Here is a 144,179-nt window from a genome sequence, read left to right on the forward strand (position 1 = left end):
TTGTTACACTTAATTTTGTCACAGAGGTCTCTTGAACAATCCTCATTTTTTTGGATTCTTTTTTTCTTTTTGCTGTTCTGATTGGGTGCTTTCTACTACCTTGTTTTCAAAATTGTTGATTCGAACCTCTGCTCCATCTAGTCTGCAGGTGATTTCTTCTACTGCATTCTTCATTTCAATTATTCTTCACTTCTGACTGGTTCGTTTTTATGGTTTCTATGTCCTTTTTTATGCTTGCTATCTCTTTGTTGAAATTCTCACTAAGTTCCTTGAGCATCCTTATAACCAATGTTTTGAACTCTGTCTCTGGTAGGTTGCTTGCCTCTATTTTGTTTAGTTCTTTTTCTGAACTTTTCTCCTGTTCTTTCATTTGGTATTTATTTCTTCGTTTCTCATTTTGGCTGCCTCTCTGTTTGTTTCTATCTATAATATTAGGTAGATCTGCTACATTCCCTAAGTCTTGGCCTGGGAGATGGGGGTGCTTTTGTAGAAGATGCCCTGCAGGGCCCAATGGCACAGTCTCCTGGGTTACCTGCACTGCTCCAGGAGTGTCCCTTGTGTGGGTTGTGTGTGCCCTCCTGCTATAGTTAAGTCTTGGTTGCTATTGGCATGTTAGTGGGTGAGAGTGACCCTCAGGCTGATTGGCTGTGGGATTTTACCACTTCCACAGTTTACAGGCTGTTGTGGGTGGTGGGGCTTACCCACTGAGTGGGATTTGTCCCAGCAGGCTCTGGTGCCTATTGAGACAAGTCTTTGGGTGTGCTGCTTGTGGAGCTAATTGTGCGGTGCTCTGCTGTGGTCTGAAGTCAACCTCCAAGTATATTGGTTCTGGAGCCTCTTGTGAGGGGCTCCAGTGCAGGCCATGGTCACCCACTGCCTGTGACTGGCAGGGGACTGCCTGGTAAGAGCTACAAAGCAATCCGTGGTTGTTTGCTGCCTGTGCTAACCCTGGAGGTGTGTGGGAGAGGCCACGCTGCAAACCCAGGATGTCTGCCACCAGTACTGAGATAGCTCTGCAAAATGCCAGGACACCTGGCATTTTGCCTGCTGCCACCTGCCATCTCCCTTAAAGTTCAGCCTCATGCAGTATCCAAGCTGGGTGAGGAAAAGTCTCAGGGAGTCATTAGAGTGGGAAGAGTGGTGGTCACCAGGTTAATGTAAATTCTGGTTTGGTGCCAATGCTGAGCCTGAAGCTACTCAGCAAAAATCTCAGAGCACACCAAGGCCAGTCGCTTTGTGCCTAGGGTCTGTCAGACTCTGACAGTTTTCCAAGAAAAAGTGCAATGTGGTGGGGCTGGCTGCTCTTGTAGAAAGTGGCTCTGGTGTTAGATGGGGTGGGATCCCAGTGAGTCAGCAGGGCAGAGATGCAGAGCTCAACAGACCAATCAGATTCAGATTTGACTGTAAGCGTAGTTTGAGGACTCAACACAGGAAAGATGGTGCCAACTGGCTGACTGCACGAGAAAAGGACACCTCACAGGGCAAATGCCGACTGTCCTCCAGCTCTTGTGAAGCCACACAACTCAGTCTACCCTCGCATGTCTCTAACAACCCCGACTTACTGTCCCTCTGCTGGAGCCCAAGTTGAGTGCCTGGAAGCGAGAGAGTCTGTGTGAGGGCCCTTTAAGAGGACACCTGGGTTTCTCAACACCTTCTGTCCCACCTGAATGGTCAGAATCCCCACTGGTTTTCACAGCCAGATGCTGTAGGGGTTCCTCTTCCTGGCACCTGTCCTGAGGGCTGGGGAGGCCATGTGGAGGCTGGGGTCCCTTGCTCCTCTGGGGGGAACCTACATGGCCAAGATATCCCTCCCGATTCTCATCCACCAACATGGAGGTTTGGGGTTAGCCAGTTCTGCATCTCTGCCCCTCTTACCAGTCTGGACATAGCTTCTTCTTTATGTCTTCAGTTATAAAACTTCTGTTCAACTACTTTTCAGACGGTTCTACAAGCTGGTTGTTGTATACTTTAGTTGTCATTTTAATGTGTTCATGGAAGGAAGCAGGCACAGTGTTTATTCCGCCATCTTGGATCTCCCACCAGGTAGTTTATTTTTTTTTAACCTTATTATTGTAACATAATTCTCAAACATCCAATAGGATATATGTAATGCCTATCTAAGTTATAATCGCAGATGATATAGCAGCACACAAGCCCCTTACCCAAGGCGAGAACTAGAGCATCGCTAATAATTTCCCTTGACCCTTGTTCTCCTCTCTTATCCCATTTATCTGCTTTACTCCCCAGAGGAAGCTGCTACTAGGAATGTTGTGTTTATCGTTCCCCTGCTTTTAACAAAATAGTTTGGTCTCATACGTGTGCATACGTGTGCATGACTTGTCTCTCCTGGAATTCTCCAACGGCTTCTGTCATTTCTCAGATGTTTTCCAGGCTTGAATAACATGCCGGAACAAGCTCTGCCTATTTTTGAGCTTTATAAAAAGGGTATCAGGATGCGTGTGGTCTTCTTGAACATGTCTCTTCTTTGCAGCATTGTGTTTCTCAGTTCACCCATGTTGTTACAAGTAGCTGTGGTTCATTCCTTTTCACTGCTGTGTAATAACACAGTATGTAAAATACGCCACATTTCGGTTATTAATTTTCCTGCCAATGGACAGTTGCCTCATTTCCAGTTGTTTTTCTATGTCAAATGGTGCTGCTATGAATGTTCTTGTATATGTCTCCTGGTATATAACCTAGGGAGGCTTTGATACATGTACTCCTAGACACAGTACTTTTTTTAAAAGTGTATGTTTGCCCGTAAGTGTAACCAGAAAATTTCTATTCAAATTTTTTATTTATTCGTCCATTGCTCCCTCAGTGGGCCCACTTGTGGACCACCATTGGAACCCCTGGGAATCCATACACTGCTGGCTGTTTAATGGAGTCCATCTCTCTAATAGAGATACAGAGGCAGGCAAAAGCCGAGCATTTTTAGGAAGGAAATTTAAGTATAAAGCTGAAGCCTTCTTTCCTTAGGCTCACATGGTAAGGCCATTGAGCACAGCTCTGATGGCAGCTAGACAGGGTATATGAAGTCTTTAATCTCTTCTTTGAACAATAATGTGTTAGGCCTGGCAAGCTCCACCCAACTTCAGTGGGTTGCTTGACAGAGGAAGTTACAGGAAGTCACCAGAAATCTCTCCCTCTACCCCAAGAATCATGGAGTAGCCCTTCAATTGTACCCCTTTGCCCCACAATGGAAAATTGGAGAATCGTAAAGAGCAGTATCTCTGAAAAGGAGGAGCTGTGTGGCTGCCACCAAAGGCACTGAACCTTCTGGGCACCTTCCAGGTACAGCGACATAAACAGGAAGCCAGGATTCTGTACTTCAAAGAACCACAGGTGAAAAAAGTTCAGGGGGAAGCTTTCATGAGGTTCTCTCCACTTGTCACTTCTCGGCCCAGACAGGAAGGCATGGGTGGAGAGGCCCACACATTTGACATGAACCGTGCAATAATAGAACTCTGGGGTCCCCGGCAAAAATGCAAATGTTTTGAGAATAACACTTTACTTCCTGGTAGTTTTCTAAGTTCAGGTAATTCCTCCACCCACTGAGAGGCCATATTTAATTCCCATGTATTTTTAAGAATAACAGAGCCACAGAGTCGGGCTTCAATTCAGGCGTTTTGGTTGGGTCCATGCCGCTTGTCACAAAAGAGCATAAAGACGATAAAGCCATCCAATGTAAATACTGTTCTTACTCTCAAATGTTTAAAAGCAACGACTTTAGACTCTTACAAATTCCATAAAGCAGACAAAAGAAATGTTATTGTGTTCGTCCCCGCCACCGCCACACACACACTCTTTGCTGGGTCAGAATGAATATATAAAACCCCAAGATCTATTTTTGTCCATGGTTTGGGGTAATCAGATTTTGGCCTTCAAAATATTGTCTGGAAAATAGCTAATGTCCTCCAGTTAAGGGAAAAGGGCAACTATAGAACTGCAGTCTTTAGTGGTACACTCCTTTTATTGCATGACTTGTCTCTCCTGGAATTCTCCAACGGCTTCTGTCATTTCTCAGATGTTTTCCAGGCTTGAATAACATACTGCTCACAGAGGGAGGGGCCATAAAATTTCCAAATTGCCTTCATCTGAATGAAAAGTTTAGTTGGAACAGAGTCTCCCTTCTCATTGTCTTATCCTCCTGATCCCAGACTTTCCTCCCATCTTGGTGAAGAGTACAGAGGTCACTCAGAGATCTGTGAGTCCAAAAGAACCTCAAAGGGTGAATACCATGTTTCCCCGAAAATAAGACCCAGCTGGACAATCAGCTCTAATAAGTCTTTTGGCGCAAAAATCAATATGAGACCTTGTGGGAACAGAGTCCCAGAGAGCAGTTTCCAGGCTCTCGGCCTCACGTGGAAAGGTGATGGCTCGGGTAGTAGATGCCATCAGCTGTAACTGGTTGGCCATTAGCTGTTACCAGTTAGCCCTTAGCCACTAATATAACTGCCGTGGCTACGCTAGCAAGAGTGGATTGCAGTTAGCAAGTGAGGTTCGTTGGCAGAGAAGTGGACGGCAGATTGTGCGTCGTGTGGCTCCTGCTTCCTGTGTCTCCAATCCAGCCGCCAGCGAGAATATAGTGGTATGACTCCCCTATTTATGGCTCCGTTGGCGTTCCTTTTTGGCCTCACCATGTGTAGTGCAGGGGATCCTGCCAACTTCGCCATGTGTCATGCAGGGTGTCATGCGTGGTCTCTGGTCCCGCTCCCCACACAAGAACGCAGGACATGGTGAGGCCAAAAAGGAACACCCACGGAGCCATAGGTAGGGGAGTCATACCACTATACTCTCACTGGCGGCTGGGTTGGAGACACAGGAACCAGGAGCAACACAATTCTCAACCCTCACTGTGCCGCTTGCAGACTCAGCCACCATCTTCTTGCTAGCTCCCCCTTTTTCTGCTAGCCTACCCACGGCAGTTATATTAGTGCCCAATGGCTCACTGGTTACAGCTGACGGCCAACTAGCCACAGCTGCTGGCCATTTGATCACAGTCGATGGCCATTTACTACCTGAGCCAGCACCTTTCTATGTGAGGCTGAGAGCCTGGAAACTGCTTTTTGGGGCTCTGTCCCCACACCATGTCCTGCAATCTTGTGTGGGGAGCAGGACCAGAGACCCTAGCATGACAGACCCAGTCTTATTTTAATATAATATAAGACCAGGTCATAATATAATATAATATAATATAATATAATATAATATAATATAATATAATATAATATAATATGATAGGATAGGATAGGATAGGATAGGATATAATATAATAATATAATATGATACCGGGTCTTATATAATATAATATAATGTAATATAAGGCGGGTCTCATATTACTTTTTGTTCCAAAAGATGCATTAGAGCTGATGGTCTAGCTAGGTCTTATTTTCAGGGAAACACAGTATTTGAAGTTTGGCCATGCCTTTTTGCAGATGAGGACATAGATCCCTGAATTTAAAATGAATTAGAGATGATGTGATGGCAAACCAAGGTTAAATCCTGGTTCTCTCTATTTCCGAGTAATGGGCCGTTGGATTGTACCCTGAGGCTCACTTTCCTCATCTCTGGAATAGGCTAGTTGTGACTGTGATATAGACGACTTGATGAGAGAACATCCAAAAAGTACTGAGCACAGTACTTGGCACATAATAAGGGCCCAATCAGTGATAGTTATTATGTTCATTGTTGCCATCATCACCATCACCACCATCACTGTTATCAGCCTTACATTATCAATCACAACTTCTTCGTGACTACGCTAGAGACAGCCATGCTTCCTCTTTCTCACTTCAGCCTATTTCCCAACTGTATCACATGGACACCAGCATGTAATCCAGATCTCAGCTGACCTCACAAAAATCTAACCCATGACCTCTCTTGACCCAGCCTGGGATGACCCTGCCTTTACCCTAGAGAAGCTTCCTGGACATAATGAGCCTGTACTATCTGATGTTCCAGATGCCCATCTCCACTTTCTGCTGTTATTTGCCAAGGCTCCGATTCTTGGCATCGAAGGAAAACACTGGATTTCTTCAGGAAAAGGAAGTGAATCTCTGTCTGGCCTAAGTGGACTCCCACCAGGATGGGAGGCTGTGCTGGCTCTTCCAATGAGAAACAGGACATCCAGAAATGAAGCAATTCTTCTCTTCACTGGAGAAGTCCCTCGGGGAGTCCCCAGCTCACAGCCTTGCATGTACTAAGAGATAAATGTCATGAGAAAGGCTATTTCTGTGGAATGTGCCCAACCCAGCAGGACCCAGCAGAACTCCCTTGGCTGGGTCTATTTCCAGCAGCTTCCCTTTCTCCTGTGTCCTGTCTTCTTTCACAGATGATACTTGTTTTCTCCCTCAACAGTTTCAAGAACAGAAGTTGGAAGAAAGTTTTTGGAGTGTTTTTCGGGGCGAGCTCATCCATTGCTATGCTAGTGGTGCCCCTCTAGAGTTTTCAGCAGCCTCAGGGCACGACCACAATCTCTACTGTTTGTGATTAATAGTAGCTATCGCCTCACATATGATTCCTAGAAGCAGAACCTGAGACAGGATTCAAGTTCACGTGATTTCTTTGAGGGAGTACTTTTCAGGAAACCCTATACGGACATGAGGGAAGCCGGATAGGGAAGGGAAAGAACTGAACAAGAAGAGAGTCTCAAGGAAAGTCTAACTTTGTGTTGTCCTTGCTTAAGGAAAGACTTGTCTTTGAGCACCCATACCAGTCAGTCATTAGATGTGGGCTACTTATGGGTGGGGGACATAACTTCCAGGGTAAGGCAGGTCCCATCTGCAGAGAGCACTTCTCTAGAGAAGGGAGGGAGCTGAGTTGTTAGTTGTCAATACATCCCTTTAGGGGATGGGTGCACCAACCCAAGAAGGGGATCTGGGCAGAGTACCAACAGCATCTACTAAAACTTTCATTCCATACATGCCTGCCATGTGGCAAGCTCTTGTGTATGTTAGATCATTTAGTTTTCGCAATTCTGTGAGGTAGGTGTTATCACCCTCTCTATTTTACAGACAATGAAATTGAGATTCAAAAATATACTCACCTAAGAAGAAGCTGGCCTGGAGGTCTTTCTAGTTTCAATGACTCCTACTATATTGGCTCTGTTTTTCCCAAATAACCCAGCAGAATATATTGCCATGTTATCAATTTTTTTGTGGTGTTTGAACCTCTATGCTGAGTGCAACACTCTTTGATGTCTAATCTTGAAACCCAATTATGCGTGAGACTTTAGGGCATTCAAAGAGGTTTGGTCATGCTTGCCATCCCATAAGGTCCTGCATCACTAGCAGCCCTTGGAGTCATGAAACTCGTGTTTGGTAAAGAGGAGACCTCAAAGGATATCTGGAGTCCCAAAGTGCATACCTGGCACAGCCACTCATAACAGATCATTGTCTTCCCTAAAAGATTTGCTAAGTCAACAGGCCAATGAGTGTCATCTTGAATGTCAACTTTGATCACCTGTGAGGGATATTCTCAGGCACTATCTGGGCTCACTAGGAAATAATCACAACTGATTATCAATGACTGCAAAGGAAAGGGGAAGAAGGAATGATTCATGTTGGTCTTATATCTGCCATCTTTCATTGTATCAGTCAGGATGAGTTATAGTGGACTGACAACACCCTAGTCTCGGTGGCCTCAGCAAGATAAGTCTATTTTTGGCTCACACCATATGAGTAGTTCTACCTCAGGTGTGCAGAGGTTATTCTGCTCATTGCAGTTGCTCAGGGACCCTAGATGATAAACCAGATACTATCTTAAACAGATTTGTTGCCATGCCAGAGGGAAAAGAGCTCTAGGAAGGTCCTTGTGGGAGAAGTTAAATGTCACCTCAGCTCACAACTCATTGACCTTAACTGGCCACATGGTCCCACCCAGCTTCAAGGGAGAATGAAATGCAATCCTACCATATGCTCTGAATGGAGAAGATCCAGAGACATTTGTTGAACAGGGCTAATAAGTTACCCAATCCACTTCTCTGGTTACCTAATATTCAGGGCACTCCATTTTCCACACGCAAAAGGTACTCAGCTCCTTCCCAAGGGAGAGCACATCAAGGTGTCATCCAATCATGGCATCAAGCTCAAAGTCCAGGATCTCAGGGTGAGGCGTGGAAGTTCCTACATGTCGTGCAGATGTGGCTCCTGTCGGCCCAGAAATCAATGAACAGGAAATACAAGTTTTCTGCAGCTTCTTCCTTCTCCTCCACCATCCACACACATGCTCCAAAGGAGAAATAGGACAATTTAGTCACCATAAATACTCCCATCTGGAAAGGAGACAAATGGAAGACTTACAAGTCACTGAGCCACGGCATGTCAGAAATCCTGGTGGGCAGATATCAGAGGGCCCCTTACCCATAGCTAAGGGAAATCTCTCTCTGTCTCTCTCTCTTTTTATTTTTATTAGTTTCAGGTGTACAAAACAATGCAATAGTTAGACATTTCACCCCTCACAAAGTGATAACCCCCCTCCCCCAATCTATTGCCCCTCGGACATCGTATATATCGATTACAATTCCATTGACTCTATTCCCTGAGCTGTACTCCATATCCCATGACTATATATATTAAATTATAGTTGATATACAACATTATTCAGCTTCAGCTTCAGGTGTACAGTGCAGTGGTCAGGCATCTATACCGTCCGTGAAGTGGTCTCCCTGATAAGACATGTGCCCATCTGACACCCTTCAAAATCTTTACAGCATTATTGATTATATTCCCCAAACTGTCTTTCATATCCTCATGGCAATGTTGTAGTTACCAGTGTGTGCTTTCCAATCCCCTCCCATTCTCCCTCATCCCCACCCCCCTCCCATCTAGCAACCTAGGAAGGCTTCCTCAGTCCATCCTTGCCATAGCCGTTTATTCCACCTCCTAGAATGTCATTCCTTTTCCATTATACGCCATCGCTGCACATCTGAAGAGAGCATCCAGGCATGGCATAAGCTCTCCTAGAGCAACATCTTCTGCTTTAGAAAGTTAGGGTTCAGGACTCCCTTTGAGTCTTAATCAGTCACAGAATTTTCTATGTTTCCACGGTTTCTTTGTCATCACAACTCTTAAATCGTTGCTAGCTTTTATCTGTTTGACTCTAATCAGCCTCATATGCCAATAACCACACCCACAGCCCTTCTAGAAACACATCCCTTTCTCTTAATTGCGGGAACCTTGAGCCAATCAGGCGTAAGGCAGAGAGCTATGTCCTTAGATATTTTTTCCCCCCTCAACCATTTTTTTTTAAAAATGAAAGAATATGATGGATGCCACATTAGTTCCTGCAGAGGTTTTAACAATACATATCATGACCAAGTACTTGAATTGATTTTGTTTCTGAGGCTGAGCTGGCTTTTAGTGCATAAAGCATCTATTTTATATTTTAGTGTTGGAGTTGAGAAGTACTTGCCTCTTCCAGCTCTACAAGTGTTCCCATTTCTAGAATCTCTCTTTTCCTCTGGCAGATGATGAAAACATTTGAGATGGCAACTATACCATTCATTAGTCTGGAGCTCTGAACGGCTATGATGACAGAGCCTGCCTGAGATCTGTGACGGGCACGTATCATGAATGAGCAATAAACCGTTGTTATTTTGGGTCCTGGAGAATTTGTAGCTTGTCCTGCAAACAACCCCTTGATATATTAGGCAAATTTATCTCCTGCTCTGGGTTTTTTAGCTTAAATGTTCCCTCTCTGTTGTAGCGTCATTTGGAAACAAAATTAAACACTTCTTATGAGCCAGTAACTATCCGATGACGCTGATGGAAATGATACATGTTTAACTGTCCTGGAAGAAAGGGGAAACTCAATCACCAAAGACCTCCAAAGGCCGGGTGAAGGCAAAGGCAGCGGAGATTAAAGCAGTGATGGCTGACAGAATGTAAGAGTTGTTTTTCTAAGATTGAGGCTAGAGAGTTTCAGAATCACAAAAAATGGTTTTTCTTCTGCACCAATTTCAAATTAGAAGTGAAAAATTTTACAACAGCTGTGTTGTTGGAAGCTGAAATGAATTGGTTGATTAAAAAAAAAAAAACATCCCAAACTAATATTACACCTTTATTTCTTCCCACACGGAATGGGTCTCTAGCTGTTGTCTGAAGAGAAGGAAGTCAGGAGGATGGCCTTTTTTCTTTCTCCAGCAGGATTCTTTCTGTGGGGAAATGCTCATGCTGCCTAATGGGGTACATAGAGAGGGCTAGTGTTTAACATTCCCTGAGCATTTATTAGGTGCCAGACATTAATCTATGTATATCTTTATCCATATCCTCACTCTATGGCATAGGTACATTTTATTAACCCCATTCTTCCTGGGATGAAGAAGTTGAAGCCCAAATATAAGGAAGATGTCGTCAGGCGTAATGTCCATTCAGTAAGTAATAACCAGAGTGGAAAAGATGCCCCTCCTTTATTTTTCTCTTGGCTACTGGAGGCTGGGAGCCAGATTAGTTTTGTAAGGATGCTGCCATCACAGCTTCCATACACAATCTCTGTCACTGGACACAACTACTCTGTCCCTATAGCCGTGAAACTCTCTTCCCTTGTTGCTTATCTGTGTGTCATTTGCTCCAGATTCATAGCCCTGGGCAGGACGGTCCTTTTGGCCAATTTTGTCCAGCTCCAGCTCAAGCCATGCTTTTATATTCCTCACTTCCACTCTCTGTCCAGTTGTTGCCTCTGTCATAGGAATCCCCAGGGTTCTGCTGGACCTCTTCTCAGAGACTCTTTCTGTACACACTTTGGGTTCCATCTTCCTACACCAGCTAAAACAGGAAAACTCTACCATTTACTTCCTATCTTCCAAAATTTGTTGAAATCTCTGTGTCTACTAAAGTGCCTTCTTCCATTCCTTTTGTATTTTGGGTCTATACTCATTCAGTATGTTTACTATCGTTTGAGTAAGTCCTAGGAAGGAATATACATAAATATGCAAACTGTTGACTTTAACGGAAAGTCTAAGAGGGAATTCCCACTCTCAAATGGAGCAATAGTGAATGTTGTACCCTTTTCCAACTGGCAGTGCCCGGCCCATATTTAGCTGCCCCCACACAGCCTTTGCTTATATACACCACAGTAAAAGAGGCTCTTATATACACCATTGCTCCGCTAGCTGGCTAGGTCCACTTTGACATCTTGGTGACGTTCTCCTGTTTAGCATCTAGCCTGGGGAATATATTCCCAGCTTTATTCTAGGTTATGACTTGGATGAGAAGTAACCAGACATCATACCGGCATTCAAATACCCTGGAAAAACCTCCAAATTACAACCGGTGAATTAGGTTTCTCCTTTTCTGCCACATAAGGCGTGTTGCTTGCTATGCAATTTGTGCATTTATCTGTGCATTTATTCAATATATGTGATTGATCATCTATTGTGTGCCAGGTATTCTTCTAGGTGCAGAAAACACTGCAGGGAGCATGAAACTTATTAGATAGGTTGTATGGCCAGCTACTGATTATTTGAAAGCCTTCAACAATTCTAAGAATGGAGTGGAGAGATGGAGACCAGACTTGGTAGATCTGATCTAACTTCCTTATAGCCAAACCATACAAGCTGGTGTGTGTGTGTGTGTGTGTGTGTGTGTGTGTGTGTGTGTGGTGTTTCCTCCTAGAGCGGACAATGTGAGATGTACCTTTGCAAGATTTGCTCTTCATCTCCTTTTAATTCCCATCCCTCATGTCTTCTCCATTAACCCCATCTACCTCTGGTGTCCCCACAACCTTTCCTTTTAGTATCTATAAACCCTTCCCACAGAAATAATCAACTCTCTGCCTATTTGTGCTCTTTCTGCTTCCCTCAGCTTTTCTAGTCTTCCATGTTGGATGTCAATTGCTTTTCTCCTCTTTCAAGTTATAATTGGCTCTGTCTCTGTGTCCTCAGGACTCCCAGGGATAAGACCTTGTCTCTGGGAATTAGAGGTGTGGGAGGAAAACCTTGGAGAGAGATTGCCACCCTGGGTGGTGGCTGGGTTTCCCCTGGATTACCTAAAATCAAACATATCTCATCACCTCCAGGATTAATTTCTTTCAGAAACCTCCTGTCCTGACCTCAAAAACAAATACCATTTTCTTCCGCTCATCTTGACGCTTGTCCTCGCAGAATTAATACCATAGACTTAATGTGGCAAAAGAGCACTCACACCCGTCCTGCTCCCGAGGTAATTTATCAGATACCATACTCTCATTGGATAATAAAGAACATCTTGTCCAACTCGCATTTCCCTAAACCCTGGAGACAGCAGGAATTCTTGGTTCATCCAGTCACACTGATATTATTTTAAATTTAACTCATTTGTGTAACTTGTTTCTAAACTTAAAGGGTACTTTTTGGAACAGAAAACATTTCCAGCATAAAACTTCTGGGAATAAAATGACAATAATAATAAGGTACTTTGTCTCGCACCGTTGTTCTGAGTCTAATTTCTGTTTTCTTATTTTAGCACACACTTACGTCGTGATCTGTGACACGCACTGTTCTAAGACCTTCCCGATATTAATTTGTTGGGTTCTGATAACTCTATAAGCTAGGTTCTATGATCTATTTAACCAGAGGTTAAGTAAATTAATTGAGTGAATACATACAACGTGTCTTAAGCAGTGTCTGGTAGTGTCGGGTAGCAAACACCCGGCCCACGTTCGCTATCGTCGCTATATGCCCTTGTGTACCTCCCTCTGTCACGACAGGTACTTGCTGCACTCATCTGGGTCCCTCGGACAAGGATGTGTAGCCTAGCACACAGCACAGTGCCCGGTCCATAGGAGGTCTTCAATATTATGATTAAGTGGCAACTAATTAATATTTTCTTCTCCTCAAGATTTGTGAATCCGTTTCAAAACTCAAGATACTGATTTAAAAAAAGAAAATGTGCACCATCAGTTGTTCCCTGACCCTTTATCCCACCATACAGGCAACCCAGTTCCACACCCACTCCACACTAAGCTTTTGGTACAAGGTCACCCACCTTTATCCTCTTCTTTCCCGTTTCGCTGTGAGGATTCAAGGACTGAAGTCAGGTGGCCAGACTCCATTTCCACAGGGACCAGGGGAAATTTTGAAGTGGCCACTAGGGGGCGCATGATCGACAGGCCAGAGAAGGCCGACAGGATGGTTGAAATAAGCAGGGAAAGGAATGATTTCCGAAAGAACATGAACTTAGATGGGAAAAATTCCCATTGATCTCATCCTCGGCCGGCCAGATGAGCACAGAAGACTTTTCTCAGTTCGCTTTTACACAAAGCTCTAGATTTTGCTGAAGGGGAAATAGATCTAAAACAGTCAGGGAATCTTTGCCTGTTGAGAGAGGTTCCAGCCTGGTGCTGCCCTAAGACACGGAGAGCCCAGCGTCACCAATGACTGTAATCCAGGCCACAGCTTGTGCTTCTGAAGGTGCTGTGCTCCAGGGCCCAGTGATGGTGGCTTCAGAGGGTGGGAGAGAAGAGAGGCCAAGTGTGGCCAATCCTGCCTTGGAAGAGCAGCCAGCATCAATAAGAATCAGAGGAGAGATGCAGTTCTTTTTGAGACTCTTTTGGGGATTACTTTACACATATTATGATTTATACATCTGCTATATGCAGAAGGTCCTTAATAAATAAGTACTAACTTAATTTCTTTCAGAACAGCTGTTCAAGTCTTGCTCGTCTTTGCGTTCCTCTGATTCTAGTTTTATCTGTCTGACAGCTTTTCCTGATATTTTTTTTTTCTTCATTTCTTAATGAGATTTAAAGAATCCTGGGAGGAGGAGAAAATAGAAAGTAAAGTTCTTCCTGAACTCCAGTAACCTCGCCTGGAGTTTGAATTACCCTTAAGCCTTTGGTGCTGAAAACCTGTCTCGCCACTTTTACATGAAGGAGTTCCCAAGGTGTGGGTCCAGGATCTCTGGAGCTACACTTCTGGAATTCCCACGCCATCTCCTCTTTCTCCCCACCTCGGAGCCACCCTGACGCTTGGCTCTGGCAGGATCTTTGTGTAGTAAGATGTTGGCAATAATAAACCTGCATATTCCACCTTTGCCCAGAAAATAGAGGGGAAACTCTTTTCCTTTCTGATGGCTATCTGAACCTCTCAGGGTAGGAAAGGGGGTAGGTTTTTGGGACCCCAATTCTTAGAAGGGGCTAATTCTTTGGGAGGGGCTCAGAAATTCTTAGAATAGCCCTGACTTCCTCTACATCATGGCTCATAGTCTATCTAGGTCCCTACTATGTATTCACACAAGAAAAATATTAAAGATTGGCAGGAAGGAGGAGAGAAACGTGTACATCCAACATAACCCATGCATTTTACATACACTGTTTTATTTAATCCACCAGCAGTCTTTCTGGTAGTAATTACTATTCCCATTTTAAAGATGAGACAACTGAGGCACAGAGTCATTTAATCACTTCTTTAAGGTCATACAGGGAGTATACGTGGCAGGGGTTGAATTTGAACTCAGAGTCTTATTTTAAAGGCCATCATTGTCCAACTGAACTTTAGTTGCCTTTCTTGAGGTTCCTGCCATTCCTCTTTAGGGAGTGAGGAAGAAGGAAGGGGTTTGGATAGACTACTGGAAAACAGTAGTCATCACATGATGAACAAGCAGTCTGGAAGCCTGAGGGGGTGGGAGTGAGGAGGCGGATTATGGGGAGCCCTGACAGGCAAACTGCTAGCGTTGAAGGTCAGATGTTGACAGAGGCAAGGAATAGGGCTGGAATTTGGGGTGCTGGTAATTGGGAAAGAAGGATGGTTGAGCCAGACTTTCTGCTCCCCTGAACCTTTGCCTGAAGCATCGTAGCAAAAATCATATTTACACATGGCCTGCGTCTTCTCTTTCCAATAAACACAGCATCTATGAGGTTGTTTACAGTTTCCGAAATTAATTATATCACCAATATGGCTTTCATGGTAAGTGTATCTTTGCTTACTCATCCCTAAACCCTTCCTGTGGTTTCTGGAAGCCTCCTTTGGCCCCAACAGGCACAGAGAACAAGGACATGCTGACCTGGTTTGCAGCATTTAGAGACAGCTCTTAACTTCAACAACTTCAATTTATCAAACTTCTGACAACAGGCAATAAAGCACTGTAGCGACAGAGTCCCAGAGAGCAGTTTCCAGGCTCTTGGCCTCACGCGGAAAGGTGCTGACTTGGGTAGTAGATGGCCATCAGCTGTGACTAGTTGGCCATCAGCTGTAACCAGTTAGCCCTTAGCCACTAATATAACTGCCGTGGCTACGCTAGCAAGTGTGGATTGTAGCTAGCTAGTGGGGTTGGTTGGTTGGTTGGCAGAGAAGCGGACGGCAGATTGCGGGTCGTGTGGCTCCTGCTTCCTGTGTCTCCAACCCAGCCACCAGCGAGAATATACTGGTATGACTCCCCTATCTATGGCTCTGTGGGTGTTCCTTTTTGGCCTCACCATATCCTGTGGTCTTGTGCGGGGAGTGGGAGCTGAGACCCCGCATGACAGAGACTTTGGACAGAGCTGAGCACCATCCCAGGTTCCACCACCTTCTACTGTGTAGCTTGGTGACCATAACGAGCTTCTTTGTGCCCCCAGGTGCCTCACCTGTTTAAAATGGGGTAAGAATTCTCCTTCCTTCCAAAGAGAAAAAGCTCAAAGATATGTAAATGCAGGCATCCACTGAATTCAGTAGATGGCCGTCAGCCAATAACTTTGAAGCTATTATTGATGTTGAATTGTGTGTTGGAGATACAGAACCAAATCTTGCCCTCAAGAGGCTCGCTTGTGTCCTGGAAGGGACAGGCTCGTGGGCAAATTAATGAAATGGCAGAGTAAGACCACCTTCACTAACACATGGACAAGGCAGAGGTGGCACTGAGAGGGAAATGGGCTCAGCATGGGTTGGGATGGAGTGGGATAATGTCCTTGAGGTTATGATCAAAGAAAGCACGGGTGGAGCCCCAACTTTGGGTAATCTGCAGCTGCAGCTTATATGGCCAAGATTTCATCAAGGGACGCCAGCCAGTCTGCTTCCTGGGCTCCTTGCTCTTTCCTCTTGCTTTGAAAGCAAAAAGCATTTCTGTTAAAATCAAAGGGCTTTCTCACAAGGAGCCTTGGATTCTGAAATATTCTGGTTCCAGGCACCTTACATTAATAGCAACACACACTTAAAAGCTGGTTGGAGTTCAGGAAATTGGAAGGGATGGTGAAGGGAGAAGTTTGGTACCTATTGTGTGTATGGGGGAGATAAATTCACATTCAGGTAGGAATGAATCTTTTTGAGGACCTGCTATATGCCAGGCACTGCCGTATACTTATTACCTCATTTAGTCCTCATAGCGAACCTATGAAGGTTTCATTGTCCCTCTTTTACAGACGAGAAAACTAAGGCTCCAGGTATTTAAGGTGCGTGAGCAGGGTTGCTCAGTTCAGTGGTAGCATCAGTATTAAAATCCAGGTTTGTCTGATTCCAAAACCCATGCTCTTTCCACTATACCAGATAATCTCCAAAACATATATTTACACAAGGTGCCAATCCTTCCTTTTCCAATAAACATGGCACTTACGAAGTTATTTATGGTTTTCTAAATTAATGCCATTGCCAACGTGGCCAAGTGGTGTGTTTATCTCAAGCGTAAACATGAGCGGTACCCTAGAGCACAAGAATCTTTCAACACATCTGATGCAGATTGAATAATGGCCCTGATCAGTGGCCTCCTTGCAGTCATACTTTGTGCAGTGTGACTTTGCAGCATCTCCCATTAAGGGGTAGGATATATTTTCCATCCTTTACAGCTGGGCTGCTCTTCAGACTTTGACCAACAGTAAATGGTGGAATGACAGAGGGCTTAATTCTGGGCCTATGCCTCAAGAAGCCTTGTGGGCTTTGCTGTCACTTGGATTCCTGCCAGGCCTGGACTGGGCAGCCTGAGACATGTGAGGGACACACAGAAAGAGACTCCAGTCATCCCAGTGATCCCAGATGAAGCCATCGTAGATTCTAGTTAACCCGTTTGTTAACCGCAGACACTTGAGTGAGTCTAGTCATGCTCAGCTGAGCTCTGCTCAGATCAGCAGAAGCACCCAGTCAATGGTCGACTCAGGAGAAAGAATAAATGTATTTTGGGTTGTTTTTTTTTTAAATTTTTATTGGGGAATATTGGGGAACAGTGTTTTTTTAATTGGGGAATATTGGGAACAGTGTGTTTCTCCAGGGCCCCTCAGCTCCAAGTCGTTGTCCTTCAATCTAGTTGTGGAGGGCGCAGCTCCGCTCCAAGTCCAGTACCATCTTCAATCTTAGTTGCAGGGGGCACAGCCCACCATCCCATGAGGGAATTGAACCGACCACCTTGTTGTTGAGAGCGCGCACTCTAACCAACTGAGCCATCCGGCTGCCCCTCCGGAAGCTTAGCAGCAGCTCGTTGTCTTCAATCTAGTTGTGGAGGGTGCAGCTCACTGGCCCATGTGGGAATCGAACCAGCAACCCTGTTGCTCAGAGCTTGCTCTCTAACCAACTGAGCCATTTGGCCACCCCAAATGTGTTTTGGAGTGGTTTTTAAACACATCAATAGTTAATTGATATAACCAAAATGTAATTTTCTTTTTAATTAGAGGTCTATGAAGCCACAACATTCATTGTTTCATTTATTAGTCAATACCTCAATTTGGACTGATCGTTTCCTCGATCTGCTGTACGACTGTCATCTTGGGATCTCCCTTTATCATCATTTTAGGAATTCCCTTTACTTTGCTTTCTGAATCTCATGTCTTCCCCTTTCTTGGTAACTCCCTTGTTTTGATGGAGTACATCCTTTGGGAGTTGCCTGAGAACGGATGAATGGGTTTGGAGAAAATGCATATTTGAAATGTCTTCATTTTACTCTTTCACCTAATTTGTAGGTTAGCCAAATTAGATTTCTAGCTTGGAAATATTTCCCTTAGAATTTTGAAGGCACTGTTTCAGGATCTTCTACGTGGCTGTTGAAAAGTCTGATTCTATTCTGATTCTTGATCTTCTACATTATCAATTTTTTTCTCTCTAGAAGCTTATAAAATAATTTCTTTGACCCAATTGTTACTAATTTTTAAAATGATGTACTTTAGTGTGGATCTGTTGTCATCCATTGTGCTAAGCATTTGCTTGGTTCTTTTAGTCTGGATATTCATGTTCTTCAATTCTGGAAAATTGTTTTGGATTTATTTCTTGGGTGATTTCTTTCTCTTCATTTTCTCTGTTTTCTTTTTCTGCAACTCCTGTTACTTGCATGTTGGATTTCCAAGAATGATTCTCTACTTTTCTTTTCTCCTCTGTTTCTATTGCTTTGACTTTGCTCTATTTTCTGGATATTTCTTCAACTTTATTTTCCAAACCTTCTATGGAGTTTATTTTTAACTATGCGTTTTCACATTTAAATTTTAAAGAGCTCCCTTTTTTAAGGTGTTTTCTGAATGTTCCCTTTTTACCCTAGCATTATGTTCTCGTTTCATAGATACATTATCTCCTCTAAACTTACTGAGGTTATTCATGGTATTATTATTATTGTTATTATTAAAAGTGTTCTTCTTTGTGAATCGTCTCTGCTTCTCATGTGTAGGAGTGAGCCGTAGAAAGCTAAGAGCCTTGTGTGGTTCTGGCAATGCTTGAGATATGACCTTCACTGTAGTTTGCTTTGTTGGGCCATTTCCTTGGGGAACTATCATATTAGTATCTTTAGGGTTTTCTCTCAGGCTTATCAGGTTCCCCAGAAAAACTGAACTTCTGCCTGGAAGATGCATACATGCTTGGCTGTCGACGTTCTGGAAGCCACGATAGGGGAGAAGGCTAGGCAGTCTCAACATTTCTTATGCATGGTTTCACTTTTCAGTATGGTATTTCTAACGTCAACTGTGTGTGCCTTGTTGCCCTTCAATCAAAGACTCTTTATTTTGCCCTCTTCAGAGAATAAACTTCCGGTCATTTGCAGGAATTTGGAAAGAATAGTGTGACTCGGCTACTTTGAATGGAGAAAGAAATCTGGGGTTCTAGCAGCATCTTCAATAGGTTTTAAACCCATCTTCTGAATTTTAGCCCTACCTTGTCTACCATATCCAGAGGTACCGTGTTTCCCCAAAATAAGACTGGGTCTTATATTAATTTTTGCTCCAAAAGATGCATTAGGGTTTATGTTCAGAGGATGTCATCCCGAAAAATCATGCTGGGGCTTATTTTCCAGTTAGGTCTTATTTTCGGGGAAGCATGGTAGCTAACACTGCCAATTCCTGAGGTTTTTGGGAGTTCTACACAAATCTGGTTGCTACTCAACTTTCCCCACTGCTGGTTTATGATTTAACTTTTCCAAGTTTACTCAGTTACCGATGAACCACCACTTCCCAGTTTCAAAGTTTTGTTACTATTGTCTCTTCTTTCATTCTCTTTGACCCCATTGGTTTCACCTTTTAGAATATTTATTTATTCTTTTAGAGGCTTATAGGAAGGAATGGTGGTATGTTTACTCTACTCTCTTTATCTGGAAGACCAAGAGTAGTTCTTGGCTTTTAAAAAACTAACACTTCACGATACCTCATTTAGTTTGAGACAAATGGAATATACCCCTCCTATGAAAACATAAACTTTCTCCAAAAGAAGATTCTCAGGTGATAGAAATCCAGATGGTTTTTCCTTTTAGAAAAAATATGAGTGTGAAGCTTCAGCCACCTCAGAAACTTTTAACATTGTGCTTCGAAAGTACCCAGATAGCCAAATAACATAGCTCTGCCTCCCTCTTAAATCAGAGACTCAAGTCCATTTCCTTTAGCCTTTTAATAGTAGCCTTTTCTTATTTTCCAGTAAGTGCTTTCAACTGGGCAATATACATATCATGGTTTCCTCATTATTACTGGTCCATCAATAAATATACAAAAATCAGAGGAAGGGTGTGCTGTGAAAAATCAAAGTAACAATGCACGAACAATGAACTAGTCTTCGAACACTCAAAGTGATTTACAAAAGGCATACCTATGACATAAAGGTGTAGGACCATGTTATTCTTATTTTTAAGTACATTTTACTCTTCTAGAGAAGTCGAAGGTTTCCTTTCTCCTACTCCTATTGTACCAGAATTGAATAAACATTGGCCATGAAATTGGTTCTTCACATCATGGTCTCAATGTAAAACTTTTTGAATAGTTCTGCAGGCTAGAATCTGCAAACAAAATGGATACGAAGTTGCCCATTTTATTTTTCACCCAGTGCTCATTTAAAGGAAGCCCTTAGGAGACACAAAGATGTATGACTGTAGGAAAAATTACATCTTAAGCTTGCAGCTTTGCAAAGCTCTTAGCTTTGCTCTCTGAAGCTTTCAAAATAATGAAATGCTGGCCCCTTACTTTTACAAACAAGGCCCAGTTAATGACTTAGCCCAGATCACCTGGCAAGTTAGTGGTAGAAATGATGTATAGTCAAGTTGTCCTTCCTGAGTTATGCCATTATTTCAAATGGGAGAGAATATAACCTATCCCATGTACTTCAGGCAATATTGCAGGGGTAGTGCATCTCGGCGGCAGGGGGGAGTTCTAGAACACCCCTGTTCCTGTTGAGAACACAGAAACATATCCAAGTGGGGGATTGCAACAATAATAAAAATAAAGATGGCATTTAATTCCAAAATAAAATAGAAAGCAATCTCCTATCTCAGCCTATTTCTTGGGAATATCTAGAAGGGGTGGAAAACCATCCCTAGCTATGAGACTCGTGTGACTATCCATGGCCCCAAGGGGAATCTGGGGGACAGGAAGACGCTGGACTAGCCCTCCTGAACCTGAACCCAGGGTGACTTGTTGCATTCATGTGAAATAGCCAGGAAAGCTCCTGGAAGCAGGGAGCAGTTAGACACTCGTGGCGATAAAAACAGAGTGGTCAGACGTCCATTTTCTTTTCTTTCAATTTGAAAATAGAAAGAAAACCACACAGCTGATATAACAGTTGCCAATCATGTTCACAGAAGAAGAGAAAGGAGGTTTACAAAGACCACGGCAGGGAGGGAGTAGTGAGGGTGGGTAGGGGAAAGCAGAATTTGGGAATGAGTGCAGAAAATGGGCTTCTCTCCTTTACATATCTCCTTCAGCATTTGTATAAGCCCAGTCCTGATTTACGCGGGAGATTTTTCTTCTTTCCTGCCTCCTCCTCCTCTGTTGCCTACCCCCTCCCGTCCCCATTTTTCTTTTTCTTCTTTTTGTGTGAGAAACATTGCCAGTAAAGCATATCAGTTTAGGCAACAGATGACTTTTTATGGGGACCTAAGGAAGGAGGTCTCATTTTATAGGAGCCCTTACTTTATAGATTCAATCTCTTCTATTACAAGTAGCCTTTGGAAGTTCTAGGATGAATGGGGCCTTCTGAACGTAGGAATAAAGACAACAAAGGACTTGCCAAGACAAGGATAAAGCCATTAATCTCTTATTTGGCCATAACTCTGGTATCTGGTGATAAGATTCCAACGGTGGGAAGTCCTGTAACCTTTTGAGGGCTTCCCCAGGTACTTAACATATCCTGAGAAACAACTGCATTGGAGACAGACAACTGGCTTGTTAAAGTATAAACAAGTACAGCCATAAAATTACTCAAACAGGATCTACACTGCTCCCTCTCCCTTTCCCCAGCCTGTGCCAATCAGTTGGCTACTCTCTAAGCTCTCTTTCATTTCCATTGTTTTTCCTTTGATTACAAGAGGTCAAAAGGCATTTCCATATTGTTTTTGGAAATCAGCAATGGGGTCAGTGTCCACGAAACGGGACACCACAATGGTGAGTCCTGCAGATGTAATGTGCCTTTTCACAGTCTGTCAGAGGAGAGCACAGGTGGCCATTAAAACATAAAGCAGCTGAAACTCCTCCTCTCACAATTCTGGTTCTAGGACAGGACAGAAAGCCTTTGGAGCCTCAGAAATAACCTAGTGCTATCTTCCTTGATCTTCCGTGAGATTTGGTTGAGTAAGCCTGAGTGGGGCCTTAGCGTCTCTGAGATGAAGGCTTTCAGGGTGGACCTTCTCACATCTTCCTGATGAATTGTTGGGAGTCAGACCTTGCTGGTTAAGAAACTGAAGGATCACAGCACAAAAGTTACAGTGAAAGAAGTACAGATATTTATTATGAATCAGCATAAACCCCTTTATGCCTGTGACGAAGTAACAAAACAAAACAAAAATCATACTGATCAAAGGACCTCCAGGGTTTAATATTTCAAAAACACAGATAAATAGCTTACTACAGATAAATAGCTTCCTCCTTTGGGCATTTCCAGAAGCATCTGAAAATTTTCCAGAGGGTCTGTAGAAGGGGATGTATAACCAGTACACCCGATCTCCTACCCCACTGGAAAGCGACGCCCAGGGACTGGATTGCTGGAGGGGCAATATGGACCCATTCCAACTTCCTCCCAGGAACCAATCCCTCCTAGCCCTGGGGATGTCTTTAGCATGTGGCTATCGCCTGGGAGGTGGGGTGGGAAGAAGGTTGGGACTGGGAAGAGGGATTTGTGGCTTTTGCTAGAAGCTGTCCATAGCACACCCCAGGGAGTGAGAGGCTTCTAGGTGGGAACTGGAACCGTCAAATTCTTGTTGATTGGGCCATCATTTCAGAAAGCAATGCTGTTCTTATAAATTGGATGGACTTTAAAAAAACATAACACAAAAAAACAAAAAGGAGTAGAAAATTTTATGCTAAAAAAAGAACCGAAATGAAATAATCAGTAGCACATTGCATCTGAGTAGTGTCCCAGCTCCCTGTAAGGGTGACGTGTCATTTTTTTCCAAGATCATGGTGTAGGGGTTACACCCCAATCTTCATGTCTACATTCTGCAGGTTCCGGGTCTCATCGGCTGTCATACACTGGTCGGGGGTCTCTGAGGGCTCCTTGTTCACCAAATGCACCATCTCCTGAGACTTGCTGGCCTCCCCGTTGAGTCCACTTGGCTTTCTCTCCTCCACAGCTCCATTTCCATTGTTGATCACCAGCTTTTTCTTCTGCCCACACCTAATCATTTAAAGATCATGAGAAAAGGGTGCAAGGACCAACCATCATCATCATTGTAGTAAACCACTATCATTATCACTACGGTTTATAATGTCTTAATATGTTTCATCTTAATTGACTCTTAACAATTGGCACTTCTTAAAGTGAGGTCCCCGAGCCAGCAGCAAAAGCGTCAGTTGTGAATGCCAGACTTGTTGAATCAGAAAATTCTAGGAGTGGGGCCCAAGATCTGCGGTTTAACGAGTCCTCAACGGGTTTCTGATGCACACTCAAGTTGGAGAACTGGTGGTCACAACTCAGGAAGCCAGTGCTATTATTGTCTCCTAGTACGGGTGAAGAAACCTCGGGACTCAGAAAATTCAGCGACTTGCCCCAGGTTACTCAGCAATTAATAAAAGAATCAGAATTCAAACGCTGGTGGGTCTGCTTCCCAAGTTCTACTCCTCCTTCCTACATGCTGTGCAATGGAAATGTTTGCCTCTGATAAGCACGGTAGCCATTTCTGCAGCCTTAGATTAATCATCAACAAGATGATTTTAAATCATTCTGATTTGTGTATTCAAGAAAGTCCCATTACTTCCTCTCCCACTCAACACTTGTTTGGCCTTATCAGGGTCATTACTGCATTTACTAAGAAGAATGAAACAGCATTTCTCTGGAAGCATAAGGCTGTATTGATTTTTTTCCCTAACAAACATTGGTTAACTTCCACATAACCCTGGATATAGGAGGTTGAACTACACAAAGCAAATAGTTCGTTGTTACTTTAAGGTTTCTTATGTTACTTTAAGGTTTCTTACATGTAATTTCATGTAATCCTCACAATAGTCTTGCAAAGCAGCTGTTATTTCTATTATACAGCAGTGGAAACTGAGGCCTAGGGAGGTTTAATAGCTAGCTTAAGTCCCATAGCTATTAAGACAGAGAGTCGATATTCAAATCTAGGCATTTATGACCAAAAGCCTGGACTCTGCCCAGCTCTGTTCATGCTGCCAACCATCTGGAGATTTGGAAACTGTACGAAGTCGGAATTGTTCATTTTGCCGCTGGATATTTGGGGTAATATAAACAAAGCCTCTATTATTCATGATCATGGGCCATTCCCACTAGGACTGCCAAGGCCATAAACTTTAATCTCTTGTTTGGGGAAATAGAAATAATACCTCCTCGACAGGAGGTAGATCCTATCTCCTCTGGCAGGCTGCTTGGTGAGGGGCAGAGGGAAGGATGCTTGAGTCCTGCCGCAAATCCATGGGCTGGGAGTATGGATGCCATTCACAGGCACAAGAGCAGGGGCTTGGAAAGCCTGGTTTTGAGATTGTAACTGCTGTGTGACCTCGGGCAACTCACTTGACCTATCTGAGCCTCAGCTTTCTTATGTGTAATATCAGACTATAAAGAGTACCAGTTTCACAAGATTGTGGAAAGGCCTTGAGAAGAGAGCATGGCACTGCATACATGAGTCTATCGTTGTTGCTCTTAATGAACATTGTGGGGTGAGGAAACTAAGGCCGCGGATAAGCTCTTAGAACAGTATCTGGAGCACAGTACATGTTTAAGAGTCACTGCCTGTAATTGTTCATACAACAAGAGCCCATATAAAATGGGCTTTGCTTGTGTCTCCTGGCTGCCTCCATCCACCTTGTCCTATTGCCTATGAAGATGACTTAAAAGGCCAAAGGGGGAACGCTGCTGGTGTTATTTCGGATTCTCGGGTTAAAGTAATTCCCACTTGCCTACCAAATAGGTACTAGAGAAGTTGAATGAAATATTGTGGGAAAGTATTTTTATAAGCATAAAACAATGTTTGTGCATGGGGGTGAAGTAGGGATTGATGTTAATAACGCAGACGAAACTCGTTTTGAAAGTGGATAACATTCGATCAGTAGGGCTTTGGAATATGGCGCTTGTGTTGTTCTGCCTGCATTTCCCTTTGGATCTGTGTGTCTCTGTTACTGCCTGAGTTCTTCGAGGAGGGTTAGATGATTCTCATAAACAACTCAGTCCATTACTTAGTACTCCAGGCATTTAAGTTAGTGCTTTTAAAAGACAAGTTCTAACTGTCCCATTCTTCTTAGAGGAATTTTAAAAGGAGCATTAGAGATGAAGGGACCTCAGAGGTCCTCTAACCCAAACTTTTCTTTATGGAAATTGGAGACTGAGTCCAAAATGTCAAGGATATTGTCCAAGGCTGCAGTGCTAGCTATGGCAGGACCTACATCATATCTACAACTTAGATTTTCTGAGTCCAAAGTTCAGAGATCTCCACCAAACTGCATCCTGCCTTTATTTCCTTTCCTTTTAAATCTCAGGCATTAGCTGAGCATACAGTGACCACACAACGTGAATGAAGATAGACTGCAGCCTTGACACAAGAAGGTGTGGTTTAGAAACCAGGTAACGTACATTTAAGGCACGGAGGCGTTTCTCTTGAAAGACTTAAGGTGGGGTAACTTAAAAACTGATTTTACATCTCTTCTACCTGACAATCCTTAATGATATTTAGAGAGTTATTTTTCTTCATGTTAGAGCTGTGACATTCAATATGGTAGCGACTAGCCACACGTGGCTATTTAAATTTAAGCTAATGAAAATAAAATTAAATTAAAAATTCCCTTCTTCAGTCCAACTAGCCATATTTTGGGTGCTCAGTAGCCACGGATGGTTAATGGTTGTGTACTGGACAGTGCACAACCACAAAATATAGAAAGAGCCTTTCCATCATCACAAAAAGGTCTAATGGACAGCTCTCTTCTAGAGGGCAGAATGAGGTTGGGTGAGCTACATTATGATGAGCTAGACCATAGTTTAAGGGAGACGTTTCTAAATCATGGGGCTTTATAGAGGGGACCTACCAAGCAGCGGGTGGATGACTGCCCGCTGGGGTTTACAGAAAAGAAGATTATTCCCATGAGAGTGAAAGCTGGTGAAGGCCTTTTTTGCACAATTAGCATAGAAACATTCTTTAATCATTCCGGTGTTGTGACGCCTTCCTTGGTCAGGCTGTCACATTTTTTTTCTCCTCTTCATATAAATCAGGTAAATTCTTTAAGGGAAAATGGCACCTAACTTCTTCTCTTGGGCCTTATCCAATAGCTACAAAGCCAGTTGACACCTAACACCTTTGTTCGCTCTTAAGGAGAGTGAATAAACTACGATTTCCCCCTGAAAAGCTGCAACTCAAGGACTCTGGTTACACGAAGAACAGCAAGGTAAGGTGATGTGGGCTATGACAGGGATAGGAAAAGCTGAATAAATAACAGGACCCGAAATCAGAATCTTTAAGATGACACGGCTCACAGATCACATGGCTGGACACCTGTCATCAACCCTTGAACATCAACTTCAGCGACTAACACTTTTCTACTTTTGTCTTGTAACCATGATTCATCTAAAAGTGCCTGGCGCAGAGTATGTGCTCAGTAAATATTAGCTGACTCAAATGCAACAGGCCAATATTGCCACACAACCTCAAGGTTCTTTTAGGGAAGGGATGGTACCCTTTTCGTTTTTTCCTCTTCTCGTTCTCCTCACCTGTGCTGACAGTCACAACCTGCCCTCAACAGATGTTTGCCGAATAAATGAATGCCTGTTGTAGATCTCTACGGGTACTGCCAGCCAAACTTTCTTTGATGAAAATAGGATTCTGTATCTCTCTAAAAGGCAATGCTCAAAGCACAAAGGCCCCTGCCTTTAGGAGGATGAGAAAATGGCTGGCGGGTTTAGAAGCACAGTGCACATTACAGGGCATGTGAAGCCAGTAACTACCCTTTAGCTGCGTCGCAAATCTGTTTTCGATTATCAGATCAGGACACAGTAATTTACGGCGTCCAGGCAGCTACTTTCCCAGTGAGATAGTTGCTGTGCTGGATCCCGCAGGTCTCTGTTTGCCTGTTGCTAGGGTGACTGCTGGTCTTGGGGAGCGCGCAACAGTGGGGCCCCTTTTTACCGCCGACCTGATGGGGAGCAGCGGACGTGTGAGCTAACCAGCCACACTGCACAGACTCCAGCTGCTCTCCAGGACAGCTGAGACGTGTCTCAGGGGTCTCCCCCGCGTCACAGCATCAGGGGCCAACGTTTCTATGGTGACGTGCACAGCTCATGGACTGTATGTGTGCATTCTATGGCCTGAAACAAAAGCAGTGATTTCCAACAATAGGAAATCTGTATTTAACTGAGCAAAAGTAATCTAAGAGAAAACAAGGAAGCTGGGGGAAAGTATAAAGACTCTTTGTAAGGGCTCCCGCAAGTCATATTATTTAAATTCAACTGGGAAAAAAAAAAAATCTCTTTCCATTTAGTCATAGAAGACTTCTAGGAGGTCTATCAGATTTTCTTTCCTAGTTTTTGTTCCTTATACAATCAGCTATGATAATTTTTTTATTCTGCCCTCAAAGGTACAGGTAGCAACACAGCTATTTGACTTTAACACAGCACTTTTATTAACTTGTACCAGTGTAAGATGGCATTATTTGATTTCCTTATATAATTAGAGATACTGCACGGGCTGCACACAACAACGGAATTAGGTATTTGTTGCTTTCCGAAAGCCAACAAATAAGATTCTTTAATTTTCTCCAGGTCTTTTCCTAAACGGAGGGGCATTTTCTTGCCTGTTAAATGATCTAGTAATACAATAAAGGTGGCCCCACGTGGAAATAAGATTCTTCTCCCTTATAAGAAAAAATCTCAAGAGACACTTACAAAAGGTTTAATGTTCTTGTGCATATGCTCAGGAAAAAAAATGCATTTTTAAAGCATCTTAAGCAGGAAATTTAGACTTACACTTATGGAATAACCCTGTCCAAGTTCATTTTCTCTGTCACTAAAAGTACTATTTTCCTTCACTTCACTTTAGGTGGCGTTATTTCTGGAGCCTTGTCACCACTCAACCAGGTATGTGTTATTTACATAACTTCTGCAACAATAAGCCTTGGTTGAGGTAGGGAAAAAGAGAGACCTTTGAGGATACAAAAGCAGCTCCCATGCCAGTTCTAGGGAGTTCACTGTCTTTCCTCAGCTTTGTGCAAGGGAAGGTCTTTATTGTTTCATAAACCTCCCTGTCAGGGAGCTCTCCCTAGCTGTAATTTGAATCCTTTCAACTGCAGCTTTCAGAAAATAGAAAATAGTGTCCTTACAACACACCAAACAAACACACGAACTCAATGCCTGTTTTAAGGAAGAGTTCTAGAAAGTTCCATGGGCCTCCGACAGAGGACCAGTCTCAATCTTTATGTGGTGCATTGTGAATGCACTTAATAAATATTTATTTAACGCATCAATTAATGTATACATACTTTTATGCCTTCCTGGTGAGATATATTTCATAGCTTTCATAAAAAAAGAGTCTCTGTGGCTTTAACCTCAAAATAATTAAGAACCCCAAGAGAGTCAACCACTATTTAAAAGTGTTGGTCCATATAATCCCAGTGTTTCCTTTCTCTAAAGAACATGCCAGAACAGGGCTTGCGAAACTGTACCATGCACATGAATCTCTAAGATCTTGTCAAAACAGACCCAGATACAGGCAGTCTGGGGTGAGATTCAGCATTTCTAACAAGCCCCAGGGTGCCGAAGCTATGGGTTCCAGGAGCTACACTCTGAGCAGCAGGGACATAGAGCCTAAGTTTAAATGAAGCCCCTTCACAGTGGAAAGCTCTGAGGAGCCCTTACCTTCTTCTACTGTTGACAGCGATGCAAACGGCGAGAATCAAAGCCAGGGCCAGAAGGGATGCCAAGATGATCAGCCATTCTGGTGTGAGAGAACCAAAAGACACTGTGAACTCGGGAAGTACACGTTGTGAAAACAAAAATGCACTTTATGAACCTGACGTGGTCCAAACACGAACCACCGTCAGTACTACGGATGAGTCCAGCCAAATAACCCAGCCAGGATGCAGATCATACTGGGAGAGCGATTTTGTTCTAGGTATTTGTCCAACAGGCCTCTTGTTTAAATCTCTCATCATCAGTCAGGATTTCCAAGTCCCTCCAGGAGAAACATGTCTCCAAAAACGTGGAGAATAACCTGTTGAAACTTGTAGATGCCTTTGGTGCAATAGGATTAAGTAGACTAAAGAAAACTTGTGGCTCCCTTGAAGGAAACACTCCTTTCCTATATAAGAACATCTGCCCTATATTTTATTAAGGAACAAAGACGGAGACCACATACAAGTAAATGGGCAAAAGGACACTCCTGTTGAGGGCTGGAACTGTGCACATTCACTGGGGGGAGGGGAGAGGAGGAGGGAGGTCATTTGGCAAAATTTGTCAAAAGCCTTCACAATGCACAGGCTTCTCTAGCAGACCTAGAATTTATAGGACCTCAGAATTCACAACGAAGATGTCCATTACTGTGCTATTTATAATAGTAAAGTTGGAGACTTATATCCAACAGTAAGGGAGCAATTGAATAAATTAGGGTACACCCATTGTATTCTGTGCAACAACATAGGGGGAAAACATTTAAGGTCATTGCAAAGCTGTGGCCAACCAGTTAAGAAGAATAGTTTACTAAAGAGCATGTATGGTATAATTATATTTTTGTTTATAAATTACATTGAAAAATGACAGGAAGGACATATATGAAAATAGTAACCATGGTATTTCTGGATAGTGAGGTAGATACTAAGTCATTTACATTTTTTGTCCTTTAGTTTAGCTGTATTTTCTAAAATGTTTCCAATAATTAATGTGTCATGTAGACTAATAAAATGTGATACACATGTTTTAAAAATCAAGCTTTAATACGACGAAAATATGACTTGACAACCTGAATAAATTCAGTTGCCAAGTGGGTTGTATATCTGTGCAATGAAGTAGAGCTTAAGAAATAAGAAAGAGGGGCAGTCTTTCATTGTCTCTCCTCTTTGAGAGTCTTGGTTCTCCTCTGATTTCCTGCTCAGTACTGCCTTTGCCTGACCGCTACCGGGTTAGCTGAGTTTGGGGAGTGAGGTCAAGTCAGGAAGAAGGGAGGCTGAAGGAGGGAACCATTTCTGTTCTTTCTCGGGTCTCTAGCTCTGAGGTGCCCCACATTCACGCTCACTAGGGCTGAGAAGCATCCTGCTGCCTAATTATAGAAAATTACATCCCTGCCACCCCCTTCCTTCCTGGCGGCCCACTCCCTCTCCACGTGCTCTGCCTCCAGCTCTGCCCAAGCAAGCTGGGGCTGGGGGGCACACACCACATTCTTCTTTTGCCCCATGGGAAACTCAGTTTAAAGGCCTCTGAAAAGGGGAGTGTTAAAAGGATAATTTATAACCCTAGGAAAACCTTTCCTTTTTTGTACTCCCCCTCTACAAATACTCAATTTTGAGCCCTACTCAAATGAAGAATTTGCTTCAAATGTCTTAAATCTTGACGTTCAGGGAAGCCACATGTCCCAGGCCCCTCACCACACATGTAACACCTTCTTAAATATCCTTCTATATAAATTGTGAAGACTGTCCCTCAAGAAAAAGTAGTTTGGGGACCAGAAGAATGTTTTCACTCCACCAAACATACTGTCTGCAATGTGAGAGAAAAATTATACATTTCACCCCAAACCCCAGAAATAAAGGGGAAACTGGTCTGGGATAGGCAGGATCTGGGGATGACATGGAGTCCCCTGGGAAGGAAGCTTTAATAGCTCTCCTGGCACTTCTTTGGGACAGGCCAGGGACAAGTCTGAATGTAAACTCAGCCAATCTATGGAACTCAGGAAAAAAAGAATGTTCCATCTTTTCTTATCAAGAGACTGTAATGCTTTCATTAACTTTGGCTTATAAAGAGCAACAATTAGGTTCGGTGTGGACATTTAGGAGAATGTGGTTGCTTCTTCCTTTCTGGAACATTCAGTGAGACCTGCTTTTAGCATCTTTGTTTTTTTTTTTTTTTTTTTTTCCACAGCTTGAAACTCACCTGGAATTTGAGGTTTCCTCATAGGACTAGAGGTCGTGTTGGCCCCACCTTGACTCCCACTTGAGTGTCCTAAGGGGAAAAACAACACCTCTCAACCAAAGTTAGGAACAGTAACCTGGCTTACAGAGCAGCACACAGGGCCAGCCTCTGTGTCCTGCAGCATTACGAAGCTCTTTACAGATTCCAGCCCCAGACATATATAAAGTGTTCCAAGTAAGTTATCTCCCTTGAAAAGTTCAGTTTGATTCAGGCTAAGGTTTGAAAATGTTATTTTTCATCAAGAACATGAGAATTTTCAGCAGCAGCCACGTGCAAGGCTGTAGAGCAGCACAGTCCTGGGTTTCCATCCCACCTCCACCTCTTGCTCGCAACGTCTGTTGGGTCAGGTTGCCCTCTCCACGTCTCGGTTTTCTCACTCATAAGTGGGTTAATAAAAATCCACTTTATCATGATTTCATAGAGGGTTGAAGAAGTACACAAGAATGGTAATTGCGTGTAGTTATTTTCCTTTTTTAATTTAAGACCTTGCTTCTCAAAGTGGGGTCCCTGGACCAGCAGCGTAAGCGTCACATGGGAGATTGCTGGAAACAGAGTCTCTAGCCTCATCTCAAAGGTGCCAAATCAGAATCCTCATTGTAACAAGATCCCTAGGGGATTCACATGCTCCAGAAAGGCCAAAGTAAATATAAAAAACACATCCAATGTCATAGTAAAAGGAAACATAAATATAATAAGGGCTTGGTGGGGCCGTGGACCTTCTGCCTATGAAAAATCACCCTGTTAGAGTCCCTGCTAATATACGGAGGGTGCCAAACAAAATGTGTACACATGACTTGTATTCATCTTTTGTTTTCGGTATATATTGAGTATTACAATTTTAATACAGTTTTTTCCTTTCTTAAAAATGTGTATACTTTTTTCGGCACCCTCTGTATTACTGAAACATGCTTTGTTTGTGAAGAATGAACATTTCCTACTGCTGCAAAACAAAATAAGGAACAAACAAAAAAAATCTCAAGCTGGAAGGAAGCATCGCAAGACAAAGAATCCCCAAAGCAGAGCAGGCATCTTATCAAAACGAGGGAGGCACCGTGTTTTAAAAGAAACTACTTAGACATTTTATGAAGAGATTCACCCAAATGAAAGCTGTTTTTCTCTTTGTGTTTTTTTTTTTAAACTTCCTTTACTGCTTTAAAACAAAACTTGAAAATATCCCACTAAAAGGAACGCGTTTAACTCTACCAAATGGGAGCCCACTGCAGAATCCTAATGCCCTCCAAGGGAACAAAAAAACAGGGCAGTCTGCCAGGATAACCAATCCATTGGATAACCAATGGAGGAAGATGGCTGGGCCTTGAATGCAAACCTTTCCTAGGAGAGTCAGACTTTAGGCTGTGTATGGTGGACATTGAAATCTTGATTACGGTGGTTATTTTGGACAGGATGGCTCCTGTTTATGCAATGTAGCATTTTTGTTAAACTCGAAATGGAGCAAAACAGTCTTACATACGATGTCTGGCCATTTCAACATACCTCGTGCCATTTTGACAGTGGCCTCTCACTTTACAAACCTCAGGAGGAGTCCAAGGCACTTGCTCTGCTTACCAGAGTCCTTGGTCATTGGCAGGCCTTCACCTGCACAGGTCACGGGCTATTGGCCATCTTAACGGAGATCTCTGGCCATGGAAACCACCTCAGATGTACAGTCACTCTCGCTGGTCTTTCCCTGATTCACAGCAGCCTTTGATATTTGAAAGAGAGGCTATTCATGGATCATAAAATCTTTATTTTTGGTTTTCCAAAAAAGTGCTCCTAGCAAGGAAAGATCTGGGTGTGTGTACAACTAGATGAAACCTCCCATTTGAACAATAGACACCTGCACAGGAGTCAAACAAAAGAGACTGCTCCCGCCCACCTGTTTCTCACTTCAAGTGAAAGCCAAGAAGATGGATGAGCTACAGCAGGTCTCGCCTTGCCTAAAGGTCTGCAAATCCATCCAGGGTAGGGCTGGCTGGAAAAGCAAGTTCTGCAAAGAGGGACACTTGACACAGTAGTTGGGAGATGGGATCCAATGGGAGACATGTGCACGGAAATCATTCAGCTGGTTTCAACTGTGGAAAAAAGCAGTCCAGGGCAGTGCTTCTCAAACTTGAATGTATATACAAGCCGCCTAGTGGAGTGGGAAGGCCTGGTTGTAGTGCACATCTCGAATCAGTAGGTCTGAAATGGATGGAGAGCCTGCATTTCCAACCAGCCCCGAGGTGAAATCCGTGCCGCTGGTCCAAGGACCACACTTGGAGTCGCTGGGGTCTCTTGATTTTAGAGAGCATTGTCTTTTGGTAAGAACTCCCTATCACTTCCAAAATACTTTAGTATTCCCAATAGCTCATATTCTTCACAAGAACTCTAGGAGGTAACTGAGGCTGGTGTTCGGATCTCCTTTTTTCTAATAAGATGACTGAGGCGGAGACAGGCTAAATGCCCCACCCAAGGTCCCCAGAGAGCCTGGGACTTCTGTCTTGATTTTAGAAGGATTTACAATGAGCCCCCACATCTTTGTTCTCTTACATAAAAGGTTATTACTGAAACCACCATGTAAATATCCATCTTCATTTTGCTTTGAGTGTATGTCCCTTTAAGCCTAAAGGGAACCCAACTTCCAACGTAGGCATGAAGGAGAGGACAGTAGTTCATGTGGATGACCAGGCTTGCATGGGGTCATCTGAACGGGTGATCTCAGGGAGATCACGGTAAGACAACACCAGTATATATAGCCTTTCCGTAGCCCCAGCATCTGCGGTCACATGTAAACTCGCCTCATGTCAGAAGTTTGCTGCCTAATGTTTCCATGGGTGTGACCTGAGTCACAGCAAACAGGAACCATTTAATAATGCACGTCTGGCGGTAGTTATGGCCATTACAGAATGCTTTCTCTAGACTGTGCTCATGACAGGCGATACGAGACCCCTGGGCTTTAAACCTGACCCCTCCCTCAACTCACCAGTCACATCAACTCAGCCAAGTTACTTAGTCTCTCTAAGCCTTAGTTTCCTCATCTGTAACACTGGGATAATAATAGTACTCACATAGCTCGCAGGGTTTGTAGGATGATTAAATGAGTTAATAATTGGTAAAACATGACATCACTCATATTTATTGACCTAGAGAAATGGCAATTTCATATGGTCCAGCCTAATACCTGTAAAGTATTTAGAACAATGCCACTGGCACACAGTAAATTCTGAATAAAAGCTAGCTATTATGCCATGTGCTGGGAGTTATGCTAGATGCTTTACTTGTATTCTATCAGTGAGTCTTTAAAACGATGTTCTGCGACAATTATTATTATCCCAATTTTATTGGTTAGGACATTGAGTCTCGGATCGGCTAAGCAACTTCCCCAGCTCGTATGTGGAGGAGCTGGGATCAAACCCAGGCCATTCTTATTCTCAAACCCATGTTCTTCGTCACTCTGGTGTCATGCAGTGTTCCATTGAGACCCTGCTTGAATTCTTCCTGATCTTATCAGATGGAGGAATTTTCTCCAAATCAGTAGTTGTCAAAGTACAATGCTTATCCCAGCAGAATCAGCCTCGCCAGGGAACTTACCAGAAATACAAATGCTCAGGCTCTACCCCAGATCTACAGCATCAGGAACTCGAAGGATGGAGTCCATTGATGTGATTTAATAAGCCCTCCCCATGATGGGGATGCATGCTAAGAAAGTGTGAGGACCACTTTTCCGGTGACACTGACTCATACTTCATTAACAATCAGCAATGATGACAGTAAGTGACTAAAGCATCTGAAACTTACCAGCTGATTCAGATCCCTGAGTGGTGTGGCCCTTCCCACTGGGGTCAGAGTCTTGGTCTCCTGTAAGGAACAAATAGAGGAGGTTCAGGACTGTGTATTCCAGTTACACTGCCATCTGCATTTCCTCACGTTTGCATTTCCATGTAAGCCATCACAAAGTGTAGTCTTTTAAAGTAACCAAAATGACAGCAAAGGAGCCTTGAATGGGCCCACAATACTAATCACTATTCATTGCTTAATCCACTGAGGAGTGGGCTAGAACTTCAATCAAAAGTAAGGAAACTGGGACAGCACAGTTAGTCAAGAATAACCATAGGAAGTATGGCTTTGGTAGAAATCCAATAACTGCAACACTCTCACAAAAATATTATGATGTCTTCATAGGTCTGAGGCTGGGATTTGATATTGTATCTTTGAAATAAGGACTCTATGCTTCAGATTATGACAAATGTGATCATTGAGAATGAGTATCTCTGTGGCTTAGGCCATGAAACATTTAAAAGGATTTCTGTTAGGCAGGAAATAGAAAAAGATTTTGGTGTGCAATAAGGGACTTGGGGGATGAATTATACAAAGATTCGAAGAGAAAAGTCAACTACTTATTTTGAGAAAGAGAGTCTGAAAATAAGTGAAAAAGAAATGGGGAGATGATAGCTAACATGGGACCAACGTATACCTTGTTATTAGAATCCATTTCAAATAGTAATATTTTGGAAAAAATGAAATCTGCATTTTCCACATCAAGAGTCAATATAATCCAACTTCTCAACCATCCACCACCAAAAGGCTTTATATTGAGACAAGTTCATAAATTGCTAAAGTCTGGATCTACAGGTCAGATCTTGGCTTAGCATATGGAAATTCTCGGTCTTCTCCCTCCTCCCCACACATTTTCCAAAACTATACTGGAATCTTAAAACAAAACAGGACAATGGTTTTGTAAAATGGCTATAGTCACCCATTATGAAGGTACATATAAGAAATATTCAATAATCTGATCATCACTATTTCCCATAAAGTGGAGGTCAGTGACGTAATCACTCGTGTAATTGTATAGAAGAGACAGGTTGCTTTGTTCCTTGGCTGATGGTTAGAGTAACAGAAAACAGCATTTGCTGACTTACTAACACCAATACCCCCGGGTATCATTATCAGCAGCACCACCACCACCAGCACCACCACCAGCACCATCACCACCACCGCTGCAATTCCAAATGTTTTAGTTTTTAACATTAGCACAAAGATTGAGAAAAATATTTGGGGAGAAATGAGCACTTATTTGAATGTTTTGGAAGAAAACCAAGGATGAGAGTCAGATCACTTACTAGTCATTTAATCCATGGAGAACCATACAAAATCTGTCTGTACCACTATTGTATATATAAGGAATCAGCTTATATGAGTATCAATTTTGTGGAAAGCATTTTATTTATTAACAAATAGGCTATTGTAACTATTAATATTTCCATTTAAAATTTAAATTCATTAGGTTGCATAACAGGCCTTATTTTGCCGAGGGAAATTAGGCAGTGTTCTAAGATTTATTTCTCCAGAATACTGACAATGCTACTCGGAATTTTTGATAACTGAGGGCAGAACCATGTGAATAAAGAACAAAAAGGTGTAAGGGGCTCTGTGGTGCCGATATTGCCAAGGTTAGTATTTTTTAAAACTGGTTTCCTTGATGCCCTAGGGTGGGCAGCCAAGAGAAAAGAGGCCACACGTGTGGCATTCTGGGTTTTCTGTCACCACATCAGTCAGAGCATCGCAGCTGTCGTCTCTTTTATATATTGGGTTCTCATGAAATTTATTCTTTTTTTTGGGGGGGAGGGAAGGGAAAGAATGTACGCTACAAAAAAAAAGCACATATAGTCATCCCTCTATATCCACAGGGGATATGTTCCATGACTCCCAGTGGATGCCTGAAAACAGTGCTGAACCCTATACATACTGTTTTTTTCCTATTCATACATACCTATGATAAAGTTTAATTTATAAATTAGGCACAGTAAGAAATTAACAATAACTAATAATAAATTAGAACAATTATAACAATATACTATAATAAAAGTTATGGGACTGTGGCATTAAGTAAAATACGGGTAACTTGAACACAAGCACTGAAATACCACGACCGTCAATCTAATAATCAAAATGACTACTAAGTGACTAAGGGGTGGGTAGCATATACAGGTGGATACACTGGATAAAGGGATGATTCATATCCCTGGCAGGACGGAGCCGAATGGCATGAGATTTCATCAAGCTACTACAAATGGTGCACCATTTAAAATGTATAAATTGTTTATTTCTGGAATTTTCCATTTATTATTTTCAGACCACAGTCGACCACGGGTAACTGAAACCATGGAAAGCAAAGCCACAGATAAAGGGGGGACTACTCTATCTTTAAAATCATTAGTCTTTAATATGTCTCAGTAGGTGAGTGGTAAGAAGTATTTGAATAACTGGCACCAGGAGAGAGTCCGCTTTTATTTTCTTAGCCAGAGTAGGTATTTTCCAGTTTCCTCTTCTTCAATGTTATTTTCTTAATGCAAACGGAAAAACAAAGAAAAGTAGAAATATTTAAGAAGAAAAGTCTCACTCTCATTCTAGGTCCATGTCCAACTTAAATGAATAAGTCATCTTCAGTCACCTCTTGGCCGTTACAAGAGAAATAGTGCCTATTCATTAGTAGTGGATTACGTCATAAAGTTTTAAGTGTGCGTCATAACTAGAGAGGTTCATCCGTAAGCCCTTCACCGAATGTAAAATTCACCAATCCATCACCAATAAAAGATAATGATTTCAGAGCAAAGATATTAGTATACGGAAATTATTCACATGTTGGGTAAAACCTTACTAACCAGGCAACATATATTAGATGAAGCAAATGAAATTGCTAATATTTAACTTCTTTGACCTACAAAAATATCAATTTCATATGGTTTAACACAATATATCACAAAATCAGGAATAAGGCAAAGAAAGAAACTCTACCCTAACAATCAAATCACAAAAAGAAATGAAACTTACACCAGCAAATGAAAGCATTCTTTGTCTAAAATAAATCTAAGTTTACTTGCACTAGAATGATGACAAGATAAAACCCGTTCTCATGTCACAAATCAGTCTAACCACAGCCTACACAGAAACGGTCCCCTGTAACATGAAAGTATGTGTTGTTTCTCTACATAGAGAAAGCGAACCAGATAACAAACGGACAAATTACCTGATAAGGAACTATCAACGTTAGAGACGGAATCTCCAACAACAGTAACTTCAGAAACTCCAGGGGACCCAGTGTTAGCAGGAGTCACTGGGATGAGGGTCCTATACTCGTTTGTGTCTGGAGAATGAGGACTATAACCTTCCACTGAAGCAGTTGAGTCTTCGGCAAGATTTTCACCTCCTCCATCATTCCTATCTGTGTAGAAGTGGAATCAGTGATAAACCCACATTTGTAAGACCACCATCCATCGTGTGCTTGTCTTTAGAATGTGCAATTGCTGCAGAAGCTTTCCACTGGTTCTTCATGAACACAGAGCAAAAGACTGTGTGATCTGTTACACTATGGCACAGAATCAATATTTTGCAATCGACACCACCTGGACAACACTCAACAGAAGAGGTTTTTTCTTTTTTTTCTTTTTTATTTCTTTTTTATTTTTTTCAGTTTATTGCTTCAGTGAAGAAGAGGTTTTGATGATCCAAATACCCAGAAGAAGCATTTGCTGTAACACCTGCCTGGGTTATTAAAATAAGGTTTATGCCACTACAACTCTGACCTTGAAGTCCACTCATGTACTAGATAATCTTGAGCTTTTACTCAGTTGGACCCAACTTTGATGAAGTTGAGGAAACATCTCATTGAATTGAAAAGTAAAATTATGCTGCCTGTCATGGAAATAGCCAATGCAAAGTTTCAAAGACCTGAGGCTTTATTCTTTCCTTTGCCAGAAGGACACTGCTTCTTACTCACCAGCACCGTTGATTTGTGGTCCAGAGTATAAATGGCAAAATAATATTATTAATGCAAGAAAAACAGACAGTAACATAATTCAGACCTTTATACCAATTATAAATCATATATAACCAATCTAACTCTAGAGTTTAAGAAGCCTGACCTTTAAGATTAAGAAATATAGTTTACACTTAATGTAAAATGGCTTCTAAGAGGTCTACAAAGCAGAAAAATCAGAGAACCATCACCAGCACACCTTCTGATCAGAAGTAACAGCATAACAGCAGCCAACTGATGTACCTCCACCAAAGACACCGCAAAAACACCCATAATTTATTGTTTTCAATAGCTGAAGCCACCTGGGCTTTACAATCCTTACTGCTAGATGTTGGAGTAGGAGTCATTGGATGGTCTTTATCTTCTTCCAAGCCTTCATGTGATGTAGCCAATCTTTGAGTATGGCTCTGTTCTGTTTAAAGGAGGGATGAATCCAGCATTAATTTGGAGCCATGAAACAAATCCTGTTATCGGCTGACAGGGAGGATCTAACTATACAAGTAGGAGTGTCAGACAGGTAGATGCATAAGAATACCAAGGTTTGTGCATGCCATTGTCTTCTGGTTGATAAAAATGTACAACAGAATTCTCTTTTGTCCCTACTTGGCTTCTAAACTACTTTTTTTTCCCCAGTAAAATCAACAAAGGTAACGTGCCGATGAGAAGGCTGAGTGAAAAATTTGTCTACCCTAGATCATCCTGACCCAATTGTATCATTGCTTCTAGTTGCTCAGGAAACCAGAGAACATGGAGACAGAAAAAGTCATGTTTGACTCCCAGCGCTCCTCTCAAGAGCACTTAGCTGTGTGTGGAGAAGTGTGACTACTCTAGGGAAAAGCACGCGATAGCGGGAAGTATACCTGGAACCACAAAAGAGGAGGAAGTTCATCGAGAATAACTTGCTCAAGTAACTCAGATCAAGTTTATAAGAGGAAATACTTCAATCACTCCTAAAGAACATTAAATTAAAGTTACCATTTTACTTTATTATTAGGTTTTTGATCTTATCTGTGGATGGGATTCTCATCACTGCACTGAAATGCCAGGAAACGCTTGCCTGGGCAAACACAGGGCCCTCACTGACATACATGCAATTTGAGGTTGAACCATTGCCCGTATCTGAAATCACGTTGACAGTTTCGAATTAATTTCTTTTGTGTTCTTCTAAGTAAAGTACTGACCTCTGAGTTACAGGGGCAAGCACTCCATAAGCCACGTCCACCACCAAGCGATAAACACTACAACCAGGAGAGAGACGTTCACCAAATCCCAAACCCAACATCGGAACGAAAGTCAACAGGGACGTAGAGTGGAAATACAAGACCTTCCACTGGCAGGGACGATTCTTCAACTCATCTGCATCTCCTTTGATGCTTAACATTGTGCTATTTACTGATTTTTTTTCCCTTTGCTTAAAGGGCTCACGTGAAGGACTCTGTGAAGTGAGACCCTCTTATAATAATTCTGGATTTCTTTCATATTCTGTCAAAAAACTATGAATGGCTTTAGGCTGATGTCTAGCATAGCTCTGTACATACGAGTATAATGGCCATTAAGCCTACTAGAAGTTTAGCATTGCTTCTACCAGATGTTTAGTGACATGAAGCGATGTCCCTGGGCCCTGCCACCTTTGTCAATTGTCAACAACACGCCTTGCCCTCTCCCCTGTGGGCTGATGTGATTTCCCTATTGTCTGTGATTATCCAAACCCCAAATGTCTTACCACTAAACTAGTCTTACCCCTCTTCTGCCTTGATAAAGAAAACATAAGACTCAAAAGGGGGTGGTCAGTTAAAACAGAGACATCACTGTCCTAGCCATCATCTTGGGTGTCACTGACATACTCCTTAAGGAAGGAAAATCAAGTTGAATGGAGGCCCACATCCTATTTTGTTGGTTTTTTTAAAAGATAAAAGTCATTGAATCTGGAAAGCACCAAGAATGAAGGCAAAATCAGATGTAAAGAACCCCACCAAGAAAATATAGAAATGAAGACAGCTTTTATACTCTGGGCTGAGCTGAGCCACGAAGCACTAAATGCACCATTCCACCAGCAAGCTCTGAATCTGGGCGAATGTGAGCAAGAGCTGAAGCCTGCTATGGGAGTCAATAAAGGGGTTGAGTGTCATGATCCTTACGAGTTGTTATTGAAAGAGGTCCTATCCTGTCCAAGTCTTCCACCAAACCTGTGTTTGGATCTGCAGATGGCTGAAGTGTTGTACTATGGCTGGAGTCCATATCTGAAGGAATTAAATCAGTGTTATTGTTTGATTTCCTAAACCGCTACTTGAGGGTGGTTGATGATCTACAGCTAAATTATTCTTATATTCAAACCGGGATAAGATAAAAGAAAGCACATATTGAGGCTTGTCTATAGAATTGGAATAAATTATGGTTTCTTCAAAAGAACATCACAAGACGTAACTGGCTTTCATTTAAGGGCTGAGTTGTATGAAAGCTACAGTTTTTGTTTATTTCTGCTGAGTCTGGAAGGGCGTATGATGGGCCTCCCAAAACTTGAAGAGAGAAACATAACTTATGTGTAATTTGCCCCATTTCATACACATTGCCTTTCTTATAGATATAATGGGCTCTAACACAGAGAGAAAAGAGAGAGTGTAGCGGTTCGGGCACCATTTTGTCACACACCCCCTTAATTGGCCAGAGAAGTTTTTTTTTTACAGCCCTTTTCCTTCATTTGGTCTTCTTCCACTTCATAAAGTAAATGTACAAATGAAACATAAACTCATCATCCAGTACTAACTAGGTGGAGGACACAGGAAGTACTCAGGGGCAAGAAATAAGAAGTAGTGGATGTCAATGAATCAGCTTTCCTATAAACACAAGTACGATGTATCTTTGGATTTTAACACACACGATATTGAGTGGTAACGAAATTTTACTGAAATATTTACAAATGCTTTTTAAAAAAAAATAATTATCACCAATCAATTCTGTTGAAATAACACTGTGAAATAAGGTCAAATCCTCCATAAGCACCACCACTATTGCTGGCTCTCCAATTCAAAGCCCGCCCACATTGCTGCCTCTGGAGAGATTTAATCAGTTCCAGATGACTCCAGAGGGAAAAACTGAAATTTGGGCACCCACTTCTACACTGCAGCCTTTACATACAAAAAGAAAAGAAAATCAAGATCTTTCTAAGACAGAACATGGCTGACTGTATCATCCCAGATTTAAAAAAGAGACGAAAGGCTAGCTAACCCAAATCAAAACCCCAAATGGATACTCCCTCAGAAAGAGTCCTGCCTGTTCTGGGCCTCGAGACGCTCTTGTTCATCTTCCCTGTTATAAGTATCATAGAATCTTTCATGAGGTATCACCCATTCTACGGTTCGAGCCAATTGTATCATCCTTGACACAGTCATCAATTTAATGGAATCCCCTTTGTTCATCAGTATGGATACTTAATACTGCTTCTGACGTTATTTTACAGACTTGTTTTTCCACCATGCATATCATCAGAGCTCCAGCAGCCATGTGCATAAACATATATGCTGGGTGTGCATGTGGCACTTCAGCCTCGCAATGTGATGGCCACAACCTAGCCATTCAAACTCACTTTACTTTATGATGAATGGATCCATTCACTTTGACAAATTCATTCACTGGCTTTCCTTCCTTTATGCCTGTCCTTACGTGAGTTTTCTTCCTACAAAAACTTTCCCTGACTTCCTTTCTCTGACTGTCTAGTTTTTGTTTCTTTTTCCATTCTTCAAAAACCAGATCCAATCCACCTTTCTCTGAAGCTCTTTGGAGGGTCCTCTGAATTTCTTTGGTGTTTACTGTTGTGGACATTCATTTGATATCTCTTATTTGCTGTCTCATATTGTTAGATATATTTTGATGCTAAATGTTTTCTAGTTGTAGTTAAATTTTTAAGTTCCTTAGAAGCATGGACCATGAATTGTACATTGTTGTGTCTGCATAATGGCTTGCATATTTAGGAGATATTTAATACCAGTATAGATTCTAATCATTAATATCTGGTGATATCTAATCACTAATATTTCGGTATGACTTAGTTAGGGTATTCTAAAGAAATGAAACCATAGAAACTGTTGGATTCATTTTGGAGATAACTGTTCAATTCACGACCAAGAGGCATTGTGCTCTTAGTACTCATTTCAGTAAGGTTCATGTTACGCCTCTCCTTGGCAGTTTGGATCCAGATTATATATTCAGTGCCATGAATAAAAATTCACATCCTCATATTGGTTCTTTTGGTTTATCTCCCTTTTTGGAATGTTAAATTTCTATGACCAAGAAATCTTGTTAAATAACAAAACAAAACAAAACTTGAGTAACTATTCATGGGTATAGTAAGGAACATGGATTCTTCAATTTGTAAAGACTGAGAAAAGAACGGCATTAACTGACACCAACTCTTCCATATTCTCTAAGGAAAGTGGTCGTTTGTTCTAATAAAGGAAGAACGCTTTGAAAAATAAAAATTGGTCAAATAAAATCACAATCTTCCATTCTTGCAGAACTACAACTAATATCTTTTTTTAACTCACTCTCTCTCTCATTTAATTCTGTTTTTGAATGCTATAGGTAAAAAAGAATGATGTTTAAGAAAACAGAGATTGCACCCTGTATAAAAGTTGTCCATTTATTAAATTCACGAACACTTACTGAGGGCCGAGTTGTCTAAATCTTAAGCCACTGGGTATCATATTTTTCTCTAAATGTGGCAAGAATAAAAAAAAATTTTCTGAGCTTTTTAGTTACTTGTTCAGAATGAGTAACTCACCAATTTTTGACCTGTAAGATCTCTCTACCACAGATAAGTTATATCTTTGGGTCTACAATGGAAACAGTCATTGAATCCATCACTTCACTCTTTTAAAAACCCCGCACTTAGAAGTAATTGGAAAAGAAGTCTTTGCTCCTTTTTCAGAGGAAACGACTTCCATTCTCATAATCTTAGGACTAATCCTTCTTTAATCCTCCTGACAAATTCTTCACTCTCAGCCCAAGACTTCAGATGAATGTACAAATCACTCCTTCCAAGAAACCTAATTTTTGAAGAAAAATCAAGGTCCTTAGGAAAGTAGACTGGTCTAAAACCAAGGTCATATTTCTAGGAAAAGAGCCATTCGGTGGCTTTCAAAAACATAATATAAAAAGAGCTCAGAGGCTATTACCCGTTGTTTTTTCTGTTTGATGACCTCGTCCCATTGGATGTGAGATTGGGTTGAAGGAATAAGTCCAGGAACTGTCCTCTTGACTCTGCGTTGTCATTCTTTGATCTGGATGGTTGTCATGGGATGAGGCTATGGTGACCATGCAGTTCAAGCAAATGTCAAAGCGTTAGTGGACATTTGACCAGGGATAAACTGATTTTTAAAAAAGACTGTTTTTTCTAGACGAGACAATGAAAACATGTTCCCGGCATCAGGGTCAGGAAGTTGCATAAATGCAGACTGTTTTAGCAGATATGGGTTCATTCGTGCTCATTCACTTAGCAATCAGAATGTGAACTAGAGGACCAAAAGCATTAGTGACTTCTCCCGTGCATAAAAGATGAGCTACACAGATCAAAGGAAGATAAAGGAGAAGTAGTTCTTGACTCACACCTTGTTGCCACCATCCACAAAAGGAGGAAGAGTCAGAGTCCAAGCACATGATGTCATTCCAAGACAACCACATCCCAGGGAAATGCACATTAGGCTGCGAGTGATTTAGAGAAGGAATCAGATAACAGCTTCCATGAGAAAACATGAAAGTAAATGGCATTCATCTCAGAAGCATGAATGGAACTCATTAGAAGCATTACTCGCTAACGAAGAGATTTATGGTATAAATGACATATAAGAATGCAGCACATGCTTTTGCTTCATTCTGTGCCAATGAAGAAGTATAGGTAGTAAAGATTACAGTAGTAGCCCCTTAGCAACAACCAACCACACCACATAGCCAGTCACTGAATCCATTGCTCTGCCAGGAATGCATTCAGAAGTTGCCACACACTGCAAGGACATCATGCATTATATTCTATACTGCAAATGGAAACATCGGGGTAGTTTTCACTGACACCAAGTGAAAAGATGGAATTCACATTCATTGACAAGGCAGGGTGCATTGCAATGTTTCTGTCATGCAGACAGAGGAATCATGCATAGGAACTTGCAGAGTCAAGTTCTTAGAAATGACAAGACTTGAGTCCAATTTCCACAATCCCACAGCTCAAGAGTAGAGAAGGTGTGTTTTGGTTTTTTTTTTTGTTTTTTGTTTTTTTTTTGTAAATCTAAGAAAAAACTTTGCATATTCAAGGAGAAACCTCAAAACAGAAGTGACGAAAGGGCCAAATGACATCAGACAGGTATTTTTCTCAAAATGTCTGGCTCCATTTGTTCAAACACTGGGTTCTGACCAAACACTTTCTAACAAGCCAAGTATATTATAGAACCATGCTGTAAATCCTAGACCCACATCAAAAAGTAAATTCCTTTATAAAACAAAAGGGAGTATTTTATAAGATCAGGGTCTCTGCTACAAAATAATCCCCTCACCAGGGGATGCCCAAAATTAAGTCTGAAAGTCACATACCCAATGGCATATATATTGTCTGCGTCTCCTTTATGTGCTAATATCCATTTCTGTTCAGGTAATTTGTTATAAGCTAGTAAGGCTTGGCTCTGTGTTGACCACAGCGTAATTTATTAAGGAAGCTTAACACCTTGCAAAAATTCCTTCAATGTCTTTTTTGTTCAGTGTCCTCCATGTTCAGTATTTAACCCAAAAGGAAGTTTCCACCCAAGTTTGCTGTTAAACCATCCATTACCAGCTGTGCCTGCTGTTGAATGAGAGTCTTCTTTGGGCGTTTGGGGATATTCCCCATGCCATCCATTCGTAAACCATTGCTCTTTCTGGGTAGCTGTTTCTTCTGTTGCACTACTAGGGGTTGCCGGGGCTGTGAGAAGAATGTCGATTATGAGCCATTCTGGTTCAATTTCTTCACCAACACATACCTTTCTATTTTAAGAGCATATACACGTGGGAGAGAAGGTAGAAAAGAAAAACAGCAAGGAGAGAGTGGGGCCACTGATATTCTAAAAGGAATATTAAAAATCAAATGGCCCAATCCTTTAATAATCAGACGGGAAAAATGGGGCCCAAAGAAGTTTTGAATAGTTCAAAATTATATAGCCAGATTGGCAGAGTCAGAACTAGACCACAGTCTGTGAATTCCCAGTATTGTTCTTATTTCACTTGAGTTTGTGGCCTCATATGTTCTGAGAGAACTGCTCCAAGAATTAACCTCCTTGCTTCAGCGGTTTTGAGGGGAGTGATATGTTACATAACCATTGATGACAAGGTAGCCTAGCAGGAGGTCTTCTGAAATGGGGGTCACGTGACCCATAATCACATGCACTGAAAATGCACCAGCAGCGGACTTGCCCAGATGGAAGATGTTGGGAAAGCCCGGGACGCTCCTCCACTGACATATTATGATGTTTTGCCTACATGGCATCTCAAATGGTCAAAATTACTTTTTAACAAAATTAATTCAGTGGAAGAAAACTATTCTGGCCAGTGTTTGGCATTATATAGACAATATGGATGTGTGACAGGCTTAAAATGTCAACCACAGTGCTGTAATTGTCCAGTTTTTGAAAGGACAAAATGAATGGCATGAAATTGTATTAGGGTCCCAAAAGGAAAAACCAGTCAGCCACTGACGTTTTCATCTAAAGCAACTGAGAGCAAATTTTCACTTCTCAAGAGAAAGAGAGGCTACCCATTTGCCAAGCTGAAGTCTATTTTGCAACTTGTAAAATTGATGTATTTCATTATTTTAGAAAATATGTGTTATTTTATAGTAGCAAAGACATTTTAAAAAATAAAACTTATTGTTATTTTACCCTAACATTGGCCAAAACATTCTGGGGTTAACTTGTTATCAAATCAGACGGGGGGAAAGCCAAAATCTTAAACTTTACTTCCCAGTAACTAAATAACTGCCTAACAAGAAGTTAGAAAACCACTGAGTGTAATTACAAAAAAAGAAAAAAAGGAAAGTTGACCCTAATATAGACTGCCTTTTCAAAGTCTAAAAAAAAACAGAAAAGTAAAAGAAAAAAAATAATGCACTCACACATGTGCGTACACACACACACACACACACACACACACACACACACTTCTCTATACTCCTTCTATCACTATCTTTATAAACACAATGATCCTTTAAATACCCAGAAACACCCTGTTATTTTCAATACATGGGTTAGCAGAGTATAGGATTTCCATTGTAAAATACGAAGGTTGACTTTCTTCTAGAAAGTTATTATTTTTTTTTAAATAAGCCTTTTTACATTTATTTAACTACATGTAAATTCTTAGAACAAGAATAAGTTACATGTTTGGATTTTTTGCATAATTTTTCTAATAAAACTATGACATCCTTACTTCATATTTGAGTATTGTACTATAATCAAAAAAGAGAGTCATTTCTCTATAATATTCAAGGACCTTATTAATTTTCCCTAGAACCCTTCCTTAGTCCTGTGAGACAGTCACATAATTCTTTGAAGTGTCTGTTATGTTGTAATGTTCTTTTGATAAAGCCCAGAGGTCACCAGCCAGAATCTCTTTATGTTTTGGAAGTGCTGATAAGAGAATTGTTGACGCTGGTGCTGCTTTCCTTCTCTTGGGTTCTGTTATGTCTGGTTTATCAACTACCCATCACTAATGATACCCTCTGCCACCACCTTTAGACAAGAGACTCATTAATTCCAAGCCTCAAGTATCTTTCTGCTTTTTAAGTACAAACTGTCTTAAATAATTTCCGAATTATAGTGTTGGGTCCAAAGAGGACTGGTACAGAATGCCAAGATGCCCAGAAGAAAGAGGGCATTCTGAGGAGACTTATGCTTTGTATTTCTTTCCTGTGTCAGAAGACTATTGTTACCTCAGCCCATAATGCTCATGCGCATAGCAAATCTACTGGGGTAAGTAGTGACATGTAGGCTTGTTGGAAGTATTCCGTACAATGCCTGGGACTCATCAACCTATGCCTTAGCTGATATCGCAAATGTTTCTTTTGTTGTCTGAAGACATCCCTCAAACCATGGATTCCCAAATTCCTTTGGGGTTTCCCTTTGTCTTCCATGTGGCTGTTTCTTACATTTTTGCTTTAGGAGTGAGTATACAAGACTATGAGAATGATGGTTGAGCCATAGTTTTAAAAATGCTACAAGTTGTTATCCTAACTTAAAGCTTCTTTTATTCCAAACATGATAGGCATCTCTCTGAGAAATAGATAAAAGGAGAGTATATACTTCTGACTTTTTTTGTCCTATCCTCATAGTCCAGCAGTGAGACTTGAGACTATTTTAGAAAACCTGAGATGTTTGCACATAAATAGAAAAAACAGCATCAAAGCCTCCCCCAAGCTGTCCTTGGCTTAAAAACAGAAAAAGAACAGTCATAGAATTTGCATATAGACCAGCTGAGCCATTGACTTTCCTCTAAAGAGTATAACAGATGCCTTTCTACAATGCAGTGAGAAACAGAATATGAAGAAGAAACTGGATTCATCAAAGATCTTCCTAGAAAATGAGGATTCCAAAGATCATTGCACTAGTCAAGCCTTCTTTCCACCTACAACTATCAAGCACCCAAAGAACACACTCTTCATTATACATTTCCACGAACACTCCAGTGGAACCTCTATGAATCTTTAACACAAAAACTGTATCTGATCTTTTTAAAATTTCACTTTCTAAACATTGTTAAACATTTTGGCTTTTGGGGGCAACCTGACAAGTTAGCTTTTTTTTTTTTTTTTTTTTTTTTTTCCCGATTTCTAAAAATTGTGTGCCGATTTCATGTTCTGGGGATTAAAAAAAAAAAATTGCTGTGTGAAAATAGAAGATGTGGTCAATGTCTAAAAAAGAGTCTTCCCTATTCTGTGGAATGACTTCACTAACTCATCTAACCCAGAGCTGCTGACCACCATCCATCTTACTTGTGCTTGCAGAATGCTGAGTTTCCTCTTCCTCGGGATGCTCGTGGTGAATGAGAGGAGAGTGTGGTTCCTGGGTCCAGCCTTCTTCATAATCGCTGGTGCTACTTCTGTCCACATCTGTTGTGATGATGGGTACATACGCTGTGACTTTTAATCAACCAACCTTTGATGGTTCTGTTCTTCCATTAAAGTATATGCTATTTAGTGGTTCTATGCCTAAATGGTATCTCTGATCATCTGCTCTCAACACTTTTGAGTAACTTCAATAATTCCTCCCAAGAGAAAACCAACAGGCGTGGAATTTCTTAGTGATGACCTGTTATTCCACTTTCTCAAGGGCGGCACCATAAACCACTTTAACATATTCATTTGTGTAATGATGCAACATAAAATTCTTGTGCCAAGATGGTATGATTTATAAATGACCGCTAAGTTCAATAGAATATCCTCATGAAAAGTTTACTAAGAATTTGTGATGAGATATTACCTAAATTTCCCACTGTGTCTTGACAATTTGCAGCATCACAGACTTTGAGGGGGAAAAAAATCTTTAATTCAGAATGCATATCCCATTACCAGTCATCCTTGCAGTTGTCTGAAGTAATATTTCTGGATTTAAAACGTCTGGGCTCCATTGCTGCAAATCCTCATTCGGGCTGGGGTAGTCAAAAACCCGTCGTGTGGTTGAAACTGTGATAATGATGATTGAAGTCATTAGGAAAATGTTATTTCTTGAGCCTTCATCACCTGTTTTGCACATTTTCCCCTTCTTTAGTCTATATAGTATAGTAAATCATCTATACTAGGTTGTATAGATGGCTGAGTGGAAGTGGAGGGAAAGCAGAGAGTGGCTTTAGCTGGATTCAGTCATATCAGTAAGCATGTCAGTGTCCTTTGCATTCTGTCATAGAATACGCTGGAGTCAGAACATGAGATCTTCTGGAGAAAGCAGTCAAAGAAGCTGCAGTAGGAGGAGGAACAGCTTTGAAAACACCAGCCCTCCACCGAGGTTAACCAAAGACGGCAGAGCTTGGCCCATCCATGCAGTCTGTAACAGCCTTGGAACTTGAAAGCGTAAGGAGTTCACATCGCTGGCAAGTGTGCTACTCGTTGATCCGCAGGATGAAGAGGCAGATACCTGAAAGTTATACCTTGACGATCACTTTATTTCATTACCAGTTTTGATGGGGGAAAGGAGCAGCCCGAGCAGCCAGAGCTTTCCTACAGGTGATTCTAAGAAAGGACATCTACCTATAACAGCCGTACGATTTAGCTATACATTTCTGGATATTATTCAAATACCTAAGGTATTCTCATCAAATACAAAGCATTTCACATGCAAGCCATTTGTAGCCAATGAAAGAGAAACAAGATGCGTACATTCAGCAGGAAAACACCATAGGTAACCAACCACCATCACAGCAGCCCCCAGGGTGAAAAAAAAAAGAGGCATACGTCTACCAGTGCCCTGATACTGTCACCCAAAATTATAGGGCTAGAATAGGCGACACACCTGACAGAAGGATCATGACAAAATCAGAATCAATGTTTTTTTGTGAAAAGGTAATTTGCAAATCCATCCTTATTCTTTAAAACTTTGTTTTGATACCCCCCAAAAATGCAAAACTCTTTTCAGAACTACAATACTATCATCTCTATTTCACAAGAAAACCGGGTTTAAAATCATTGACCACATTTGCAATAAGCATGAAAAAGTGGCAGTTTTCACACCCTTCAGAAGAAAGAGGGCATCCTGCTGAATTATGTGCATAGCTGCCAACCAGAAAAGTGAACTGAAATTGGAAAATATGCCATAGAGATGAAAAATACCAAGGGAAGTTTGCCCCTGGAGTGTGATCGTACAATTTGTTTTCAACTTGATCTGTTTAGGTTGCCACCTGAGAGAGTTCAATTTCTCCACTATCAAGACCATATCCTTATTGATAGCCCCATCTGGAAGAGGGGATCACATCCTGAACCCAGGAGCCAGTGTAATCATAAAGCTCCAGGGTTTTCAGTTATTTGCTTTTCTTTCAGAAGTTACCAGAAAGAGTTTCCATTTCTATAGGTTAAGCTCAGCAGAGGTGTCCAAGCTAAGAAATATACCACTTAGATGTAAAGCATCTAGTTCATCTCAAGTATTTGTCCTATCAATGCCATATACTTAGATGCCTTCACGGCCTGAGCTACTTTTTTTGTTTTCATTTCTCCCTCCCTGAGTCCTGTCCATTTGGAGACAATACTTTGAGGTTTCAACTGGACGGACAGAACACCAGTGACCCAGGAGAGCTCATGTAATACTCCAGAGGCACACGGTCTTTGAGGAAAAGCAGAGCTGTGATGGCATTGGGTTCAGGATTCTCATGTCTGTTCAGCAATATCTTTGATCAGTACAGGTACGAAAAGGAAACTCGGTCATTTGGTAGAATATTAGACCAATCTCTGCATGTTTTCTTTTTGAGAACATTTTTTTTCAGCTCAATTTCCATCTCTGTTCTCAAAAAGTTTTATGATTGTCACAAGTTTTGATACTACTATGCAGTGGTTTCACTATTTGTTTTTAATAATTGGTACTATTTTGTTAGATCTCAGCTAACATTTGCCCTTTGCTTCAATGTCTTTCTGTTATATTGGTGCCTGATTTGTTTGTTAAAACTCTAGATTTGTTCCTTGACCTCAACCAGGTTTTGATTAAGACAATTCTTGAGGAGTTCTAGTTCCCATAGTTTAAGCCTTTCTAGGGCATTCTAATCTTTGACTTAGGATCATCTACTTTTAATTAATATCCTCCCAATCACATCCTCAAGTCCATTGCTTGCATAGGCCGTGAGTCCCTTGAAGGCAAGAGCTCTGGCTTTTTTCATCTTTGTGTTCCCAGCACCTAACGCAATAGGCACACAATGAATATTTGTTGTAATATCTTACTATGGCATCCTCTGACAAAGCTCAGCAGCTCAAAGAGAATCTGTAGCAGCAGACCACATAAACGGACAAAACAGAAAGAGTATGAAGCATTAAGAATTTCATAAAAGATACTTTTCCCATTTCTTCTTCAAATGTTTTGGCCTCTATTAAAACAAAACCTATTTCTTCCTTCATAATCTCATCAAGGTATATAACTAAGGTATGATCATAGGCTTGTGCTCATTTTTCATATTATTTCCCAAGATAAATACTATTGGGCGTCACTCTGATAAATTGGTAAGCCTTGCATAAATGGTTCTACTGTAATCGATTATTCTTACTGGTGCTGGAGATAAAATCTTCATCATCATCAATGCCTGATCCAGAATGAATGGGGTGTTTGTCTCTTTCGTCTTCTTCAGTTGGCTCCCAGCCTGCTGAGATGAGATTTGAATCCATACCTGTTGTGGTGACTTGCGTTAGTAGCTGAGCTGGATGCCAAGCAACCCATTTGACATAGGAAGAAAACCAGGAACAGAATGTATAATGGAATTCCCAAGATTATAAGAAGAAAGTGAAACATTTGATGTGTACATCCCCAATTCTTATATCTTGGTCTCTGGAGCTACTTTGTAGATCTAAAAACAATTGGCTGTGATCTTTGCAACTGAACAATTCTCTTTAAGAAAGTTAAAAGAATAAATATAGACACAATCCAAGTAGAAAAGTAAAAGAAAAAAAGATCAGTAAACACTCCTCCATACTTTTAGATACACTTATTAACTTATTAAGCATATGCCATTAAAGCTAGGACATCTAGAATAGAATGGAAAGTTTCACATGTGCCTATTTGTTTGTCAAGCTACCCTCAGAAAAATCTTGGAATCTAAATACATGTCAGTCATTTTTACAATTTCATAGTTGTATTCACAATTTGCTAATTCATTTTTTGATCTTCTCTAGTATCAGATTGCTATCTATCGTGTGAATGCAAATGAAAGCTACACTGCAGTTCTCAACAATATTAATACTTTAGCATACACCAAAAAAAAAAAAATTAATCAATAAACAGAGAGAAGTCATGCCTGGCATTTATTAGTCAACTCTTTTGGTTAACTAAAGTGGGCTGTAGCCAAGATTAGGAGGAAGTCTCACTTCTTCCATTTTCGATGCAATCACAAGAAAGGAGGAAACTCTCCAGCTCTTCTCAATGGTTACTGTGGAAGACATCTCTTTACTGAAAAGGCATTTCCTAAATTTTGAATGAAATTCATGCTACCATCTGGAATGACCATCTGTCTTTTCACACTGTTAGTATCTACCCCAAGAATAGTTCCACTGAGAGATTTTCTAAATTTTGTTAGCTCCCGCTATGCTATTTTATTTTCTCATGAAAAGTTAAAAATTTCATATGACTTTGGTCGTTTTAGAATACCTTTCAGAGTCAAAATTTTGTTCTGTCATCAAGAAAGACCTGGCCCCTTTTCACAATCCCCTTATTAGCCTTCTCCCAGGCTATAGTCATTCTATAGAGTAGGAAGAAGAAATATGTTTAATGGTGCTATCAAATGAAACATATAGATCTCAGACTTCATGATCTTTCTGAAGTCATCAAACAGATTTGTGAAACCAGAATGGCCTTTAGACTTTGACAGTATCCCCAAGGTCAATGAGAATCATTGAAGACTGTCAAGAAAAACATATGACATGAGATAATAATGACTCATTACCAGCCATTATTCTTGTTATGTGAAGAGGGTTCTTGACCTCTGATGATTGAATCAACCATGAAAACCAATCCTGAGATTCTCTCCTCTTGCTTGCTGTTTTGGGAATTGTACCACTAATGCTCATCAAAGCCATTGTAACCATAATTGAATTGATTGTTGACAGATTAATAATCAGTTCTGAAGAAATAACGTTGTATATGCTTTTACTGTTTTACTACTCAAGAGAGTCATCTATACTGGATATAGATGGCATAAAGAAAGGGGAAAAGTGCAGAAGTTCCACTTCTTTCGGAGGCCCAAACTGGAGTTCATAGAATGTCAGAGATGGAAAGACCTTAAATATCATCTGGTTCATGCTGCTTACCTTAAACATAAAAACATTGTGCTGGAACTTGCCCAGTCTGAAGTCAGAAGGCTAAACAACAGAGAGGTCGCAAGGGGAGCATGAGAGCTGTCTTTGAACTTTGAAAGACTATAATGTAAAAGAGGAATTAGATTTGCGTGCTCCCAAAAGGCCAAATTGGGGCCTGTAGTGAGAATTTCAGGGACATGACTTATTTTTTTTCCAAATGTTGGATTTAAAAAGGTAATAACCCTAACTATCCAACAACAAGCTTCTTCATAAAGTATTATATTCTCCACCATCAGAAATATCACTTAGGAGGAAAGCCGTGTAAGAGATTAAATGATTAAGAGTGTGAAATGAACTAGACCATTTAAGATCCTCTCCAAATTGAGAGCCCGTGATAATAAAACCCAGTTCTTCAGAGTCCTAGCCCTTCATCTTCTACACTATCTTGGCCAACCAATATCATCCTCCAAGAATTTAGGATATGATATTTCTGCAAGCAGTCCCAGACACATAATCCCAGCAATCCCAAACACATGAAGAACGACATATGACATGAAACGTGGAAACAAATGCCTGTCCACTTTTTTCCATTTAGAGTCCAAATTCTCCACCAGCCTTTCCCACGGTCACTTTTTAGATCAACACTGTATTTTGCAAAGCAGAATAGGACATTTTGAGTTCCAGCTTTTGAAAATAGAATAAGCAATCAGGAAAGACAGGCCAAGGTAAAGTGACCCAATGATCTCACTAATAAGACCAAAAGCAAGAGTCCTGATTTGAAAACTTCTAAAGATGGCCATTTCTGTAACCAAGATGTGCATCAGAAGAATATCGGACACTAGATGAAAAACTGAAAAAAGTTCAAGCAGAGAGACCAATATCCTCATTAAATTCCAAAATACAAAAATATGGTGAATTAGATTCCTTTTTTTCAGCTATCAAGAAAGCCCAGAAATGACCCAAGATGAAACACTGACAAGATTGTTTCTTTCACAATGTTTGTCCTATGAAGATAAACATTGTAAACATTTAAAAACAGCATATTCTTTATTCTGCAGTATCTCTTTCCCTCCCTTCCTCCCTCCATCCCTTCATCCCTCCTTCCCTCCCTATCTTCCTTCCTCTCTCTCTGTCTCTCTGCAGAATTATCTTAGTCACTATAATATAGAATCATAACATCAGCACTATTTTCCTTACTTGAGTATTTGTTGAAATAAAGAATATAGTTTATTCAATGTCTCACAAGCGAAGCAAATGTAACGGACCATTTTATTACTCTTCTTCTGTCAAAAACATGCCTAATTATTTTGAAAAATGACCATATCCTCCATCAACGAAAGTTAATAAATGAAGATACTCGTATGTTTGTAATCCGCCATTGTTATAGACTCTGAATCTTTTCCCACAATAGCTCTCAAGTCAAAAGACTTTGCAGGAACTCAGGGTTAGTAGTCAAAGATCCAGGGCGCTTGTTAGAGGCCTAGACTCTGATGTAAAGCAACAGCTCACTTCCTACCCTTTGTAGTTCAGGTTTCAGACGTCCAAACAAGTGTCCAGGGCCTACATTTCCATCTGTAAATCAATATTTCCTTCCATTATTACTGACTGTAATAATTAGCAGAAAGAGGAAGAGCATGCATTTTTCCAATAGACTTCTTTCCAGAGAACTTGTTCTGAATGAATCTCCTAATGGAAGCCCCTAAAGGAAAAAAAAATATTTCTGATTCTAGCATGTTTCTAAAAGGAAAACAAGTAGGACATTTAGGAGTATCCAGTTGTATCCCCAGATCCATAGGCCTCTCTGGTAAATGAAATGGTCCCAGAGCCTGTTCTCATTAACAGTGCTGACAGAGCATCAGTAGAAAATGATAATGGATGTCCTTTACCTGAACACTAAAAGACTTGGCATAGGACAACAAATAAGCAGAAGACATAACAGTTTACCTGTGATTGCTATTGTGCAATCCTGAGTTCTAGGCTGTGAATAATCAAACCAGGACCATATCCAATTAATTTGTTCCTGAGCTGCTGCATGGCTGTTTGAGTGCACAGTTGAAGTAATTGAATCCATTATGAAAATATTGTTTTTGTGAGATCTTTCTACAAAACCTTTACACTCAGTACTGTCTATATAGAATGTCCGTATCTATTATAGAATGAAGATTAGAAAACAAGGAGTGAGGCCTGGTTTTATCTTTCCACTCTCCTAAAGTCTCCTAGAATCTTAGGATAACATCAGAAGTGCAAATTCTGTATGGGTATCAATTCAGTGCTACTCATTCTTCAAACAGGATCCCCTGAACACAAGGCTCACAGCAAAATCAAGTAGCAACTTAATGACCTATGATGGAAAGAGATTTTATATTTACTCGACTGGGTGACTTAGCTGTGAACTGAAGGTCTTTAGCACAGCATTTCATAAAGTAGCTTTCACTCATCTATTTTGAGGTAACTTTAGAGGTGCTTGCCTGTATCTTCTGGGTCTATCATTTTATCCAGGTAGCTGTGACAACAACTGGCATTTCAAATCTCCACTCACACTTATTACCCTCAAGTCAAGCTTTATACTTAAACAGGAATTTTGCAAAGGGTGTGTGTTCAACATGTTGAAATCAGGTAAAGCTTTCTCAAGTACCCATCTATCACTTTCTGTCACTTTTAATTCTAATTCAGAATGTGTTTCTGGAAAAGAAACAAAACTGCTCAAGTTAGAGAAGTTCTGGACTCTGTTCAAATTAGAGAAAGGATAATCAGTAATATTTTACAATTTGAAATCTCTCATGTGACTCTCGAGTTGGACTGAGTCCAGAATGTTTCCCTGGAGAAGAAGAATGGCAAAGATCATCAGGATAAACATCAAAAGCACTCGTGAGTTTTAAAAACCATTTTGAGTCACACATCCCTTTGAAAATCTGATAAAAGTTATGGCATCTCCTCAAAAACGTGATCCTTCACATACACATTCTAAAAATTTTGCATATTATTTCAGATAGTCTTGCATACCTTAAGCCTGTCATTGAACCTACTGGAAGTCCACAAAGTCCAGCTTAACAACTTGGACTCTATATACACCAGACGTCAACCACCTGCACAATATGTTTTATGCTACAAAGGACGCATTTGCTCAGAATTAGAGAGTAGAGAGGTAGGGGCCAATTTCACCAGTGACGCCCTGAGATAAACCTGCGCATCCACTGCAAAATTCGCAGACACCCCATTCTAACCTCAGAAACTTATTAAAGATGCATAGCTCCTGCCACCCTCCCCTATAACACACCAGAAAGAGACCAACAAGAAGTAAACATATAAGAACAAGATAGAAATTGGCAGTATTTCTGTCTTCCCTAAAGGAGTTGCATGAGATTTTGGGAAAATGGAAAAAGCTACGGCCTAGCCAGCAGACTTTCCAATTTTCCCCACCCAAGTAGACCATGCCAGACAAAAAAAAACACACACCATAAAAACAAAAACCAGTTTCTTTGACACCCAGAACACAAGGAAATAGAGTGTTCCCAGGCAGGAGCTGCTTCCTGAATTAGTTTAGGTTTCTGGATTCCAGAAAATTTTAGATCGGAAAGAGTCTGAGACACGCCTCCAGGAGGGATCTTCCAAAAATAACACTTAAAATAAAAAGCCTGTTGGAAGTCAAAACTTCTGCAGATGGTTCTTATTGGCTCTCCCCATTGCCACCCATTAAGGACCCTTAAGGAAGGAACAAGCCACCGAAGCCAAAGAGCAATTTTTGGTACTCAGCCAGTTTTCCTCTTGACCTCTGCCCTCCCACATGCATTAGGGAGGATTTTCAATCACTCCCTCTCACCAAGTCCCAACTCTCAGTCCAACAGCCACGAGGTTTTGAGAATCTCCTCCCTGGGTTAGAAAATATGGTCTGTTCAAAAACTTACCAGTGCTAACTTTTTCTAGTACACCACACGCTGCTTTTAAGTTTCCACCTGATTGCTTCCTTCGACGCCCTTCTTTGCATGCATTGATTGATTTGGAGTTGCAGTGGCCTAATTGGATCCTACAGCACTTCAATATCTCTCGGGTTAGCCCTGGACTCACTCTAGTGGACAAACGAGTCTCTCTCTTCCTTAACTACTAGAAGAAATTTAGCTAAGTCCTCTGGAAAGAGGAAAGCACAGTTCTTTTCTCAACCCAAATCCTGAACTGTGTTTCAATGAAACCTCATAACACTCCTCTTCCTTGATTTCTGTACAATGTCTAGACTCCGTGAAGGTAGGTCCAACTCTGAGTCCTTAGTATCTAGAGCAACATCTGCTACAGAGAAGCCCTCAAATATCAGTTGGATGAATGACTAGCTTCCTAATCCTTACCTCTCTTCAGTGTCACTGTTTAAGGGTGCTTACTACTGGATCCTAAGCATTACAATAGGCCTAGTATGTCGTAGATCTCAAAATATGTTTGCTGACTAACTAACAGGCAGGCAAGGTACAGTCCTTAAAAGAGGTGCTATAAATGTACATAAAATGTGCTATTTGTCCTTTCTAAAGCATACGTGAAACATTGTTGTATACACGCTTTTAGCACCTTCTATGTTAACGTCACGAGTTTCTTCTTTGGTGGGAAATAGTACTGCAGGGTAGAATCTGATCTGCTTCCCACTGAGACAACTATCATTGTCTGCTAACGTCTGACAAAACTGCATGCCCTGATGATAAGCATCTTCAACATACTACTTTTAAAAGGCAGGGTACTCAAGAAGCAACACGTAGCCAACAACACTGCCAGCCTGGTTTGCAGAAGCGTCTCTCAAGGATTGTCCGTGGGATTATAGACAATAAAGTTACAAGTAGTTGGCTCTAGAGAGCCAATAATCGGGAAAGCATGGGCAATGTGATAGTATCTGCTTTTGGAAATGCTTCAAAGAACCTGTAGAGAATGACCAGAACTCCAAGCCTATCTGTACCATCCCCTCGGCAAGCTGCTAATAAAAAAATTAAACCACTGATTAGCAAGTAACCTTATAAGAAATCATCAAGCTCGGGAGGTTTCCTTGGCTTCTGGGTGACGAGGAATATAAAAGGTTCCTATCTTGAGCTTTCACAAACTGGTCAATTTCTGTCACACTCTTCGGAGAGCACAGTCCCACCCCCCCGGATCCATAGCCAGCAAAAGCGCAAGTCCACACCACACCAGGAAAGCCGCACAAGCGGCAGATGCCCTTTTTGAGTTTGAATAATCCTCCAGAGAAGGAACACAGACAATCTGGAACCATGTTTTAAAACAAACCATGGGGAAAAAGCAAACAGGGAAACAAAGGAGACAAGACAGAGATGTCATCATTTTTCAATGAAAGCGAAGCCAAAACCCAAAGAAATCGAAGGTAATGTTTACATATTTCCACTCTTGCTGTCCCAAGGTAATGAATGACCCACACAAACCAAGCAAGTATTAAGAGCCTTCCCCTACAGGCTGGAATATAAAATTCTCAAGCAGGTTTAATTTGATCAGATAATTCCTTCAGGTATGTTTCCTTAGACCAAAAACAAAGGAATTGTTCAATACATCATGGGTAATGAATATGACTGAATATTATACAATCAATAACATGAGGATAAATCCGGTTAAAATATAAAAATATAAAATTAAGTGATAAAAAGGAGCAGATTGAATGGTCTGCATCTACCGTGATCCCAACTTATGAAAACAATCTTATCCAGAGGTAGAGAAGAGCCAGAAGGAAACATGCAAAAATGAAAATAGCTGCAGTATCAGGCTTGAATGGTCACCATGTCCCTGAGACAAGAGAACAAGGTAAGTTCGAAAAATCTTTCGCTATGGCACTTCTTATCCCAAGGTAAGAAAAACAGGGTTGCAGATGGAAAAAAAAAAAAAAAACCATTGGCTCTCACTCTATGCAGACAGGGCACTAGCAACCACACAGCCCGCCTCCCGAAATGATGGCACCGACTTCCAGAGACAGGAGACCACCGACACATGCGTGCGTAGCACTCAAGAAGATCAGAGATGTTTCTGCAAGAGAATCGCGATTGGAAAGCACAGTGATTCATTCTCCTTACTGGTAGTGGGTGTTTTCTCTGGGCTGCCGGACACCCGGGGACGGTCTTTTTCTTGGGTCGGGTATGCAGTTGTAAGGTCGGTGTGGAAGATGTAATCTATTGAAGGGCTTTTTTCACTGGAGTAGCCGCTGGTGATGTCATCTTCAGTAGAGTTGGTGTAGTTGCTAGAGTTGATGTCTGCTGGGTTAGTTCTGTATTCTCCTTTCTGGACGTATCTGCTGCCATCACGGTTAACAATACCTGGGAGAAAGAGGGAAGGCACTTTCAGAACTTGACAGCTGATATTTTCTGAGTATACGAAAGAGTGGGGATTATCACAGAAGACAGTGATTTCAAAGCTATCTTCCTTTTCTTTTTAAAGAAAAGTATCACCTAACTATCTAGCTAGTGGGGGGATAAGTAGTTGAAGAACTGAGAAAAGTACCCTTTGCTGCCCACATACACACTTTGGAAATGGGGAGGGGAAAAGAGGAGTGTTTGGGGAATCTCTGTGTTTGAATTCCAGTTCTGTGTGGCTCTAGACAAGGTAAGTGATTCTCTGAGCTTCAGTTTTGTCATTTGTAAAATGGGGACAATACTACCTTCTGTTATGAGCTCTATATGATATTGCAGGCAAAGTGCAAGCAGAGTATTCCAAGGATAGACAGTGCTCAATAAATGATAAATCTCCCTCCTGGAACCTACTCTCCCTTCTCAAGTACGTGTAAACTTTGTTGCTATTAATTCTACTTATTTCCAGATAGGATTTGAAGTAGGAAACAAAATGCTGCTAGACACAGCAGGGAATATATGGATATTTGTAAATCCATGAAGAATTGGATTTTCTTCCTAAGAGCCAAATTTTGTCAATTTAAGTGACCCTCTCCTCTTGGCTAAGAAATGAGCATACCTAAATATTGACAGAGCCTCTGGCAGCCTCTCTGAAATTCAACCTTGAAATTAAGAAGCACAGATGTATATAAAGATTGAAATCTTTGGTTTAAACAAGCCAATGACTAGAATGGACAGGAGAAAAAGCAAGGATGAATTCATTCATTGTTCTTCCCTAAAAGTATTTGCTTCCTTCAAGTCTGGGCCCCTAGCTGAACAAGTGTTTTTTAAGCTGAAATGATTTTATGCATTGCATTTGTAGGACTAAAGAGTCCTTTTGTCCACCTATCTAGCTTGCCCAAGTAGAACTGTTAATAAAATATGAATTTCAAATCATTCTGAAGTCTCGATCACCTCCTGATAATCTCTGCAGATAAGGACCTGGTAAGGAAATATGACCAAACTTGCACAGGTTTGGACTTTAGAAGAGATCTGTGGGGACCAAGAAAGTGGGACATTTACTGACCTTCTACTATATGGGCCAGGCATGCATTAGACATTATCTTTCTCAGTTTTCGTGACGAATCTCCTATGTTGTTCCATTACCCAAACAAGAAAACTGAGGCTCAGAAAGAGTTAGTCATTCCTCTAAGTTTACCCAGGTGCTAAGGAACTAGGATTCCAAACCAGGCCTGACTGAGACCGCGGATCTTACGTTGTAGGCCTCCACTTCCTTTTGCAAAGCACATACCAGGGCCAATGCCCTACCTACCGGTGGGGGGCGGGATTTACATGGTCCAGGAAGAGTCTCACTCCCCCTGGCCACCAAACCGCTGTCCCTATGCACACTGAGGGATCTGGCTCTTAGGAGACAGAAATCAGGCCTCCTCAACACTGCGATACTTCTCAAAGAAATGAAGTTCAGAGGTAATAATATCAGAGTTAATAGGTTGACCTATTTGAAAGTTTTGGTTGAGAGATTCTGTCTGCTCCAGTGCGGATGCCTACTTTTGGGGATAATCAAAATGATTTTAGGTGGACATGGTATAAATAATGTTGAATCACATATCGGGAAGTTTATAAACTTTGTAACTATCTTTTAATACTCCAGTTAAATTAAACACAAAATCTGGGGGACCGCAATGCCCCTTCCCTTACCACTTATTCATTCCCCTCTATAAGAGAGAACACAGCTCAGAGCCTTCAGCAGGTACCATTTAAGAACATTATTTCATTTTCTCTGCCTTTAAATTTATTTTTAAGGTTCCCTTCTAATTGTGACCAGGGATGTTGGCTTTTTCATTTGGAGTTTTTAAAAAGAATAAATGTATTTTAAGTAGAAAAGGGGTTAATTAAATTAAAAATATCAATGATAATGCTGTGTACACAGAAATGCCAAAAAGTGAAAGTAGTTTTCAAATGACTGAAGTTTGAGGAACAGTGTATTGGGGTAAACCAGATAGCCGTCTCAAGCCATCGCAGGAAAAGAAGAAGGGACACAGAATCATGGCCCACGTGCCTCGCCTTAGGGACATTTGTGTTAGGGAAATAACTGCTATTCTATTCAAGTGTAAAACACAGAAGTGCACCTGATTCTTTCCCCAAGAATGGGGAAGCTCAATCAAGATTAGAAGAGATACTTACTTATGGTAATTGGTCCATCAAAGGCATTGGGCAGGTCTGTGATTGATGTACAGTCTTCTACGTCTGGTGCTATGGGGTAGAAAAGAAAAAAGACATGAGAACTCTAACAAATAGGAGCAAAATTAATTCCCATCTCTATTAGTTAATTAGGATGGAGTTTTATTGTAACTTATCCCAAATAATTTTCTTTTTCTGAAACTCAGTTAGGTCTCCGGGGAACTTCTCTGACCTTTGTGATGCATTTTTCATTTTTATTTAGCTTCCTACATGTTTGGAAGCTTACTTCTTCCTCTTCCCACCCCAACAAATTCAGCCATTAACAAATACAGATGTTCTGTATCAGGTGTTGTGGAAGTCCAGGGGTACAATGGTGAGTAAGATACACAGGGTCCTCCTCTAATGAAACACACATTAGAAATTTATTTTTTAACTTATTATAAAAGTAATGTAGGAATGTTGCAAAAAAATTTTAAAGAAATGTATAACTATAATGGGAAAATCATGTGTAATCCCCATAATCTGCAGAATGATGAAAAAACAGGCAAATAGAATAAAATGTTTGTCAACATGAACAGCATGAGAATCTGAAGATTAAAATAATCAACAAAGAATTGACTTGACAGGATAATTTTAAAATAAACTCATATTTAGTCTTTTTGTTAATGTATTCATGTTTTATTAATTTGACTGATCTCCTTAAGCAACTGCTCTATATAGAGTGCTTCTGAGCATGTAGTTTCTGGGGTTGTCTACCATTGGTCTAGGTGCCCAGAATAGTTCCTCAGGTTACTGGTTTGACATATCTCACTGTGGGTATCTCTGGCTTCTTTTTCTCTTGTCCTCCATTTATCATCTACTTCTCCATCCCCTTCTTCAGGAATAAATATTTCTGACTGTACCTTAGGCCTGTCCGACCAGCCACATATGTTACTAGTAGCCCCATGAGAAGTACTGTGTAAAGCCCTGTGGAAAAAGGCCCTGAAAGTTCCATGTTCATGCCATCCCTTCAGTCCTAAAAGATGACCGCAGAATGTCTCAACCAACTGTTCCATTCATGTCCAAATTCTCTATTTGGTAACTAGACCTGTGTTGAGCTCTAAAAACTCAGAGAGCTTAAAATTGGATTTGCTCTTATAGGAAAGTTGGATCCATTTGTGCATTACAGCTTTTATACTGTGTGTGTGTGTGTGCGCGCGCGCGTGCGCGCCACTTTAATGTAAAATGGCAACTTATCTGTTAGGTTGGTTTCTCCCAAAGTTGCTCCTTGGCAAAAAAGAAGGAAGAAAGGGATGGATGGACGAATGGATGGATGGATGGATGGATGGATGGATGGATGCAGACAGATTGTTATCACAAGGAAGTCTATTTATCACAAGTATTTTAAGTGTCTTGCCATAAACCACTGAGTATTCATAACATTGGACAAAAATACAAGTTGAACAAAATAGAGTTTCGCTGCTTTCCAGTGCTTAGGAGCGTCTTCTCCCACAGATAAGGGGATGCGCTTTACCTGTCAATTTCTTTGGCCTCCTAGTGAAACTAAATGGCAGCTTTATCTATTCAGCTGGAGAAGAGCAGGTTTTAGGAATAGCCATTCTTACAAAGGCTGAGTAAAAGATTTCTTAGAAGAGAGACCCTTCAAAGAGAAAGCCGCCTCCTTGGTAAGGCCGTTCCTCAGCTTCCAATCTAAAGCAGCCTCTCACCACTCCCCCACACCCATCCGCATCATATATTATCTGCTCTCATTTCTTCCTCAGGCTTGCCACTATCCAAAATGATCTTCATTTTACCTGATGGCTGTTCATGACACATCTCCCAACCCCTCCCTCTGCTACCCACCCACCTCCATAGAAATACATAAGCTCCACAAGAGGAGTAGGAACCTTATCTGTCTTAGCCAGGACATTTATGTGTGATGGGGACAGAGAGGCACTGAATAAATATTTGCTGAATGAATGAAAAAAGGAGAAAAAAGTTCCATTCTTCTAGAAAAACGAAACACCCTAAGACGTTAACCCCCAAAATGGTCTGCAAATATCAACAGGTCAAACAACATTTAGATAAACCCTAAATGGCAATGCCATAAGAAATTATTAAAGGAAGTTTCAGACATATCATCTTAAGGATTTAGTCAATACATACGACAGATCACATAATGTAAAAGGAGCAAAAATTGGACATGTTGCTGTCCCTGCTTTTGAGGAATTCATAACGTCATGGGGGACAACAATAATTAATATTTCTTTAGATTTTTACAGTTTCCCCAAAATTTTCCCAATGGATCCCTCATTTGAAAATCAAGGCAAATAGCCAACATGGGCAATCTTAAAGAGTATCTACTTTATCTGTTTTGGGGACACCACCAGAACCTTGCCTGCTTTGTGACATGCTTCTGATATTGTCCTGTTGCATATATCCAGAAACAGGCTTTGGAGGATGACTTCCCAATGGCAGCGATGGAAGAATCTCCCCCCAATTCAGACACAACTGCAGGGAACAGTAGTGCACTGGGAATTTCTAGAAGTTAAGTTGCAATAGAAGGGGGTATGATGTCAAAAACATTACGACAGTGTTGTAAATGATTAGAGCATTTGTTGAAATGGCCCCCTTCATGCTCTAATTCACCTTCACTTTTATAAAGAACATCAAATCGGGCATGTATACTAAGATGGATGATGACCCAAATGTGCAATGAGTACATTCATGCTCCCGTGTCAGAGAACAGGGCCTCATTCTGTTTAATGAGAGAACAGGGCCTTTCATTCTGTTTAATGAGAATCGCTCTACTGGGAGAATCAGGCCTGGTACGGTTTTCCTGAACCCCAAGATTTATTAGAAAGACTCAGAAGTAAGCTTCCTGACAGGCTGTATCTCACACCTTGCATCCACTGTACCAAAATTGCCAAGAAAAATGTTAATGATTCAGTCTAGCTTGGGGGAGCGGGTTATCACTTTGTGAAGGGTGTAAATGTCTAACTATTATGTTGGTTTGTGCATCTGAACCTAATAATAATAATAATAGTAGTAGAAAAAAGAGAGAATGAAACATGTTATTCAAAGCAATCTTAAAAAATGAACTAATTCGAGTCAGTTCTTTGTGTTAACACAGAAGACACCAGGCTGAGGCTGGGCCTTCCCACTGAGAGATGAGGCAGTAAAAAGCACAAAGCCTTGCCAGGGTCTGCCTTATTTTTGTTGGTAAGCCACAGGCTGTGTTTGAAAAAAACATTGCTGAAATTGTAAGCATACAGAAGCTATCTGCTAAGATTGAGCTGGCTTTGGTCCCTGTAATCAGTTTGTGGGGGGATCATTGCTGGTAGTTCTCTGACTACATTGGATTCATGGATCTTTCCAATGAGATCTTTTGCATGGAGTACAAGGTTAATAAGATCTGTCGCTCACCTAACACCCTTATCATCTGACTCTAAACCGAGATATTTAGAATTGATTTATCCTTAAACATTCTTCTCAAGCTCCTTCACTTTTTGTCTTGATACTTCAAACAAGATTAACTCCCCAAATAAGAAATATGGCCCTCGGTTCTTTCTCACCCTACTCTGCCCAGCACAGTACTGAGCACATATATCTGATCAACAAATATGCTTTTTAAAACTTAAAGAAAAACTGATAAAAGCAGCCTATCCATATTGAGTAAATCTGGGAAAGAGAAAGAAAAAAAAGTCACTTCAAACTTCACTATTTTAATATAGGCATTTTGGTATACAATACAACCCCAGGACTTCTCAAGCTTTTCAACTGAACTATCCCTCCCAAAGAAGAGGAAAGCTAATCAGTACTGTTCACTCCCTTCTCTGAGGATAGGCCCAAGCTCATGGGCAAAAATAAGGGCAGGGAGGAAAGTCTCAGTAGCAGCTTGCCTAGATGGCTTCATTTCCAGGTAACAAAAGTGTGAGCTTCTACCTTTTGGAGTAAAGGTGCTTCCCAGCCAGTGATTCCAACAGGTAAAACAGGTGAGACAATGGGAATACACAACAACATAATTTATTGCACACATTCACTCGACAAGATTCGGTGGGAGACCCAACAAGCAGTACTCAGAGACATTGAAAGGTAGGCAGTCCGTTGGTAGCTCTTTTCCACATGAGCAACACCTTCATCTAAAGCACCAAGTCTTCCCAAATTTTCCATGAGTCCTGGCACTAAGACAAGCTAGCTAGACCACACGTAGCACTGTGCCTATTTCCTGTTTTCTTGCATGTGGTTTTTCTTATTATCGTGTCATTAGAATGGACATTTGGGGTACGGCTGTGGGAACTGGATAAGAGTGTAGGCTCAGTTGGACTCTCCTCCTTTTGGTCAAACTCCATTTGTGTCCTTTGTTCATATGACAGGGAGCAGTAAACATTCTACAGTTTTCTCCCTATTCTCCTTATTTTGAGTGTCCCTTCATGGATTTAGTGACCTGCATACATTTGACATAATTTACTGGCTTCACACACACTCCATTTTTAACTAACGAGCCCTGATACTTTCTCTTTTTTCTAAACCCTCTGAATTCCCACTCTGAAAACTATTGCTGAGTAGCGTAGCCTAAAACCACTGATGTAATCTCATAATTTCTTTGATGTCCCTACCTTAAAGTATCTTAAAAAAATCCATGCAGATTTTATATGCTACTATCACATATAATATCTATGTTTGTCTTATACAGAAAATAACTTAAGTCACTTTCCAGCTAATTTAACATCCCCTTCCTGTCTTTAAGGAAAACTGACATGCCAGGAAGACATGTCAAGTTTACCACATGGCTTCATCTTTCCCTTCATACAATCTCAAACCTTTAAGGGGAACAGAAGACCCAGTTTGAGAAGTGAGACATTTGGTTGTTGGCATTCAAAAAATTGACATTTATGGGTTTGACCCTTCTCAAAAGACCCTGAAGATTCAATGATGCATCGAATTCTTCAATTTTGCTGGGGCCTGAATTAGACTTATAAGCATGTGTTTCTAGGCTAATAGTTGGAAGTAATTCCCTTAGACAGGGAGGGGGCCTGGCCAACAGCCCAGCACGTAAATCTTAACTTGGCTTCCTTATTCTCTAGCTGTCAAGCTCTCAGTTGTTGGGTAAGGACACTCAACAAGGTCAAAGACCTACCATATATCCTCCCAGCCTTCTCTCTAGCCCTAACATATAATAAATACCTCTGAGCTAAGCCATTTGGCTTGTAATCCAAAGCTAACATTAGATTCATGTCATTTCCCTAGTCAAAATCCTGCAATGACTTCCCATCACACTGAGAACAAAATCCAAACTCTTAACTGTGGCCTCCAAGGCCTTATGTGATCTGGCGCCTGCTTACCTCTCTAACTTCATTCCTTGGCATTCTCTTCTCTGATCACATCCACACCGGCCTCCCTGCTATTCCTGGAACAGGCCACGCTGCTCCCACAGGTCTGGCTTGGCACTGGCTGTTTACTCTGCCCGTGGCTTTCCTCTCTCACTTCACTCAGGGCTCTTGTAGACACGCCTCCTCAGAGACTCTTTCCCTGACCACCTCCTCTGAAAAAAAAGCATCCCTAACACTCTGAAGCCTTGTGCTCTGCTTTCTTTTTTGTAGCTCTTCGCACTCTCTGACTTCATATAAGGCGTTTAATATTCATTTGTTTACTATTGGCTTTCTCAACTTAGCAAGTAACCATCCTGGAGACAGGGATCTCGTCTCTGCTGCAGAGATATTCAGTGAGCATCTAAAAGCTACGTGCATCCCCTTTTGCCAGGGCTTGAACTGCTGTTGGCCACAATGCCACAGGCCTGCTTACCCAAAGCAATCCAAAACGCAAAGACAATCCCCTTGGAACCAACCTGAAGCATTGAAGCAATATGTGTCATATTGGGAGGTGTTGGAGGTGAGAATGTACACCCCTGTGTTGTTTGCAGCACAGATGGAGTTGGGGTGGATCCGAGGAATCACCACATGCCCTTCTATAAACCCGTACCTGCAAGAGAAGCACCAGCGGTTACCCACCTGCAAGGTTACCCACCTGCAAGGCTGTGATGGGTATTTTATCATATCCCATCGCGTGCCATGCCATGCATTGCAATGCTTCATTCAGCTCACCCCAAGGGGCGGTAGAGGTTTCAACAACTGACTTATGTGAAATCCAAAAATAACAGCAGAGGGAGAGGGAAAGGGATCAACACGACTGACGGCAACCAAGTGATTTTTATTTGGGGCTCTATCAGAGCTTTAAAAAAAAAAAAGTCTCATGAAAGAAAATGTTAGCTTCAAATAAAATTTGTGGTCAGCAGTGTCAAGTCAGTGTGAACAAGCAGAGGAAGCCCGAGTCACAAAAGAGGAAAGAATGACCATTTTATATGTGAGATTCACTCTGGCTCTCCACTACCCTCATGTTTTTCAGAAAATACATACAATGACCAGCTCCCATAAGGGAGGATTAGGCGGCTCTTCATTTCAGTCCCCAAATGTCAAACCTGCCTTATTTCCCAACCCCTACACGTCTCTCCCTGCCTCACCTTTTCCTGGGATTCCCTCATTCCACACTCCAATACCCTAAACATGAAGCCTGTTCGTGTCATATACAAGAGTGATTTGCCTCATGAGTATCCCGGGCATAATTTCACTGCCAGTGGAAGTGAACGGACCATCCTTAAGATGGGAGTAATAGTGACTAAGTAAGTAGATATCAGTGCCTCATTTAGCTCAGGAATTTTCCAGAAGACAGCACGGCCAGAGAAGTGCTTAAACCCCTCTGCCACCACCAAGGTGCTTCTGGGAACACGTTGGACTGGAGCCCCTTTCAGTGATAACACACAGCACTCAGCCTCTTCTAGCAGCATCATGGTGGCTAAATACTCACTGTACAATTTCTCCTGAATATAAAATGCTGCAAAAAAATGAGATATGGGCTTAGAAAAATACCATTTGCCACGGAAGAGGTGACGGCAGGGGAATGGCAGAGAGGGAGAAGTTAAATCCAGCAGGTTTTTGAAAATGCAATGCTGGCTAAAATGCATAGGCTAGATCCTTTTAAACTTTCCTGCCAGGTGCATTGCCCTGCAAGACCCATGGAAATGGCTGAGTTTGAAGTTTCCAAGCACGTAGAACTCATTATGTCTATTGCAGGCCGCATGACTAATTCCTCATCTAAACTGACAGACTGGTTTCTCCAAAGACTCCTTAGCTTGGTGGGGGGAGGAGTTGCAATTAAATTTTAATAAGTTTCCATATATCTGAGAATTGCTACTAATCAGGGTGGGGCAGACAGGAGAGTAGCTGCTCAAATTTTATCATAACCTGAGACTCTGCCATCTGTCCTATAGCTGATTCATAGCTACCTGAGTGAAATTAGGGAAATGTGTTTTGCAACCCTTATACCAGCTACGTGTGGAACAATAGACTTTTTTGGCACAGTTTTTCTTTTCTTGTTTTAAATTATGCTACTCCTTGGTGAGCCTACCCTCATCCCACCCCATCATATTTGTATGTACCACGTCTGTGTAACACCAGCTTTCTAGAATCTGCATTCCCTTTGCCAAGTTATTCCTGAGTTTTTGCCACATTATGTCAACTGCCGGTTTTATGGGTCGCACTGCCCATGCGTTGGGGATATTAAAATGTATATGTGTGTATATTGCATGAGTAGATTGCCATTCACAGGCAGGAAAGGAATACTCAGCAAATCCACGCAGCAAACTTCCATCTCCCTTTTGCTCTCAGTCCTTCTGGAGGGCTTGATCATTAAAACCTTGCCCTGGGCTCAGATGAAGCAGGACCTGAATCTGGACTCCTCGCCATGCAAGTGATGTGGCCCGGGGTGAGCTGGGGGATTTCTCTCAGCTTCAGTTGCTTCATCCATCAGTGGGGTAATACCATCAACCACAGTACAGTCTGAGGATTAACTGTGGGAAGTGGATACTAGGGCACAGCATCTAAATGCTCGATCATTGGCCAGTGGGAACAGTAAGAACTTCCCTCTTTTTTGGCAAATGAGAACACTTCTGTATTTTGTAAGTATACCTTATCTGCATTACACAATCAAAATTCAGCTTACTAAATTCACTTTATTAGGCTACTGACCTAGTCAGGGCCATATTGAAACAAGTCGCATTGCGAATAGAACAAATGCGTCTGCTAATTGGCCTTTCTTCATTGCAGCCTGCAGCTCAGGGTGAGCAGCTACCAGCTGCTCTCAGCTCCCTTTCATGTTCTCCCAGACCCAGCTCTGAACACATACAAATATCTTTTCAAAGCTGCTCTTTGATTTCGAGAAATGCTACTCCGTAGAACTTTCTGTGGTAATGGAAATGTTCTACAATCTGTGTTGTCTCATACAGTAGCCACTAGCCATTTGTGGCTAGCTGAGCACTTGAACTATATAGCTAGCGCCACTCTAGAATGAAGATTTCGATTTTATTTGATTTTAATTAGGTGTAAACTGCCACGTGTGGCGAGTGGTTACCATATTAGACGGTGCAATTTTAAAGTAAAGATTTCCCTTTTCCTTTTCAGCAAATGTCTCAGCTACTGCTCATAAATTGGGTGCATTACTCTGTAACCAAGGACAGAGGAAAGATGTATTTAACTTACATTTAACGGCTTTTATAAAGAGTTACGCTGGACTTTTAAAAAGCAATCTGTGTTTGTACATGGGTGCACTGAAGAAAAAGGGGAACCACGTTACCTAATGATATTACATTGCAAAAGCACAGAGCTGGTAGAGACAGGCTGGGGTGGAAAGTTTGGAGCGGTTGTGCAGACAACCCACAGTTTAGTGAAAACAAACCAAACTAAAACACTTAACTGTGGTCGTCACCACTGCTTGCTCTTTAAGTGCACCACTCACCACAGGGTCAGCAGAAACTCAAAAAAAACAAAAAAAATTAGAAAAAATTTTTTAAAAACTCCATTGCCTGCTGTGATTGTCCTGAAGCAGGAAGGAAGGAGGGCTTGAGAAAGGCTCCATGGAGCCCTTGATAACCACAGAAGCCTCTCAGGTCTTCACAGGTCCCTCTGATCGCTTCCTAGTCACTTGTAACATATCTTAATAATTTTCATGCTTTGTTTTTTAGCCCTCTCATACTAGAGCAACATAGAAAAGAATGAGAGAGAGAGAGAGAGAGAGAGAGAGAGAGAGAGAGAGAGAGAGAGAGAGAGAGAGAGAGAGAGAGAGATCTGCTTTGAGCCAAGTCTGCAGGGCCAAGATTCCACCAGGCACATATTTATTTTAAACACTGTTATTTGGTTTACGTTTTCTTGCGGTTCCGACAATGATATTGCACACTTCTTCAAAGCCAGTCGAGCGCTGTGGAAGCACTTCAGGCAAGAGGATTACAGTGGATGACCTTTAATGGCCTCTTCTGGGCAACGCGGCTATGATTCACAAAGGAGTCTTTAGAGGGCTTTAAATTTCAGTTGTCATGCAGGTTCCAGATTGACTTGGCCCAAATTAATAGGTGGGCAGACCCTTCAGGCAGTCATCCAATCAGCGGTCAGGGAGGAGCCTCCCCAGTTCTAAACCCCGCCCCTTGGACCCAGGCTGTCAGCGGGCAGGTACTGACTGGTCTCTTACCTGCAGGTCTCAAACCCTGCTTTCAGGGCCTTCTCCATCTGGGCCATGGTGGGCAGGGTGCAATTGAAAGCCTTGCAGAGGTCAGCAGCCTCCGTCCGTGAGATGCTGTAGCGACCGTTTTTCTCCACATGGAATACGCCTGCATATCGGCAGGTTACATTCAACTCTAAGGAATGAAACAGAAATGTTAGATTCTTTTACATAAGTAACTTGGAAAATGTGAAAGTTTGTTTTTGAACAAAAAAGCCAAATAAACTTCTTTACTGGCCAGAGCCTTCAATATTCACTCCATCCAAAACACCATACATTAAACTCAAACCCGAGATAAGACACAGTGAAGCAGCATCACTTACTTTCTCTCCATCAATTACTCCGCAGCCAAGTTTTAAACAAGTATCTGATTGGGAGCCTGCTTTGGGTTTGGCACTGCCTGATTGGAATCGGTTTTGGCTCAAATAAACTTAAAAAATTTTAATATGCCTCAGTTTATCTTTGAATGCTGGTGACACTGCAAAATGGTACAGCCCCTTTGGAAGGCCATTCAATGGTTTCTTACAAAACTAAACATTCTCTTATTGTAAAATCCAGCTATCACACTCCTGGTATTTACCCAAAGGAGTTGAGAACTTACATCCACTCAAAAACCTACACATGGGTGTTTATAGTAGCTTTCTTCATAATTGCCAAAATTCAGAAGCAACCAAGATATCCCTCAGTAGGTGAATAGATAAATAAGAAAAAAATAATACAAGAAGCACATAATTTATTTCTGATTATTAAAGTAAGACAAACTTGTAGAAAACTTAAAAAATTCAGGAAACTAATGAAGGAAAAGCAAGTCCACTACTACTGTGTTTCCCCAAAAATAAGACCTAGCTAGACAATCAACTCTAATACATCTGTTGGAGCAAAAATTAATATAAGACCCAGTCTTATTTTACTACAATATGAGACCAGGTCTTATATATAATATAATATAATACCAGGTCTTATATTAATTTTTGCTCCAAAAGACGCATTAGAGCTGATTGTCTGGCTAGGTCTTATTTTCAGGGAAACAGTAAGAAAACTACAGCTTAACATTTTAACATTTTAACTATTTTGCTGTACTGTCTTTCAGTTTGTTTTCTGAATATGTGTATATGTTTCCAGTTAAAATTATACTAAATGTACAGTTTTAGATTTGGGAGCCTTTTTTCCACTTATTGTTTACATTATGAGCATTTTCCCACAATCGTGTAGTGTCGTTCCCTTGCTTATCATCTCCAATGCCTTCTGGTTGCACCCAGAATAAATTTCCTTATCATGGCTGACAAGATCTACATGGCCTGGCTCCTAGCTCCTTCTCTAACCTGTAACTAGCTCACTCTGCTCCAGATACAAAGCTTTCCTTCAGTTCCTTTGGGCATCCTGAGCTCTTTTCTACCTTACAACATTTATATCTGCCTTTCCCTCTGCCTGGAATCTTCTGTTCTCAGATGATCACAATGTTGTTTTTCAACTCCAAGTCACCTCATCTTTGAGCCCTTCCCTGAACACCCTTATCCAACTTGCAGAGTCTCCCTCACCTCACTTTGCTTTTGTGTCTTCACAGCAACTTGTTTATTTGCATGTGCATTTAGTTATTATCCATCTGCCCTTTCTGTAATGGAAGTTCCAAAACAGCAAGGGCCTTTTACTGGTTTACAGCTGTTTTCTACTGGTTGACAGCAGTATCTGACAGAGGGGAGATGCTCATTAAATGTTGAATGAATGAATGACTCATTGAAATTTCCTCAAAAACACCATTTAACATCCTGACAGATAGATCCAAGACCTGTGGTTTGCTCCCGAGAGTTAATAGCATTTCACCAGAGGCCTAACTGCTATCCACTGGTGAAAGAGTGATTCAATCCAAGGACTTCTGTGAGTTTTGCAGACGTTAATCTGAATAAGGAACTGAAAAATCCTCTGGTTCTACAGGATCCTCTGTAAGGATCTCAAAAGACTTCAAAGACCTTCATTGAAAACTGATTATTTTGGGGGGACTGGCATTAGCTTCCGAGAACCCTAAGAGGTGAGTTAATGTATGTATGAACACATTATTTATAGGTGGAAAAAACTGAAGCTCAGAAAAATTAAATGAGGTCCCAAGGTTGTCCAGCTATTAAGTGGCAGAACTAGAATTCTACCTCAGGTCTGTTTAATGCCAAACCCATGTTCCAAACCGCTTTGCTGTGTGCCCTAGGATCCTTTCGTATCATTAGAGCAAGCCCTCGCTCTAAAGGAGAGAGGTACACCTAAATAATTGTTATCCAAGAACAAAGAGAGGGTCAGTATTATTGAGTTTTAAAAGCTACAACTGCTTTCTCCTTTCTGAGCAGGAAGCAGGTTCCAACCACTAGAAAACAGTGTCTGACAAATGCAAATGGCGGTAACTGTTAAACTTCTGTCTGATCTTTCTTGACTGAAAATAGTGAAAGAAGAAACAAGAAATGGAGCTTTGAAAAAAGACATAAGCCAATATCAATTGGTTTTCTTTTGTCTGTATCATTAGCATGAGGTGCTTAAAAAAAAAAAAACATCAGAACTAGGTGAAATGGAGAAAATGTATTTTTATGTGATTAATTCCTTTTTGAGTGTAATGGTGTCTGTCCTTCTGAAGGCAGTCACACAGCCCTTGGCTGATGAAGCAAGGGGAGCCCAGAGAAGGGACATGCACAAGGCCCTTTTGAAGTACTGTTTGTTTTTAACTGACATTTTCAGCTTTGCCCTCCGTCTGCCAATCGTTGCAAAGGGAAATTGTCATGCTGGGTGACAGCTCTTCCTGGGGCTCTTCTGTCTAGCCTACAAAAGAAAAACAAAGCCTTCTAATCATCTTCTCGGAGGTGAGGCTCATAGCAGAGACTTCAGCAGATGGCAAGAAAGGCCAACTGCTTGTCATTGCTCAGCCAGGTGGCTGCTGTCACTCCCAGGTTAAAAACAAAGTCTGAGGGACGGATGGTAGTTTGGCGCTCAATGGCAGTTTCTGTCTTATTGAAATTAATTCTAGTTTTGCCACCTGGCTCACTGATATGCAAATGCAATAGAAACCATTTCAGGCTGAGACTTTTGAATAAAATCCTTTGTGCCACAGCCAATATAACTTTATAGACAACACACGCATTGTGTGAATATGTCTGTATGTGTGTATGAAAATAATAAGTGTGTAGTTGTGTAGGCTCTAGTTAGCCAAGACAATAAGAAACAGATAAACTCCAATTTCAGCTGTCCTAGACTGAGGCTTAAACATTCCTGACATATAGTAGTATCAGCCAAGGACTGCCAAATGAGTAAAGAAATCCTATGCAACGCGAGAATTCCACAATATACATTTATCTTAATCCCAGGAAAAAAGGGCCAACTCCTAACCCTGATGGCATTTAGCCTTCTAGGAATTGCAATGATGGTGCCCAAAACTTCATTTCAGGTCAACTATCCCATGAGTGTTCACAGTTCCTCCCCTCTGGGTCCCTCATACCTTAAACGGGACCAAGCCTTCAGGGCTGTGTATCCTTCAAGTCCTGATAATTTATGATGAGTTTCCAACAGGCTTCCTTAACACTTATGTAAACTGAAATTATTACCCCAAAGTGTATTAATAATACCAACAACAATAATAGCAGCTAATATAGCGGGGGTGCCAAAAAAATGTATACACATCTTTGGTTATTGGTACATATTGACTATTACAATTTTAATACAGTTTTTTTACTTTCTTAAAATGTGGATACATTTTTTGGCACCCTTTCCTTTTTGTGCACTTATTATGTGTGTGCCAGGCACTCTTCTAAACACTTTACAATTACTAACTCATTTTATCCTTAAAACAATCCTATGAAATGGGTAATATCATACCCACTTCCCAGATACAGAAACTGAGGCACAGAGGAGGGAAGAAACATGTCCGGGTTCACAGAGCTAGTAAGGTTCAAATCCAGCCAGTCTGGTAGCAAGAGTCCACAGGCTTAATTAACCTAGGAGTAGGCTACCTCAACTTACCAAAGTATAGCTATGAATATTCCCAAGGTTTAAGTGAAGTTAGGGTAAGGCTGAGGTGTGAGTAGCTATAGAATACAGATCACAGGAAAGTCACCAGTGTCCGTGGCAATGGCACTGGCCACGCTGCAAACCCCTGCAGAGAGGCAGGACTCCCAAGATACCTGTCTGTCCATCTCTCCTGAGAAACAGAGACCTCTGTGGTTCAGGATCTGCTGTTGACTTAAGAGGCTAATATTAAATGGCTGGTAACAACTCTCAAACAAGCTTTTCCAACTGGAAATAAATCAAAAATGTTTTCCGTTGAGCCCTCTGGTCTCCAATAAATTTCCTGTGTCATGTAATAAATGAACTGTCCCAAGTTCCTCCCTCTGAAATACCCTAAGGGCAACACTAACTGTTTGAGGCCACTTTTAAATTTGGAGTAGAGCCTCCCTGGAGGGAGAAATGCTTCCCAGACTGTCGGGGGCTCGTTACTATAAGGTCACCAGGAGGGTGGACGGGTCACAGGGCTTAGCATCGGGGGATTTCATCACCTACATGGGAAGGGGTCTCCCAGGGTGACTTATTAGGAAGAGTTTTAAAAAGGAGCTCTCCAGGAGAGTGTCCTTATTGTTTAACTTACTCTCTGTCACAAAACTCACATGAAAGTCAGTGGTTCAGGGTTCTAACCTCTGTATGATGCTGCCAGTTATGGAGGGTTCTGGGAAAATTAATTCTTATTTGAATAAATAGCTGATCCATAACATCATTAATTTTAACTACATTTTCCACTAAGCCTCAAATCAAGGAAAATAGATCTCTCTAGTAAAATCACCCCCAGCACATTTCAAAATTTTGCCAAGTTTGCAAGGCCTGAAACGAATAGTTTCTTGGTTTGCCCCAGTCATTTCCTGAGTGGTAGAAAATCACAAGATCTGCTGAGGGTAGAGCACTGTGTAATTTTCGTCCAACTTGCCATTATCTACATCTTCACGTACTTTCCTGAGAGGTGGGTGGGAGTGGGGGTGGAGTGTCACACAGCTGGCTAGCGGTGGAGCTGGGTGAGAAGAGATTTTCAACATGGAATCCATGAGTGGGTCTTCAGGGGACCTATAAACCTGTGAAATTGTGTACGATTTTGTGTGTACATAGATACATGTGTGCATTAGTGTGTGTGTATGTGTGTGTGTGTGTGTGTGTGTGTGTGTGTGTGTGTGTGTGTGTAGGTATTTGGGTGAGAACAGCATCCTTGGGTTTCATTCGTTTCTCAAAGAAATCGGTGACACAAACATGTAAAGAAATGATTATCTCCATGTTCTCTTTAGGAATCAAATTCCAGGATTCTGGCATGTTGCAACATCCCTGTGGGCTTCATAAAAGCAGAGGCCATGTCTCTCCTTCCATTGTGTCCCCAATACCCAGCACAGTACTGCACAGAGTAGGCACACGTTGAACAAATGAATGAGTGAGTGAATGACCATTCTCTTTCTCCCCTTACCCTAACAGGACAAGCAGACTTCTGAGGTACGAAAACAACACCTCTCAGGTCCATTTCCCGCATCACATTTGTAACTGGCTTTGTCCATCTGACAGCCATGGGTCTGGCCTTTTGGCAGCCTGTCACAGGGCCATTTCTGAGGCCAGATCTCCTGAGAGAGGACACCAGACATAGTGAAGACCACCATAAGACGACCTACAATCATACTGCACCCCGAGACTCGCTTCTCCAACCAGACTTCTCCAGAGTCCAAAATGAATTAATTTATTTTTCTAACACGAGACACTGGGATGCAGACGAATTAGATTTTTTTTCCTACTGATTTGGTCCCAGCGTAGGCTATCTGTCTGAGGAAGTTGGTTTTTCTTGAAGATGTGAAAAAAAAGCCAGTTCCTGCAACTCAATGACTTGTGCAATTCCCCCAGCCATGATAATGGGAGCACTCAGCCAGCGCTTACTCTGGGCCATACGAGTTTTCCAACACTGTACACCTAAGAATTCATTTAATTTTCACAACAACTCTATGAGGTAGGCTCTTTTATTATGCCCATTTCATGCAGGCAGTAACTGATTCATTGAGAAGACACGAGTAACCTCAGCTAGGAAGCAGTGGACCAGGGTTTCAGACTGGGCAGTCCAGCTGATCACATCGCAGTGTTAAATTGTGCATGGGACAGGTACTAAAACTACAGGAAACCCACTTAGTCTCCAGGTGGTTTTTTAAATGTGCAGAGGTGAGCATTAAAAGAGAGCTCTGGAGAGAGAAATTTGAGCTTACTGAATATCGTTTTAAGATTAGAGCTCTCTTGATTCCAGACCGTAAGTCTTAACATGACAGGGCCCTTTGCCCAAGAACTTGGTAAGTCTTCAGTAGGAAAATCTTCAAGAATGGAACTTCCACCCTTTCTCCCAGGAAAAGATTCTGAGGTCTCCATGTTCACTGGCTTTCCCCAACAGTGGACTGGTTACCTCTCTCTGATTCTACCTGTGCTCTGCCCATGATCCCTTGGGAATTGAGAATCCAGCCTGAGCTGCAGCCTCAGCCTTCCTCTGTCCTTTATTTACCCTGCAGAGTCAGGTCAGGGAGGGTGAATGGAGGACCCTAAGTCTCAGGATTTGCCAAGGGTGGGGATGCCAGTCCACACGCTGTCCTTGTGACATTTTGAGATGTCTGCTGCCCAACCCAAAGTTTCAACAGACCAAGCTAAGGTGCCGGGCTGATTGAACTGGAGCACGGTCCTCTAAGCGGATTGCATCCGACTCCATCGAACTCCTGGGAGTCTGTCCCACATAAACCTCTTGAGCAGTGGTAGCCAAAAGCACTGGTGAGCTCCCCACATTTCTTATGCTTATAGTGTTTATCATGAAACAGCCAGGATTCTGTTTCTGTCTTCTGATTTGCTGAGCTCATGTCTGAAAAACATTATACAACTTACAAACCTAACTGAACTGATTCTCATCAGAAGTAGGAAAAGGCAAGAGCAATTTTTAAAAATAAAAGCATTATTGCTAATTAGATCATCTGTGTTTAAAGCCAAGAGGGACACAAGACATCTTCTAATCAAATTCTCCTGTGACATAAGAGCAAATACAATCCAGAATGACTGAGCATGGCTCCCCCAGCCAGGTATGAGAAAAGCAGGACCTCAGAGGTCCATAACTGCTAGATTCCTGACTCCTAGGCTACTGCTCTTACGACCGAAGTGCTTATAAAAATAAAAGTTCTGAGCAAGCCATTCCCAGTGAAGTCATAATCCACTTCTTAATGAGACATAAAAAAGACATCCTGTTCTTCATTTCTCTGATTATTGATGCCTGAAGCCCAGAAGTTTCCATCTGGGAGTCCTCCTAGCTATTATAGCCCCTGCTGCCACCCAGGTCTGCCAGTCCAGAAGGCTGGCAGCCTTTCTGCTGCCCCCACGTCACTCACCCCCGTCCCCTGACACCCATGTGATGGGCGTCGGGTGAAAGGGTCTATTGTTCAGCATCCACTTCCGAATGAGGCCAAAATCACACTCAGTGGCTGGATCGCCTTTGGCTGCCCAGTGCAGACCATGAGTCTTGAGTGACTCAGTCTCTCCCGGAATTGCCCCGGAGGTGGGTGAGGGTTTAATGAGCAGAGAAAAGAGTCATACACCATCATACCCAGAGAATGTCCTCCAAAATGTATCCGGGGTGGTTTTCAACTGTACTATTCATCTCTTGGCACTTAGAAAGGAAATGCACCCCAACGTCTTGGCGCCTGGCTGTGTCCCTGACCTCTCAGCCTTTTGTCCAAGAAGCATGGAGCCTGTCACGGCGGCCAACACTAAACCAACAAGCGCCCATCACATTTACTCTGTCAGAGGCAAGTCCAAAGGGACTCTCAGCACTCCTCTGGCCCTTCAGTCAAGGCCTCCAAACTACTAAGCCCATGAAGTTCTTGGGTTGTTTACACAGTCTGGAGAGCTCCCACTCCTGCCTCCTAGTGGGATGATGGGAACTGGGGGAGAGGGAAGGGGAGGGGAAGCCTGTTCAGGCTCCTGGGTCCAACCGTGTGTCCCAGAACTGCTACCTCCATGCGCGATTCTGAAAGGCCAAGTAGTCTTTGGTGAGTGAGGGCCCAGGAAGATGGCTGAGGGAGAGCAACCCCGGGGTATACCCCTGCGTGCTGCCATGGTGATCAGGAAATGCTGGGCTCTAGCCTTGCAACCTTTGTTTTCTTCTCTTTTGGGTCATATCATTTAGCAGATCGACTAGCGGCAAACACAGGATGTGGTAAATGAAATTACAAAGCATCTCAGGGGCCCATGTGGGGTTTTTCCTATTGCAAGTAGGAAAAAGAAGGAGTGTCCCACTTTGTTTCGTAACTAGATTTTTTTTTCCTGGGGTAGTTACAATTACGGCTACATCACCTAATTCATGCACAGCTTTTGCTCAGGTCTGTAACCAGCATTTTGAGGAACTAGTTAACTTCTTCAGATGAAGAAACTAAGGAACAAGAGATTCAGAGACTCCAAGTCTTACAGAATTTGAGTAAAATCCAGACTTCAGCTCAGATTTCCTAGGTAGAATTTTCTCCATTTTCTATAGAGCTGCCCTTTCCATCTTGGGTTGCCAATAGGCAAAGGGGGAAGTGGCCACATTCAGAGAGAATCGTGATGGTGCTCAGACTTTTCTCACCACCACAACCCCGCACCCCCACACACACACCGCCCATGACATCTCAGGCAGAATCACAGTACTTAGGATGGGCAAAAGCAGAGCTGCACCAGTGGAAGCTGGAGTGAGAGACAGATCCCGGACCCTCCGTGCACCTATTGCTCACTCTTGCCTAGCCCCCACCCCACCAATGGTCCTGACACTTGCTGCAATGCTCTAGAAGGTTCAACCACTACTGTGGAAACCACTACAGTAGGAGCCAATCAGAGCACCACTTAGCAAGCCCTGCGTAGTACTGTAGTGCTGGGGCTCTAAAGCATTAATCACCCCATGGGAGAGCTGTGGAAAAAGAGGGTCAGAGCATTCAGTAATTAGCACAGGGCTCTGTAGCTCAAAGGCTGCAGCCGAGATGAAATGCACTGTGTAAAAATGCTTTACCAGTGATTCAGGCTTGCTAGTATTATTTTTGTGTTTTTTGCCCTTGGTCTCAAGAATAAAAGCACCTTGGAATTTAAAGTTCTCCATAAATGTTATCCCTGGTTCATACTGTAAGAAGGAGATAGCAAAGTCTGAATTTCTAGTCCTATTCTACTGGGGATGGGTAAGAGTGGGCTTGACAGGATTTATTGAACTGGAAATGGAGGCGAAGCTGCTGTCCTTCAAGAGAGAGCCTTGCAGATGGAGGGGTACAAAGGGCCACCACCAATTCCCACAGAGCCCAACTTCACCACACAGCCTTTGGGTAGCTCCAACATTAATTGTATTTCCTCTTGCCTATGTCTTTTAGCGTCTTTTCAAATGAGAAAGAAGACTGTGGGATGTATGAGGCTCTATTCTGTGTGGGACAGAAGCCTAGATGCTGTACCAGATGTTACACGATATGATCTCCACGGCAGCTTTGAGAGGTCAAATTATCATCCCCATTTTGCAGAAGAAATAACAGAGGTTCAGAACACAACTGGCCCAGCAGCCCACTGTGAAAGTGGCAGAGCTGGGAGTCAAACCCTAGGATGATACCTGGTCTCTGACATACGTTAGCCAAGACTCAATTTACCACAGCCAGCCACACCTCTTGCTTACGGCAGGCAGGCAGGCTCTCCCACTGGGGGCTTGAAACGCAAGAGCACTGTGGGGTAAAGGATGTGGTTGGGACACCCAAGCTCCTACAGATCCTACAGTGATATCAACACTAATATAGCAGCACCTACTGTGTGCAGAAGTCTGAGCTAGGTACTTCACACCAATTATCTCACTTAATCCCCACAATCATCAGATAAGTGCTGTTCTTATCATCAAACCTGTTTATAGATAAGAAAACTGAGGTTTAGAGAGGTGAAGATACCTCTCTAAGACTATACAGTTGGGAGTCAGGCAGCCTGGCCCCTTCTCTCTTAGCTGCCACACACACACACACACACACTTCTCTCATTGCTTAACTTCGGGAGATTCCAGGTGCGTTGCAGAATAACACCTCTTGCCAGATAATTTGAGTACCACTGGGTTAATGTTTGCTAGTGGATGGCAGCTGGTTACCATTCTCTCCTCCCAGGGGGTAACTAACAGACCAAATGAGATGGGGAGAATGTCACAAAAAACTCAGTCCTGCAGTGGGACTTAAGAAGCCGGTGCCCTAGGCAGGGCTGACCGTCTCGGGACCCCGTAAGAGGAAAAGCTTGCTGAATGGACAGGATTCCTGCCGAGCCGTGATGGTAGGCAGGTCACTACTTCTGCTCTTCCCATGGTGTGCGGTGTATGGTCAGACATTCCCTTAGATTAATGACATTTAACTTCCTCCCACAGAGTCACCTCAAGTCACAGGAGGGACAATGCCCCTCTGATGGGCACCAGGAACCTTGAAATCCTCAGTGGCCTCTTGCCCTGTCACTCAAAAGAAATCTTTTATCTGAATGCAAGTGAGTGAGCATGCAAGCTTTTCTAGGAATAGGCACGAGTGTGATAAGTTTATAAGAAAAGAAAGTCATTTATAAGCCTTGGTACTTGGTTGCCAGTAACCCTGTACTTAAAATTCACCTACCACCAATCCTGACCCACAGGTGGGTTGAGATAGAACAATGCCTTTAGGTTAGCCCTTTCCTCTTCAAAGACATCAGCAGAGAAGCGATGTACTACACAGTAATTTATTTGCAACAGTAAATATTCAAAGTGACTGAGGAGAATTCTAGATTTTCACTGGTTCTGAATTTGTTAGGCTCACAAATCATCAGGTCACATTTAAATAACTCAATCTCTATTTTTTCTTATTCTCTCTCCCTCTCTCAATCAGGTGATAAAGTGTAGAAGTGTGAGTGTGTGTGTGTGTGTGTGTGTGTGTGTGTGTGTATGCAAAAGGCAGTCTCTCCTTCCCAGCCCCAAAACCTACCATTATTCATGCTTTAGATGTTTTTAAGAGCAATACGAACGTCTCAAGGCAGAAGCCCGACAAAGGGAGAGGCTGGTTGTGGAGAAATTTTTAAAAATCTGGGCCAAAAGATTTCCAGGATCAGTACAGTTCCAATTGCCCTGTGAGCTAATAGCTTGTAATTCACACTTCCTCCTGAGCTTTCAATCTGTGAAATCTCATCTGTAACCACAGATGCCAGTCTCAAATGCCAGGCTCCAGAGAACTCATTTCTGACAAGCTTTTAAATCCGACTCAAGCCACAGGGTTTGGACCAAAATCTTTACCATTTCATTTTCATCTGGAGTGGGCCAAACATAACTTCCTGCTTTTAAGGAACATGGCCCACGCATGCAAAGGTACAGGAGGTTTAAAAGTGAAGGGAAGTGGTAACCATTACAAATGACCCTGTTGTGAAGTTGTCAAAAACAATAAGGTCTTGATTTTCCTTCAGATCAAGGGCCATCAAACATGGCAAGAGACCACACCTGGTGAAGGTCCAAGCTCTTTTCACCATGACATTTGAGAGGTGCTCTGGAAACATCAGAGTGAGGACAACTGGATCTCTCCCTGTGAAATCTGTGTCTCCCAAATTGCCATTAGTCCCCCTAGGGCATGGGGCAGACATCAATTCAAAGCACCTTCTAGAAGATACAGATGTTATGTGTCAGACATGATTCTGGCTGTGGGGAGACATACAAGGTCTTTGTCCCCAAAGAGCTTACATTCTAGTGTGGGGAGACAGACAATATACAGGTAAATGATTAAATATAAATAAGGCGATTTCAGGTAGTGAGAGTGCCACACAGAAAATAAAAGGGGACGCTATCACAGAGAACTAGAGGGGGCTGCCTTGTCAGGCAGAGTGTGTGGTCTGACGCTCTTAAGGGCATATTTTACTTATTATGCAGTTTTTTCTGAGATCAGATCAGACACCCTGTGGAAGGAGCCCCTTGTCCCTCCCCCCACACACATCCACACATATAGATTAAATCAGATTTGGAATTCATTTTTGCTTTCCAGTGTCCATAGAGGGATGTCTCCAGAACTTGGACTTGGTAAGAGAAACAAGAGAGACTTGAAAGGCAAAGCCTACGGCAACTGAATGACCTGGTTTCTAGGATGAGTTCCATTTGAGGTGTAAGCTGGGTACAGAGTCGATGGAAGTGGGGTGTGTCTGCCCCTTCCGGGTCCTAGCCTGAACTTCAAGGAGACAACTGAGACGGAGTGACAGAGAAGCCCCTCAGAGTGCCACTGTGAGGCCCACTCACAAGCCCTCTGAAGGCTCACAAGGATCTCCTGGCCACCTGGCATCCTTCGCATCCTGTAGCTTACAGTCACTGGAGCGATTTGCCCCCACGCTATTGTAAGGCGGAGTAGCGGTCACGCTCATAGTCCCAGCTTGGGCTCTTGTAGAATGCTGGGCATGCCATGTTTTCTTAACATTTAAGCCTCCGTTTCTTTATTAATAAAATGAAGGGAAGGCCTACCTCATGAGGTGCTTATAAGGATTAAATGAGGAAATGCACCTGAAACACTTAGCAAAGTGGCTAGTATTGATCAACGTTAGTCAGGCACCTCAAAGATGCAAGTGCATTTAAGGCGGCTTAAATAGAAAGTGCCTCAGACTGTGACTTAATTCTTAAGTAACCGGTCAGCCACGTGCTATATCATTGCTAACAGCCACTCAAGACCTCCACTTAGGAGCCAGGAGACTAATTATCCAGATACATGAGCTCTTACTCTACATAATATGTGTTCTTGCTAGATGGATGGATGGATGGATGGATAGATAGATAGATAGATAGATAGATAGATAGATAGATAGATAGATAGATAGATATAGATAGATAGACAGACAGACTATCTAGAAAACATCATTCTAGGAAGAAACCTGCCTCAAGATATATTAATCTGTATAATCAAAGTGGGTTCCATTGGGACCATGCCTTATTCATCTTCACATCCCCAGTGTCTGATACATAGTATGGTGCCCAATAGATGTTCCTTTGGTTTAGTGGGAAAAGCATTAGGCTGAGTCCAGTGACCTGGGGTCTAGTGCTGGACTTCTTATGGATAAGCTGTTAGTGCTTGGAGAAGGCACTAACTTCTTCATCAGACCAGGAAGAAGTTGGATTTGATGATCCCAGCCAACCCAGCCCTCTCCCTCTAGAAGGAGAAATTCTTTGTGACTTGCTCTCTAAACACTCCAGAAACCTGAGTGACTCCCTGTCTCCTGCAGGGTTGTGGCATTTCATTCTGCAATCAAGGCAGTGGTGGTGTGATGAATGCATTAAGCAGGATGGACTGGCCAGCAAAAAGAAACAATAGACAAAACACGAGTGTTACCAGCATCCTGCTCTCAGATTACACCAAATAAAGGCCTCCAGCACGCAGAGACTAGAACCTGCCCATGGAAGCTGGAGGGAAAGAATGGTTTCAATTAAGAGGGGAAAAAAAATGGCAAAAGCACTGATTTCCTTAGAGAGACTTCTCCTAAATTACTACAAGCAGCCCCAGTTGCTCCCTGCAGTGAATTTCCCCATCATGGGCCAATTCAAACCATTCTTTAGTTGTGAGACAATTCTCAAGTGAGGAGCTGCTAAGCAGCCCCCACCTGCACAATTGGGAGTCCAGACGCCCACCCCCAACTGGCTTCCTTGATCTTTGGTGGTCTTGGAGGCCTCACTACTCCTGTGAAGAGGAGACAGGGACGTTCCCACCTCCTCCCTTCCTGAAGATAACTCCCAGTAGCTCTAAATCGTTTCAAGGCCCTTCAATTTCAAGGAGCCAGAAAAATCTATTTCTTAGGTAAAGCAGAGGCCTTGCATTTTCCAGGCCTCCAGCTCTGGGGATGGAAGAATAGGGTAACCCCATAAAGCTGACTGGGAGCTCGCAATGTTCAAAGGAGAGGGGAGATCAGAATTGAATTGCAACCCCTCCACATAGGAGCTGAGCCATCCTTAGGCAAGGTACTTCATCTTCCTGAGACTTAGTGTCTCAGCCTGTAAACTAGCTCTGAGGAAACTCAGTCATTCATTTATTCAATGGGTATTTGGGGAGTACCTCAAAGAGAAGTTCATGGGAGTTAGATAACAAATATACGTAAGGCACCAACCTTGAGCTGGGTTCAAAACAAGTGCTTTTAAAATGTCAATCCTTTTCCTTCTCCCAGGGGAAGATAAAACCTTGATGAGTGGCCACCGCTCCCTAATACCGATGGTAACGCTAGTTTCTAATTTACAATGTCGTTACACCAGGAAAAATCATTTGTGCTTTGATAATCGTCCATTTCAGCCTGAACAACAGAGTCCCCCACAGCCACACTCTCATGAAATTAAAAGCAAAATGAGAACCTGACACAAAGTCAAACACTCCTGTTCAAAGGCGTAAAAGTGTTAGTCACTACTGAGGTGTGCCTGGGAGTGCCCAGAGCTTCCTTTCTGGAGAAGAGAGCAGAACTAAGCAGTTTAAGGCAATTAAAGGTATGTGGGGAGATGAAAGACTTGAACACCCCAACCGATGGATGGGTGGGCACTTTATGGGCTCAGAAGCTGGTCCCCCATTCATAACCAGGAAATTCCAAGCTGGGGCTTCTGGGGAGGAAGTGTACTCTGGGAAACTCCCAAGTTGCCAGAATGAGAAGGAAGCTACTGTATTAAACTGCCCCTAAGGGCCCTTCTAGACTCTGAGGCCAAGGAAAAGCACTGTAAAGGAACACGTCACCTTAAAGGGAGGAAAATACCATCTCCTCCTCTGGCCCCACCACCAACTGCCAGGACTGAAGGCAGGAAGAAGCTGATCCTGCTGAGACAAGCAGCCTGGGAGATTGACTGTCATTGTACAAGTAAAGACACGACCTGGAATGCATTTCCCCATTCGCTTTCACCAGCTACTGCAATAGCCAAGGTTTCCGGAACAACTCATGCTGCTTTATCTGCTCAGCAACAGTTGTTCCAGTAAGCACACATGGGTGTCAGCACGCTGGTGCACCCTCCCTGTCAAATCAAATGAGATTTTTATTGGCTAATGTTTTGCCCAGAAATGGCATGAACATATTCCAAAGGCAGCTGGAAGCATTTCTCAAGTGCAGCAGGAACAAAGTTAGGGCTGGCTGGTGAAGCGAGAGGTCCCAGGTCCAACAATGACAGTGATCACAATGAAACGGATGAATGCTTGCTCCATGCCAGTCATTCTGTCCTGCACATGACCACATCAGTCCTTACACAACCTTTTACGTAGATATTAGGTATTACTCGATTTTAAAGATGAGAAAATTGAGGCTCGGGGAAGTTAATTGCTTAAAGCCACGTAATTGACGAGTGGACTCAAACCCAGGACTCACTCTAGGACACACACTGCTTTCTGAGTGCCCGAGACACTAAACTCAACTCCCCTTTGTGCATCCCTGGCAGCCTGGCTTGGTCCAGAGACTCAACTGTGTGGGCTTGAGTGAACGTTCTCAAATCTAGCCTGTAGAAGAAGAAAGGAAACCTGACTTTGGGAGACACGATTCCCTCCTGGCCTGTTTGAAGTGAAGCCTGTTTCTAAATGAGTTTCAGGGGATGTGGAAAGCTCATTTGGAGAAGAAACCAAATGAGTTTCCCAAAGGTTTCAACAATGCAAACAATGCAGAATACAAGAGCGGCTGTTGACTTTAGCCTCCCAAACAATATAAAGAACAGGAAGCTCAAACAGATAATAGGGTATTTTTCCTATATCCTGAGAAACAGTCCTTAACCCTTTTGCTGCCACGGTTGGATAAATCCGAATGAATAGATCCTAAATTTTTATGCATCAAAGTAATGTCATTGATATACAAAGCAGCTCAAATAGTTATTATTAAATGCATAAAATAGTCTAAACATCAACTTTTTGGTTTTTGTGAGTTTCTGACACACTTTGGGAAAAAAAAAACTTGAAATCAATTAATGCAGGAAAGAGTTAAGGAAGAATTATGTGATAATGCTTGTTTGAAAGGAGAGAGAGCAGCCTCAGGAATGTCCCAGAAGGAAGCCACAGGGAGCCCCTCCCTCTGCCCCCAGCAAGAAGAGTCTCAAGTAGGTAAGGCTTGCCCCTCCAAACCTTGTCCCATCTTTCCTATCCCCAAATGGAAAGGTTTCCTCCTTGTTTTTCACATCCATTCGGAGTGGGGAGACATTGTACATATTCAGCTTCCACTGGTGCCCTTGCAAGAAACCACAGAAGAGACTGCTTCTTAGGTGATCCCAGCCAAGGAAAAGGGTGGGATTTGGGGTGGAGCACAGCCATAAAGAGGAAGGAGAGAATGAGAGAAGATACGGCCTGCTTGCTGACCCTCTGTTGCTTTTTTAGCACTTGTCCTTTATTCCAGTAGGTAGGTAGGTAGGTAGATAGATAGATAGATAGATAGATAGATAGATAGATAGATAGATAGATAGATAGTTAGATAGATAGATAGAATTTTTTTAAGTTGAATTTGGAGATCACATTGTGAATTCACCATGGAAGTCATAATCTCACAAAACCCATCCAACATTCAAATAGATACAGGACTTCAGAAAAGACAATCCCAGTCGCAAATTCATTCACTCAATAAGGTTTCATTCAGGGCCACCACGTGTTGTGTACTGTTCTGGGCGCGGGGACCAGGCAAGGTCACTATCCCAATGAAGGTTATGCCCGGGGCAGAAGACAGACATTCAGCAAGTCAGCTGCACAGCAGCATAAATGTGATGGAGCACAAGGTGCTGAGCACCTCGCTTGAGGGGAAGCCTTTTTCCCCAGGGCTTTTGCTGTCCCCAGGAGATGGCTCCCCGACACAATGCCATTTCAGCTGAGACCTGAAGGGATGGATTTGGGGACTAGCAGGTCAGTCTACTGCTCAGCAAGCCTCATGGTCAGGAAATTCACCCTCAAAATAAATCATTTTGGTTTAATAGAATCCATTTCCTCTAGCTTTCATCATTCGATTCTGAAAAGAAGCAGCCCCTTTCCTGTGTAAGAAACAATCACATCCTTGAGGTCCACATTAAACATCCCTTGGGCTTCTCTTCCCTGAATGCAGTCATGATAAATCTTTTAATGGTATTTAGGATAAAAAAAAAAAAAAGGAATGGAAAACAAACAAAAAAATCCTAATGTTGCCCCCCCAATGCTGTTAGATTGCTTAGCTGACCACGCAGAGACAGGGGACTGGCCCAGGAAACCCTCCTACTCATCTTGGGGTTTATTAAAGTGTTAAAATGTTGGACACGAGTTTCAGACTCAAAGAAACTATTAGGAAGAAGTTTTCCTGCTTATAAAAGAAAATTGTTCCTATAAAATCCAATAGTTCATTCTAGACTCCTTGTAAGCAAGTCCAGTCCACTGGAAACCGGCGTCGTGTGGAGACATGCACATCATCTCTGAGGGTAGAAAGCTAGGGTTCAAATCCTGAACCTGCACTAATTAGCTATATGGCCTGGCGAAAGGCATTACCTTTCTCTCCTGTACAGGATAACAGGAGAGAAATATTAGCGTTTGTAATAACGCTAATCCCAAAGTTAATGTGAGGGCTGGATTAGACAATGGAGCCGCAAACACGACACACACGTTAAAACACGCCAGGAGTAGTTATCGAAAAAAGAAGCTGGCTATCTCCCTTGGAGGTCATCATCTCGTAATTTGCAGGAAGAGATGCTTGTCCAAGGTCATCCTTTTTCAAATGGATCACTGCAGATTAGTGTTCCTTATGCCTGGTACGTCTCCAGCAGGGCTGAGATGGTTGCAACAAGGAGTTTCTAATAATGAAGTGCTCAAGTGCACACGAGGTTGTCTATTTCCTATAAAGTATAACAGATTTAAGGTCATCCCCTGATATTCTTTTGTTGGGAAGAGAAAAGGACGGCGTTACAGCTATCATGATGGCGTACAAGCCACACACCATCTGAGCCTCGTCTGAGCAGCCTGTGCCGCAGGTGAACTCGACCCATGAGGTGTGTCTTCTCAGAAGGTTGAGGGTGTGGCTTCGGAACACAAACACTTAGCTTTGCCTTTTTTTTCTTCTTCTTTAGACTGTGTAGCATCTCAAATCACAACTCTGCCAGGTGGGTGGACACCCTTTGGAGCCTGAGTCATTGTAGCAGACATTGTTACCAACGCAACAAAGATCTAATGGAACCCTGATTTTGTTTAAAATCCCGAACTTGTGTTTCATGGGAGCTGAGGCCCCAAATCCCAGCACCCGTGTGTGGATCGTGACTGGTCTAAGTCAAGCACTTTGCTCAGAGTCCTCGCCAATGATTGGTTCAGTCTGGGCATTTCATGGAACGTGACCCCTTTCTTCTGATGAGGAATAAAGGGAAGTCAATTGAAGACTTTGGGAAAAGCTATTCCTCCCTTTTTTAGAAGAGATCTTTATGAATAAGCATTCCTTTTTCTGGTGCTGGAAACTGATTTTTTCGTTTGTTTGTTTTTCATAGGATGTCTGGAACTGTGAGAGTCAGTTTCAGACCATGAACGGGGCTAAACTGTAGGAAGACACTGGGGGTGGCAGAAAACTGGATCTTTGATGATATCATCGAGTTCCTGAAATTGTTCTACCTCCACACTTCTTGTTGTAGGAGATAGTATTTTATGAGGGTTGATTACTCTGTTACTTGCAGAGATATTCAGCTGGCATGCATTGATATGGGTATACCAAAACACACGTGACAGACAACAATTACATAGGGGACACATCACGGCTTGATGCACAGATGGGTTGTCACTTAAGTTCAACCTTGATAGCTATGACTCCATCCCTCTCTCTCCTAGTCAAGAAAGCACATCTGAATAGAAGTGAAAGGATGTTACATCATCATCAGGGGGACAACCTTGAATCTGTTCTCATTTATAAGACACAGTTGTTTATAACTGACCATTTGGATTAGCTGGTGCTTCTACCAATTGATAAATACTGTCACTATTATTTATGCTTTCATTTGAAAGCATGTTAAGTGATGGTTTTTGTTTTCTCACCACATCTGTCCCACTCTCCTGATAGAGTCCATTCTGGTCGTCTCCAATTACCACAACAAAGAAGACAAAGGAGTGAGGTCCTTGTAGCCAAGTGGTTGGACATCCATAGCCCAGGATTCTCGCCTGTAGCTGCTGACTAGACCCAATAGATGTGCCTGCATGATTTTTGGAAGCCATCCTAAAAACCACCCCCTACACACAGACTCTAATCAAAGCTCCAGCCACCAAAGTGCTCAAAACAAGATCAAGAACCTTCCAATGAAATGGATGAGATGTGACCCTAAACCAAGGCTTTCCTGCGAAAGATGCCTAAGTAAATGATGGATTTCCCTGCATGGCTTAAAATAATTCCATCATATGACAACTCTAATTCCCCAGAGTTCGGGTTCCTTTGTGGCTCCAGTATGTGTTTCTAAAAGTCTGAGTGTGCTTGGAGGTTCTAAGGGTTCCCTTCCCACCACTGTCGTAAGACAGACGTGATGAACCAGTTGCTTTCAGAATTCTGAGGAGTAACTTTCTTTTCTTGCTCTCGCACTCAGATGACCTGAGTGTGAGGCAGCCAGAGGAGTAGCTGCCTGGGCTCCATTTGCGTGAAGAGCTTTGAACCCCACCCACCGGACTGTCCCCTGATCCTGGGAGCTGGGAGGGTTGAGACACCCAACAAGCAGGCCCTCCAATGAACTGTGGGGATCCGGCAAACATAGTTACTGCTATTAATCCTATATGTCTAGAGAAGCCTTCTCTGACGCTCTAGATCAGGTGAGGTCTCCTGGTTATATGCTCTCACAAGACCCCGTGCTTCTCCTTCACAGCATTTACTTCAAGCATAATTAAATAAGGGCATAATTAGTTGTTTACTGCCTGTCTTCCCAGACAGAATGTAAGTTCCATGAGAGCAAAAACTGTGCCTTTCTTGTTTAAAGCTGTATTCCCAATGCCTAGCAGAACACCTGGCACATGGTATTCAATAAACAGATGTTGAGTGAACACGTGAATCCTTTGAAAACTATTGATTGCTGACTTGACTTACAGAATTGTTCCGAGAGGCTGGGGAAAAGCCAGGCCAGGTTATGCTGGGCCTTCTCATTTCAAAATGCTCATTAAGTCAAAAAGGATCAAAACAAAGACCATATATGGATGTACAAGATACTACTCAGGAAACCAGATCCAAGCACCGTGGAGACTCCAGTGCAGTGTACACAAAGGAGGCTCCACCTACACTATTTCCCAGTGTGCTACAAAAAAAAATAGTACCCTTTTATCTTCCTTGCTTTGTCATGCCAAGTTTTCTTGCCTTGGTCAGCCCATTGTCCTCTTTGGTTTAATGGCCTGTCCTCCATCATCTCAAAGGGTGAAATGGAAAGGGCGCTGGACTGAGTCAAAAGACCACGGTTTTGACTCTACGGTAACTAGTTGTTGCGTCCTCTTGGGCAAGTCACTTGCAGGCTTTGAGACAACCTGCTCTTATCTGTCCCACAAGGAGGCTAGATAACTTATAGTACGCTGTCATGCAGGGTCTCAGCTCCCGCTCCCCGCACAAGAACACAGGATATGGTGAGGCCAAAAGGGAACATCAACGGAGCCATAGATAGGGGAGTCATACCTCCATATTCTCGCTGGCGGCTGGGTTGGAGACACAGGAAGCAGGAACCACACGATCTGCAATCTGCCATCTGGTTCTCTGCCAACCAACCAACCAACCTGCTGGCCTAGCCACGGCAGTTATTTTAATGGCTAATGGCTAACTGGTTACAGCTGATGGCCATCTACTACCCGAGCCAGCACCTTTCCACGTGAGGTCGAGAGCCTGGAAACTGCTCTCTGGGACTCTGTCCCCACATACCCTTTCCCATTCTGATATGCCATCATCTCTGGCCCACGATAACTTGTCACCAGCCCATGATAACTTCCCCCCTCGGGTCACTTTTCTCTTTCTCCTCTTCTGCCTGTTTGGATCAATACTTTGGTGCTGCCGTAGGAAGCCAGCTCAGCCCGCACCTTCTAAGCCCTAGCAAAGCATTTAAAAACCCTCCCTCGCATCCTTGCCTCTAGCACTTTTATTGAATTACCCCAGCAAGGGCATTGCCACTCAACTTGGCAGGGCACCCAGGTCCCCTGCCAGCCCGACAGCATCTATATGCCTCAGGAAATGGCAGAACCAAGAAGCCCGAGCACATACCAAGTCCTCCTAGATAAGCACTGCCCAGGAGGGGATGGCAGTTGGGAGGAGATTGGTGAGCATTCCAAAGAATACAGTTTCAATGATTGGGGTCAACCAGCAACAGGAGACAGAGATAAAGGCAAAAGCTACCTCAGGTAATAATAGGACCTTGTAGTTCCACATCACGTGCTTCTGCCGACCAGCACAAAACACTTTCACAGGAGCAGGCAAAGGTGGAGAGGTCTAGGGAAGGCAGAGGGATTATTTCCCAGGTGTTTCACAGTGTATTGAAGCATTAGACAGATAAAGCCAGTAGCCCAAGGTCACACAATTAGGCTTTGACAGGGTGGGAATTAGAGCAGAGTGTCCTAATCTCACCTGGGGGCTATTTCTAGTCAAGTCTTGATGGAGCCTTTTGTTTATACCCAGGTTCTATCTTATCTTACCTGCCCAGGTAGTGGACTTGCTTTTTCCCTTGGGGATGAGTAGTGGGAAACTTGAGCAGTCCACAGTGGGCTAGCCAGTCTGAGTTCAGAATCCAGCCTTCTTGATTTGGATGCTACCAGCAGGACCCAGAGGGGCCAGTCTGTGGAACGACGCTGCTGTCTGCTTTTGGGAGGCACAGAAGAGCCCTGGAGTGGCAGCTGAGAATGCAGAGGCTCCAGGGCTGATAAAAGTTGTAATTAACGTGCACATACAACCCTTTCATCTTCAAAGGCTTTACTCACATTAGCTAGTAATTCCTCCTATCACCCCTATGGGTGAGGCATCATTTTTGTCTTCTCAGTTTGCAGATGGAGAAGCTGATGTGGAGAAGGGGCCCTTTGCCAAGAAGTCTGGCCCTTGTTCACACAGAGGAGATTCCTGGCTCCCAACATCTAACTTCAACTGGGGTGATGAGAAAACACAGTGGTAGTGAATTATAAGACAAGACTCAAGTAACTAAACTCCTCTGTGTAAGAAACTACATTTATACTGTTTTGGAAGGAGGTAAAGTCTATGGTATGGCTAGCTGACTGGATTCAAGTGGCTAAACTCCCAGAATTGCACATAACTATCAGAAACATAAACTAGAAAAATCTGCTGCTCTACTGTGGTGATCTTCATGTAAGACATGGGGGTCAAATCCTCCGTTTTGTGCCCATTGCAGACATCACTAATAGATCACAGAACTCTCTGTAGCTGAGCCAAGGTTTGGTTTCTTAGCACAGCCCTCCAGGCAGCTTCTAGTATTGTGTTTCCCCAAAAATAAGACCTAGTCAGACAATCAGCTCTAATGCATCTTTTGGAGCAAAAATTAATATAAGACCGGTCTTATTTTACTATAAAACCGGGTAATATATAATATAATAATATAATATAAAATATCAGGTCTTATATTAATTTTTGCTCCAAAAGATGCATTAGAGCTGATTGTCTGGCTAGGTCTTATTTTTGAGGAAACACGGTAATCAATGGGAAATGTTATATGGGCTGAAATCTATTTGTTGTTGCTGCTATAGGTCTTGTTTGGGATTCTCTGAAATCGCCGCTCTCCAACTCAGGCAAAGTTGCCCAAGTTCTCTCTCAACCAATGTTGGAGCTGGTCTGCTTCTGATGTTGGTCTAGCATTGTCTGAAGAGGATGTAATGAGAACGTCTCTGGGGCAAGAGAATTGGACCTTGTAAGATGGAGCCAGTGTTACTTGATCACCTGGATTCTGTCCAGCAACATCCTTCACTGTTTTTCAACACGGAGGCTCTTATTCAGATAGGCTGAGCCCTCTCCTGACTTCAATCAAGCCATACATATTTTCTCCACTTTAAACGTTTCAGCTCTTGCTTTATTTATACTTCTGTGGGTTGCTCTCCTCTCTCCTGTTTCTGCCCATCTCATCTTCTTTCCCACACTCATCTCACCCTCAAATTCTATCCTTCCATGAAGCTGTCTCATACATTTACCACTCATGGAGATACCGTGTTTCCCCCAAAATAAGACCTACCCCAAAAATAAGCCCCAGTTAAGATCTCAGCCAGATGGACGCATGTAGTACGTTATGATGATGTTGCAGAAGAAGACAACATGACTGTATTTGAATAAATGTAGATTGTTGTACATGAAAAAATAAGACATCCCCTGAAAATAAGCCCTAGTGAAAAATTAATATAAGATCCAGTCTTATTTTCGGAGAAACATGGTACCTGCTTTCCCTCATCTTGGCACCTGATGATACATAATCTTGCATAGTTCTTTCATCTATTTAGTTTTTCTCCCACCAAACTGTAAGCTCTCTAAGGACAGAGCCTAGATCTTCTACTTCCCTCACTTCTTTCCATAGAGCCAGGCACACAGCACTTTTTAATGAATTTAATTGGTAATTTCATCACCATTTTGTAACTGGGGAAACAGAGGCAATCAATAAGGGAAGAATCTTGCCCACAATCATGCTGTGACTGAGACAGAGAAATGCAAAATAAACCTCTGTGGGTTCTCGCTTCTCCTGGAAGGCTACATCTGCGGGACTGGCTGAAGATACAGATGACTGAACCATATCTAGCAACAATTGAGAGCATTGCATATGACACAAGAACTGAACCCATCTGATATTTTCTTTCAACTTCTGGTCAGTGGTTTCAGATGGATATGAAATGGGCACACCCAGGATGGACTATCATCCGACTAAGGACTTTTGGTGACTGGTAGAAGGTCAGAACCCCAACAGGGGATTTAGTCTCTGACCAACTTTGGCAAACTCCTAAGTAATAGGCAGTCTTTATGACTTCCTTTTTTATTTATTTTTTCCTGAGCAAGAGCTTCTCTGGTTTCATGGAAAAGAAAGACATATCTCAGTGGGAGTCTGGAAGGTTCTGAGTAGAAGCAAGGTTTGCCTTGCTCAGTGCCCCAGTGTGTGTGTGTGTTCTGCTTATTTTTAGATTCCCATGGCCCCCCTAGTTATTTTCCATAGGATAGTAGCGCTCACCCTCTAAGCACTGGTTTGGCTGAATATTGTGGTTCATTTTGCACTAAAATGTTGTAGAGTTCCCAAGATGCTTATGGAGTTTTGAAAGTGAAGGATACCATTTTTTCTCTTCTTCAGGGGCTGGTTTTTCTGGCCATGTGATGCAATGTTTTGTAAAGCAGTTTAAAGTAAAACATATTGCTAGGGTTTCCAGGTGGGAATACCTGCCCGTTCTCAGGAATTTTTTTCGCTTTCCCATTCCCAAATCCCGAGATATAAACTGTTTTCTGTTCTCCACGATGAATCATTTCCACAAAGTGACGGCCTATACGACCAACCACCTGGGTTCAAGGAGCCGATTTTCCCGATTTCCCAACCAACTTTTCTCGGAATTCGGGAACGGGAAAGTGAAAAAATTTCCTGAGAACAGGCGGGAATTCCTGCCTGGAAACCCTACATATTGCCTTCTGATCTTTCAGGTAACCCTCGAACTGGCTTCCTGCAGTTTTAGCTTTGTGACTGAGAGATGTTGGTAACTTCTCTGGCCCGAGCTTCTTTATCTGCCCACTTCCAAATGGGTGAGAGGATTTGGTGGAGTCCCCTGAGCGACGTACCTTGGCCCTACGAGTCATTCTTGGCCACTGGAGTTTAGGAGGTAACTGGGTCCACACGCTTCTTTCTAACTTGGATTAAGAATTCACTTCTGACATTTAATACAAACCAGGCGTCATTTTTTTTGGCACTATAGTCATGTTATTGTTTCCATTAAGTCTTACGAGGCTTAGGTGATCGTGGGCCCACAGATTGGTGGATTTATAGAACATGAGGCCTGGAAAGGACTTTACAGATCAACTAGAATCCAATTCTCTCATTTTACACGTGGAAAATTGGAGGCAAATAGGGGTGCAATGATTTGCTGAGTATCACACAGTGAATCAGTAATAGAGAGGAACTAATAATAGCCATTTCTATTCTCAAGACACCGTCTATGTGCTAGACACTTAGCTCTATGTGCTAAACATTGTTCTAGAACCTAATGTGTGCAACTGTCTGAGCTCATGCAGCTCTTAAGCGAAAGAGAGGGTACTCGGCTTGAGGTCTGTCTTGTTTCACTGCCCTTTCTCCTTCTACACAACCCTCTTCCAAAGCCAAACTTCCTCATGCCCGTTCCACCACACTACACACCCGGTTTGGCACAGGTGGTCTTTGGTATGGAAGGTTTTTAAACCATTGAAACAACTTCCCTCTTTTTTTTTCTTTTAACATAATGACCAAAAAGCCAACATCTTTTCTCTGAGTGTCTTGATTTGAGGGGTGGAGTTCTTTATACATGAGGACAGATTTGAAAGCAAGTGCTGGCACATAGAGGCAGACAGACCCATAGGAAATCAAGATCCCTGTTCTACTGGACAAAACCTACTGAGCTCTAAACTTTCCCTGCCTTGCATGACATGTCAAACCTCAAGAAAATACATGATACACTCATATTGGAGAGAGTGCAGAGAAAAGAAATTTCTAGGAGGTTTGAGGATCACTACAAGAGGTCCTCAAAAAAATTAAAATTATAAGGTTTTTATAGACCAGGAAAGTTTTTAAAAGGATGAAAAGGAATTAGTCAGAACCTTTAAATCACAAAAGGTAAATGGTACAGATAGGTTTGCTAGCCAAATCTAGAAATTTCATTCATTGTCAGCCATCCAAATATTTATTGAGCATCTACTATAAGTGGGGAACTGTTGACAGCTGGGGGCTAGGGTGATACAGAAATGTACATACAGCACGGGCTTTTCTCTAGGGAGCTTTTACATCATGGGCAAAAGAGAACAGATTGCTATAACATAGCTCAGAGGAATCCCTTGAACTTCTTTTTAAATGGAGATATGCTTGTGGGGTGTTTATGAATTGTCAGGGAGAAATAACTAGGAAAAACAGGGAAAGTGAAAGTCACTAAGGGAAGTGGACAGGGATGTACCTGATCTCCAAGGCTGACCTTGGGAAGACAACTAGTCCCACTGCAGAGAATCCACGGCAAAGACAAACTTATGGGCAGGAGATTCGGTGGCAGCACCACTTCCCTCACTAAACTCTTGTCTGCATCTGTGTGACTAGCACTCTTTAGGGTACTTGCGCCTTTGTCCACTATGTGGGGAAGTGGTGCCTGTGGGGCTAACTCTGTGACGTCAATTGGTTTCTGCAGGCTGCAAGATGGTGCTCGGCTCTGCTGGATTGTGCTTCTCGGACTAGACAGACTCAGTAATGGCAACAGTTGTGACTGGCAGAGTAGATGCTTATTTAATATTTTTGGAGCATACAAAGACTGGGGCCAGGGGCCTGAGCAGAAACGACCATCTAGGCCGTTGGCAGAAGACCAGGTATTGACTGCATGGAATTGCTGGTTTCTACCTGGCATCTCAATTTGCATGATGGTGAACATGTGTGAAGAAGCTTTACCATCATCATTCTAATATCTTAGCAGGTTCTCTTTGACAGAGAAAATAGAAACAATGCTGCCTAGATCCATGACTAATATATGGGTTCTTCCAGCAGGCACTGCAGACCTGCTCAAGTGCAAAGAGATGCACTGAAATTGAAATAGATGGGAAATCTGTGATGACTCTCTGTCTGCAGGCCAAAGGCCTGGGACCCTTTCTGCAGACTAACTCAAAGGTCCCCTGGGAGCTTTGCCTCCTCCTTTCCTCCTGGGTGGTTTGTTTCTCAGCCAGTGACACCCAGAGGAAACACACTCCCTCCCCTTTTCCGACCTCCCCAGGCAATGGTGACCTGGGCCATACAAAAGCCAGGCCATCTGGTTCAGGCCAGGGCTGGGAAAAGGGGCTACAGCACACTTCCAGCTTTAGGTCAATTCTTTGTGCCTGGTGAGTCCCTGGTAGCACTCTGGTTGTTTTCATAAACCCCATTTGGAAATCAGGTGTGGGTAGAGTCCTAAGGTCTACAGAGCTGGTTTTGCCCAGCTGATTCCTGACAGCCGTCTCCCTGTTTCCCTCCCTCCCTCAGCAACGCGAGCTGGTGGAGAGAAGAGCCTGGTCCCAAGAACCCTTAAGCTGAAGGCAAACATTTTACTCCTATTTGATTGGTTCATTTCTCAGCTTTGTCCAATCAAGAGCCAAAGTCCTAGGCTATGGACAAATATCAATCAACAACCTTCTCCTTTCATCCAGGTGACAAGTAATGATGTGATAATTACTTATATGTGATATGATGTGATATAGTAATGATGTGATAACAAATAACTCAATTCCCCGTCCCTTTCAGTCCTAGCCCCTCCCCAGCTTCCCATCCCATAGAAGAGAGCAGACCATCTATCCAGGGATTGGAATGAATGAGCCACTCATATGAATGGGGAAAAGTTTCCATTACAACTTCTTTTTCATTTTTGCAGGCCCAGGCCCCTCCTCGAACATTGCATGTGAAAAAGCTGGGCAAAACCAGCTCTGTAGACCTTAGGACTCTACCCACACCTGATTTCCAAATGGGGTTTATGAAAACAACCAGAGTGCTACCAGGGATCACCATTCGAGTTTCTGGGGCTGCCCTGATATCTTGATATAGTAAGGAAGGACACCAATGTAGTCACTAAGAGCATGAACCCAGTGGCGGGACCACCAGAGTTTGAATCGCAGCTCCATCACTGTCCAGCTCTGTGGTCTTGGGCAAGTAAGTTACTTAAATTCTCTACGCCTCAATTTTCTTATACACTAAAAGGGATGATAATAAGACTCCTTCATAAGATTGGTACACAGATTAAACAAGTTAGTATGGAGGAATGTATTAGTATACAGGAATATGTTAGTATATAAGAATATATTAAACAAGTTAGTGTATAGGAAACAACTAGAGTGGTGCTGGTGCATGGTTAGCACTCTATAAGTGTTTGCTATTATTACTAATAGTGGTGATGGTGTCACAAAAACATACCCTGTTTTCCCCAAAATAAGACCTAGCCAGACAACAAGCTCTAATGTGTCTTTTGGAGCAAAAATTATAAGACCGGGTCTTATATTAATTTTTGCTCCAAAAGACACATTAGAGCTGATTGTCCGACTAGGTCTTATTTTCGTGGAAACACAGTACAACTAGCCGAAAGAAGCAAGTGCAAAAGGTGCAAGAGATCTAAGTCTCGAGAAAGGTTGTGAGGAAGAAATGAATTTTCAGGCACTGCCAAAGGAGCCGGGCAATGACATCCCAGCAAATGCTCCCAGTTACCCATCTGTGTGAATGATCTCTCTCCCAACCAGAGTTTTCCAATTAACCTATACTCTCAAAAGCTGAAGACTCAAGGAAGATTTTTGGGGCTTGAGTTTTGCACATCACCTCCTTGATGACTCAGCCCTCTCCACCCACCTGGGACCTGTCTGCCCACACTTGTACTTAGGAGGACACACCCCCGCAGCCAGTGCACCCCAAACTTGGGGATATCTGGTGTCAGGAGGTTCTGTTCCCCCACAACACCCATGCCCTCTTTCTGTGCTTGACTCCCTGTCTCCGAGTCTCACCGAGCAGATGATCCATGGGTATGCAAGACCTGCCCCCATGCTAGGCAACTTCAGATTTGGCAAGCTCTGTGGAAAGGAGACATGTTTTGTCATTGCCAATGTGGCTCCCCATCAGATGTAAGGCTTCCCTGAAGACTTCCCCCTTTAGTAGCTGCAGGAGATGCACAGAGAGGCAAGAATCCTCTGTGAAGCTTTTCTGCTTCTCTCCCAGCTGCCACCGCCTTCCGGAAGCAGGCAGGGATGGATTCCAGGTTGGATGGGTGTGAGCCTCTCACCCAAGGAGTCCAAACTCAGATCAGCAGCTTGAAAATAACCAGACCCCTAAGCAGGCAGCTGCTGGGGAGTGTTTTATTTTGAGGTTTAAATTTCAGGGTTGGTGTCATCATCCTGCCTGGCTCCCACTCCCTTCTCAGCTCAGGAATCTAGTAACCCTGTCCTTAGACAGACATCCCAGCCACAGCAAGCAGCCACCAAAGCCGCAAACAGATGGGTGCTCTCCATCTTTGGGCAGACCAAACACGAGTCCTGTGATGGGCAGCTGGCCAGCCAAGCGCCCTCCTCAGACCGCCCTGAGCAAGACAGCCGTCACCACTGTTATATACACATCAACGTATTTGCACCTTAGGTGTGATATTCCATATATGTGGATAGAGTTATTTCTGTATTCCAGACATTCATTTCAGTTCAACAGTTACTGCTAACAGCCATGGGCCAGCACTGGGATCTGGGACCCCAAAAATGAGTGAGATGACAATCCTTGATGTCATGGGATTCCCCCAGCGCTGCAGTAAGACAGAGAAAAGACACGTCATGTTTAGAGTTTCCCCCTTTGAGAAGTGTGAAAGTTATTAGCACCCCGTGGCCCCCAAAGATAGAAAGACATTCCTGCGTCATTTTACTCTGAAGCTTTAAGGCTAATTAATGGGTGACTTATGGAAACCACACACCTCATTGTAAGAGATGAGGTTACCAGGATGGCCGCCATCCTGTGACACCAGGGATTCCCAGGTGGGGGCCACTTTAACCATCCCACCACCCACCAATCTGGCAATGTCTGGAGGCATTTTTTGTTGTCACAATGGGGATGGGGGATGTACTACCAGAATCTAGCATGTGGAAGCCAGAATGCGCAGTCAGCCATTATCCAGGAAACCTTATGCTGGACTGTGACCTACACAGGGGCAAGGACAGTGTCCTCCTGACAATGACCTCTCCGGTGCCTAACTACCCGGTGCACTGAGCAGGCAGTGCATAAACATTTGTGGACTATACTGTCTAGTTAATTCATTAACTTATTTGAGGGTGGGAAAATCAATAGCAGGATGACAGAAATACACACACCCCTTTCTCAGTCCCTCTTGTTCATATATTCAAATCCTATCTTGTCCGCATTGGTCCCTCCTCTCCGTCATTGATTCCTCCAGCCCTCCTTGCTGCACCTCAGCTTGGCAATGCCATTAGTCTGATCATCTAAACTGGCCAGGCTGTCATTCCACTGTACTGGGTTACACGCATGTAGGGCCCTCACCTTCTTGAACGCAAGGCCTACATCTCATACGTGTGATTCCCCATGGTACTCAACACAGTGTGGGACCCACAGCAAACACCTTATAAATGCTTAGCGACTGACTAGCAAGACCCACGTTATGTGTGGACACACGCGTTCAGGTGCATACAGAGTTACAGCACACCCATGTATGTACGTCCACATCTAGCAAGCAAGGATCAAATATGTGGCTTTTCCTGGTTCTTCATATATTGTGGTGATCGAGAAATGGAGAACAGAGTAATACTAAATATTTCTCTCCAAAGTACACATTTTCTTAACCAAACATCATTTAATCGGACACTAGACTGATTGAGGAGTTGTAAAGATGCGAATTTGTTTATGTAAAAAGTCAGATTTTTGACTTCTAATTACATGAAGACGTGCATTTATTTGTAGAAAAATATATAAAGATTTAGTCAAAATATATACTATGTGTCAACTGGTAGAGTATTTTTCATATTCAAAACCCTGATTCTCCTGGAAAGTCTGGAATGCACAATCACTGTAACCAGGCCAGATCCACAACCACAAACTTTAGAAAGCATCCCTTCCTTACGCTGGCAAATTGGGCTGGCTTCTTACACACTTGTTGGCCTGCTTAGGGGGAGTACACTTTTTTAAGAAAGATTTCAATTTGCTGAGTGAAAAGTGGGGTTTAAATTTAAGGTGGGAGACATTAGCCTACCCTGGTAATTCTAAAGAACACTTGTGTGCTTCCCATTCAAGCAGACACAAAGGAAACTGACTCATCAGCTTCTTGCTGTGCAAACCCCCAGAATTTTTCTTTGAGGCAGAAAAGATCCCCTTGGAGAACCATGTATTGTCTGGCAGCATTTGCCACCTGCTTTGGTCATTCTTTTACAAGAGCCACTTCCCTTTCAGGCTCTGGGTGGAGTCAGTTACAAGGGAGGTGCTGGGGAAACACAGCCCTGTCCCAGCCCCAGTCAGGCCCAGCTTCCCTCCCACTACCACTACTCGGTCTGGGGACCTCAGCCTGGAACCATCTAACTTGGCAGGCTGATCTGAAATCTCACTGGGTGGCCACGTGTCACCTGCAGCTCCACATGGGCTTAGATCCTTGACTTTTGTAGAGAACTGTGTTAACCCACCGCCTGGGTCCTCAAGACTCCCTCCTGGAGGCACATAACAACCTGCTAAATGCTGAGGGTTTCCAGTGAGCATGTGACAAGGGGGCTTTCTGGGTCAATGCATCTAATTGCTTGCAGGTTCAGTGGGAGAGACAGTGAAGGGCCTCTATCTTAATTTTCAGGCAGAGGGCATTGCCTTAACTTGTCTGTTAGACAAGGAACAGCCTCTCCCTTTTTTCCAAGCCTGCAAATGAGAGCATGTCTAGAAGGGCAGCTGGACTCTGATAAGGAAAGGGACTTATTTTAGTAACAAATAACTAGGTTGGCATCTCTTGACAGCTGTGGCCAAACCTGGGGAGAGACAGGCCAGGGCAGGGTAGGGCAGGGCAGCCAAAAGTCCACAGCCTGCCAAGGAGAGAGAAGACACTCAAACCAGGCTTCATGTTAGCTGGCCGTAAGGGAGGGGAGGGCAGGGGCGGGGGAGAACCACACAGTTTCCAAAGTCTGCCAGAGGCAGAAATGAATCAAAGGAGCACAGACATTGGAGTCTAACGTGGGGGATGTGAGACAGTGGGAGACCCCAACTCCACTACTTATTAGCTGTGTGTCCTTAAAAGTCGTACCATACCATCTCCCCGCACCTCATTTTCTTTGTCTAGCGAATGTAGTTAGGGGAGTGCTGAGTGTATATCGGGCTGTTGTGAGGCTTCTGGAAGATAACCGATGCTAATCTCTCGCATAGAGTCCGTGCTCAGTAAATGATATTTTCTGGGGGACTTAGGATGCTGCTTTGAACAGAAGCATACGGCACAGTAGCAGAGTGTCAAGCTTTTAAAACCCGGTGCTTCTAACTCTGAGGGTTGGTCCAGCCTTGGTCCAGGAGGCCCTGGCAGCCGCAGGACAGTACAGAGATTCTTCTTTGAGCATCAACTTTGCTTTATGGTAAGAAATATGCATATCGTTATTCTTATATTAAACTCCAACAGGATATATTGTGGAGTAAAGTTAAAAAAAAAATTGTCACGTGTGTTTAAGATAGTATCGGGGCACGAAATACCAGTAGACCACATCTTGCCCGTCCATTGCAGAGGATAGAGGTGGATGGAACTTTCCAGTTGTTGATGACATTGATATTTCAGAAATCCAATACATGGGAAGTGTCCTGCCTTAACGGTCTGTCGCAGAGAGGGGAAGCCATGCCTCCCTCTCTTTCAGGGTCTGTTTCCTTCTAGGGAAAAAAAGGGATTTTTTTTTGTTTTGTTTTTTTTTGAATGATCCTTGGAATCCCCGTCTCTGAGTCTATGACCATGAGTCAAGAAATATTTCTTGAATGAATGGAAGGGAGGTCTGTCATAAACTAAGAATTTCAGGCTACCAAGTATCCCCTCCCATGTGGGGCAATTTGGAAGAAAATGGAAACTTTTCCTACTGGCTGCCGGCTTCAAACATGCCTACCTGGCACCCTGCCTTTGCAGGAAGTAGGTGTCCCATGTGTATCTGGGGAATAACCAAATTAACTGATGCTACCTCAGCAGTGATGGACGTTTGCTTCCTTGCTCCTTCACATGGGAAAACACAGCCAAAGCTCTAATGCCCAGCAAGAGGGGTCTCTAATGCTCAGAGAGAACATGCCATCTCCAAAGCCCAGAGCTCTCAGACACACCCCAGGGGCGGGATTCCCTAGCAATGACCTCTGGCCCACAGAGGAAAGGAGGCGATGTGTGCAAGAGAGCTCATCCCACCCTCCACCCAGGGCCACTTTCTTCCTCCCACATAAGACAACTAGTTCTAAATATCTATTCTCCAACTCAGGGTTTCTGGATCCAATGTTGTTTAACTACATTTGGCCATTTCTCTACTTTTTGCTTTCCAATATGAACATTGGATCTTTCTTCCTCCTCAAAGGCTTGCCTCTTTCCAAAGTTTCCTCACTATCTTCCAGAGCCCACCATCCCCTGGAATGGGGCAAGGACAAGTGCCTTTCCTTCTCCCCTCGTCTTTCTCCTTCCCCTCTGTGTCTGCCCACTCTGAGACCACTGTTAAGTCATGTCTCCTTTCCAAGTCTTAGTTCCTTCCAAACAACTTTACAAGCACATGAAAGCCAGGGCCCAGGCAGTTATTGCTACTGGCATTTTCTGTGCTTCCTCCAAGTGACACTGCCCAAAGTGACCATGGAAACGTGGGGTTGGGGTGAGCATGCCGGTCTCTGGGAGAACCTCAAGGGTCAAGAGAGTGCCAAATATCTGGAGATGGGGTCTTTCAGAAGAATCAGGCAGACAAATTGGGAGGAGTTGGGTGTCAGAATCCTCAAAAAGCAAAAAAAGCACTGGAAGGTAACATACAGATCAAGTTCCCCAGAGGCCTCTCTTCTCTGAGGCCAGGTCCAGGGCTCTCCCTACACCTAAATTTCCCTCTTCTCTCCCATTCCAAGTATTTCTGCCTTTTAAGAGCCATTGGATCTCCAGCCCCCGTCTCCTCTAAGGCCTCGGGTCCACTACAACCCCTCCTTCCCCGAAATCCTTTTCGATTTTGTCCATGCCATACATACAGTCTAACATATTCTGACTAAGCATAGGCGAATGGGCCTGGGTTCACATGAAAACCAATCCTCTGGCTGTGTGAACATTGGCAAGTCACTTAAGGTCTCTGAGCTTCAGTTTGTTTCCCTCCTGTAAAACAGGGCTAATAACAGGATACGTCTCACTGGACCACCATGAGGGTAAAACGATATAACACATGTAAAGAATTTTTACAGTGCCTGGCATAGCAAACGTGTGCAATACATATGGTGGCTAGTGCTGTCATTCCAATTATTATTGTTGTTGTTGTTATTATTATTATTATTATTATTATTATTATTATTTGTGTTTCAGGAATTTAAATCCTGGTTCCCCACTTATTTTCAGTTTCACATACCCAGGTAGGACTTTTACGTTCTTGGTATCCCCAGAGCTAGGTTTAATAAATACTTGCTGGGTAGAATTAACCATAGGCTGAGCGGTTTTAATGACCCAGCTGGCACTTCTTAAAAGAAAAATTAATTTTGCTAGCGATAAGCAAATCAGCCATGTAATTATGTGTACATATATAGACAAAGAAAAGGAACGCTTGGAGTTCAGCCTTGCCAGAATACCTCACACGCAGCCAACCCCTCCACAACTGAAAGTCACAGACCCTGTCTGGATGAGCTTTGGGCAGCCCCAGCTCCGAGGTCCCAGATGCAACCTTGGTGCCGAGGCTTCTGTCCCTGTGCCAACCAAGACTGCCAGGCGGGAATATGAGCCACATTACTGTCTGGATTTCCCCTAACTGATTGGCAGAAGCAGAAGATTACGAGGCATGAGCACCTTGCCCAGTCATTGCCTTTTCGACTCACACTCAGGCTGCCCCAGGCTGGCACCACATGGAGACCAAGAACCTCACCACAGAGCTGGTGCAAGTTCCCACTAGCGCTAAGTAAGATAGTCAGTGACTGGAGCCAACTGTAAGAGCTTTGGAACCCAGGCGTGGTGGAGAGCTGTAGGAAGCCAGGACCCCTTCCTGGAAAACTCATCGCCACCAGCTCTCACACATGAAACGGTGCCTACCACGATGGCCACGTCTCTACCATCCCGTGCCCTGCCCCTGCCCCTGCCCCTGCCCTGCCCAGCCCTGCCCTGCCCAGCCCCAGGCCAGTCCGGCTTGGGGCACCCTTGGGCATTAGAGCCTGTTAGTCCAGACACCGGCTGTGCGCATCGAGGAGTACAGTTACTTTCTGAGGATCTGGCGCCCTCGCCCAAAACCGCGCGCGGGCAGCTTGCCCCGCAAACTTTCTTCTCTTTCTCTTTTCCTTTTAACAAAACGGCACTTCACACCAACAAACTCTCCAACAGCTCAGCGCAAATCCAAGTCGCTCGCCGCCCCCTCCACTCCGGCCCCCAGGGCCAACTCAGCCTGCGCGGCTGTCGGGTCTGTCCTGGCCACTCCTGTCACTCCCTCCCGCTGCCCCGGCCGGCACTCACCGATCTGCGCCAGGCTCAGCTGCACGAGACAGAGTCCCCAGACTGCGCGCCACCAAAACTTGTCCATGGTGTCGGAGCGGACAGAGAGAGAGCAAGCGAGTGGAGCTGGAGGGTCCCGGCGCGCTGGGCGGGGGACGGCGGAGAACAGGGCGTGGAGGGCGGCCGGAACCTGTTAGAGGTTGGGGTACCGATGGGCAATGAGGGCGCCTCGGAAGTTGGCTGCAGCTTTTATTCGAGTGACCTAAGAGGGAAGAGGGAGGGAGCGAGCAAAGGACACACCCAAGCGAGGGGGGCTGTGACTAAGCAGCGGGCAGAGGTTTAAAGACGTACCAGCCCTCCTCTGCGTGGGCCCAGGCGCCCCGACCCTTTCTCTATAGAAATTATAAATCGGGGCTGCCTGGGCGGGAGCCGGGAGAGCCGTGGGGTGCCGGTGAGCCCGGGGACGCGCCGGCTTTCTTCTCCCACAGCTGGCCCGTCAGCTTGGAGTGCAGCCTCAGGAAGGAAGACGATTTGAGTCCTGAAACCTCACCCCACTGGGTTCAGCCTCAGGCCCTCCGCTGTGTCTCTTTGAACCGGGCCGGGGCATAATTCTCTCTGGGTTGCACAAGCAGCTGGATGTTCTCGGAGAGGAGCTGGGAAAGTGGCGAGGAGGAATGGAGAGTGCTTCTTCCCAGGGGAGAAAGGAAGAGCTCTTCCTCTCTCATTCTTCTTCCTTGAATGAGCCGTCAAGGCCACATGGCTCGGTGGATTTTTGCTTCGCTTCAGAACTGCTGGAGAAGGATGCTGATGGCCAGCCGTGGGGCTGGCATCTGGCTCCACTAACCCATGTGTCATCCTCCAGTCTCAGGCTGGCACCTGGATTCATCCACCCATTCCTTCATCCACTCACCACACTCTCATTCATCCTCCCAAACATTCCATCCACCCATTCATCTATCTACCCATCTTTCCTTACATCCCTTCAGGGTTCATACCTCTATCCGTCCTCCTGTCCATTCGTCTATCCAACCACCCTTCCATACAACTTCGTATCCATCTTTCCATACATTTTGTTCACATTTCTTCATAAACCCATACCCATCTATACACTGTCTTCTTCTCCATCCCTCCACCCATGTGTTTGTTCATCCCTGTATCCATCCAGCTACATATCCACTCATCATTTTATCCATATTCTCATCTACACACACACATCCATCTGTTCTTTCTTGGTCACATTTATACTCTGATCTGTGCAAATAGTAATCCACTTTCCCCCATCTATCTTACCCAGTAAATTTCAAAAAAAGGGTTGGAGGAGATTGTCATATTTTCAGGGAGGCATTTGAGTTTGAAAAATCATATTTGCATCATAATTTCATATCTACCTCTAATATCCTGTGGTTTAACATTTGGAAATCAAAAGCAGTATTTATTGTACATGTGAACTACTGAAAGTAAATCTGAGTGGGCTTCTTGTGTGGTGAGATTCACAGGAAATGATAGTGGTTATCAGTGACTGTGGCCAAACCCTGAAGGAGCCTTGCCAAAATTTCTGAGGGAAAGTAATTCCCTTTTGATTTTGTTATTTATTGACAGACATTGAGAGAAAGTGCACTCAGCCGTCTTTAATTCATTAAATGTGTAGTGAGTGCTCAAAGGTTCAGGAGAAATAAGACCTGCCCTGTCTTCAGGGGCCTCACATTTTGGTAGGGAATCAGACTCAGGAGCAGGCTATTACTGCACAATGTGTGCGTGTGTGTGTGTGTGTGTGTGTGTGTGCAGAGTGCTGTTGATCCTACAAAAAAGAGCTGCATCCTTTCCTGGGAAATGCTAGAGAGGTGGGGAGGGAGGCGAAGGCTTCACAGTGGAGGTGATATTTGAGCCAGGAATTCTTCAGAAGAAACTGCAGGGACAAAGCATCCACAGGAAGTACTCTGTAGTGATCAACAGCAAGGATTCAGGAGCCAGAATGCCTGGGTTCACACCTTGCCTTGGCTGCTTACTAGTTGTGTGAACTTGAATAAGTCAATTAGGCTCAATTTCCTCAAGTTTCACGGTATCTACTTCATAGAATGTGTGAGGGTTAAATGAATCAAAAGTCCTGCATGTATTAAGCACTAGATATGTGTGTGTGTATATGCATATAATAAGCACTATATATAAATGTTACCTGTTATTACTAAAAGCAAAATTGTGAGTGAAGATGGAAAAGTGAAAGAACATGGCTTGTTTAGGCAATGGAGAGCAGTTTGGAAGGACTTGAACATTTCATCCGATGAAGAGTTTAAGGGGGAAAGCAAGACATAGGCTGAGAGGTAAGCAGGGGTCAGGTCGTAAACTGTACCAGGAAGTTTGAACTTGATCCCTAGGAAATCGGGAGCCAATGCAAGTTTTATTATTGGTGGTGTTGCTATTATTATTGTTGTGCTAAAATACATATAACCTAAAATGTACCGTTTTAACCATTCAGTAGCATTTAGTATATTCACAAAATTGTGCAGCCACCACCACTATCCTAATCAGTTCTGGCTGTTATAAGAGAATGCCATAGACTGGGTGGCTTAAACAACAGAAATGTTGTAAACAACTCAGGAGACTGGGAAGTTTGAGATTAGGGTGCCCACATAGTTGGGTTCCTGGTTTGCAGATGGCTGTCATCTCCTGTCCTCACATAAGGGTGGGAGTGAGGAAGAGAGAGAGAGAGGGAGTCTTTTGTGTGTCTTTTTTAATAAAGGCACTAATCCCATTCATGAGGGCCCCACCTTCATGACCTAATCAAATCCCAAAGGCCCCACGTCCTAATACCATCACATTGGGGTTTAGGATTTGAACATATTAATTATTTTTTTAAAGATTTTATTGGGGAAGGGGAACAGGACTTTATTGGGGAACAGTGTGTACTTCCAGGACTTTTTTCCAAGTCAAGTTGTTGTCCTTTCAATCTTAGCTGTGGAGGGTGCCGTTCAGCTTCAAGTTGTTGTCCTTTCAGTCTTAGTTGTGGAGGGTGCAGCTCAGCTCCAGGTCCAGTTGCCATTGCTAGTTGCAGGGGGCACAGCCCACCATGCCTTGCGGGACTCGAGGAATCGAACTGGCAACCTTGTGGTTGAGAGCCCACTGGCCCATGTGGGAGTCGAACCGGCAGCCTTCGGAGTTAGGAGCACGGAGCTCTAACCGCCTGAGCCACCAGGCCGGCCCTCAACATATTAATTTTGGAGGGAAACACACATTCACCCAATAACAACCACTATTTAGTTTAATGTAAAGTTTTGAGTTGGGGAGAGCCTGCGTGCTGATAGACTGCTCCTCTTGCATTTTCAGAGAGAGTGTTTCAGGCTGAACCGTCACTGGGCCTACTCTCCAATCACTCTGTGGCTGGCAGCCCATAACTCAGGGGTGGCCTCTCTGAAATGAAGACAGTGTCTCTGAGCCCCTCTTGAAGAGCAGGCACTTTGCAAAGTTGACCCTGCTGCTCTCTGTGACCAAGAGGACACTTCCCTGAAACACCGGGGGACAAACGGGCTCCAAAGTAAATCTTCAGAAATTAACCCTCTGAAAAACCTGCCCAGGTGAATTCAATGGAACGTATACTAGACAGAGAGCGGCCTTGGACATCTCATGTTACTTCCAGGGCATTCAGCTTTCTTTTCTTTCTTTTTTTTTTTTTTTTTTTTCCATTTTTTATTTTGGAGGAGGGGAGTGAAGCAGGATATGTATTTACTAGAAACACGTTTGTCCTGCTGTGTTTTATGGCACTTGGAGGCTGCTTGGAGACCCCTCAGAAATAGACACAGAGGTCAAAGCAAAGGCTTCAGCATAGGCTGTGCCTTCCCCATCCCAACCACAGAACTTCCACTCACGTCAATTTTATACACTAGACTACCATGTGAGATTTCATTTTGACAAAGGATTTCCTTTTCAAAAAATATGTTAAAATCACTAGACGAGGTGATCTTGGATGCTGGTCCCTTCTGCATTTGTGCAGTGAACAGTCAGCAAACGAAGAAATAGATATGAAAGTACTTTGCAAACTGTAGAGGGGCATGCAAATGCTAGGGGTTGTAATTAGGATTCTACCCCAGGGGGGAGTATTTGGCCTGCCTGCTTCCCGAAGCTTCCGGGAGGGACTGAGGTTGTTTGCCCCATGCCACAACTGACTCATTTCCAACTGACCTGATGACTGACTGAGTCAGGGGAAACCTTTGGGAATTCCTGGATCACCTCTCCAAGCTCCTGTCTCACCCTTGTTCCACCCACACCGCTCCTCTCACAAACTCTTTCCCAGGCTCTTCTCTGAGCTTCCATAAAGATTAAATCCTTAAAGCATTAATTTTAGATGCTCAATATCTGTTGTATGTTGCACCAGACACCTTTCTAAGCCAAACCATGGGATGTGGGAAACTGAAAAAGAGAGCTTGAATTGATCTGGGTTGACATGAGATCACATATTTGGAAAGAATCCAGGATGTCATCAGCAGCCTTGGATTAAGAACGCCCACGTCTGAGCACCCCGCTCTCCCTCTTATCAGCTGGTGACTTTACTCAGGTCACTTAACCTCTGGGAGTTTCGCTTATCCCGTCTACAAAATGAAGTTAATAAGAACTTTCTCACAGTTTTTTATGAGGAGTGAGTGAAAGAAGGCATCAAGACCCTTTCCTGGAGTGCCTGCCTCATGGTGGGACCCAGTGACCCGCCCACCTACCCAAGGACAGGACATGTCTGTCTTAGTCACCAGGACACACTCAGCTCTCAGTGCCTGACAATCCTGCATCTCTGGCATATGTACTGTGCTCAGTAAATACATATTACTTAAATGCATGAGTGATTCTTGTGCTTTTTCTTCCCAGCACACTTCACAGGGTGGCTTCAGAAACCACATGAGTCAATAGGTAGAAGCATTTAGAGTACTTGACATTTTCTAGACAAATGCAAGCAGCAGTGTCCTTTCTGGATGACCTCTTTCAGAAGACCCAGTAGAGCCAGAGCATGGCTCACTCTGGCAGACTAGGGTTTGTGTATTTATTTTTTTCTAAAATATCGGGGCCTGCAGGCTTCTGACTAGTAATAAATCTCGTCCTTTTTAAGCAAATAAAAGTCAAATATAAACCAAATGTGAGCAGGACCGTGTGGAACAAGGATGGGAAATGTGAGGCTGAATCATGGATTTGAGGATTATAAACACAGCATACCACCAGACTCTTTTAAAGGGACAACATTCAATTCTGTGTCCCAGAGAAGGAGCAATCTGGCAAGATAAAAAAATAGAAAAAGAAAGAAAAAAAAGTGCCATTCCAGTTAAACTTTAACTCAAAAAGAAAAAAAAAATCCAGTGTGAATTCTACACATGCAAATGAGTAGTGGTTAAAAAGCTCTTGTGAAATACTTATTAGTGAAGTCTAAATAAACTGGTAATTTGGGAAGCAATTTTCATGATAAATAAATGATGTTGAGTGACTAATTAGTCTCAAGCTAACCAAGGGCGATTATGGAGCTAGAGCTTTAGGATTACTACTAGAACTTTCAAATTACAGCAAATAAAGTAGTCGGTATGGGTGCTGCACCCTGGACATTCAAAGGGGACAAGCGCCTCTAGAGTCTAAATATGTCCATGTCAGTTGCAAAATGGGTTTTACACAGATCTGTGGATGTTAAAATAGTATGCCAATAAGACCAAATCCCATAATTAGATGGTAACCAATTTTTTATGTTGCCACATAAATGTGAATTTTTGACGACAAAATTTGAATGAATGATGTGTGACTTTATGTAGCAAGCTGATTGGGAGAAAGACAAATGAAAGAGTATATCGTATGCCCTTTTAGGTACATGTAATAACTAAAATTCTTATTTAGTCATCTTCTCTCCACTCCAAATGATTTGTTAGTTAAACATCTTTTCAAAGGCTTTAAGAGATCTGCACTAATGAACTGGTAAGCATAATTTGTTTTGGTCACATCTGTGGCTAACATATAAATGGTGACTAACATCCTTGGGGTTGTCTGAAAATTGTTTTTTCTATTCACTATGTGATTACTGTGTGCTGAGAAAAATTTAAGCATTCTTGATTCTGTCATAATTAATCATCACGATATTCCACCACTGCTGTTATCACCATCCCCACCAACACCAACAACATAACCGTTATTGTCGTCAATATGGCAGCTCATCACCAGTACTCAGTACATGTCAAATCGAAGGACATTTCATTGTCACAACAATCCTATGAAAAGCTCGTTCCTATTTTACAGATAAGGAAATCAAGGCTTAGAGAGGTTGGGTGACTTATCCAAAGTCACATCTTTATTGTACTTAAAGGTAATCTTTTTGCTATTAAGAGATGTGGAAATAGAAACTTTTGACCCCCTTCCTGATTATTGATCTAGTACGAATGCCAAGTCAATGGAGCCTTAATTAATTAGTTTTCACTGAATTTTATTCCAGTCAGTTTCTTTTAAGAATAAAGGTCTCTCTCAGAAGCTCTTGTTCAAGTTGAGGAGGTGAAGAGGAAGTTGCTAAGGTCAAGGGGAGAGAATGCTTATTCTCATTGAAGACTTAGACTCCAACAATAAGGTGACTTTAAATGCATAGACTCAGACCTTGACGACCGACTCAGCAATCTGAGGTTTGCAAAAGACTGTGCCTTTTATCCATTGTGAGATAGCTGTGTGTCCTGACTAGAATTGAACGCTGTGCTCTGTTTATAGTACGTGAGAGTTTATTCAGTGACTATACTCCTCACAAGACACGTTCTGGATTGCTGGACCAGCCCACATCTTGTAGAGCCTTCTCTGAATATTGCATTCAAATGCTTAATGTAGTCTCCCGGCAGCCATAATTTTAATATGTGACCTCTACCTCCCAGGTCTATGACTGATTGGACAGCTGATGCAAGTCGGGCCAATCAGAGTCTTTGCTCTAGAAATTTCGAATTGGACTGTGGCTGAACCTGTAAGACACAAACTTGGAGCCTATGGAGTACCTATGTACCTCCCTGTGAACGGAGAAACAGGAAACAGAAGAATAAGGCGGAAGCTCAGAGAAAAGCAGAAAAACTTGAGCTCTGATACTTTTCAGGTTCCTTGTTCTAGTCCATTCTTGACACTGACTCATTTCTTGCCCCTCACTTCTGTGATGCACCCCGCTGTCCTTCAATAAACCCTTTTTATTTTCCTTGTGGAAGCTTAAACTGATTTCTGTTGCAACCAAAAAGATTGGATGAATATAGGAAGGCATCACTGTTTTACAATGAAGTAGAGAGAGGCTCAAATGAGTGGGGGATGTGCCTACATGTGGGTCTTGAATTCAGACTTCTGACTCTAAATCTCAGGTCTTTTGAGTTTAAGTCCCTTTGCTGTTTTCACTACCTGGCCTCTCCTACAACCCCTCCCCTATATCATCCAATTATACCCAAAGAATGCAATCATTTCTCCTTCCCTGTTATAGAAACTAAACATCTGTGATGATGATTTGCCCACAGTTGCAATCCAAATGAGTGGCAGGTCTTCTGAATTCTGTCTTCCCAGGACTTCTCCAGAAAGCCCCTTTCTGTCTGAACATGCCTTACAGTCTATTTCAAAGCTGGCGGATAGTAACAGCTGCTTCTCTTCCAAACACCCAAAGAGTAAAACTTCTAGGTTCCAATGTACAGGTACGAGGCTCTAGGCAAGTCCTGAGGGGGCTTAGCATCCACTCCCGCAGAAAAGGGAATAGGTGCTAACTTTGGATGTGAGGCCAAGTCGGAACCCATTTTATTGCTGGATACTGTTCCTCAGCCACAGTAGACTGCTGCTTTAGAAGGCATTGCGTGGGTGAGAAAGAGACATGAACTGAACTTAATTAGGAGGGGATGTGCCGAGGGAGGGGGGAGGGAGAGAAAAGAAGACACATCTTGAGAGAGCATATGAAAGGTGGAAGAAAGACAAAAGGAACACACACGAAACCATTATAACATGAAGGAAAATAAAAGTCTTCTAACCATCAATCAGGAATTTAATGAACATCTATTGTATGCACAACATGGACTAAGCACTCAGGAAAAAACAAAGATGAACTGGACCTGCCCTCTCTCTCTTCAAAATATTATGGTCTAGATCAGGGTTGGCAGATCAGTTGCCTTCATTATTTCCAGAAATATTTAGTAAGCACCTCTCTGCACCAGGCACTCATCTAAGTACCAGGAATACAACAGCAAAAGAAAAGACAGAACCATATTTTATTATCAATGAGGAGGTGAGTGGAGGTAATGGGATGGATAGAAAAGTCTGTCTAAAGAGGTGACATTTGAGCCAAACTTGCAAAAATATGAGAAAAACTTTCAAAAAAGAGAGCAAAGCAAATATAATGGCTTGAGATGGGAATATTGTTGGTTTGGGGAAAAGAAAAGGCCAGTGTGGCTGGAGCAGAGTAAAAGAGGACGTGAGTGGTAGGAAATAAAATTATGGAGGAGGATAAGGTCCAGCTCTTGTGTGGCCTTTCAGGCCATGGTAAGAAGTTTGCGTTTTATGCTGTTTGCAATGAGGTGATTTTGGTGGGTTTCTCTTTATTTTCCCGCTCCAGTTATTAGTCACGGTTGCTTATGTCATTGTGATGAGAAAGATTCTCAGGCCTTACAGCTCAATTGGTAAGAATTCAGTGATGGATTAACAGTATATATCACATCTGCAGGATAGTGCAATGATAACATGAATAATCAAGACTTGCCATCTCTGATCAGGCTGAAATATGAAGTTGTATTAGTCAGGATAGTCCAGCAACAACATCACTAAAATCTCGGTGGCTTAACACAATCACTCAAGTGACTTCTTGCCATGCTAAGTCTGCTGTGAGTGCAGGCAATTCTTTAAGGCCGCTGTCTTCCATGCAGTAACTCAGTGATTCCAGGTATTTTGATTTTATGGCACTTCCATTTCAACACACTTGTTGAAATCAGGGAAAGAGAACAGTAGAAGGCCTCATACCAGTGATTAAATGCTTCAGCGCAGAAATAACATATACTGTTACAGCTCACAACCCATTGGCTAGACCTAGTCATATGACCCCGTCTAATTGCAAGGAGGCTGGGGAAGGGTAATTCTCCATTACCTAAATGTGCCTAAAGCTAGAGAAGAGCCTAATGTAATCAAGTAATAAAAATCTAGCATATAAGTCAACTTTAAAGAAAGTCCAGTGACCCACCAAGGCAGTTTGTGATGAGCTGGATGAGGAGTAGTAAGTAATGGAGTTTAAAGAGTAGTGAGGGAGATTGGTATAGTTCAGGAAGGCTCTAGAAAGGAGTACCTGAGAGAGATCTTGATGGATAGTTTTGTTAGATGGTCACCTCAGGCCCCTTAAACTCTTCTCATTCCATGCTCCACCACCATCCATCATCCTAAAATGGCTCTCTGTACGTATCTGGTTCTTTAGACTTATCATTTTGAATGCAACATCATATGATGCTGAAGAGCAGTATTTATTTTCTGTGTAACCTTGGGCAATTTATTCAACTCCTTAGAGCTTAAGCTTAAGTTCCTCATTTAATGCTTTACATAATTATTTTTGAAAATTAACGTATATAATCTAACAGTATATCTATTTAGTTTAACATAGAATTTGGAATATAGTGGGGTCCAAAAAATTACAGTTATCATTTTTTTAAAGAAAGACTTCATTTTTTTATTAATGAAATCTATAGAGAAAGGTAGTTCCATGGTTGGTTAAGTAGCTCAATCAGAGTGTCAGGCACAAAATCTGTTCATTCTTCTGTATCACGCTTAGCCTGTCAGCTTTCATTCTCATGCTGTTTGCTTCATGTCACAAAATAGTTGCCACAGATCCAGGCATAAAATCCTTACACAGCAATGTCCAAAGCTGAAGAAAGGAGGTAGGCAGGAAGAAAAGGGTCTTTCATCATATGGTTCTCTCCTTTAATCAAAAGAGAAAAATTATTCTCAGAGGCTTACCATCCCCCAGCCGACATTTTCACATCTCAAGTTCTAGTTGTTCATATCCAGATGTAGTTACTCTTATTGTTGATTCATTCTTCCTCTAAATTCTATATTCTCTTGGCTTTATGGACACTGCACCAGCCCATCTTTTATCCTACCTTAGTGTATTTTGTGCTCTAATTTGAGCTATTAATAAATTAACTCAACAATATATAATGGCTCAAACACATAGAAATTTATTTTTAGGTCATCTAACACTCATAAGGGTTTCTGGGTAAATAGGATGGTGAGGAGGAATGGAGGCTTGGGCTGACGGAGGCTCTGAAATTCTCAACACATAACTTCCAGATTCGCCGGGGTCATTTCCATTCAGTTGGAAGGAAAAAGAACCTGGAGGAGCACTGTTGGTGAGGTTTTGTATGAGTCAAGCCTGCTATGGGACCGCTGCTCCCACTCACATTCCGTTGGATTCCACTAGCCACACCTGACTACAAGGAAGCTGGGAAATGGAGTCCAGCTGGGAGTCCAGGGACAAAAGGAGAACATGAAGGTTAATTAGCTGTTGTCTTTGCCACAATTCTCTCTCCATTCCTGGCTCCTCCTCTGAGTCCTTTCCACAATTTCTTCTCCTGAGGTAGAGTTCTTCAAGTAGATGGTCTCTTCTGTATGTGTTTCTTTACTTTTCCCCTAGGCTTACTCTACCTACAATGATAAAAAAGGAGACACTAAGCTAACGTTCACTCACTGAGCATGCCTGCATCTTCTAAGAGTTCCTATCACTTCCCTTCTCCATCCTCCACCTAAACTCTGGGCAAGTCCAACTGCAGACACTGAGAGAAGGGTTGGGGCAAAAAGAAAGAGAATGGGGTGTCAGCATGGGTTTGATTCTAAGATCAGCCATCTAGGACCTTCTACACAGTTTACAGGTAAGGAAATAGTCCATGTAGTCCTAGACTATAAACCTGCGCCTTTCTCTGCCAACATACTGGGACCTTGTGAGACCAGTTTTAATACTATTTATTAAACGCTTTGAGACCATTTCCCAAAAATATTAATTTCAAGGGATGTTACAATAGGGTGCTCCTCAATAAAAGGCTTACATAGACAAATATATTTGGGAAATATAATTGGGGAACATTGGATTAAATATAAGTTAACAGGTTTCCTTGCTGAAGGTCCATCCTTTGCTTTTTTTTTAGCCATCAACCACTTATTGAGTGTTTGCTAGTGGCAGGCCCTGTACTAGGCACTGCAGATCAGTGGTGAACACGTCCTGTATTCCCTAGTCTTCAGCAGTGTCTAATCCACTGCTAACACAGATTGCAAATTTCCAAGAGGGTGCCATGGTATGCAGTTTTTTCCTGAATTGTTTAACTATAGACACCCCCCTCCTTTTTTTCTTTTCTTTTCTTTTTTTTAGAAATTTCTAAAAAAAATTAGTGCAAAGCATAATTTTGAAATCCCTCAGACTGTGCAAAATGTTAATGTTGAGCAAATAAATAAGGTCTTATTTTCAACTCATCGTTATAAATCCCAACAGAGTACAATTTTTCTCCATGTATATCTCTGTATAGAAAAAGGACTGGAAGAATATAGAGTGGGAGTATCCGTGATTTTTTTCCCAAAGAAGTGAATGAAGGTTTAATGGGAGGATACATATGGTACAAAAGGAAGATGAAAATCTTTAAAGTTTTTTTTAATTCTGGAAATTTTTAATCATAAATATAGACATACAGGTACTGAGAAAAGTATAAGAACTTCCCATGTATTCATCACCCAGCTTCAACAATTAGCAACTCATGGCTCATGGTATCTATCTGCACTTCCTACTTCCTTCCTCACCACTGGATTATTTTGAAACAAATCCCAGACGTCCTATCTTTTTATCTGTAAATATTTTTAAATGTTATCTCTGAAAGGGCTCTTTCACATAACCACAATACTATTATTACATTTTTTTATTGGTGATTTTAAGCTTTTTCCACTAGAGGTTTGTACATGTATTATAATATATATATATATATATATATATATATATATATATATATACACACATATACATATATATATATATATATATATATATATATATATATACACACGCACATATAAACTTTTTAATCAAACCACAGTCTTATTTTGAAAAACATATTAAGACGCAGTGAATATAGCTGGTGTATTCAGGTATGCATGTGTACACACACACACTCTTGTTAAGTGGCTCTGACGTCATCTCAGGGAAATGCCCTGGTCCTGAGGGCAGTGTTCCCCACAGGTGGGTGACCTATTCTGCCTACAGCAGAAATGGGCAGGAAGTCCCACCCATCCTCATCCCAGTTCTGTGAGAAATGGGAAGGGGGATCTGGCTGAGTCTTACAGGTGCTGTAAAGTGGCCCTGTCAGGTGGCCTCTGAAAAGTGATGCAGGGTAGGATGACAAACCTAGGAAGCAGGATGCAAGGCCACCATGTGATGTCCTTCAGAGGAGGTTCTATTAGCCCCTCTTCTGCCAGCCAGCTGATGCCCCAACGTCTACCCTCTGAACTTTTAAAGCCTCACTGGTCACTTTAGCCTCTGGGTCAATGAGTTTAGAAGAATATTTCTCACCAGCAAGATTGGCCAGGGCATGAAAACTTTGAATACTCAGGAAAAACCAGAGGGGAAACCCAGAGAGAGAGGGGTTACCTAAGACATATTTGGCTTTTGTTCCAGTGGTCCCTAATCTGGCCGTCTCAGAAGGAAGTACTGTCCCCCTTCCCAGTCCAGATGGGACTATGACAATAATGATTGGCACTGTTGAAGTCACGGCTTGCCCTTGCTCAAGGATGGGAAGCTTTCTTTATTCTGGCCTAGCCTTGTGGGGCAGGAGGACCCCCTGGACAGATCTCCACAGGCAAATCAACCAACAATGGCATCTCCATTGCCTCATTTTGTGGAGAAACAGCCCCATGTCCAGTGACCGGTGCCAGCTGCCCTCACCCTGGTATTCATCATGCACCTACCTACGCTGGACGTGAGTGGATGCAGAGGGATGGTGGGAGTTCTATCAGTTTCTCAGATACTTTTCGTCTTTCTCACCCCCCATTCTTTCTATCTTCTTTTAACTTCTCTTTTCCTCCTGACTTGTTTCCCTTTTCTCTTTCCCCTGCCTTCCTCACATCCTCATTGCTCATCCTCTACCATTTCCCTTCATTCCTGTCTCTTGACTGGCTTCCCCTCCCGCCAGCCACATATGTGCCCTTTAAAACTTCACACTCTTTCCCCCCACCTTGGTCTGCCTTTCTGCCACCTCCTCAGCCTGGGTTTGTCCCTTTATCTTTCCCCACCCACAGAGCCTTAGCCCCTGGCGGCCTGATTCAGGCCTTTCTGTGTTTCCGTTCTTATCACACGACATCTGGAAACTCATCCTCTGAGCAGTAGGATGGCTCTGGAGCGCAGTCTGAGTTACACCTTTCCCTTCCCTCAGGAAGCAGTGACAGGCTTCTCTGATGTCTTGCTGGAAAGATAGACTGACAGGGAGTTATCCCATGGGGTGGGTATGGAGGGCACAAGAAACGCTTTGCTGTCTTGGTGGTTACGGAGATTGCCATCTACGTGGAGAGCGAAAGGGAGGACAACAGAAGCACCATTTATGCTATTGGAGGGCGCTGGTAGAAAGGCTTTCTCAGGATCAGGGCAGCCATTGACTTTCATGTCGTCTCGTTATTGCCACTTCTACAGACAAAGCATCTGAGGATCAGAGAGGCTTACCCACAGTCACACAGCCAGGAAGCAGTGGAGCCAGAGATGGAACCTGGTCTCCTGCCAAAGCTCTTATTCATTCCACTGCAATGAGAGCAGCTAAGACTGAGAAAACTGGCTACATGGACTTTTTCTGTCTTAACCATCCAAGAAAGTCTCTTACCACCAACACCTCAGCCTTTGTTTCTCTCTTTTCTGCCCTTTCCTCATTTGCATGTTGTTTCCTCTAGAAGAGTTGATGGTGTGTAAGTCTTCACCTCCTCCAAGTCCTGCCCCATGTGCTTCTCCTCCTCCGTCTCAGTGATGTCACCAGTCCCTGGGGCAAGTCCTGGGAAACCTCCCAGCTGTCTGGAGTCAGGGCCCAAGTCTCCCTCCTCTGTAGGATGCTTATAGTAACCTGCCCTCGGGACTTCAGTGTCTGCCTCAAGTTACAGGAGACCTGGGATCAGGAAAGGAGGAGAATGTGACCTGATTGTCATCTTCTCAAGGTCAGGCTAGAGGCTGCTGGTCGGTGGAGGACGAGCTGCATGAAGCTTCCCCCTTATGCCCAGAGGCACCTCCCCCCACCAATGAGCTGGCTGGTGCACAAACATGTGATCCTGCCTACAGCCCCGCAACGCCCACACAGATCTCTTCTGCTTTTGTTGACAAGGTACTGCCACTGTAATGTTGACAATTTAGAAAAAAAAAAGAAATCACCTATGTCCTACTTGTTAGTAAAAGTTATTTTTGCTTTTGCGTATGTGCTGTCAGTTTTTTATCACGTTGGGCAGATTCTTCCTTTTTACACATTTGCCATCATAGGGTACACACCATTTTCTTTTCTGCTTTGTTCCCTTAGCATTGTAGTCTAGAGTGCTCATTTTCAATGCAAGTTCCAGAATTACTATTTTTTAAATTATGTCTAGCATTCCATTGATTAGATGTAGCAGAATGTGTTAAAATATTTCCCTGCTGATATACCTTTACGTTGCTTCCTCTGGTCACAATTCTAGAAGACATTCTAATGGACATTTTTAATGCATGTGAGTTTTTACTTCTATGGAATTATTTCCTCAGAAAACTTATCAGGAATGGGAGAACAGTGTGAGTACAATATGGAGTTAGTATTAAGAGTGGAGTCCCAATGACCTGGCTAAAAACCCAGGTTTGGCACTTGCTAGCTGTGGGACCTGGGACAAACTACTTAATCTCTCTGTCCCAATTTCCTCAAATGTAACACAAGGCTCATATATAATATGTAATCCATAAGGTCGTAGTGAGGAATGAATAAAATAATTGAATTAAATGAAATAATTTATATTCCGTATATCTTAGCTATTACTAGTACTGCTATGACTACTGTTAACACTACCAAGATTTTTCTGTTCTTTTAGACTAAGCTGACTCATGTGGCTGAAACTCAAAATGTTTTCTAGATGCAAAAACAGGCCGGTGTGCAATCACCCAACAGATCCAATTTTTTTAGAACCTCTCACTCCACTCATAACTCTCAACTGTGTCACCTGCTCCTTTCACAAATCTACTGTCCATGCTGAATATGAGCTTAGCCAAATCTCAGTCCTCACCTGAGCTCTTCAAAGGTTCTTTAAAGGCCTTGGTGGGACCCTGGCCTTCTTAATTTTGGAAACTATACTTCAGATCACATCAGACATATTAAACCACCCCCACCCCCACCTACAGGAAATATAATTATGTAAGTGGGAGCAGTGGAAGAGTAGATGTAATGTGATGTTTTGTGTTAAAGAAAATACTTCTTAATTTTGATTTTGTTGTTTAGATTTAGGGGTTCAATGAATAATGCCTTTCACCTTCCTTTCTGAGTTCAAAACCAAATAAGAAATATATTCAGAAGTCAGAGAGATGGAGATTAAGACATCAGCCTCATTACTAGGAAAAGCTGAAGAAAAGAATATGGCTCAATTATGCAGCCAGCCACAGGGAACTTTCTAATACTGCCCCCCTGAAATGAACCTGAAGCACATCCCCCATAAAACCCTTCAGGCTTCCCCCACTTGCCACAGAGTAGATGGCAGCCCAGAATGGACCCTCGCTGCAGGCCGGCATATCTGAAACAGAGGGAGTGGGAATTGCCATGGGGAGGATGTTTAGTTTTTCTCCAAACTTACTGTCAGAAAAGAGAGGGTCAAGGATGATGTCACGCAGGGTCTCAGCTCCTGCTCCCCGCGCAAGAACGCAGGATATAGTGAGGCCAAAAAGGAACGACAACGGGGCCATGGATAGGGGGTTCATACCACGATCGTCTCGCTGGCGGCTGGCTTGAAGATACAGGAAGCAGGATCCACACGATCCACAGTCGGCCGTCTGCTTCCCTGCCAACCAACCCCACTTCCTAGCTGCAATCCACCCTGCTAGGCCAGCCATGGCAGTTATATTAGTGGCTAATGGCTAGCTGGTTACAGCTGATGGCCAATTAGTCACAGCTGATGGCCATCTACTACCCGAGCCAGCACCTTTCCACGTGAGGCCGAGAGCCTGGAAACTGCTCTCCTGGCTCTGTCTCCACAGATGATCAGATAGGCCAAGAATGTTTTTTCAGATGCAATTTCTCCACATGAAAATATCAGGCAGGGAATGAGAGGCTTCTTTCTGGACCCAGTCTACTCTTGTGCTGACCTGCTGGACATGATAACAGCAGGTTCAGTCTCACCATTAGGACCTTGTTATCTCACAGCCGTGGCTATACCCACTCTCTCCTTCCCTATAACCCTCAGTCAGTTCCTGTCCCTGGGACTGTGTTGGCCTACAGCTGTCACTCCCAAGACAGGGATGCAGGGCTCTTGAATCATGTTTTCACACTGCTTTTCTGTCTATTTATAATTCTATCCATCATACAAGAGCATTATGATGGTAGAAAACAAAAACAAACAAACAAAAAAAACCCCACCAAACAAAAATCCAAATTCAAATGGTCCCAAGCAATAAGGAAATGTATCATTTCACATCTCAAGAAGGGAAGATCCTAACGAGGTATTATCAGAGTCAGTGATATTGAATCCAGGTTCTTTCCATCTTTCTGCTCTGTCAACTGCCCCTTGGCTTTCTCCTAAGACTGTTCCCACTTGTGGTCTTAAAATAGACGTCACAAGTCCAGGCATCCCATCCAGGAACCACCACCTCCAGAGAAAGAAAAGGGGCCATGATGTTTCTGTTCTACCTTTTTTAAAATGAAGAAATCTTCACTAAAATTCCCCTGATACTGTATTGGCCCCTACTCCATCAATCTCTGTAAGCAAGAGGATGGACTGCCATTTCTTAGAACGATTCATGGAGTTATGACTAGATACGGTGAAAACCCTCACAAAAGCAGGGCTCTGACAGAAAGAAAAGGCGAGAATGGATGTTAGCAGCCAGCCACATCTATTATGCATCGCTAGGCATTTTTTCAGTGGTTCTGATTTTAAAGAAACAATTTCCTTCAAATTCTCTGTTCTCATCTCTGAACCTCCATTTCCTCATCCTCCTTCTGCACCTTGCAAAGTTGTTATGGTGATCAAGTGAGATAATATGTAAACTACCAAGTCCTGTGGAAACATTGCATCTGACGAGCATGAGGATCAGAACATGAGCTTTTCCTACCAACGCCCCAGTGAAACGCAGTCCTGACTTGAGCAGTTGTTTGCAGTCCTTGTAAGACTGGAAAGTGGAAGCATCTCATCATTGGGATAGCGTTCTTCTTTCATCTCTAAATATAACGGAAAATGTAAATAAAAAATTAAAGCGGATTAAACCAACAGACATGAAAAGATGCTCAATGTCACTAATCATTAGGGAAATGCAAATCAAAACCATAGTGAGCTATCACTTCACACCCATGAGGATGGTTTCTGTAACATATCTTGGCAAGAGTGTGGAGACATTGCAAATTTTGTGCACTGTTGGTAGGAAGGTAACGTGGTGCAGCCATTATGGAAAGCAGTATGGTGGTTCCTAAAAAATTCTAAATAGAATTACTATAGGATCTATCAATTCCACTTCTGGGTATATAGACAAAAGAATTGAAAGCAGGATCTTGAAAAGATATTTGCACAGCCATGTTCATAGCAGGATTATTCACAATAGCTAAAAGGGAGCAACCCGGTGTCCATTGGTGGATGAATGGCTAAGCGAAATGTGGTCTATACATACAAGACTGACAATTAAGATCGTGAACTCATCCTAGAAAAAGTGCTACCTACCTCATTGCTGAATATCACTATGGTTCCCTTCGAAGTACTCCCCTTGGAAAGCTATGCATCGACGCCAGTGCCTAGTCCACCCTTCAAAGCAATTGTGGAACTCTTTTTCTGGAATGGCCATCAGAACTGTCATCATATTACCCTTGATGTCCTGAATGTCATCAAAATGTCTTCCTTTCAATGTTTCCTTTATCTTCGGGTAAAGAAAGAAGTCATTGGGGGCCAGATCAAGTGAGTAGGGAGGGTGTTCCAGTACAGTTACTTGTTTACTGGCTAAAAACTCCCTCACAGACAGTGCCGAGTGAGCTGGTGCATTGTCGTGATGCAAGAGCCATGAATTGTTGGTGACAAGTTCAGGTCATCTAACTTTTTCATGCAGCCTTTTCAGCACTTCCAGATAGTAAACTTGGTTAACTGTCTGTCCAGTTGGTAGAAATTCATAATGAATAATCCCTCTGATATCAAAAAAGGTTAGCAACACCGTTGCAACAAGTTCACGAACATAATTGTCACTCCTCATATGATACCAGGGGGAACGGAAAGGAGAGTTTTGATGGAAGACACATTCCAGACAGGACTTACAGGATGATTGTAGAAGGGGAAAGAAAATTAAAAATGATTCCAACGTTGTGGATGACTTAAACGAATAGTGCTATGAATAGAGACATGGTCATCTAGGAGAATCAGTGAGGTGATTTTGAATCCATAGTAATGACTAATAGTAATGACAAAAATAATAAAATGATGCTAATAACAAAGTAATAAAAATGAATAATAAAAATGAGTATATGTTGAGCAGTTAATGTGTGCCTTTACCGAGATACTTGTTGTTATTCTGATACATATGTATGCGTTCAGTTACTCCTCACAGCAATCTTGTTATTATTCCCATTTTGCAAATGAGGAAACTGAGGCACAAAATGGTAAAAGTAAACAATCCAAGGTCATGTAACTGGTACGTAGATAAGGTAGAATCAAACCGAGGCTGTCTGACTCAGGACCCTATTCTTTCAGTCGTTATAACAATAGCTAATATTTATTAAGTACCTACCATGTGACAGTACTTTATATCCATTCTCTTTAATGCTTAAGTGTCAACACTGGATAGTATTACCCCTGTTTTATAGGTAAGAAACCTGAGGCCAGGAAGTGTATGAGACTTGCCCAGAGCCACACGGCTTTTAAGTGGGAGAGGTGCGATTTACCTTGCAATAGGCACAGCTCTATAACATTCACTGTTTCCATGATGCTGTGAGAAAGATAAATGCATCCTAGGAACACAGGACCTAGCTCCCGTGTCTCATCAATGCAATTTGAAACTTCTAGCGTGAGGACCAACTCTCACACATTTGGGGCACACGCTTGGTGAGGGCGAGACCTTGCTTGGAGATGCCTAGAACCAACAGAGTTGTGAATTCTCTGGGAATCTCTGCATGGAGGAAAACGCTGAAACTACGGTGGGGGGATCCTGACCAACTGAGGCATGAAAATCGAGAGGATAGGAGTGCGAGAACAAGCTCGGGGGGCAGGCAGTCCTGAGTCCAGTGGCAGTTCTGCAGTTCCTTAGCTGTAGGCCTTGTTCAATTGCTTAACCTCTGAGTTTCAATGTCCTCACCTGTAGAATGGGGATAGTAATAGGTGGACCTCACTCCAGGGAGTTGTCTAACTAGGACTGAATACGACGGAACAAGTGAAACACTTGGCTCATTGCCTAGCATATAGCAAAGACGTCTCACATGGTAGTGATATTGCTCTCGTGGTTGTTGTTATTATTATTTCTACAAGAGAATGTGGAAGGCAAACAGCCCAAGCCTCTAGGAGAGGGATTCTGCTGGTTATATTTTATAATGTTCCTGCCCCAGTGAAGCCTCTGAACAGCAGCTGCCTTGGCTTCCAAGTTTCCAGGCAGGATCTCTTCAAACCAGATAGTCGGGGGCCAGCGGCTGCTCCAGAAGCAAACAAGGAAGAGGAGAAGGGGTGGGGCAGGGTGGTGACAGGAGGAGTGAGGTGGAGAAAGTCTGCTCACCCAAGGAGGCTTCTCCTGGGCCCTTCCCAGATCCCACGAGTTCTGCAGTGTGGCCCCAGCGCTGGCCCAGGCCATGCTTTCTGCCCAGCCATGTGGTTTGCAACTCAGACTGTAACCAGCAGCTGTTGGCAGCTGGTTCCGGCTATTAATACCATGACTGAGAAGCGGAGGAGCTGTGAAGTCAGCTTGGCATTGGAACAGCTGCTTCCCTCTCCACACGGGTGGGGAACAGGGAGGTGGAGAGAACCCAGAGGCCGGGGGAGCCCTGAGACCATAGCACAGGGCACTGGCTACTCCAAAGGGGGATTTCAGATCTTTCGTACATCCCCACACCCCCTGCTTGGCTAGCTTAGAGCAATTGGAGAAGCAATTTCCCATCAGCAGCAAACGTTTCCCAGATGCTTCTGGAAACCCATGAGTTACAAGTGCTTAGTCATGGAACATTAGAGTTGACAAAGCCATAGTCCAATCATCCCATTTTATAGTGAAGAAACTGAGACCCAGAGGGGGTGAAGTGACTAAGATGGCCCCATGAGTCAGAGTGGGGCTGGGGCAAGAACTCTTGCTGCAAGCAGCGAGCCTGGGCTTTTCCACTAGGCAGAACCGCAGTGCCTGCCCCAGCACACTTATCTACAAAGAGCTGGGTCCTGTGATCCTGGTGGGACCTGCAATTCAAGGGCGCACATGTTAGAAAGAGGACTTGCCAAGAAAAGATGATGGGCAAAAATGATGTAAAAAAAAAAATGTATTTTGACACAGGAATGTGCTCAACCTACATGTGGAATGAAGAAGCAGTTTGTTTGAATGATCCTGTGGTCCCATTTGAATAAGGAGCGCTCATACATGCACGCACAGAAAAAAGACTGGAAGGAAAAGTAAAACAAACTTACTTTGGGGAGACAGGATTTGGGGTGGTTTTTCTCTTCCTTTGTGTTATCCGTATTTTCTAAATTTTCTACTTCGAGAGTGTTTATTTCTGTAGCAACTATGTTAAAAGGATATCAAATAAATAGACAAACGTCAGGGTCCCGAGTTACCTTCCCTCAGTCAGGTTTGGCCTGCCCCAGCTCCTAGTGCACAAGGCGGGGGCGTTTTCCTTTCCGGTGAAGCTGAAACAAGCTCAGACCTGAGGGCAGGCAGCCACAACTGTGCTTTTTCTGCCATCTGGGAGCAGCTGCCCAGGCTCAGGCACTCCTGGGTCTCCAATACACACCGGGACAAAAGGCCCGACGCCAGACCCCAGCCTCACAGCTGGCTCAGCTGAGCCTGTGTGTGGGGCCTGAGGCAGAGGCCAGCCTGCGATCTGGCGTGTGGAGAGTGGGGAAGGCCAAGATCACGGCCAGATGGTGCTACTGGGAACGCTCCCAACCCCAGGCTACATCTTCCAGGAAACCTCACGGCTCAGGTTTATTTCAGACACGCACATCTCACTCACATTAGTTGTCACTTGCCCACTTTGACGCCAACGTCCCTGAGACCTCGTCACCTTTCTGAGTTATCCCCTGAGGGCTGCCTGCCATGTGGACCTCCTAACCTTCTTGCTGAGCACAGCTTGGGAATGGGGGGTTTCGTAACCCGTGCCACGGGGCTCAGAGAGGGTGTGTTTAGATCAAACCATTGTCCTATGCCACGTACCAAGTCAGGGCGATGGTACCTGCCCAGTGTCCTGCCTGAGACCTGCTGCTTCTTGGAGCAACCTGTCTAAACATCGGATGATCGACACTGCTTCCCCAAAGGGGAAGGAGAAGAAATACCACTCACACACTGAAGGGGCACCTCCAGCAGGACAGCTTCTCCGGTCCCATAAGGGTGGGTCTTACAATGTCTTCACACAGTGGTGACAAAAGCAGAGGGAACCAAGCCGCCAGGTCCAAGGGCATCATGAAGCAGATGGGCAGAGAGAGGAACTGAATCCCAGCTCGGCTCTCTACTACCCTGTCTCCTGAGGGAGTTATGGAACCCCTGCTAGCTTCAGTTTCCTCAGGAGTGTCAGCGGTGCTGGCAGGATTAATTAACTCAAAACCTCTACATCTGAGCTCTGCAAATTACCATCCTGGGGTCCCTGGCATGCAGCTTGGTTTTGTATGGCCCTCAAGCCAAGGAAGGTTTTTACATTTTTAAATGGCTGACCAAAAAAAAAAAGTATATTTCACAACACATAAAAATTATATGAAATGCAAATGTCAGTGTCCATAAATAAAAAGTTTTATGAAACAGCTATGTCTTTTATTTGCATATTCCCTATGGCTGCCTTTGTGCTAAGCACCAGAGTGGAATGGTTGCAACAGAGACCAGATGGCCCATGAAGACTAAAATATTTACTATCTGGCCCTTTACAGAGAAAAGTCTGCCGAGCCTTGATCTGAATGGCCTGGCACATGGCAGAATGTCAACAAGCATGACTCTCCCTTCTCTTCATCTTTTTAATCCTCTCCGCCAGGTGCCTTTTTGTCCTGTCTAAAAGACAAGGAGTACTGCTGTTTGGGGAGGATGGTGAGGGGGGCGCTCCCTCCTCTCTGTGGATCATCAGGCACGAAGTTGGAAGGTCAGTTACAAGACTGGATCTTCATTCTGCCACCAAAGGTTGGTGTGACCTGGGGAAGGTTACTTCACTTCTCTGAACCTCAGTTTCCTTCCCCTATTAAATGGGAGAACAGTAACAACCAAAGCTCACGTATCACTTTCCACGTGCCAGACATTGTCCTAATCACACCAGTCACTTATTTAATCATAACAGCTCTATGAGGTACGTCACCATCACCCCATTTATGGACAAAGAAAGCTGAGGCAATGGGAGGGGAAATGAGTTGCCCAGGGTATCGTAGTTGGTCAGAAGTGATCCAAACAGCCTCATCACGTGGGCGCTTAAACAACTGCGTTATAGGGTCCTGATGTACTGGGAGATTCAACTGAGATAAGGAACCTGAAAACTTTTAGCTGACCTGTCAAGTTCTGTGACTATGTAAACTATTTATATCTTGAAAAAAAGAGGAAGAGATAACAACATTTCCAAATCTCTCACTAATGGTGGCATTTCAGAGAGTGTGGCGGCACCTGAACGGAGAGGAGATATTTGTGGTTGACAGCAGGCCCTGCCTGGATGGTTTCTATTTCCTAGCTCTCTCAGAGAAGGAGAGAAACAACCCGCCCTGGTCCAAATGCCAGAGCAGTGTCTTATTAAGACCTGTTCTCATCCAACTCTTGATTGATAAACAGGAGTCACTTTTCTCCTCAGGTGGTTGGGAAGCTGGTGGCAGCGCTCCCACCTTGGCTCCTGGTCCTATCTTAGCAGGATCACTGAGGAACAGCCCACGTTTCTCGCCCAGGAGTGCTGGACTTGCTCCTCTGTGCCCTCCCAGGCTGATGAGGACACACCTTTTCCACCGAAGTCTTTCCCAGCTCTCCCTCCTGTCTCGGCCTCCTTCTCCGCCTCTCACCCCACATTGGCATTTGGACAAGGAGTGAGTGTTAAGGGTTGGGGCAGGCAGTGTCTTGCCTTTTTGTCTACTTAATCTCCACGAGGATGTCTTGCCCATGCCACGTATGTACGGACAAGGGAGGGTGGGAAGCTGGTCCTAAAGATGAAGCACGCATGGGGAAGAATTCATAACCTGAGCCCTGCAGTTGAAATTCCTCCACTACTTTCTGGCTGTGGGACCTTAGCAAGTAACTGACCCTTTCTGGGCTTCTGTTTTCGAATGAGCAAAATGGAGAGAGCACATAACTTGTAGGGTTGTTGCGAGGATTCAGTGAGATAACGCAATGCAAAAGCCTCTAATAGCACCCGATATATATTAAGGGCTCAACACACAATGGCTGTTATTACTTGGCTCCCTCTCAGCCACTACTTCAGCGTAAGGTACCTCACGAATGCGACACAAGCTTTTCTCACATGCTTCTATAGTGTTCCACACCACAGTGCATCCTTGATTCACCCAATATGTGTTGAGGGCCTACTAAGTGCACTATTTTAGACCTGGAGAACTCAAACATCTGATAGTCAAGGGGGGGAGGAGAAAGACATAGAAGCAGACACGTACGCGGGAGCCAGGGGGTGAGTGCTTTGAGACCTGTGGACAGTGCAGACGGATCCACCCAACTGTGCTGGAGGGGCCAGGGGCCAGGGAACACCTGCCAAGGGAGATAAACGTGAATCCCTTCATGAGCCTCCGTGAAGACCCAGTTTGGTGCTTGAGCTCAGTGCCCCAGCGTTGGTCCACGCAGGAAGCATGCAAGTTCCTTTTAGCATCTAATATTGAGGCCATCGCTGCCCGACTGGGCAGGAGGAGGGAAACTCTGTAAATGCCGCAGCTGGGAGGGAATGAAGGAAAAGTAAAAGTGCTGGGGCCACAGCCAGGAACGCTCCTCCCCAAGGGTGGTTCCGAGCGACTCCACCCTGAATCAAGTGAACACGCTACTGATGGCCAAGGAAGCCAGCAGGCGTCAAGAGTCAGAAGGGACAGTAGTAAGGCCAACTTTCCCAAGCTTTTCTGGGAAGGAAAGGAAGCAGCTGGGGCTGACTGGGAGAAAAGAATGAACCAGTCCAGGGAGGTACCATCCCAGCAAGCTAGGACAGGCCTCTGACTGCGGGAAAACCACCAGTCTTTCCCTTTGCAAGAACTGGATGAGAGCAGGGCAGTGGGACGAATCAGACCTCTGGTTGGGGAGCAAGATTGGCTACTCCAATGCCTGTGACATAGCACGTCCTCCTTCCCAATCCCCCTTCCACCCGAGGCTGGCTTTCAGCTCAGTCTTGCTCAACACAGGCAGCTCTTGGCTATCCATACCGGGGAAGGATGTGGCCCTGGAGAGGGGAAAGCTCTGGTCTGGGAAACAGCAGCCCCCAATCCTAGTCCAGTCTTTGCCCTTAACCAGCACTGTGGCCTTGGGCAAGTTGCAGCCCAACTTGGGCTTCTGTTTCCTTATCCGTATGAGGCCCCATGCTTGCTCTCCCTTGCAGTTTGCTCAGAGGAGATAATACGAAGTGGGGGGAAATGATTTTAGGCGTCAGTATGTCCCTCTTCCCTGCTCCAGCCTGTGATCACCTGTGACTGTCAGCGTGAAACTCGGTCAAGAGCTACTAAAGGAACCACTGGGGCAATGTGCTCACATCCTCCATCTACCCTAAGTCCTGGGACCAACTGTTGTAACTGTTTCCCCAGTAGCCACTTGGCCTTCTTTCTGATTAACAGAAGTCTGAGTTGGCAAAGTTTAGATCCAGGAGCTACATTTTTCACCATCCTGGCATCTAGCGTCGCCATGGGACACAGTTGTGGCCAAAAAGATAAGAAGGCATTGGAATGAGATTCTGGAAAACTTTCAATCGGTTCATCTGGCCTTCTGCTATCTGCTCTTCCTCTTCTTACCGCTTGGAATACAGACTTGATGGCTGGAATTTTAAAAGCCGTTTTGCAACCATTAGGACAAGATCCACATGCTAAGAATGACCGAGCAAAGGTCTTGATGGCATCCTTGAGCTGTCACATAACCGTGGACTGCCTACTTCTGGAAATCTAAACTTCGTAGCTGTTAAAGCCACTATTTCTCCCTCCCACCCAGGGAGTGGTGGTGGATCCTGCTACTTGTAGACAAGCACAATTATAACAAATACACCCTTTGCCCCAAGGAGTAAGCCAATGCCATCTTGGACGTCCTCTAAGATCTCAGAGGACTTAGGACACTGCATCGTAAGAACCAGTTACTACTCAGTTCCCACCAGACTGCTATTTCAGCAAAGGTAGGATCTGCACATTCTGCGTTGATCATTAGTGTGTCCCCAGAGTGTGATAGTTTCTGGCAAACATTCACTTTTCCATACGCTTTCCTTCCATCGATGATAAAGGAACCCTTTGGGCTATGATTCTAGATGTAGCTAACCTGCCTTAGATCTAGGAACCATCATCTCTGGCCAACTTTGAAACCTCTGTTGACACGTTTTTGGAACAGTCAGCTTTTAAAATTGGTTTGCCTAAAATACCCAAAGCCATAGTGCATGAGCTTTGTAAATAACTCTCCTGGCCTCTCACAGAACCACTGCCTTTTCCTAACCACCCACAGCCTGTCATGGCTGCCCTCAACTTGCCATTACATGACTCAGAAGGCAACTCACACAAACTTTCTGGCATATTCTGGTGCCAAGTGATTTTCATAGCTGAGATATAGCATATCTGACAACATATGGAGGGTTTGACTGAATATATTACATAAATGTGTATATGGAAACATTAACAGACATATTTGTCAGATTGTTTCCCTATCTTAAACATCTCAGTTATATTTAGATTCGTAAAACTACTTTCTCCATGGCTTCCGGAAGGTTCTAACAATTTACTCCTCCTCCCCTTTCCTTTATTGTGACTTTCTCCTCAAAAACTGCTGTTTTCACTCTGTCCCGGAAACAGTCGTGCTTTTTCTGTATCCAAGCTATCCAAATCGGATATCCAACTATATAACTCCTTCATTTGCCTTCCTTTTGAAAAGTATGGGAAGTCCGCACACACATTACTAATGAGAACGCTAAGTCCATCTATTTCCAACAAACTTGGAGTTCATTTGTTCAAGATGTTAATTGACAGTCGCTTGGAGAAAATCACAGATAATGCATCAGGGCTGCCCCGCTAAAGCCCTTTCAGTGTCTTCTTTCCTGGGTTCACACCTTGCCCTGAAGTTCAGTGGGGCCACATGACCTGGGCTCCTTACTGTCTTTCCTCACCCACTGGCTGAATGGGAAAGACTCCAAGGACTTAGGGGAAGGTGGAACCACAAGATAGAAGAAGTGTGGGCGTCTTGAGTGGCTGCATGAAGCGGAGACCTGAGATCTGCTCTGGATTATTACAGGAGCAAGAAAGAAATTTGATGGTACCAAACCAGTGCTTTGGAAGTTGATGTGTTATAGCAGCTGACATTATTTACTGATTACTCCTTAGTGATCCACAGCACTTTTTTAGTGTCTCTATCCTAAAATGCTGTCACAATTTGCTTTGTGTTAACTGCTGCTTACATCCCTGACTATACTGAAGGTGTTTAGATGGATGATTCTCCACCTTGGCTACTCAACAGAAAGTTACCTGGGGAGTTCTGAAAAACTCCTACTGCTTGGGTCTCAACCTCAGAGATTGTGATTCAATTGGTTGCTGGTGGGACCCAGCGTTTGTTATTTGAAAATAGTGTCCCAGGAGATTATAAAAGGCAGCCAGGGTTAAGAGCCACTGGTCTAGATCAGGGGTTCTGAAGCTTGAGTGTATATCAGAACACTTGAAAGACTTGTTCAAAGACAAATTTCTTGATCCCACCCCCAGAGTTTCTGATTCAGGAGGCTTGGGGTATAGCCTGAGAATTTCCATTTCTAATCATCTCCCACATGGGGCTGATGAGCATGGTTTGGGGACCGCACTCTGAGAACCATTGGTTCAGCCCTATACAACCTCCTCAGTAACAACAACGATCACTAGTGTCACACTGAGAAAACACTGGTCACTCAACAATTGAGTGTATAATTGGACTGAAAAGGAAGGCGTGCCGGCCTTCATAAAGCATCCAAGCTTTGCTTTGCAGCGAGCTGTTATAGCGGCAGCACACACCCCGGGCAGTGACAATGACCCCGCCACGCTCCTTCCCTGGGAACTACGCTCAGCACCTCAGCACCAAGGACCACAGCTTTGAGCTGCGCCTGTGAGCATCTGTGCTTCCTCTTCACTTTTTTGTGTGCATCCGTTAGCAAGAGGCGTCCTAAGGTATCAGAGAAGCCTCAGAGGGCTTGTAAGGGTTTGAGCATAATACTGGACATAATTAAGCATATTTGGTAGGATTTGGTAGGTTATTTTGGGGGCCTGGGAATGCTCAAAAGCCTTTCCATATAAATTAATGGTAGTTGCTTCTTTGCATTATGTTATTTCAGCTTACAAAATGTTTTATAGGCACCTTCTACTTTTAGATAGCGGAGGGGTAACCTGTACTCAACTCTGCCGTCGTAACCATAGGCAGCCACAGGCAATATGCAGGTAAACAAATGGGAACAGAGTTGACCCCTGGCCATAACTGGCCAAGCTCTCGAATAGGACAAGCGGCTGGGGATGGGGAGGATGTCCAGCAAGGCCCCCCGGGGACCTGAAGGATGAGCAGAGGCCAATCGCAGGTCATCTGGGAGAACAACACTCCAGATAGGATAATTTGCACCGGAAAAGCCTTAGGGTAAAGGACACAGTACATTCCAGGGACAGAATGAAGGTTGCGTCCAGAGTGTATTAAACAAGAGTGAATGAAATATAAAAGGATGTCACTGAGGTAGGATGCCACTGAGTCTGTCTGGAGTTTTTCTAAGTATGACAGGAAGCCACTGGAGGGTTATAAACAGAATGGTGGTCAGAGAGGCCTGTTTCTGTTCAGAGAGAGGAAAGAATATAGCATTTCCTTATTTACAGTGCACCTGGCCAGTGCTTACCACATAGAGGTCACTAGTAAATTCTTGAGTATTGTTGATAAGGCCTCTAAAGGCTCATTGAATCCAGGAATAGAAAGGACTATAGAAACGAGCTAGTACATCTCCCATGCTTTAAAGACACATAAATTGCAACCAAGAGAGGTTAAATGCTTTGCCCAAGGTTCGGCAGCAGAGCTGGGACTGGAAACCTAAGGAGGAAGAGAGAACGTCAGCAGAGAAGCTTGGCCTGATTACAAAGCATTTATTATGGGATGGGCAGGATGATTCTGGGTCCAGAATGGTGATGTTACTTGGTGATCTCAGTGAGCCCAGCCTCAGATGGTCTCAAGGTGAGAGCTCTGGGGAGAGACAAGCTGTGAAAAAAACCTGAGCAGCCAAATGTGTAGGTGCTCTGGAGCTGCGTGGTGGCCTGGAGTTCAGGGAGGAAGCCTGGGCATGAGCCTTCTAGTGGCTGTTGGCTGAAGAATCATGGACATGAGATTCCCTGGAAGAGGCCAGAGGAGGACAAAAAGACAATGGCAGTCATCCAATAGAAATGACAAGGCTTGTTTATAAGCCCATTTGAAATACCCTCAAGAAAGTTCGAAAATACTTGAGTGACACTTTTTCTTTTTTTTTTTTTTTAAACAACAATTTATTTTCTCACACTCTGGAGGCTAGAAGTCCAAGACCCAGGTGATGGTAAGTTTGGTTTCGTCTGAGGCTTCTCTCTTGAGGATGGCTGTCTTCTCACCATGTCCTCACGTGGCCTTTCTGCTGTGGGCTTGCATCCCTGGTGTCCTCGAGTGACGCTCTGAGAAGAGCCGGAGCATATCATCGCAGGTGAGCCCGGTGAAACATTCCATTGCTGTCAACCACATCCCATTTTTGCCGTCCTGTCTGGTGCACTCTCGGAAAACACAAGTCACATCTCAAATTCCTGTGAGAACATTCAGATCTATACCTTTGTCCTTTCAGCAAATGTGCCTGCACCATCTTAAGTATCTATCTACAGGCTCTTCCAAAACATCGCTTTTTCTTGGAGCTAGTGCACAGAGTATTCATGACCCCAGACCTGGGCCCAAAGCAAGCTTTGGTGACTTAGCACCCTGGTCTGGGCAGGATGGGGAGAGGTGGAAAGCAGAAGAGCTGGGCAGCAGAGGGGGATCATGGTCAGGGTCTTGAAGTCAGGTCTCAGGAGATGGGGCTCCTCCCCCTCCCCTGTAGGGAAGTCGGGTCTCACCAGGTTAAGACCCTGCTGGCCTGCCAGCCAGGGCAGCCTTCCTCTCCTTCTTGGGCGAGGGCCCCAAGTCCTGCCTCTTGCACAGCAAAGCTCCTTTTCTATTTTTAGGGGGAAAAAGTGCTATGAAATGTACTTTCCAATTTTAGGCCTCTTGCCTGGGCTCTATTTCTAGTGACCGACTGGAAAAATATCTCTCAGTCTGTGTGTACATATTTGAAATCTGGCCCGTGGTTTTAGCGTCCGCTCCCTGGAGAGGTTTTGTAAGACACAATTGGTTCCAAACAATGACAAGGCGATGTTTTTAGGAGAATGTCAGCCTGCATCTTGCAGAGAAGATGTTAACGTCCACGGCGCCAAACCTACTACCTTCAGCCACGGGGAAATTTGAATCATGTTTTGTTCCTCTCAAACATTCAACCATGGCCTTGGGGCTCTCTGCTGATGAACAAGATTCAACTTCAGGTCCACATTCCAAGAAAAGAGTGCTTTTCGTGACTTTCTTCCAATGGGATGCTTTACTGCAAGCAAACCCAGATATGGAATATGCTGAGTGGGCTCTGAGTTACCTTCACGAGACAGGATCTAAGCCTGCACGGGAATGGGTGGATGGAAGGAAGCCATGGAAACTGACACGAATTGGAACATTCGGAGATGATCTTCACAGTAGGAATGGTGACTCACGGAGATGGTGGACAGGGGCCAGTCAGCTCCACTGGCCCGATATGACGGCCATGGAGCTGGCATTATTCAAACTGTGTTGATGCTGCTTCCGCTCCTAGGAGGTGGAAACTTGCTCTTTCTGAGGATGATGACTCACCTCTTTACAGATATGGAAGTTGAGGGTGCACAGAGAGACTTTGGGACTTGCCTGAGAATATGCAGGTGGAAGGCAGCAGAGACAAGTGGTGAAGGTGAGCTGTGTGCATCGAATCCTATGCTTTCTCCACTCTCACATAATGGGTCATGTTTTCTCATCTTGTTTTTCTGAAGAGTAAAGGACACTGAAGCCTAGAGAACAAGAATCAGAGGGCATCTTCCCTACCTCCTTATCCAAGGTCGCTTCCCTTTAAACCTTGTCCCCACAACCCTGTCCATGCAGGGTGGCCCAGTGAGACAGTGTGAGCTGCTGAGAAAATAGCATATCCTTCTGGAAACACAAGCACCCCCACCTGGCCTGTGTTCACAGGATGGCATGAGGGAGGGCTGGGGAAAAGAGGGCAGGAGATGCCAGGCCCACAGGGCACTTGTGCCCAGAGCTTCTGGCCACAAGGAGCTAGAGCCCAATACTGCTTATAAGTAGAAAGGAAAGGTTCCAAGGGGATGGGGTGTGGGGGATGCACCAAAAGATTCTAAGGATTTAATTGCTAATAATTATGGCTACCTTTTTATTTTTATTTTATTTTATTTTTAAGGAGAGCACAGCTCACAGTGGCCCACGTAGACATCGAACTGGCAACCTTGGTGTTATTAGCACCACGCTCTAACCAACTGAGCTAACCAGCCACCCCTGGCTACTTTTTATTGAGCACTTCCTCTGGGCCAGACTTCCCATTGAGCACTTTACATATTCATTCTATCTTCACAAAAACTACTATTATCCCTGTTTTTCAGATGAAGACCCTGAGGGTTAAGTCATTTGCCCAACGTCATAATGGCAGAGATCTGAGAACAGACCTTGCAGATGACAAATCCCATATTCGATTAAGTAATTATTACGTAGTCAGCCCTCTGCAGTCTAGACGGCTCACACAACTTACAGACCTTCAGGAACAGGGTATTACAGTGATTTTTAAATCTTTTGTCTCCCTACAGTCATCTGAGTATTACACATCTAACTCCAGGCGGAGCTGCTCAGCAGGCTATCGGAGAGTCACGCCCAGTGTTCATTCATGCCCACTGTGCGCTCTGCCAAGCCCTCTTCATCGCCTACAGGCTCGCCAAGGTTGTCAACAGATTAACCAGATTCATACTAGATAAATACAAGTTACCTGACTGGTTGATTTGCTTTATTTCGTTTCCCACATAATGCCGAATCAGTATGGGTTGGTAGTATTTCAGCACTTATTTTCAAGGCTGGGTTATAATCTCCCACACCCCCAAACCACTTATTATTCTTCTGGAGGAAGGTAGAGTCTTTTTTTTTTTTTTTTTTTTTTTGGTCACTGTCGATGGGTTTCCCCTCCACTCCCAACCCCACCCCATCCCTGTTCTGTGGATTCTGTTTCTAACTCATAGGGGAGGAGCAGAAATAGATACAGAGAAAATATCATGCTCCTCTGTTTGTCAAAAAAGAAGAATGCCAACTTAGAACCACTTTTCTCAGCATTGGTTCAGCCCTTTGTCACTCAGCCAACACAGGAAGAGGCAGTGCGAAATGGATTTCACATATAATATGTATGTAAGTGATCTAGTTCATGGGCCTATGATTAAATGCTACTATGGAGCGAGGATATAGAGCTAGACTACCAGGATTACGAAGATGTGGCCAAAGCAAATATTGCTAGTCAATCACGACACTCCTCTGAATTAGGATGTGACCCTCAAATGCCCCGCAAGAGAGTGTTCCAGGCAGCCATTACTAATGAATCAGAGCATATAAGATAAAACCTGTTTTTAAATGTGAACCCGTCTGTGGGCTCCTTATGGGCAGGGAGCCTACGTTATGAATGCGTTTGTCTCCGCTCAACGTAACCTAACACACACGGTGTAATCGGGATAGCCGTCAATGTTTGTTGAATGTATAAATGCATGAAATGAATTAATGTAGCTATTTAGACAGATATGACTGAAGTTCTCTTCTTCTGGGTACCTTCTCTTTGCCTTTTCTTTGACTGAGATGGCGGAATCTTCTGGATACCAAACTTGTGCTGAGTTCACATAGATCCTCTCATGCTGCTTTACCTTTATGATTGTCTACGCTGATCCCAGAGCTGGGGAGCTTGTACCCCAGTGTCCTACAGAGCTGTTAGTGAAATAATTCTGCCTATCTTTATCTTCCCTTAATTGAAATGTTCTCTGGAGGTGAATGAACTTTGGTCTTAGTCAGTCTGCCAGGTTTCCTTCAAGGGAAGGCCTTTATGAAACAAAAATAAAGGCCTTCCCTAGATAGTCCAAGCTGCCTTCAAAGATCCTAGTTATGTCTCTGTGTCCTGAAAGTACTTCCTTTGTATCCATATGACACAGACAACTGGCTTCCTGTCATTTGCCATCTCCTGGCTCTTGTGTTAAGCTTGGCTAGCTAAAGCTGGGCATCCCTCCACTTGCTTAGATTTCAACAGCAGCTGTCGTCATCTGGTGGGTTTAATCCTGTAGGTGTCAAGAGTGGGAGTGAGGATTCATTTTTGGTGCTTCCAGAAACTCACTTCCTATCTGGTTCCAGCTGCAACTTTTCAGCCAAAGCAAGTTCTCAACCTCAACAAGGGAAACATTCAAAAAGCCCAGACTGATTATATCTTTCTAAAAGTTGAACTCCCTTCATTCCCATTGTGGAATAGCTGAGTCCTATTAGGGATTTGATCATTCTCATGAGCTGGGCTGGAAAACCCTGCAAAAATTATTTAATGTAGCAAGATAGAAAATTGTCAATTACCTTTTGGGGATCATCTCAATTGGAGAGATCTGAAATAATCAGTTTTTTTGTGGGTTTTTCACTTTTTGGTGAGGACCCTGCTTCAGGGTTGAACAGCAGGTTTTTAAGTCCTGCTCCTTGGGTGAGAAGATACATGACAAACCCCTATTCTTTATATCCTGTACCCATAAAAAAGAACCCGAACCAATTCCAGTAACTTTCCCATTTATCCTGAGATTGTCGATATACAACCCTTCTCTATACAATACTCCAGGTAATCAGCGCTGGCAACTGAAATGAAAAAGGTTTATCATAAAGATGGACCAAGGATTCCAAAGTAGAAATGAGTAAAACGTTATCATGGGTTCAATTGTCTCCCTCTTCCCTCTGCCCCTGCCAAATTCATACATTGAAACTCTATCCCTCAGAATGTGAAATGTGACCTTATTTGGAAATAGGGTTATGGCAAATGCAATTAGTTAAGATGAGATTATACAGTTAAGATGAGGTTATACTGAAGTATATAACCTAATCCAATAAGACCAATGTCCTTATAAAAAAGAGAAGTTTGGTCATAGATGCATCCAGGAGTACACCATACGAACATGAAGACAGTACTATATAAGTCAAGGAAAGTCAAAGATTGCCAGAAAACCACCAAAAATTAGGGAATAAGCATGGAACAGATTATCACAGCCCAAAGAAGGTACCAACCAGCTTACACACCTGGATCTCAGACTTCTAGCTTCCAGACTGTGAAACAATAAATTTCTGTTGTTTAGGCCACTTACTTTGTGGGAATTTGCTATGGCAGCCCTAAAAAACTAATACACAGATCAAAGAGAATCTGGCCTATGGACAACAGATTATTTCTAGGAGGTTCAAAGAGACAGGCAATTTAAGACAAAGACAATTTGGAAACCAGATACACAACTTCTCTCCCCTCAGCAAAAAAAAAAAAAAGAAAAGAAAAAGAAAATTATGAATAGAGAAACCAAAGCCCACGGAAGTTGTGGGGCTTGACTCAAGTCCCAGAACCATCTGGTCGGAGCTGAGAGTTAAAGTTTGGTCTTTTGACTATCACTTCCCCATGCCTGATATCCACGCTCACTTTGTCATTTTCTTACGTATATATCTCCTCTAATTTACCACGACACTTCGAAAGCAGGGACAATAAGCCTGGAATCTGGCACGTGGCCTCACATATAGCAAGCCTTCAATAATGTCTGTTAATAATAGTTAATAGTTCCAGGGTCTTCCACAGGGTAATCTTTATGTTGACCCAAGAAATGGTGCCTTTCCAAAAGCAATTTCCGTGCTAGAGAGAGAATAGGAAGTGAGGCTCTCCATGTGTCAGGCTGTGGACAGCAGCTCCCAACAGACCAGCCGCTCCCAATCAGGCCCTGTCCACAGTCAGCCTGGGCCAAGCAGCCTTGTGCTGAGAGCATGCTACTCAGGATGGAGCAGCCCCTAAGAAAGCCTTGCCAGGCTCCCATGATTTGGGCAACTTCCTTCAGCAATTACAGATTTCTATCTCTATACCAGCAGAGGGTCTTACATGCTTCTTATTTATCTCTAAACCTTCTCTGTTGCCCAGGACTCAGCTCATCTCATGGCAGATGTCCAATGAATGTGTGTTAGCTTGAACCAACCTTTTATGCAGGTGCCTAGCTGTTGAGCACAAGGAGAAGAACATTTACAAGGTGTTATTTTGCTAAAGATATACCTCTAAGGGGAATCTCATGCCTTGATATTTATAACTCTTCCTTTCCACAGCTGGAAGAGTGTTGAAAGAAATAATCATCAAAATGACACTTTTCAACACTTACAGTGCGTGCCCGAGTTTAGGAAACAAAGCTTCACTTAGTCCAGTCTCTGAAGAAAAATCTCCCACAAGGCACACTTATGATGTAAATTTTTTTGTGCTTGATTTTCCCTAACAAACAAAGGCTTGTAAGAGGTTAAGATGTAGAACACACTTTATACAGATAGTGGGTTCTAAAGATCATTACATTAAGTATATTAAATATACCAAAAATATTAAATATACTTATGAGGTGACCCCATAGCACTCACACCTTACTTTCATAATCAATTTTGGTATGTTTATGGTTGAAATGGGTTCTGAGAAATAGACTACATTGAACTGATAGGGAATCAGGATTGGCTTACACCGATTGCATTCATGACAGTTGTTCAAGCCCTGCTTAGATTGAAAGGAGGGGGTTGCTGGAGTATATTTGATCTGGTATATAATTGTGGGGCTCAAGTGCAAATTGCAAATGTGGCTAGGAAGTGGAGAATCTCCCATTTCTACTGCCTGCCACCTCAAACCACCGTGCTCTCCAGGGGATTACAACCTCCGGCCCACACTGGATACACACATGGGGCAGCTGAGAGGCCCCCACCAAGTCAAATGCACCATAGCACTGCCAGCCCAGGGCAGGGCGAGCACTGCCATGCTCCTTCCATGGGGTGAATGCCCAACCATGATTCTCCATGGGGTGAATGCCCAACCACGACTCTCCGTGCATCTGCTCCCAGGTCTCCTACAGGGAACAGCAGGTGGAATGTGGTCTCCCTGCCTGCTGAAGAACTGGTGGGCACTCTGGGAAGAGGGTGGCAACAGTTATTGAGGACAAGAGGTCAGATGAGGTCTGGGACACCAGAGGTTGGGCGTGAGGGGTAGGACCACCAGTGAGCTGAGCTCTATTGTCCCATGAGACTTCAGTTACATGACAAATTCAAAGAGAAATCAAGAAATGCAAGAGAGTAATGGCAGTGCGTTAAACTCCAAGGAAGGACGTCTGAGCACGAGTGCCGGGCAACTTCCCCTGTTTCTTGCCCATGAATCAAACCCTGCCTGGGACATTTACATAGGAACTCAGTTTTTCATATGGGCTTTAACAGATGCGTTGGTCACATGTCGAGTGTGTGATGCTTTGTTGCATGCCACATCAGAGTTTAACTACACTAGATCGTAAGATCTCTGGGAGTCAGCAATCCTTTTATTCTTGTTTCTCCCAAAGCACTTAGAATGGTGCTTTTGATGCAAATGCACTAACAAACACCACATAAATCACAAAGGTCACAAACTGCGATGCTTAGAGATAAAATATTCTGTTGCACATATGTAGAGTTGAATTACATTTTTTTTTTAATTTTTAAAAAAATCTTTAATCCCTTCACCTTTTTACCCAGTCCCCCATCCTATCTTCCCATCTGGCAACCATCAGCTTGTTCTCTGTATCTATGACACTGTTTCTGTTTTGTTTGTTCACTCACTCTGTTCTTTAGATTCCACATATAAGTGAGATCACATGGTATTTATCTTTCTCTGTCTGACTTATTTCACTTGGCGTAATACTCTCTAGGTCCATTCATACTGCCGCAAATGGTAAGATTTCATTTTTTTATGGCTAAGTAATTAATATTCCATTCTGTGTATGCAACACATCTTCTTTATCCAATTGTCTACTGATGGGCACTTAGGTTGTTTCCATATCTTGGCTATTGTAAATATGTGGCAATGAACATAGGTGTGCATAGATTTTTTCGAATTAGTGTTTTGGATTTCTTTGTATAAATACCCAGAAGTGGAATTGTTGTGTTGTAAGATACATTTTTAAAAAAATTTTTTGAGGAATTTTCATGCTATTTTCCATAGTGGCTGCACCAATTTGCAATCCCACCAACAGCGCACAAGGATTCCCTTTTCTCTACCTCCTCATGACCGTAGCAACACAGACTTCATTCCTGACCTAAGATTTCCAGGCAGCATTTGAGGCAGAAAGGGGAGAAGGGGTAATTTCAAGATCTGATATGGGAAAAGGAGTGAGGAGGGAGGTTTCTGAGAAAGATGTTGTTTGCTGGCTCGGAGCCTCAGCTCACATCCCGATACATATGCATCATAAAGCAATTTTGACTCTTCAGGGAGAATTATGTAATGATGTGCCCTTGGAAACTGCAAGAAAAATGAAGACATGCCTTAAATGTTGTGGTTGAAAGCTGGGAACCACAATCTCTCAGCTCCTTAGTATTGACTTCTTAATAACAAAATCCCTTCCTGACTCTATGCATAATTGCCTGGAAGAT

General features: G+C 43.1%; 1 protein-coding gene across 6 annotated transcripts; it reads right to left on the minus strand.

Moving 5' to 3' along the window:
- Positions 1–22,035: 22,035 nt before the first annotated feature.
- On the minus strand, positions 22,036–107,376 carry CD44 (CD44 molecule (Indian blood group)). 6 transcript variants are annotated; one of them, XM_033120716.1, is made up of 17 exons: positions 106,988–107,376; positions 71,721–71,886; positions 67,993–68,126; positions 62,169–62,237; positions 59,715–59,954; positions 51,930–52,049; positions 49,261–49,374; positions 48,685–48,801; positions 45,496–45,624; positions 43,856–43,984; positions 40,823–40,924; positions 39,007–39,096; positions 37,896–38,090; positions 34,664–34,723; positions 30,848–30,916; positions 28,622–28,700; positions 22,036–22,948 (listed from the first exon to the last, which is right to left on the minus strand). In XM_033120716.1, exons 1-17 carry the CDS (start codon positions 107,052–107,054, stop codon positions 22,744–22,746), a joined length of 2,085 nt encoding a protein of 694 aa, XP_032976607.1. In that variant the 5' UTR covers positions 107,055–107,376; the 3' UTR covers positions 22,036–22,743. The 6 variants fall into 6 exon arrangements, with proteins under 6 accessions (XP_032976607.1, XP_032976608.1, XP_032976609.1 ...); XM_033120717.1 differs by having other exon boundaries at positions 51,930–52,025; positions 106,988–107,374; XM_033120718.1 differs by lacking the exons at positions 45,496–45,624; positions 48,685–48,801; positions 49,261–49,374; positions 51,930–52,049 and having other exon boundaries at positions 106,988–107,249.
- Between the last annotated feature and the right edge of the window lie 36,803 nt (positions 107,377–144,179).

Source organism: Rhinolophus ferrumequinum, chromosome 11, assembly GCF_004115265.2.
Source record: "Rhinolophus ferrumequinum isolate MPI-CBG mRhiFer1 chromosome 11, mRhiFer1_v1.p, whole genome shotgun sequence".
NCBI lineage: Eukaryota > Metazoa > Chordata > Mammalia > Chiroptera > Rhinolophidae > Rhinolophus > Rhinolophus ferrumequinum.

Excerpts from the sequence above, each read along its gene's own strand:
- CD44 (XM_033120716.1), bottom strand. The coding sequence starts at position 107,054 with ATGGACAAGTTTTGGTGGCGCGCAGTCTGGGGACTCTGTCTCGTGCAG. Across the intron at positions 30,917-34,663 it reads TCAGGGATCTGAATCAGCTG|GACACTCAAGTGGGAGTCAA; the intron begins GTAAGTTTCAGA and ends TTTTCCCCTTAG. Across the intron at positions 28,701-30,847 it reads GAGGAAACCTCAAATTCCAG|AATGGCTGATCATCTTGGCA; the intron begins GTGAGTTTCAAG and ends CTCTCACACCAG.